This window comes from Cyrtonyx montezumae, unplaced genomic scaffold, assembly GCF_038088225.1.
Source record: "Cyrtonyx montezumae isolate F1298 unplaced genomic scaffold, pur_monq_1.0 scaffold_7, whole genome shotgun sequence".
NCBI classification, from domain to species: Eukaryota; Metazoa; Chordata; class Aves; order Galliformes; family Odontophoridae; genus Cyrtonyx; species Cyrtonyx montezumae.
Window position 1 is genome coordinate 12,483,771 of NW_027072078.1, and position 129,892 is coordinate 12,613,662.

General features: G+C 38.5%; 1 protein-coding gene across 1 annotated transcript; it reads right to left on the reverse strand.

The window, feature by feature from the left end:
• Positions 1-28,582: 28,582 nt before the first annotated feature.
• OLA1 (Obg like ATPase 1) lies at positions 28,583-113,211 on the reverse strand. The gene is made up of 11 exons (XM_065750315.1): positions 113,139-113,211; positions 112,803-112,903; positions 112,140-112,283; positions 108,146-108,273; positions 77,094-77,269; positions 64,876-64,956; positions 64,519-64,616; positions 36,133-36,273; positions 35,306-35,402; positions 33,114-33,236; positions 28,583-29,107 (listed from the first exon to the last, which is right to left on the reverse strand). The coding sequence occupies exons 2-11, from the start codon at positions 112,901-112,903 to the stop codon at positions 29,006-29,008; spliced, it is 1,191 nt and encodes a 396-aa protein (XP_065606387.1). The 5' UTR covers positions 113,139-113,211; the 3' UTR covers positions 28,583-29,005.
• Between the last annotated feature and the right edge of the window lie 16,681 nt (positions 113,212-129,892).

Genomic DNA, 129,892 nt, shown 5'->3' on the forward strand with positions numbered 1-129,892 from the left:
AACTAATTCCCATTCATATGCTGGAAAGGTGGGAATGATATTAAGAAAAAGGATCTTGCTAATTAATAGGGTATTCCTAAACTTATCAAGTGTTTTTTGCTTTAAAAAACAAACAAACAAACAAAAAAACCTGTTGTCCAGGACATAAACTGGAATTGCTTCTACAATTGGATGTATTTTGAGAGCTCTGTGACTTCAGCAAGCCATTGCAGATCTAGGAGCTTACCTCTATGATCAGTTTGCAGGCTTGTGGCATAACTGCAGTGCTGTAGGACAAAAGAATTTGAAATACCACCATTGGGATTGCATTTATACATTGAGAGTTTTTTAGCACGTTAAAACTCAGATGTTCATAGGCTTCATACCAGCTGAGGAACAACTTTTTCTAGTCCAATACCTTAAATGAGAGGGACACTGTGATGGTAATATTTAAATTCAGATTTAAAAGATAACAGAATAGATATGAGTATTAAAAGAGAAAGTTAACTTACAAGAAATTTGCCAAAAAACGAGGTGTGCTATTACAAAAAAGAAGCATAAAGATTCAGAGATTTCAAGTAACGTGATTATAAAGTTTTAGTTCACAGCTTTGCAGTGGAGACTAAGAACATGTGAGAAGCAAAAAATAAATTCAAGAATAGAAGGAAACGAGAAGATACTAGTTGTAGCTTTTTGTTTATTAACATACTAGAATAAAATCAATCTAGAAAAACCCTGAAGTTAACGTATCTGTTCTGTATGGGTGCTCTGTTAAGTGGTAGTTTTCTTGCTGAATTAGCACTGGCTTCATATCCCCATTGAGACTGAGTTCCTTTCCCAATTAGAGGAGCCACTGTTTTGTCTTTCTCACCAGATGTTATGTATCGGTATGTGACCTGAATAAACTAACTTTAACCAGTACATTATTAAAAAGCTTTCTCTCTAAGCCCTCTTTCTAGGCTTCTTGTGGTAATCTATGGGTCCTGTGATCAATTCCCAGTCTGTTTGCTGAAAAGCAAATTAGAGGCTGAGAGCTGGGTCTGTTCAGCTTTGAAAAAAGAAAACTCAGAGGGAATCTGATCCACGTCTATAAATATCTAAGGAGCAGGAGGCCAAGGGACGAGGCTGAACTCTTCTCAGCAGTGTGTGGAGGTAGGACAAGGGCAAATGGCCACAAACAGGCATAGGAAGTTCCACACAAATGTATGTAGGAACTTCTTCACAGTGAGAGTGACGGAGCTCTGGCACAGGCTGCACAGAGAGGCGGTGGAATTGCATTCTCTAAGACGTTCAAGACCAGCCTGGACACCTACCTGTGCAACCTGGCTTAGGGATCCTGCTTTGGCAGGGGGGCTGGACTTGATGATCTCTAGAGATCCCTTCCAACCCCTGTAATTCTGTGATTCTGTGGAAGGGTGTGCTGTAGCTAAGTTGAGAAATGTAAATAAAGAGAAAGCACCACTGGTCTATACATGGCTTTATCACACTCCAAAATGTGGTCATTTCGCAGCTGAGATACAGCCTTTACTGTAAATAGCAGAAGAGTTTAGGAGAGATTCTGATGAAACTTTAGGAAAGGCTTTGAAAGACCGTGCAAATTGGAAAGAAAGGTACAACTAACGCTTCTCCAGTTTTAAGCTCATTGCCTTATTTGAGCACTGTAACTGCATCTTGTTGGTTTAAATCTTAGAGTTGCACAAATTCAGAAGGAAGTGCACCACCTAACTCAGCTTCTATCGCATGCACTGCCAGCAGTATGTGAAAATGTCTTTCCTGTTCCTACGCTCCTTTGAAACTTCTCAGTTACAGTATATTATTTCTGGTTTCAGTAGGCCCTTCTACCAGTGACCGTCTTCAAAGGAATGCATTACTGGAGGATTGTTGGTATGTGGTCCAGATCAGTGTTCACATCGTGTTATTCTGTTCTTTTGTAAAGTGGTGTTTTGTCATAGAGAAGTCTAGAATGCAACTGGACAAGATAAGCAGGAACACATGCTGGTGTGGTATATTCTGTGCCACTGTAAAAACTGGAACTCAGTTGTTTTAAAAACCTGGAATTTGAGTTGAGGTTGAAGGATTGGTAGGGATTCAATTCAACAAGTTACCTTAAGACTAAAGGGACAACAAGCAGAATATCTGTAACTCACAGGCCTGAAAAAATAACCAGGACACACACACACACACAAAAAAAAGAAAAAACAATTCAGGGAAGGTGTCCTCTTGAATTTGAGGTAATGCAGTCACCTGTGTAAAAATTTCAGTAAAATCTGGTGAGCTCTATGTTCTGGTTTTTAAATGAAATATTTATGTAGCACCAAAAAAATAACAGTAATGTCAGAATTTGGAGTCAGACCAATTACATTTACTAAAATCCAACCTTATGCTGAATGTTGGCTTCATTTTCAATTTAAGTCTTAGCAAATGTGAAAAAAGATTCAGCTGCTATTTAGGCATTGCATTCAACTTCTGCATCATATACAGACCCATTTGCTTAAGAATAGAATCTCTTGACAGGACTGCAGGACAAACTGGCCGGTTGACTTGAGAGGTTTCTGGAGTCAGCAACAAGGTAGTTGGAGGTAGTTGCGTGACTGGAGTTCATCTTGTCGAATATTCCTTGCCTCGTGTAAAATTGTCGAGGAAGCAGCAATGCTTAGAGGATTGTTGGCTGGGGTTGTGTCACCATCCCCCAGAAAGCACTTCCCTATCCTGTGATGAGTGGCTACCAGAGTACAGATTTTGCAAGGTGGGAGGCAGGCTTGAGCAGTAGGTGTGGTCTGACCAGAAGCCGAGCTAACCTGACATCATAATGACCTTGACTTACAGATATGCTAGAAAACCAACTCGGCAAAAATACTGTTCATCATTGCAAGCTCAATTGTGTCAAATGGCACAGGACTGGATAGGGCTTCATGGTTAAAAAAATGTGGAGAGGTAGGACTATCTTCAGTAGCAAAAGGTTGATTAGTTCAGGGTGTCAAGGTTGCCAGACCACATGTGAACTTGCTATGTTGATGTGAAGAGTCTGTCAAGAGCCCAGGATTTGTAGCATCCAGAGCACCAAGAGTACTTGTGAGCATCTGAAGAGCCTGCTGTTCTGCAGGGCTGCCATGGATATCAAAGACTGTGTAGTCTGCTGTACAAATGCAGTAGTATCCAACTGTAGCATTATAAAAGGCAAATAATATTTATTAAAGGTGAAATTGGATTTTAGCAGTTTTTCTGAAGAAAATTCTAAAAGTAGTGGTTTCTGCCTGACTGTCTCGATTAAATAACTCCATTAAAGAAAGGTCAAAGAGAAATCTCCAGTACATAGCTGTTTACAGGGGAGACATTTGATTTCACTGATGTGCTCACATCCAGTGGAAATCGTTCATGGGATAAGGAAAGGCCTCTCAAACTAGTGGAGAACACAGCTGACAGCACTAACACACGAGCTTGTGTTTACCAAAGGTCTGAGACATGCAGCCTGGCCACAGAAGGGAAAGACCAATGAATAAGTAGTCTACTCACCCAATCCATGCGCAGATCTGAAGGCCGTGACTCTTCGCAAACACTGGTGACGGATCTTCAAAGAATGAGGCCAACAGAAAATCTGCCTCTGCACATGCCATTGTGTAAAGACAGACATCACAAACGTGGTTTGTTGCCTAGTCATTTTGTTTACAATTTTTTTAAGCAATTAGGATGAAAAGAGCCATGTTGCATTCTACTTAGATTCTTCCTCATTCATTACGGTTGTAACTCTCTAAGTGACATTTTTTTTTATATTGTGCCAGTTGCCAAATCCCATGAGGATATCTTTTAATATTTGGCTGGTAAGCAGAATCTAGCCTTAATAAGATGTTAGTGAAAACTGATTCTGCTGGTTGTAATTTCTGTAGCATTAAACTGTGCAACTAAAGAGAAGAATTTCGATGTTCTGTGCATGGCTCTTTTTTCCTTCCCATTAATTGCATTTTCTTGTTTTTATTTGTGTATGCATGTAAATAAAGAGTATGGTAGTTATGTCTACTCTGTAAAATATGGGTGTGTTCTGTTTTTTTTTATTCAGTTGGCAACTTATTTCACCTAAGTACATTTTTAATTAAAGTTTGTTTCCTTCAAAGAGGAAGCATTCATCTGATCTCTTTCCCACTTGGAGAAAGAGAGTGAAAAAAATCAGATAGGCACACAAAGCTGAGAACTCGTCGTTTAGCAGGTAATGTCACTGTAGAGAAAGAACTCTTTCATTTCACCTCTCTTAAATCAGAAACACCTATCTTCTATTTCAAGCTTCCTAAAGCGAGGTACAGTTGGGCCCCATCACTATCCTGTTTAGGCATACATAGTTCCTATCCTTCAGGTCATCAAAGGAGATATAATTAAATTACAGAAATAATTGGGAATAAAACAAAACATAGGATCCTTCAGGTAACTGCAGGGGAAAATAATCTGTAACCATGACTTGCAGAATCAGTAATACGGTCTCAGGATCCTTCTCCATAGCCTGTCACAAGGTTGGATTGGAAATATAGATTCACCTGGAAAAAAAATGTTTTGTTATGTACTTTTTGTCTGGCATAATTCTCTCTTCAAATTTGGCATGTTACTTTTAATAATGCCAATAGCAGAAAATTAGGCTGTTGTGGAAATGAAAGAGAGCGGCAAATTATATATATACGCACATATGTTTACTGAAAATTTGAAAACTTAATAGCAGGAATTAGATACTCTGAAAGGAAATATTTTTAGAGGGATGAGATTCCTAAAAATAGCGTCACTTCAGTCTCAATTCAAGATGCCAGAGCCAGATCGAGCAGGACTCTATGGCTCCCTCTAGGAGAAAGAGGCTTGGGGCTACAGTCCAGCTGCATCCCCTGCTCGCTCTGGCAGATCTCATTGTGGTTGGTGGCAAGCTCCTGATCTGCTCTCCTGCGAGGAACCCGTGTTGCTCAGCATACTTTCTGGCATGTCCACGGTGGCACATAAAACTTTAGTGGTTTTTGCTGCAAGCCTAATGTCATTAAAAGTAGACATAAGCTTGAAGAGCAACAGAACAAATTAGGTTTGTGCCTTTAACGTATTAACTTTTAAAGAGGAAGTGGAAAGTTTCATGGTTCATTACAGATTTTTCTGTCTTCACCACAAATACAGAGAAGTAAAAATTTAAAATTTGGACCATGGTAACACATAGGTTCAACTTTCTTTTCTTGCAGTAAATACCACAGAGATGGAGAATTACAACAAACACCAGGGAAGAGAAGCCTGGGTGAGATTTGAAATTCCAGTTATGGTTGTAGAAAACTTTAAGGAAAAAAAGTGATACTTACATAATTTTATTTAAGAAACACTTCAGTCAAAGAATCGTCAATATTTCAGGTTAAGTTTGGAAGATACACATTTGAGCCTTGAAAATGACATCAGATAACTGATGGTGCTGACATGAAATAGCAGTAGATACCTTTAACTTCTGATTACCCTCTGGCTCCTATAGCTGTCCTTAAAAGAGCCCAGAGATCCTTGTTGCCTTTTTTGCATCGCATTGACAATCACATAATTCACATTATTTCTCAGCCCCTGCTGCAGATCACTTGTGGTCCTTCTGACCCATTTTTGTTTCAGTACTGCAGTAGACAGTCTTCCCAATCTGACACTTGCTAACATCTGTACTTTGCCTCAGGTGTCCTTCCTATTCCTAAAAATTAATTAACATAAGCTTAATTATTTTTGATGTGTTGTTTCTCATGCGTCAATTAATATCTGAATTATTGAAGTGGATCATTGCTGTTAGTTTATTCTCAGAAAGCTGGAAAATTCAGAAACTCCACTATCATCTTAATTACTTACAAATGAAGGGTAAAATGCCTTCTAATCTGTGGCAGAACTCCAGAAGGTTTAATGGAGACAGGATCTCACTGCAAGACGAAGTTCCCCGTGCATTCCCCCAATCTCAGCAGGACTACTCGACCACTGAATGCTCAGTCTGCGTGCCTTGCATAAGCATCAGAGTGCAATTCCAGGACAAGAACTCCACTACATCTTGTACTTAAAAACAATAGGGCCAGATTTTCAGTGACACTATATATCAACAGAGAGGTGATTGAATGTTGTATCCGCCACCAAAATAAAACCAAAGGAAAAAATATGCGACAACACTTCTTTTTCCTAGTCTGGATGCCTGCAGAAATTAAAACTCTTTTTCTGAGATGGTTATCTTTTTGTGGATTTAATGAACGCTCTATATGTGCATGCGTGCACACAAACGTGCATGTGCATACTTGCATATTAGGCAAGAGAAAGGGGGAACGTGAACAGCCAATTTTAACCACATCTGACAGAGCAATAAATGTCTCAAAAAAATTACATTCTTATGCATTTTGCAAAAACAGACTGCTAAGTAAAGGAGATGAGACTCACTGCACCTTGAGTTAAACCCTTACTGAACACCAGGAAAGCTACAAAGATGAAAGATAAAGTGAATACACACCCAGAGAAAAAAGTGCAGTCAGAGCCTCCAGCCTGCTAGACCTGGGAGAATCCGAGTAAGAGATCACCCAAGGGAAGCCAAGCCCCATGAGATCTGCAGCTCAGAGGAGTGCTTGTTTGTGTTGGGTTTATGTTGGGTTTCTAATCCATTGCTGTCCAGCTCTGAAGGTGGCATTTTTGCTCTAACTTTCAGGAAAGTCTATTGACTTACCAATTTTAAGTAATACACAGGGGCTTGCTTTGGCATTCGGTGATGAGTCAGGTGGCAGCTCAGCTCAGGACTGTCTGACATCTCTCTCTTGCTGCCAAAGGAAAAAAAAAAAGGAAGGAGAGATGGTCTAAACAGTACTGTACCAGCAAAAACATTGCATTCAAAATGATGCTTGCCACGTGCAGTGTTTGTGTCTTGGTTGCCTTTCTTCCTCACTCACAGCTGGGAAGTGTTTGAGAAAACCTGTTTACTTCACCCAGAATGGCATATTTGTCACCTATTAGTCACACAACCAGGGACAAACTATTTCACTGCAGCATTCGCAGTCCCTCCTGGATGACTGCTTTCCTTTTTACGTTCTAGTCTCAGTACCTCGTCTTTCATCTCTTAACTCTTTTTTGCACCGCACACTTCAGTCCCTCCTTTGCTAAGTATATTCACATACCTAAAAATATCATTCAGGAACTTTTTATTCTTCATAATGTTGGGTAGCAAGGCATCTTGGCTCTTAGGATCAGCAGTCTTGCTTGCAGATGCTCAGGAAATCAATGTGCATAATCTCCCTGTGCCCACAGCCATACCTAGAAGTGCTCCAGTTCACAGTCCTTCACAGCCCACACGAGGGAGAGATAATGAAAGAATCCAGCAGCCAAATCCTGCTATTTCCTTCCTCTTCCCCAAAAAGGTTAACTTGAGGAAAAACAGAAGTGCCCGTTTTCATCACAGAGTGACAAAGGAATTTGTGTGGCATTATTATTATCATTATTGCTGCTCCATGTATCTGAGGTTAGCCTGAGATATTTTAAATGAACTTTATTTTTAATCTTTTGTTACCAGTAGAATAATCATGAGCTGGCACAGCAGTAAGAATCTCCGAGGCTTGGAGCAATAAAATTAAGTTACAGTCTTCTACACTGGTTACATTTTGCATTCTTATGGGAAAATATATATTTATTGTCTTCAGTACATTGTAGCTGTCAGTCCCTGTTTTCCTCCACTAAGATGACTTAGACAAGCAGCCAGTTTTCTACTGTCGTTACTTAAAGAAATATAGAGAAAGTTCGAACCGCACGTTTGCCAAAGCAGTAAATATTTAACAAACTGACTTTCATTTTTTGTTTTAATGTGACACTGAAGTCTGTCACAGGAGCCATTCTGTTCCCAGAGGAATGATAATTCCTACAGTAGGACAATTCAACATAAACGCATGCAATAAAACAGGGCAATTAAATCTGCAAGTTAATTCTGTGCAAGAGTGAGAAGGCTGCTGTATTCTTATTCGTGTTTCCCGAAGGAGTTAATGCTCCAGGGCAGTATAGCTCTGTGGAGTAAAGGTTGCACATGTGCTTGATTTCTGAGCTGGGACCCACGTCTATAACTTACTACAGTGCTCATAGCTGGGAGGTGCTGTCAACAAGAAACAAAACACATCTTTGCCTCTCAGCTACAAGCATTATGCACACAGTTTTCATGCAATGAGTGGGCAAGCTGGAAAGCAGTGGCCAGAGGAAAAAAAAATTAAGCCATTTCCAGAGGATCAGTGAAACTTTGTACTCTGCCTTCGGGCTTTCCATGGAGAAAAGGAAATTATTTGACACGGTCAGTACAAAGATGCCCAGTTTGGTTTCTGTAAAAGCTTTGTTAAATATCACATTTGCCAAAGAAAAATCAGCAAGAATTAGAGTACATCAGTGATTTCTCTCCAGGCCAAAGAGCCAGCCACTCAGGCATCAGAACCAAGTGCAAAGGTGAGCTAATAATCTTTCATCTCCTCACATCTGCCGATGGCCCACATTTAACGCAGAGATCATCAACATTGTGACTATAAGCACAGAAGAGACAGAAAACACTTCCCTGCCGTACTCTGAGCAAAAAGGCCTCTGTCTGCCCAGTATCTGGTATTTAACTCAGCTCCTACTTTGCAGTTTGTATCAAGTCATTTCAGATCTATCAACAGAGTCTGAGAACTCCCAATTGAGAAATATTTTCATTGCTGCAGCTAATCTACAAAGACAAATATTTTCACGTTTATATTGTGAGAAACAAAATATCCTTATCTCCCAGTATAAAACATTCGCTCTTTGTTGGATACCAACACAGTTCAACTTCAGAACTGTTTGGAATCCTGGCTTGTGGCTTATCAAATTCAGTGATACTCATTATAGAAATAGGAGCTAGTGCTCTGCAAGCACTTCAGGCAGCTGAGGAAGTTCATCTAAAGTCTCTGTTAATCATGAGAGAAATTATCCCCATTTCATAGAGATGAATCTGATGGGCAGGGGTACGCAGAGCTTTGCCAGAGGTCACACACCAAGACTCACGGCAGAAATAGGTCACCACCTTCCCACCTCAAAGAAGGAAATCAGAACATTTTTCCTTGTTCTCTGGTTTGAGTAACAGCCTAGTTATTTGTCCCCTGCTCTGTTTTGTTCTTTGGAAAACATTTTTCCATTCTGTTGTAAATTTTCCACGTACACATGCTTTCACAATTATAAAATTGGTGCCACTAGCCCAAGTTCTGCCTACACCACCTACCTCTAGCTCTGCAGAAGCCAAACAACTCAAGGCATCACTCTGGCTCCTCCAGCTCGCAGGCAGTGGCAGTGGCTCCAAAAATTCCACAGCAGCTCAATGTCCCCTGCATGCTTCAGCATCTGAAGGGGACCTGCAAAGACAATGGTAGAACTTCTGCCTGGCCCAGGCTCCCCGAATTGGGCCATTTCACACATTTGTACATAGAAAACATATCATTACAGCCCTGGGCTGTATGTCCAACCAGGAGTTTTTCAGTCAGAAGCCATTCTCAACATTTTGTCAGTTAGTGCTATTGCCGAGATACTGCCTGAAGACTTCAGCCTATTCAGAACTTGTTTTTCCACTTTTTATTTCCTCTCGATTTATTTATTTATTTGTGGATCTGTTGTGCTTAAAAACAAAACAGAAACAATTTTTTTCAAATCCACTTGTGCAGTATGAGTAGCCGTTTCCTTGTGGGACAGTGCTCCTCTCAATCGTCTCTGTACGGTTTTCAGTCCTTGCCACCCACCCATCCACGTTGTTAATTCCCTTTGACATTTCCCTGCATCTCTCTTCCAGAGAAGAAAGAGGCCCGTGAAGAATATCGTGCAGAGTGTCAAACAGTTTCCGAATTGATCCCTGAAGGCTCGGGCCAGGGAGAGGGCAGCCCAGCTCAGAGGCAGAGCCCGGCAGAGTTTGCTGAGGAACCTTTGAGCCAGCAGCACTCCACTTGAAAAGCCTTTCTCCTTCAGACACTTTCAGAATCATTACCAAATATAGAATGCATTCTTTAAAAGATACTACTTTCCCCACATGAGGTACCTAAAACTGTTAGAAAAAGCTAAGCTGAATCACACAATGATTCCCATTGCCATATACGGCGCACAAATAAAAATACCCCCACAGCCTAACTTGGTGGCCATTCGAACCTTCACTTTATTCCTCCAGAGCTGTAAAATTTCCTTATCCAGATGCACTGTGGGTCTTCCAGTTGCTGCTCCTGCTATTGTCACATCTGACTTGTTACAGAAATTACACTATTTTGCCACTCTGGTGCAGAAAATAGCATTACCAGCTCTTCTCCAGACCATCTTCCCACAAGGGCTCCAGACCTTCACCACTCTGCTTTGTCCCATGCTGGTTCCCTGCAGGACCTGCTGCAAGGCTCTGCAGCACGAATCCCACACTCTCCCTCACCCAGATTGCACAGCAGGCGAACAGTTGCCAAGTTTATGGAACATTTTCCATCAGGAAAGGCTCCCAGTAAAAGGGCTAATGATGAGCAGAAGGATAAAGCCCTCCCCTCTCCACTACTTTTTATACCACTACCACTCCCCAGTACGTGAACTCCCCATTCCAGGAAGAAGGCCACCATTTTGTAACAGGTCTGGATCTCAAAGTCACTTCAGTTTATTTCACACAAATATAGTTTCTGATCCATTGCCTGCAATGTGTAGCTACTTTAGTCCCTGAACTGTCAAAGCAGGAGGGATAACTTTCCCTACTTTGCCTCCCTCATTTCTTTTCCACTTTTACCCAGTCTTCGGCCTCCTCTCATGGTTGATCTCATCTTTGTTGTTTTTCTTGGACATCTTGTGAGTTACTAGCTCTGCCCATCACCTATGCTCTTAGAATACATTTACTTGCTTTTTCTCCAATACAAGATCTACTATGCAGCCCAAACACCCTGTATCCCACATGTCCAAAGCCTACTTAGATTGCTCCCTTTTCAGGAATTTTCTCAATGCCCTTTCCTACACTCCAGGTAAAGATATATCTTCTCCTTCTAGCTGGCAGTTCCTGCTGGGCTCCTCTGCTCCTTCCCACCAGAGTGACCATGAACCATGGTAAGGTACAACATGCAACAGGAAACAACAGTCCTGGAGCAAACACCCTCTGCTGTTACAACAGAACACGTGAAAAGCTAAATCACAAATACCACAGCACTAAGACATTCCGTACTTCAATGCAGATTCTTAGACATCCAGATATCCTGCCTCATCTGAACAGCCCTCTGACTTGCAGAGAACAAATGTCCTAGTGTTTTCCTCTCACATGTAAAGACAAACCCCAGGTGAGCTACTACTCGGGCTGAAACTGAAGGCTGTGCCAGCAAAAGGACAATTCTGCTGTGCAGTGTCTGATCCTGATGTGAGTTTAGCCCTAAGGGCATGGCAACTGTCCTCTGGGAGTAGTATACTTAGATGAAGACAGTCATAGTAACAAGATGGTTTTCGTATATACCGATAAACCCTTTACTCTAGGTTGCATGTGGTTGTTGCAAGGCAGCTCTTAGGCCCTGCAGTGGTAAGTGCTTATGCTGCTTGGTTGAATGAAGGAAAAAATTGAGGGGAGGAGGGGGAGCAAACTGTCACTGTTCCTTGGTCAGAGACCTGGCGCTGCCCATGTCATTGCTCTGCCCGAGTACCTGAACATTACCATAGTGCTTGCACTGCTGAGACACAAATGCAAATCCTTCCCTCAATGCTGGCCAGCTGATCACTCCCATCTTGCAAGTTTTGTATACTCATTTTAGTATTCTTTCACTACTGACAAATGTGATCTGAAAGACTGAGAAAGTGAGAAGTGCCAGCATTCTTCTTTACTGACATGATTCCTAGAAGGCAAATCTAGACAAAAAAGTCTTGCTCCCCAGCAGGAACTGTAGAATGATCTTAGTTGATTCTTTTTGATACCCCCAGCTCCACAAATGGAGCACAACACATTTCTAATGGAATTTCACTGAGGGTTGTTTTTCCACTTGTGCTCAATGTAAGACCCCAGGAGGTGCAGCACGCGTTTGTTACAGTTGGAAGACAACAGCTGTGGGTCAAGAACATCAGAGCGAAAAGGGGCACAAAAACTTTTTTCTGAGTCATCACAAAGATCAACAGAAAAAGAAAATCCTGAATAAAATCTTCTCAAGATATTTTGGTATTAAAGGTTTTACAGATGTGATACAAGTCATTTCCAAATAAACAAGAACTTTGCAAGTAGCTATCAGAATAGTATGCAAGTTGAAGCAACACCATTAAAAACCATGAATACTTACAAACTTCTCTTTTACCCCCAGGATGTGCCACAACACAAAATCCAATTCTCTCAACAAGAAGATTTACAGAGAAAATAGTCCTACTATGATTTTCTCAAGCTGAAAATACTAGAAATGCATTGGGATCCTCCTTGTTCACATATACCACTTGAGCAGAAAAGCTCAGATCTAAATAAAAGGAGTTCACACCATGGGAGAGATGCTCCACAGCTCCTGCTGGCCACCCAGTAGCAGGCGTCTCTCAGCTTGCTCTGAGCCTGAGCTAGTGCTAGTCTAACTGCAAGGGGGGAAAGGGATGCAAAGAAAACCAGCTTCTGACTAAAATCAGCAAGGATTTAATGCTAAATGCAGAGCTAACAGTAGGCCAGATTTACTTCACTGCTGCAATCTGACCACGTCTGGAATTCTGGAGGAAGCCTAGGTAGGACTTGCCCTTTTGACACAAGGAGCTCCAAAGTGATCTTGGTCTTCTGATGCTGCTTTCTTGCCCACTACACTGGGATAGCCACAAGTGACTGAAGAGACCCAGTTCTGTCAAAGCTCTGGAGAACAGACAATTGCTGGCTACAAGAGTCACATGCAACTAGCAATGCAGGGTGGCTCATGTTTTGTCCCATTTTGTTTTGTATCCCACCCCAAAATTCTTGCTTCACTTCTGTCAAGAACTTCCTATTCTCTTCATCCCTAGCTAGGCTTGTTATTTAAATTAGTTGTACTTCTGCTTATTTTAGCTTCATATATTCTGTTTTCTTGCTTTCAATTTTTCCACCAGAAGCTACATGTTTTTTTTCTCTCCTTTCAACATGCACATTTTGAACAATAAAGCAAGCACTGGTCCACTGTACAAAGGAGAATAGGGGTATAGAGTAGAAATGAGGAAAAACAATGGCGAAGGAAGCTGGCTTCAGCTACTGTGCTGAAGTCACCTTTGTTCCCAGTCCTTCTGTTTCTGAAGTCCAGTGAGTCCTGGTGGCTCATCACTGCACCCAGCCCAGGTGACAATTCCAGCTGGCACCCTCCTACAGCACTTTCGTACTGGGAACTTCAGGAAAATCTCCCGTAAGTCCCCCATGCCTTGCCCTGCCAATGTGAAAGCAGGCTGCGTTGGATGGAAGCCTCCAGGTGCTCCTCAAAAATCCCTTGGAGATGGGCCTCATCAGTGCCTGCATAGACCTGCCCTGGGATGATTACAGACAGACCAGTTCCTGCCTTCTAAACCTTTATACAAAATCATCATCGAATTTCCTTTTAATAACAGCGAATAATTTTGAAGTGTCTGGTGTCTTTCAAATTCTGAGTGATATCATGTATGCAGAGAGTTGCAGCAAGGTTTTTGTCTTTTGAAAAAGCTTCATCTCCTGAAGTGCATTATATCAAAATCCCACCCTATGAATCCCTTCTGTGCAACACAGTGCTCCTTGTTAAAATTCTGCAAGAACCTATTTCCTCCCCTCTCCCTTAGGTACCATTCTCTCTACGTACACTACAATAACAGCTGTGCCTTTACTAAGGTTGAACACAATAACCAGGTCTTTGTAAAGGATAATTAACAGCCAGCGGTGAATCTTAGCATTTATTCAACTGAGTATGAATGAGTTATGAAAATTCTTTTCTACAGGGGAAGTAATGGGATATCATTACCTTTGCATACACTTTGCCTCTTGCACTATAGCATATTTATGATTTTCGTAGTTTAAAGTCAGAAGTACACCAATGTTATGTATTTGCATTCAGACAGTTGCGGCTCAGTGCTTTCCTCCCCTTCTGTCACTAACAAAATCCCCACTCTATCTGCATCTAATCCAAATTCCTTGTGTCCACTCTGAGCTGGATGAGTGGACCTGAGCCTCTCCAGCTGTTCCAAGGGGTGCAAAGGTTCATTTCTGAGACTGAATTTCCACAGCTGATGTAACCTATCTAGATTAGCACCCTCACGTAGGGTCCTTCACAGAGTGCTCAGGGGGAAATACATGCAGCCTCTACATTTGTGTGTGAACTTTCCATTTCACGATAGAAAACTGTCATGTTGCTTTCTTCTACTGGGGATAGATGTTGGGGATGTTCAAGTCAGGCTGGACTGTGCTCTGAGCAACCTGATGTAGCTGAAGGTGTCCCTTTTCAGAGCAGGGGGCTTGGATTAGATGGCCTTTAAGAGTCCCTTCCAACTCAAATGATTCTATGATTCTATTCAATTGGTAAGCATGTTGAAAGCAGCAACTCCCAGTTATACAATGTATATAACATGCATATAAACATATTATATGTTTCTTTAAAGTGTATTCATATACATAAACATCAATATATGTAAAATACAGAAATATCTCTCAAGTCTAAGACTCAAAACCAGTTGTGGCATAATTTAAGAGAATAGTGAGAATACTCTTTTTAAAATTAGAAGCACTAACAACCATTGATAGAAAAAAGCAAAGGGAAGCAAAAATGCCCAGGTGCATGAAGTCAAAATAATAAATAAAACTGAAGTTTTCTTGGGACTGTTCCCAAGCCATGAGAACAGCTCTTCTCCCTGCTAAGAGATAAGGTGTGTGCTCCTGCATCAGCAGAGCATATCAATGCACAAGAGGTGTGAGGGCAGGGCCATGATGTGGTGGGATGTGTCATTGCTGTTACTCGGCTTTGTGTTGCTAGGGCACGCGCAAAACTTGGGAACACAGCCAGAAACAGCAAGCCTTTTGATCCAATCTCAGCCATGTGTGAGCCTGGCAGTGCCATGGTGCCAGGAAGCACTCCACCTGTCTCTAAGCAGACCACCACCATTTTCGGCCCCACTTTGCCAAAGCTGGAAATGTGTCTGCATTCAGGCACTCAGGGCTAGAACTCCTGACAGTGAAGCTCACACCATTTCTGTAATTGTTACTGAATAGGGCTTTTTTCTTCTCCACTGCAACCTAAAAACCCCCTTCAGTTCAGCGACTCATTCTGACCACAGGGCTGCTTCCAAAGCGGCCATCAGACAAGAGGATGGGGAATAAAAACATAGCAGCCCTTGGCTGCAGCACAGCAGTCCTTACAGGTGACCCACAAAGGGAGCCCATGAGCCTCTGACCTCCACAGCCCTTGTACCGTATTTTAAAGCAGTCTTGATTCCTTTTTCTTTGAAAACTAGTGGGGACAGTGGGGTAGGTGGTGGCTTGTTTGTTTGTTATACCTCAGAATGTATGTCCTGGCTCTCCTGGAAGGGATTCTGGCTGACTTGGAAACAATAATATTGCCCTAGTCAAGGGAGTTAAAGCAAAGAGAGGAAAATGCTTTTTTTCTTTTTCTTTTTTTTAAATTGCTTGGATTTGTTTGTTTTTAAACTGGCATTTTAGCACTCCTCCTTTCTAGTTTACTTCCACTGGAGTTCAGTCACAAACTTACATGTTGGAGAGTTGAAAAGCTCTGCCTGTCCTAACATACCTTCCCACCAAGTGTGCCTGCAGGTACTCAGGTACCAGTGTTTAGCATCGTAGACATGTTAGAGGTTAAACAAAGCAGAAAGAAAAATAGTCTATACATTACCTGCGGACAGTAAACACGATGAATTGGAGACATTTCGTTTTGTTCATTTGCAGGGATTTCATCCAGGCAGCATAAAGCACATGCTTTGCAGTCCTAGCACAGCCTGCCCCGTCGTGGTACCAGTGGGTGTGTAACATTTCCGCACTGCACTTGAAGTTATTCATCGCACAGATGAGTGAAAAATGAGTCCGCTTCTGCGCAGGTGTAAAAAAGCCTCTTGGTAAGGGGGTGCTTCTTGGAGTTAAACTAGGTTCAGTAGCTGATGATAGAGGTGGAAGGAGTGAATTTGTGACAATGGGGAAGGAAAGCACAGTTTCTGATCCATATAAAATTGGCAGCGTTGTGCTGCTGTCCCGGGACAAGGGCTGCACACCGGGCCCTGCTCAGAGCCAGCACACCATCACCTGCCCCAGCTCCAGCAGTCTCTGTGCGAGGAGAAGCGTGAGCATGGATTACTACACTGAACACGTCAGACTAAGTCAATAGTTTAATAACCACTATTAAGGCTTTTCCAAATCCATTTAACAACTGTAAATTAGTCCAAAATAAAATAGCCTCGGCCAATCAGCTGTGTAGTCACTGACACACAGCTATCTGCTTATTTCTCAATTAAGCCAGTCTCAGCACCCCGATTGCCTTGGTTGGCTTTGCCTGTCTACGTAGCGTGAGATGCTATGTATAAATCCCCATCCTGCTCTGAGAGCCTCAGGGGGCTGTCCCTGGAAACCCACACATTCAAGGAGTGGGGTCACTCCCCCACTGCTGCCATACCTTTCCTCTCCCTGGAGCTGGGGACAAGGGCCAAAGCCATCACACGCAGGGGCCGCCTTCAGGTCAGAGCACCCTGTAGGCTGTGTGCAAGTTCCCATTAGGCACCAGGGCTCGCTGGGTGACAGCAAGCAGCACAGGTGACAGCAGGGAAGAGATGAGGCCAGGCAGCTGCCACCAAGGAGCCAGCAGCAGCTCTCCCCCGTTCAGAGCTGAGGTGCTGGCAGGAGCCAATCAGCCCATCGGGGGGAGTGGGGAGAGCCCGTCAGGCACAGCAGGAATAATTGGAAGGAGCTCCTAATTAATTTGATAATAACCCTATCCTGTACTAACACACTCCACGTGCAAAAATGGGTAAAAAGTGCCAATTAGCAGTGCAAGGGGAAGGAAGCACGTGGTGGGGATTCAAAGATCCTCGCAGCCATCTCCTCAAGGCGTGCAGGTGCACAGGGCCTGGCGCGAGGGCGGCCAGCATTGCATCCAGCAGCCTGGGCAGGGCAGCTGCTCCTCTGCACCACGATACCATGGTTAACTGGTGACTGACAGCACAGGTATTCAGCATCCACCTGAAAGGAAGTGTTTTCTCCTTCAGTTGTGCATTTTTATGCTGCCTGAGGTCAGGAGTCCCAGGATGAGTGGAGAAACAGAGATGGAGTTGCACAGTCAATCCAGGCATCACCAGCTGCCATAACCTTCCCACAGTAGTTCCATCAGATTTTTGGCCACTCACCCAGCCTGGGAAGAGGCTTGAGTACTTGGGCAGGGCATCCCTCCTCCAGCCCCCAACAGGCTCATGCCATCACTGAGGTGTGTTGGCCCAACGAGGCACTGGCAAAGCCTGTGGTAATCCAGGCACCTGCAATAAACTGCTGGGAATTCAAATAGTGGGTTTGGGATTTGATTTCTAAATAGTGATGTTGGCCTGCCACCACCGTTCCAGACAGCCTTGTAGCTATTTTTCTTCTCACAGTCAGTGACACAAGCTGTTTTGTATTTCCACTCCTGAATTTTCTCAAAGCTCTCAGCATTCACTATTAGAGCCTAATCAGAGGGCTGAAAATGCAATATGTTTCTCAGAAAAACAGGCAACTCGGATCTAATTACACACTGTTAAAGTTTTAACAGGTATCTCATACTCACCACTTTAAAGATTCCATAAAGTATGCAGCTATAATGAGGTCCAGCTTGCTTTCTGGGCAAATATGAAAGTTTTTTTGGTTTTGGGTTTTTTTTTAATCAGTGTTTGCAAACACAATCAGAAGGCTAAGCTCCATGGATGCTATTTGGCTCACTGAAACAGACAGGTGGTGTTGAGTTTCTTACCTTTTCTATTTCCCTTGCAAAGCAGAGAGCACGTGCCTGAAGCCATGGGACAGAAGCACAGCGGGCTGATCCCCACATCCAAAGAGCATTAGCTGATTTCCACTCAAAGGAGCCTAAGATGTGCTTTGGGCCTCTGCAGTGATGTCAAGCAAGGTGACACCATAACACAGCAATGCACTTAAGAGTGGGGTCGAATTTAAAAGTTAAAATGAAAGCAAAAAAACTAAAAAACAAAAAACCCCCCATCATCCCTCCCTCCCCCTTCACTCATAAGCTTCTTAGAAATACACCAATTTAAAATGAAACACAAACCTGGCACTTCGCCATGGGACTGCACAGTTTTTAACTGACCCCATATGTAAAGTCAACCTGAGCAAGTTGTTAAGTGCTTTAATCCAGCCCTCCAGCCCCCTAGAGGCATGCTTGTCCTGTGAACTGTGGAGCCAAATTTCTGCAAAAGCAAAGCTTTAGATCTGGAAACATTAACTACCCTCCTGTTTAGTCAGAGAACAAAAATCTTCACTGGGACATAATGAACAGTCAACCAAACGCACCAGTTATGGGTAAGGCAGACTTTGCATCTCACTGCTGTGCAATGCTGAATTTCAAAGCAGTGTGAATCCCAAACCCCAGCAGTTGTTGGGGCAAGGAGGGCACACTGGGCTGCACCCACCCCTGCAGAAGGGTTTGCTGCATGGTTTGTAGCGTTCACATGGGCTCTTGGCCCATATGGTAGCTTACAAAATCTCTTTACGTTTCAATCACATTAAAATGACATTTGTAGTCAATATGGATCAGTGCTGCAGATCAAACTAATAGCCCAAAGAAAGAGGGACAAAAAGCTCTCTGAGCAGAAGCTGAGCAACCACAATAAAAACCCCACATGATGCTGTCTTGTTTGGGACACAGTCAGCTTTACTATGGAGTTGCTAAATTCTACTTTACTCCATTCCAGGTAAAAGCTCCCTGCAGGCTACCTGGCCCACCATGTGTGATGCAAAATGCACTGGTCACAACCAGGACCTTGGAAAACCTCCACGCTGCTACCACCCAAGCACACGGCATGCATGGGTTCTGCCTCACACCCCTTGCAATTCATTTATTTGCACTGCAGTAGAGCAGATTCACCCCCAGCAGAAATAAGAAATAAGGCAGAATCTTCCCTTAGAGCAAGGAGAGGAGAACTGACCCGATGGACATACTTAGTTTAAAAAGCAACCGCAACTTTGATGTTTTGATGCAGGAAATGACATGGCTTCTCTAGCTGCATTGCTATGAAATCCTAAGTGAAAGATTGCTTCCAGCAGAACACCCTGATTAAATCGGCAGAGATTCAGCAAAAAATAAGATTTCAAAGCCCAATTAATTTTCTGATTAAGAAGTCAAGATGGGTAAAGAACTGGGAACAAGCAGCTGAGATCACAGTCTTTCTCCTTGAATATGTTTCTGTTCATTAATGAAATTTTTAAAAAGCAGAGGACAGGAGAATAAAAGACTGACCTTTGATGTATGTGATACACCATAAACTAGAACCAGCCCTCCAAATTTTTGCTTGTCAGCTTTGCATTTATGAAACAAAAGCTGTCTTTAAAGATAATTTGACATGATTACAGGTCTCTCTCAGACTGAAGTTCTCTCTTAAAAGTGATCTATATACATTGCCCCCCCTTTTTTCTTTCCTTTATGATGTTAAAAAAATAAAAAGGCTTCCCACTCACCTCTCTTCCTTGGGATCCTAGCGACACACAAAATCTTATCTTTTTGCTAGAGAAAGTTTTAGACAATCCACGAGGAGACCATGACTTCCTTGCTCCTGAAGCAGAAAGGCAGTTCCTCACAAACGGAGTTTTTCCTATGAATGTATTAAAAATGAAAGCAGCCTAAACACATCAAAACAAAACAAAAAAACATTTCCAGGTGCTGAATTAGGGCACTGTGCGCTCGAAAGAAGCGAGCCTGCACTGGGCAGCTCTCATGCCAGCCAGAGATGTGCAGAACACGTGCTATTTCACTGCTTAAAAATATCCAATTGACAACTCTATCCAGGCCTTCTTTCCATCTTCTTTTCCCACCAACAGCCAAGCAGCACGTTATTTTCAAGTCATAACTAGCAGCACTTATTTCAGTAGATCTGTGTTCCTAACAAAACGCAATCCCCCTCATTTAAACCTTTGACTGAAAGGAGGAAAAGCAAGCCAAACTTGCCCCTGGATCAGGGATTTTGAGAGACGTATCCATGCCGAATCAGACACATACAAGTCCTAGGACAAGGAGTTATGCAAAAAAAAATCACCTGGGAGTAAAATAGACTACGCTGAGAATCCGGTGTACTGCAGGTAGTGAAAATTGTCTAACCCCATGAAGTTTGCAATGCTCATCTGAAGTACTGTATACTCCATAAGTAAAACCTCCTACCCCAGAAATCCAAGGCAGGGTGAAAGAACTCACTTGAAGGTTTCTCTCTTTGAAAAAGACCTGAGGGAAGGAAAAAAGGTCCATTCCAGGGCTCGCAGAATAAGTGTATTTAGATACTCCTCCTTAAGAAAGGACCCAGATGCAAGCAAGGTTTGTGCCATAGTTTAAATCCAGGTTCCCAGAAAAAAAAAAAAAAAAAGAAAAAGAAACTTGCTTACAGAAAGATCAGAAGATCTGAGGATCATTACTGCAGAGGATTCTGAGAAATTATCTCCTAATACGCAGTTGAAGACAGAACTAGTCTTGGTCTCTCTTTGGCTTGAACCTCTACTGAAATTTAATGCTGACAAATCAAAAAGGGATATATCCAGAATCCGTAACCCTGATAAAAATGGGAAATCTGTATCATCTTAATCAAAGGATATGCCACCCAGAGCTGGATCTGTGTCTTGTCCCTTGGCCTCATATGACTCCTGTGTGATAGAGGTTAAGGGTTTGTTAAAGAATATCGGTTTTGATTAAGTGTCACATATGGTGTAAAACATCCTCTTTATCATTGGAAGTGGAGGTTGGGGGCCAGACAGTGCCTTTTAGAGAGCTTCTAATATAAATTAGGTGTCTTAGGTAATGGGTGGTTTTCAGACAGGATTGATCTTTCTGTGGTCCAGTGAAAGTAGGTGTGTTTGGTGAGATGTCACAAAAGCGAGCTTCCTGGCACCTATACTAATGGGCTGGTTACCTCTTTTGGAGTAGGACTTGAAAAATATAACACAGGAATCCCCCTCCCCCTTCCTAACTTTTTTCATTTTCTTGATGTAATGGGCAAAGGTCTATATATCCTTTACTCCTTTGGTATTTCAGTCCTTGTATTTGCAGTATCACTCAGTGAATCTTAAGCCACTCATCCTTTTAGTCACTTACAGCTTCCTAAACTTGCATGAACTTAAAGATGAAGCTGTTATGAGTAGACTAGGTTACTTACTATTTTTATCAATGTACAGCCTTTAAAGAAAAACGTATCAAGTATACCATCACCACCACAAACAAATGATTTCTCTTCCCCATTAAGTCCTCTTTGGAAACTTTGATTGCACAGAGACATAGGAAGAACTGTAGAGATGTTAAACCCTACATTCCCCTGCCTCAAAAATAAGAGCAAACATGCATTTCTATAGACTTCAAAACCTGTCTGTATTTTCCTCTTTATGAAGCAGAAATTCTCCCAGCTTTGTGCAAAGAGTGGCATGATCAAAAGCACAAACTGAGCACATGAGAGCAAGAAGCTCTAATGCAGAACCTAACTGTGGACCTCAGGTAAAGAGGGTATATACAAAATAAACCTTTTCTTTATAGTTCATTGACACATTGTAGGTAAAACTTTTCCAAAAAGCTTCCATGGATTTATGAAGAAGTGAGAGCACAAATGCACAGTTGGTATTGCAGCCTCATAAGCCGAGCCAATGAGCAAAATCTTAAGTCTTAAAATATGCAGGATTACAATAATATTGAAATGTTTACAATGCATTTCCCACTTACCCACTCATCAATGGTAAATATCAAATTAAAACAATATCTATTTATTCCGATTCTCACACAGAAAATCACCCTTGATCCCAATTTAAAATATCAGAATAACTAAGACTTATAACACAAATTTCCTTAATTTGGTTGTAAAAATGAACTCCTCTTTAGGTGGACTAAAGGTGACTTAAAGTCTCATGTAAGCACTGAACAGCTTCACTGAATATGGTGAGATTATTAAATTTACCTTTACCTGCAAATCGTGATCATACCAAGCCTGAGACGTGAGACATTCATTGCCTTCCTATTTGTTTGTTTTAATTTCAGATACAAACTACAAAGTCTTCTCTCAGTGTGGAAGACCTGAAGAACATTTTGGACTAGGTGACCTTTATGGATTCTTTCCAACCCAAATGATTATGTGATTTTCTGTCTCTTAGTTCAGGATCCCTCGCACTTATTTTTGCTTATTTGCTCATTTTTATGATGAGGTGACTTGGACAAAATGTGTCGAAATGTTATTTTCAATACCTACCCGACCAGTTGAGGACCATTTCTTTCCAACAGCAACAAACAAAGAGGGTGAACTCCTACATCCTTTCCTACACCCAAAGGGAACAAAGCAGAAGGGAACAGAGATGTGCTATGCTATCAGCAGAGACGTTTCACTAATGCAAAGAATGATTGTATCAATAGAGGTGACTTTCCACTATATTCCACTTACAGAAACTTAGTGCCTTCCACATGACCACATCTATACTGGAGGGGGTCCACAGAGACCACTTCTGCCTCCATTTGAGACTGCCCAAACCCTGAGAGCACTGCCCAAATGCATCCCAAGCTATCTCAGGCCCAGAGCCATGACCACCTCCCTAGGGAGCCCGTCCCAGATATACGTAGAACGGAACCTTGTACTTGACAGGCAGTAACACACGTGAGCAGACAGAGGCGGACAAACTGCAGATCTACTACCAGAGCAATATCTTTAAAGGGATGACATTGAAATCAAGGCAAAATGGTTTCCTTTATTCGTCACCCTACAGTGCCAACGCAGCATTGGAGATAGCCATCCCACCCACCTTTGGAGGGCTCTCCCGTGCAGGCCCTCTCCATGCAGCATCTCCCTTTGCAAGGGGCAGCAGCACAGTCAGGCCACCGAGCTCCGAGTGCTGCACAAATCCTGCTCCTAATCCAAATCGCTTTTGATAAGAACAAAAGCCGTGTGCAAATGAATATTTCCATCTTATTTCAAATTCTAGGTTTCAACTGCAATATTAATGCTATTTTACAGTGTAATTTACTTGTAATAATATGTCATTATTGCCATTTTACAGTTTTCTCTTAAAGTGGTAAAGAAAATGTTTTAAAAGGCACAAATAGCTGCAGCACAAATCTCCATTCAGCTTAAGAATCTGTGCTCTCCCATCAGAATGGCACATAATTGAAAACAATGACAACCCCAATGCGCTAAACGCTCCAGTCATTACAGCATTTTTATTTTGGAATAAAAGAGCACGCTCACAGCTTTTTTTCCCCCTAAATAGTAAATATAAATTAAACATTTCTCTTCTGTCCCCAGAATGGCATCTGCCAGGGCTGACCGCCAGCCAGCAGGGCTGGGAGCCTGAGACAGTGTGCAGGAAGGGCAGCACCCGCGCCTGGGGACGAGGTCCCAAGGACTGCTGGGACTGGGGTAAATGCCACAAGAAAGGCAGCATTACATAAGGGAGGAGAAGACTAACAATGGTGCAGTAATTTTGCACCTGTTATGTTTCTACGTGTCCACTGTATCTTTGGAGTATCTTATGAGAACTGTACCTACATAAATAGGTACCTGAGCTGGCCACCTCACTGCACTCCAGGATACTGTTGGCCTTCTGGGCTGAAAAAGCACACACTGCTGGCTCATGTCCACTTTTCGCCCATAGAACTGTTTGAATTGGAAGGGATCCTTAAAGGCCATCTAGTCCAGCTCCCTTGCAATGAACAGGGACATCACAGCTAGGTCATGTTGCTCAGAGCCCTGTCCAGCCTGACCTTGAATGTCTCCAGGGATGAGGCATCCACCACCTCTCTGGACAACCTGTTCCAGTGCCTCACCACCCTTATTGTAAAAACTTCTTCCTTGCATACAATCTAAATAGTTTGAAAACATTTCCCCGTGTCCTATCATCACAGACCCTGCTGTCTGTCTCCTTCCTACCTATAGTCCCACTTTAGGTACTGAAAGGCCACTATCAGATCTCCCCGGAGCCTTCTCTTCTCCAGGCTGAACAGCCCCAGCTCTCTCAGCCTGTCCTTGTAGGAAAGGTGTTCCATCCCTGGGATAACTTTTGTTGACCTCCTCTGGATGTGCTCCAACATATCCCTGTCCCTCCTGTACTGAGAATTCCACATCTGAACACAGTACTCCAGGTGAAGCCTCACCAGTGCAGGACAGAGGAGCAGGATCACTTCCCTTGACCTGCAGGCCATGCTGCTTTTAAATGCAGCCCAAGGACTTTCTGTCTTTACTCCAAATTATTTGCACACCATGAGTCCCCTTGGACACACAGTGAAGGGCGCTTAAGGCCCAGGAGGGCTGTAGTCTATATCCATTTGCCCCTGGGATGTTGTACCAACAGCAACTACTGCTGAACAGCAGTGGGAGTTACGCTGCATTTCCAAAAATACAGTTTCTCAGCGTGATGTCTATCTGAATTCAGCAGAAAAATGTTTAGTGGCTGGCAAAACATTAGTAAACAAAAGCAGATCAAGATGATGTTGCTATATTAACAGATTACATTACCATTCCTTGTCCTCAGGAACACTCTGATTAGACCAGGATCCTTGTGGGCCTTATGAATAAGGCAGGATGGGCTCTGACATTCCCCCCCCCCCCCCCCCCCCCCGAGTACAGCAGCCCAGCAGGCAGTGAGGGGCCAGGTGCTGTCAGGAGAGGCACGGGCCCAGTGGCAGCGACTGGGGCTGCTGATGCTCCTAATGGCTGGGGCCAGATTTTCTGCCAGCATAGACTGGTACTGCTCTTCTGAAGCCAAGAGTGCTGCCAATTTGTAACAGCAAAAACTGACCCCTGGTCTATTCTAATCCCTTTTTAGTGCAAGGCTGAATTATCCTCATGAAGAACAGTGAGGATGTTTTGCACTACAGAGACAAGTACAAACTTTGCTGTTAGTCAAGAGATGGGGAGCTCCACTAGTCGAAGTAACCTACAACTCTGCAAAGCGCACCTTGCCTTGATTGCTGATCTCAGATCTGCAATTGCATAATTACTGAACTAAGAGAAAATTACTTTTTGCTTGAGAGTGCTAGGACAGCTCTGAATCCATGAATGACTCCCCTCAGGCACTGGTGTTTAATTTATGAGCTATTTATCTCCTTGCACACACCCCAGCACAAACAATTATACTTAGTAATTTGTTGATCTTATCAAGGCTGTTTGATGTTACTGTTGCTACCTCCAATAATGCTGTGCTTTGAAACTTAAGCAGGATTTATAACCAAACTCGGCTAGTTTGCACACAATTCACATTTCAGAAAAGTTTAACCCTTTGGCAGCTCAAAGGCTTTACGTGCCATCAGTAAAAGTGAGCAAACATTCCATCTGCTGCTGCCCAGGTGGAAGTGCAGCCTCATAGCAGCAACAGACACCTTTCAGACAAGGGCAGTTCTGGACAGCAGCCTCCCTGACTACTAGAGGAGGACATCATTGACCTTTAAACTGTTGCATCAATAGAACTCGATGGATGCCTCTGTACACCTTACCTTTTTTTTCTTGGTTCTAAGGATCAGGAACCAAACACGGAGTTGTGCAGAGCTTGCCTTGGGCCATACCTCACACACACAGCTCCTCTGCATGTCCTTGTCCACAAGGTCCTCGCAGGCAGCTCTCCCAGGTCCCCTTAAAAACTTGCCATCTTCCTTGAGTGCTGCCATGGGCAACGGGCTCACCAACATGCAGGCAGATAACCTGGGAACGAGTGATACAGGCAGTGCAGAGATTTAGCGCTGCACTTTCAAGCCCAGCATTAAATCAGACATGGTGCTGGGGCTGGTGGTGCTGCTGCCAGTTAGAGAGGGGGGAGTGGGGGGCAGGGAAGAAGAAGAGGGGAGGACAGCTGCCAGGTCCCTCAGCCTCATGGGGATCTGCAGCCCTAGGGTAAGCTCTGCATTGAGCCCACACATTGCACCTGGCTCCTCCTGCACTGCAGCCTGGGTGACCAGGGACAGAGCCCTGGTCAGTGCGAGCAGAGCTTCTGCCATCAGCATCCCCACAGCAACACAGAAACACTCTCAGCACAGCACTCATCTGCACTCGGACATACCCACACGTAACTTCAGCCATCTGAATTCCCCCTGCTGTGCAGATTTCCTGCCCTGCAGGGCCCAAAGCCAGGGAGTGAAGCAGGAAGATGGCTGTGCCTCAGCCCCACGTGATGGCCCAGACTCAGATATGTTCTGTCAACTCCTGCATCGCACATGCTCTCACAATAGCAGCAGATTTTATTTTCTATATGGTTTACAAAGCTTTCCTGTGCCAAACACATACATTTTGCATGCAGAAAATAAAATGCTACAGGCAATCTGCAACTGCACAGAGCTGTAACGAGCTCTGATGAGCAGGCACATACCACATCATCTGCTTACAGCGGCAAGAGCGCACATGTAACTGATTTCACAATATGCAACACACTGCCATATGTGCCTGTTCTCATAGATCAGGAATTGGCACTACCTGTAGATAGGAGCCAAGAAAACTGCTTCAAAGACAGCCTGGAAACACAGCATTTACTTCAAAACTTCCAAAGCCCAACCAGCACACGGCTGTTCCCATCCACTGGGTACTGTGATGAATACAGCCACTTTGATTTTTTTGTTGTTGTTTTCAAAGCCTCCAGTGGCTCTCCTGGTTTAATTGAAGCAAAATGGTAGGATTAGCATAATCAAACATATGGAATTAGTGTTGGGAGAATAAGAATTAAAATGAGTGAATACAACTTTTAAACAATTACCAACTTTTAACGATTCTCCCGCTAGCGTCCCATTCCCTCCATCCTCTGTGAGTTCATGAGCAGAAAGAAACGTTAAAATTGATCAGAGAATGTTTAAAGCCGACAAGTTTGCCACACCCACTGCCCTATCAAAACGCAGTTTTGCCGTCATACCTGCAGCTGGCAGGAGCAGCACTGTGTCACACCACACAGTGAAACGCTGCATCAGGACGTGGGCTGTGCTCCTCCCTGGTGCCTGGGGACAGCCCTGGGGGGAAGGCTGCACTGGAGAGGCACAGGAACAGCAGCAGCCATTCACAGTCCCGTCCAGTCCTGCACTTTGTGACTGCAGCCAACTGATGCCCCGCAGCAGAGAATAAAACCAGAGGAACATTAGTTAAAGCTGAAGAGAAACCATTCATGCAAGTTAATAAGATGAAATGAACCATATTAGAGAATAGTCATTTTTAAAGATGTGGTAAAACTCTGAAGTTTATGTTTTCAGAGTATGGCAATAGCATGCAAAACTTCTGTTATCAAGAACAACTTAGTTCAATCTTTACCTACTTCTGTTTATAGGACAGAGAGCATTTGCAAAGTACGCAAGTATAAATTTAAAGAAATAAAGCTTGTTAAATGCAATTAAGATAAGCAACAATACAAAGGAATCCATTAATGGTGCAATCCTTTCTGACAACTTCTTCATTTATAAGTAATAATTAGGGGCACTGGTATTTTAGGAGCCAGTTTGGGGCACAGAATACAAGCTGTTCCAGCCACTACTGGAGCAGCAGGGCTGGCTTCCCCTTCCCCAGCACACACACTCCACTTCTCTGTCACCTTTCCTTGTGACAGGGAATCCAGCACAAGCCCTTCTCTGTGACTGGCACCTTGCTGATTTGACAAAGAAAGGGGCAGGTTCTGCTTTCCTTTTGTCATCTGACACAAGATTTGGTGCTCCTAATTTTTTCCCTTCCCCACAGAGGGCAGCCAGGGACCAGTGGCCTTTTCAAAGCATACAACCAGATTTGTCACAGTGATGCGGGAGGTCTGGCAAAGCAGTAAGTGGAGAGCACCACCAGCATCTCCCCCAGCCGTGACCACACTGACACCACAGGCACTTGAGAAAATCATCAGGCTATTTTAAATACATTAAGCAACTGAGGGCAATTCTATCAACTTGTTTTTCCTATAAACTTGCTCTTCTGTGTTACCCAAAAAGACGGGCTCTCCCTCATGGTTAAAGGGGCCAAAAAAAAAATAAAGCACTCCTATCTGCAGCCTTTGTCAGCCGAGCGACTTGCCTGCAGCACAGCGTGACCTCTCCCTTCACAACACTATCTGTGTCACCCTCCACTGGCCTGAAAACCTGACCTGAGAGGACAACACACAACATCAGGCACCACTGCTCCAGCCTCCACGATTTAATAATCTCGAGGCAAGAAAGAAATAGTTTAAAAACGACTGGAGAAAAAAAAAAACTAAAACAGCTGCAGTCTCAAAGAAAAGCGTGATTTTTCTACATTTACTCTCTCCAGTAAAAATCATTTACGCTGCATCATTTTTATTATCCTTGCTATCATCTTTCAGTGAATGTCCATCTACAAATTCATTAACTTTTTTGAGACAAATCATTGGCATCCTAATCTTGTGATTCCCATGAAAGACTCACTTTCAAGATACAATTGCAGCTGCCCCACACTGCCAGTTACTGTATCATACACGTCTTAAAATTCCGTAATCAGCATCCACCAGGTGCCGTATCGCATTCAGCACACCACAGTCAGTCAATACAGACATCCCCAAACACACCAAGGCTGGTTTTGTCAAATGTTTTATTGAGTGTAGACATCTGGAGTACTGTAAAACATGCATTATCTGTAGATTCAAAAAGGAGCAAGCCACATTGTCCTCACTGTCAAACGTGTCAGGCTTGGCATACATGATGGAGATTAATGAAGTATCATGAGAGTAATATTGTTCCTGAAAAGCTTCTACAATTTGGAGTAGGGTCTTAATCGTTTGAAATGCAAAGCTGTTCACATTTAGTGAACTTGCATGTTCACCAGAGGTGCCGTATTTTAATTCAAAACAAACAAGAATAATTTCACTGGGGGAAGGGGAGGTTCCCTAGATAGAAACTGTATGCTTTTTGTTTCCAGATATTCCATCCCAAATAAAAATTCATATGCTTTTTGAAGCAGCACAGTTTATTTCTGAGCAACGAACAACGTCTGATACTCATTTCTTCTTGGGTTGCTGAGGTGTATTAAATTTAAAGAAGATAATATCTCCATCCTCTACAACGTAATTCCTGCCTTGTTGCCTGTATTTTCCGGCAGCCTGTAAACACGACAGACAAAAGGAAAACTGGTTATTTCATTAGACATTTTATAGCACTTCCTATCTGTAAATATTTTGGTACACTTCAGTAAAAAAAATAAAATAAAAATGGACTGCTTCAGCTTCTGAGTCTGACAGTCACAGTACTCCCCAGTTTGACACCATATGGTTTTACACGCATATAGAACGTAAAATAACAATTCCACCACTGAACTGGCGGCATGTCAGCGCCTTCCATCTCATAACGCAATCAATCTGGAATCATTTCCATACTGGGGATGGAACATACAAGAACGTACACCCTGGCAAATCTTATTATAATGGAGACTACAACAGCTCCTTTCAGCTTTTCAGGCTTTCCTTTTCTTCATCTCAGCAGCCCTTCAGGTGGCCGGACTTGCTGGAGGGAGCAATTGTCCAGAGGTGGGGCATTGTTGGTGGCTCACACACCAACTTTGGAGCAGCTTCCAGGCAAGGACGAGCCCCAGCTGTCAGAGCCACTGTGTGAGGAGGTCACAGCTGCACACGCCTTGTGCTTCCAGTGAGGCCCTCGCCTGCTGGCGCCCAGATAACGAAGGGCCGGAGTACGAAATGTGGTCTTTCCATCAGAATTTCCTTTAGAACAAATTTGCTTATGGTACAGACATCAGAAGGGCAGATGTAAGAGCAGATAGGCTGTGAAACCAGGATGGAGGGGAAGGCACAGAGACCAAAGGCATGAAAAGGAAATTCATTACAGAGGTGCTATACTTGAGGAGAGCAGAAAATAGGTAAGAAATCTATTAAGAATCAGTGCGCTCCGCATTAGAATTGATTATTATACTTTCCTGTCTTTATCTCATTGTAATTAAGCCTGGCATTACAGAGGCTACAGAGAAGCTGCAGCATTAGGACTGACAGACTGGGCGGGAGGTGGTCTACAGCAGCATTTATCTTGAAAAGTGATCTACAATATGGAAAAGTTGAGAGCTTCTGCTTTAGTTCAATAACCGTTCCTGTTTTGAAGTTTTCTCTTGCAGGAGAAAGTGCTTCCATGCAAGACCTCACTGTGCCATTATTCTCAATGACACTATCACAGTGGTGGCATGCTAAGATCCCATTACAGGAAAGCTGTTAACTAATGACCTTAGTTGCAGTAGAACAGATCAGATTAATGGTACATAGTTAACTTAGACACCTTTCTTTCACAAAGCCTGCTCTGTAAAGCAACATATTCCCCATCTTGCTGTCTAGGAATGTAGAGGCTCAATAACCTTGTCGCTGTCACTCCTTATTTAAATGTCACCAGCGACGTTAGCCCACAGCAAATTTCAGATACAACAGCTTAGACAACAAATACTTAGCACAGCAGTAATTGACCTTGTCCCGTATAACCAATCTATCAATAGATAATAAGTAAGAGTTAACCAATTTTTTACATTTTTCCCATGGAAATCTGCTGAGACTATAAAAGCTTCACTTTCAAGTAGTCTTAGCAGCTCTTTTCCTTTGAGGATCCTAATAATGCTCAAAGTCAAGAGTAATTAGACTAATTGATGGCATAAACACTAATAAAACAGCGCTGTAAAAATCATCAGCAAGTTGAAGCTGCAGGCACAGGTACACAGACATTTTGCAGTTGGATACGTTTATTACTCTCATACCGGTATAAAAACTTGACCCCCACAAAGTGACAATACGGATTTTTCTTAGCATGCTTCTGCACACCATCAGAGTGGCACAGACTACTCTGAACGCATTTTGACACACTAACGCAAGTTTATGTGTATTTGTTACCAGTTTACAGTTAATTAAAAGTGACAGTGTTCCTTTAAATTCTCTGGAGACCATTTAATCCATTTCCATTGCTATCAGAAACACTGGTTGAAAAAATCAATACCCATTTGTGAATCTTGAGTATGTATTAAACAAGACACGTCTAACCAGTTCATTTGCACTTGAAAGCAGCCATCTGTAGAAGCCAGCTTTGCCTAAGCAGATATGATTGCTAATAATGTGATATCCCTGTAGACTACAAAGCCCACACAGAGCTATTCAGTGTATAGTTCACAGCACTGGCATTAAATTAGTTATGCTGTACTGGTGTTAGACACACACAAAATCAAACTTAAAAATCGATCAACTTGATAACATACAAAGCGGGCAACTCCCATTACCGCTGTTATTTCTTTCAGTTGACTCCTAAAAGCTCCCAAATCTAATTTTGAAATTTACCAGCAATATAAAAGTAATTAGTAATGTGTATAGCATGAAACGTTGTATTAAATGCAAATTAGAAAGACTGGAGTAATAACGTGGCTTTTTCTATGAGCAAGGGTTTTTTTGCTGGTTGGGTTTTTTGTTTTTAACTGACTGAAGAACAGAACGACAAAGGCAAATGTTTGCTTTATTACTGGTACACTTTCAGAGCAGCCAACATATATTCATAAATGCAATTTAAACATGGAAGGTCGCTGTTCAGAATGTTACGTAGTGAAAAGCAAATGACGCTATACGAGCACAATACCTAGTAGATGAATTTAATAGATACTAAGTGATGCAGATTCTCAGGGAGAACACTCCGATCTGAACTTCAAAAATCGATGCTGGCAACATTTGAATCTTGGTTACATAAGGTGGTTCCTGACTACAGAACATCAGATTTATTTATAGCTGTGGTTTCACTTTACAACTCTACTTCCCTTTTCATAAAGCAGTTCACATGCCGCAACGAACCAATTATACTGGGATTTTTTTTTTCCTCCACTTCCTGGGGTTCAAACAAACCTATTAAAGCCCCACTGCTCAGTATGATCTTCCTTAGCGATACCACTGAGAATAAGCTGAATCTGAAATCATAGCTTTGCATACCTTTCAAGCTATCAAATAGGAAACAATAAAGCTGAACGTTTCAAATTCTTTAACACGTTACAGTGCATAGGAACCTTCCAATACCAAGATGGATTTAAAAAGGAATATCCTCTGTAATCGTAATTTTGTAAGGTTTTATAAACTAGAAATTTTACAGAACATCAAAAATGCCAAAAGAAAAATTAAATGTGTATGAAATGAAAGGAAGTTTCACTGATTAAAGAAGATGGAAATAATGGAACAGCAACACAGAGGAGAACAGTTCACCTTATGACATTTATTTGCCACATACAAGGCAATTTTGCATTTAATAACTTCAGATCAGGCATAATTTGTCAGCTAGAAGGGGACAACTTTGGGCACCCAATCAGTCTCTGCCCTCTAGTGTTGAGAAAGCAGATAAAACTCTTAATAGAAGTAAAACTACAAAGAAGCACGAGCTCATGAAAAGTTTCTCATTAAAAATGTTCCCCATGTATTCAGTACACAGTTGCTAGAAAACTTTACTTAACATAGTACATTTTAGCTGGCCAACTAACTACTGGTACCCCAAAATGCATAACACACAGCATTTTCAAGTAATACGTTAAAGGGCAATTGGACTAAATACTGAAATGGTAAATGTCAAGATTTTATTATGCCTATTGGAGCCTACAAGTGGAGTCCACTAGTCCTAAAAAAATATATCATAAAATCTTTTCTTAAGTATTTCCATTTGCAATTTATAATACCTCCACAGCAAACTCAAAAAGGATGACATTATTGGTAGACTTTTTTCTGCGTTTTTTCACCTTTCTTTTAAAGGTGATCTGAAAGTCTGCTATATATCACTGTAAACATTTCTTTTTTCCAAAACATGTTCATTTTAAAGATTAAAATCACCTGAGCACTAACATATAAACTGAGGAGAAAAAAACAAAGCACAACATTTGGTGTTGGGGTTGATATTTAGTACATAAACTATCTGGATACTGGAACTGTTGCACTCCTGTTCAGCAAGTTGGTGCATCTTAACTGCTTTCTAAGTAGACAGTAAATTTTGGTCTGTCACTGTGACTGTTACATGCACTCAGCTTCAAGAACGTCTTCCCAATGAAAAATACACACAAAATGGAAAAACGGAGGAAATGAGAAGAAAAAAAAATGGGGAGCTCACCTTGACAGCAGCTTCTGAACCTCCTTCTTTAAAATCTTCGTATTTCATTACCTCAGCCATAATGAATCCCTTCTCGAAATCTGTGTGAATCTTCCCTGCCGCCTGAGGAGCCTTCGTCCCTTTCTGTCAATGGAAAGACCGGACGAAAATTAATTGCATTTAAGAAGATTGATTGCAGGAGAGAGGTTTCTTCCTTTTAGATACGCTTTCAGGATCTGTTCAAACTTTGCTTCATATCTGTGATAATGTCACACATACAGCTGGGTGTTTCTCCAAGTTGGGACACACAGATAAGTGCCCTCACCACAGATAAACCAACTGACATTAAAGACGGGCAGCTTTGTTTTTTCCCAATAGGTATAAACAACAGTATTGATTTTAGAAGGTATGATTGTGTTCTGTTGTGGGAGTCACTTCGATCCCTAGCTCTTCACACAGAAAACGAAGAAAATAAAGACCTTTTTTAAAAATAACTTTAAAATCTGAAAGACCCAAGACTTTCAGTTACATCCAAATAATTTCAACTAAATGATAACTTCCATTGGCAAACTGCATTTGTAATCGCAAATGATGTACAAATCACAAGCTTTATATCCTTGCTTATTTTTATTTCAGAATCGTTTTAGTAAATCTAGAAAAAGAATATTCTTACCAAAATGTCAACAATTACATCACTTAAAAATAATTTTCAAAAATCACACACAAATAACTGTAAGATAATTTAAGCTTTTGCAATAAAGGAGAATGCATTAGAACTGTATGCCTCAAATTACCAGGACATGCATTCTGTGCACACACAACCATGGCAAGAAATTTGAGAAATAATGGTGACCTAAAGGCTGCTTAATAAAGCATGTTAAAGTGCTAAGGAGTCTGACACTGTAAAGCACAGTTTTTACAATAAAAGATGTATTGGGTTAATATGGCTACTCACTGATGCTTACCTGACTAAATATCTTTGCACATTAAATCAAAGACACTTACAATCAGTCTTAAGATAAACCAGCTTTCAAAATTTCTAATAAAGAACAAGCATTTCTCCTGCTGAAAACAGCACAGTTTCAGAATGTGCTTTTAAGAACTCTGGCATAAATCAGAATGACAAAACTTCCACTTTTCTGTTATTTTGGTAGCTATTTCAAGGGCACTAGCAGCGAGTTGGCAAGTAAAAGGAGACAGATGAAAAGACTAGAGAATATTTCTAAAAGACCGCTCGTAAGTTTAATGTGCTGAAATATGCACACAAACATCTGAAACAGTGTCAGCTAAAAATACAAATTTACTGGAAATTATGTTGATTAATGAAAACAAATTAATTCCTTTGAAATAAAATTAAATGTAGCTCTGAAATTCACTGCACAGTACTAAATATACTGATGCAACAAAAAGGCTCAGTGACAGATCAGCACCCCCAAAAGTTGATATTTTTGTAATATTGAAGGTAGTGTTTATTACTACATGTTTTTCAAAATATTTTTCCATACTGATCTTTACATTATACTGTATTTTCATTCAAAGGCAAAGCACTACAGCTCAGCTCTTACTATCCTCTGGGAATAAATTTGGCTGTAATAATTCTACATCAATATTTAAAACACATAATATAATTTTAGGCATGACATAAGTTCCCGGATAAACACAGAAAGCTACCAAAATTAAGTAGGTCTAAATATTAGAGTCAGTAGAAGATCTGAATTACTGCACACTGATTTTAGGTTTTTGAGCCCAACTGTGTATCCACGAGGAATATAATGATGTTATATTTCTTTTATTGCTGAAAATGTAATCCGAGCAAAGCAAAGGAGGAATGAACCACCCGCAACCCAAACAAACTTAGTGAATACAAAATGAAAAGCAACATCAATTTCACTGCAGACAAACCCAGTCACACAGATTAAGCAAGCACAATACTGGTACGTCTTATCTCTGACCACAGGAGGAGGGTAGACAGATTCTACAGGATGAAGAAATTCAGACTATGTAATAGGCAGAATCAATTGTTACCTGCCTCAATCAATGCAGCTCCACTTTCACTGTTCAGCAGCTCACAAATAATTAAAGTTATCCTGGACAAAAACCTCATCTGTAATGACTAGCTAACCGCCACCATGACAAACTTCAAAGTCAGTGATATCAATCTGAATTCAATAGTGTGGAACTGGATATAGCTGATGAATAAGTATGAATCTTACCCTGATGGTCCATGCACGCACTTCATCTGGGCCTGCGGTGAAAAAGTATTCTAGTTGGAGTGCTGCATATCCAGCCTTAATGATCTTTGGTAAAGCACTGAAAAAAAAAAAGAATCCAATTCATTCAACATATACACATGAAACAGCTAAGTGCCTCATGTAATCAATTTACATTGAAAGACATTGCAAATTTGGAAGACACTGGATCTACTCTTAAACCCTGCAACAATCAGAGTAGCCTTTTTCTTTGAAGTCTCTTCAGAAGAACAGAAGAACTAGTTTTTCTTTTTTTTTCTTTTTTTTCCCTCTTTTTTTTTTTTTTTAAACTGCGGCATCATATACACAGTATTTTGATTTGTTTATCTGGCAGGACTCAGAAATATGGGATAAATTGAAATCACCCTACCAAGCAGCACTTTTAGTCTCATGCAATTTTCAGGACTTCTGGTCATGAAAGCATAACTGTTCGACTGAAATTCAGTATTGAAACATTTTCTTATAGTTCTCCAGAAAAATTATGGCAAAATTATCTCCACCATTCCTGCTCCCCATGGATGACGAAACAGTTTTGGTGATCGTTCCTTCTCAAAAATATACATAACTAATACCTATGTTATAATTAAAACACTGTACAGAGATGACAGATGACAGTTAAAAACTTAATTTAAAATAAATCTTTTCACTCTGTCTCATGGTAAAGAAAGGAGAAGATTCTCTCTTTATAATGGTAATTACTCTGTCATTTATTATTCTATCAGCGCAAGCAATTAAATTACTGCAAGGAAATAGTTGATAATAAAGTGTAGGGAAAATGAATGCTAATTAACCTTTGTGTCATGTTCTCTTCCAGATACTTCTGTTTCTCCTCAGCACTCATATCTTGCAACTTGAGTTCCAAGGCCCCACTAAAAGGAATGACCAAAGCACCCGGGTCGTGCTTGTCCACCCACTCTTTAATTTTTATCAACCTGTAGACAACAAAGGGCACAACATTATCTTGTAGTGCATGCATGGCTGTACCACATTCATTATTATCAAGTAGCACATACATATTCATAAGAATTGCACGGTTTTATGATGCCATCTTTTTGTGTATTGCTTTCCAAGGTCAAGGCATTAACAGGCAGCGACTGCTTCAGGTGTACTCCATTAACATTTCACTGTTTCTTGGTTTCTGTTTGGCATTCAATCTATAAGAAATAGCCATAATTTGAGACAGTAACTAGGTTTTCGGTGGAGATTAAATACTTGCAATTTAAAATGCTAACTGAATAAAACTTTGTGGGTTCATAGCCATAATTTCTCTGAGACTTGCAAGGGCGTTCTTTATCAAACATGGTAAAACTGAGGGGTTTTCAGCTTTTCTTCCAACTTACTTCTTTCATTAACATCTCTCCACAGTGGCTAGGGCAGCTGATATTTGCAGACTGAAAAGAACACCACATTCTATAAGCTGCTAGACAGCAAGCAGTACCCTGCTTTTTTCTGGTTATTGATCCCGGAGGATGCCATAGCTAATGAATACAGGGCCATGTTGCCACTGGTTTTTCTCACCTTTCTATTATCTCCCCAGGACAAAGCTTCTAGATATTATACTACTATTATTTTTAAATAAAAAGCGCATTTTATCTCTCTCCTCATCTTCTGTTTTCTCAACTGGCAGCATCAGTAACAGTTTACTGTACATTTTAAATCAAAGAGAGACATTCAGAAATAACCTGGAAGGACTGCTGACTTTAGTTTCACCTCCAGGGCACTACTTCTGAACGTAGGGAATGGTAGGAATGCAGACAACTCCGTGCATTCAGGAAGGAAACACAACAGGCAAGAGAGTATTTCCTACACACTAAGGCAAAAAGTACAAAATACAGTACTCTACTACAGGGTGCTGTAGATGTTTCAGGCTCGGAGCACCCACCATACAGCACAGATTTTATGCTTGCTGAGTTCCTTTTCTTAGTCCTGCTAATCTCCCAGACTTAGACCAAGGTTTTAACTGCTATTATACTAAAGTGCTTTGAAACTGTGGCCTGCAAACCTTTAAATAATCAATGCAAATGTCACTTCAGAAAAAAAAAAAACGAACTGAACCACAAGTTCATCAACACACATTTGTCAAAGAAAATAGCAGGGGATCAGAGCTATTATGAGATTAAGTGCATGGCCCACTGAGTAGGGCTTTACATGGGACAAAGAATATAAAAGTTCACTCAACAGTTTTCACACGTTTGTTATATAAGGCTGGTCCTCCTATCATTTACTTATGTAAATACCCCATCAGTGGTTTTCAATCCTCATTATACTAATCTTTCTTCCTCCAGTTACCCAATGAAAATATAGTCTGGTATCCAGGACTGATGCTGAAACACTACTGCCTTCCGAGATGTATGAATTGAAAATCACAATTAAAGCGAGTTTCTGAAACCACGTATGTGTTTAACAACACTTCTAAAACTGACATTTGTCGTTAACTAATTTATTTTGGCTAACAAACCAGATACCAAAAGTTCACAGCTTATAAACGTCGACCTTTTACAGAAAACGTATCTAGGAATGTATCCGCTATTCATAAGACGACTTAACATCTGTGCATACTTTTTTTTCCTTTGAAAAGTATCTAACACCAGCCCTTAGACTAATTAAATAACGCACCAAGTGAAAGGCACAATGAAACATACTGACTTGAAAAACTGAAACAGGCACGAAAGTGATGTCTAAAATTGCATTCAAATTCTGTTTGGTAAATATGGTCATCATAACTAATAAACTAAGAACTATTGTGGAACAACAAGATAAGAAATAATTACTTTGGCTAAAACACCAATTCAGAATAATAATAGTCTTAGACTGTCATTTTAACAGCTTTTCTATTGAGTCCTTAGAGGGATTATTTGCATTCCTCAGGTATTCTATTGTACAATTCAGATGAATAAAGACTTACAAATCATTCCTCTACCGCCAGTGTGAGACTTTGATCCAGTGAATACACCATTGTACCTTAACTATAATTGGCAAAAAACCTGACAGTGTAGAGCATCACAAGCTTAATAACAAAGGAGAATATCTCAAAGTGTTGACAGATGATCTTCATAATGCAGGAGCAGAGCTGGTACATTTTAGCAATAAATGAGCACTGAGGTCTAAAGGTCTCTGAAGTGACTGACATCAGACCTGCTACAGCCTCGCTAAAAGAATACGGTACTGCATCGTACTCTGCAGACAGTCAGGTTCTCTGCCTGAGTGTTTCACTTTTGTGACTTTCAATGTCACTGAATTACTAAAAAGTTCAGGAATTCCCCTAAACAAAGGGAACCAAAACAGAAAGTAAATATTCACATATAAATACTGATACATACTCTCAACAGAACTTTCCCCATGACAAAATGGTTGACTAATGATTGCTAAGATAACAACGCCTGTTTGCTTTTCAGTTAGATAACCAAGTGTGCTAAACAGAACAAAATTGCCTTAAGAAATGGTAAAAAATATATATATGTGCCAAAGTCTATTTGATTTGAGCACATCGTTTTTCCATGGAAGTATCAGGATGTCTGTAAAAGTTCAGCAATGGGTACTTACTTGGACCTGTGTTAAGATAAGCAAATCCTGGAGTATTTCTCAATTTTTTTCATGCTGCATTTGACAATGAATTACAAAGGGTATTGGATTTCAGGCTGACAGAGAAGACTATTGACAACAGAAAATCTCAATTAAGAAAACACACTAAAATCTAACAACATGAAAAATAAAAGAAATCCAGCAAAACTAGCAGAAGAATCAATGACCATGATTAACAGCTAAAACTATTTTAACTTCAAGAAACAAGAAAGTGCTCAAAATAAAGATGCTTCTTTACAAAGTAAACTGAAATCTACTTGAAAACAGCAGGCAGGCAAAAGGCAATTACAAAATCTTTCCTGTCTGTATTTATAAAAATTCTGTTACAAGCAGAGTCAAAACCAAATTCTGATTATAAAACATGCTAGAAAGAAGAAAGGCGGCTTCCAGTTCCACTCAGCAATGATAGTGAGGGATGTCTCAGCATTCTGGGCAACCAGCAGTGTTAGTCTACCAAAATGGTTTGGTTGTTCTCTCCAGCTGGCCCTCTAGGGAGGAGGAGTGTACCAACAGGAATTGCAGGTGGCTCCTGAACTGAAATTTAATTCTGTTCACCACACGTGGACGATAATATCCCTTCTGGAAAAAGTACAAGACCAACATACAGCAAGATCACCACATCTTTTGGTGAAGACAAACATCTTAAACTAAATCAGAAACAAGACTGTATTAAAAACCTGACATAAGAAAGCCAGATCTGAATGACTTGCAAATGGAGGCTCAAAACTCAAAGCTCTGATCTGGGAAAACGGCATAGAGAAATTGAGATGTTCACTTTCACAAAAACATAGGACAAAAAACACATCAGCTTTCTTACTACTACCTTGGAAAATGCTGTGAAGACCTAAATGCTTTCTTGCCACTCTAGATCCCTAAATGTGGCAAAGACAATATATATCAGGGGATTCCAGATTTTAACTCCGCACTAGCTTGACAAAGAAAAAATAAACTGAAGAAGTCAATGACTCCAACGGCAGAAGGATCAGGGTGACTGCTAGAGTTATCTGCTGACTTCAAGACAGGATGCAGAACAGACCTAGGGAAAGATTTAAAGATCAAGACAGTCACTGGGAAGACCAGCAAGCAATGAGCAACAAAAAGGGAAGCTGAGGCAAAAGAAATCAAAGCCTGCAGACAGACAAAATAAATAGGTACAACAGTTGCAGAACATACATTAGCTATCAAATAATATTTGGCAAGCTGAGTTTCACATGAGAGATCCAGCTGAGAACAGAGACAGAGTTCTGATGGAAATAGAAGAGGTGATGGAAGAGAGAAGCTGCAGAGGGAACGTAAGCTTTGCGGACACCTGCAAGACAAGACGATCTGAAAAACTGACCCCAAAAAGAAAAAGGTGATTTGTCAAAGTACACTTCTGTACAAGCAAGACAAAAAAAAAAAAAAAGAAAAAAAACAAAGAAAACCCCACCCATCCAACTCATGGAAGGGAAACAATTGCTTTTGTGTTCTGTGCCTGAACTATGAGTGGAAATTGGCAGAAACAAAACAGCATGGCAGGGAAAAAGAAAATACCAGGTAACACCACAAGAAAGACACAAACGTAGACAAAGAGATACTGAAGATCAAACTAAGTCATCAAAACGCACAGAAGACCGGAGGAAAAAAGAAAAAAAAAAAGTTCTACAGATGGGAGTGAGAATACAAGGACCCAGAAATTTCAACATGTTCTTTCTCTTGGTAGTTCTGAGAAACTGAAGATTTTAAAAACTTTTCAAAAGCCATTTGTTAAGTGCTTCATTCCCACTGCTGAAAAGGCTTCTGTGTCTACAAGTTAAGCCACCTCTATCATAATTTAAATGCATTACCTCAACCAGGCCTATACACTGGGAATACACATTCCCTATTTCTTTACAGCAGCCTTTACATCCCCAGGTCTTTTTATTCTTTTTTTTTTTTTTTCCCTTTATTTTGAGCTTTTTTTTTGTAGGTCATATATTACACTTCTAAATCTGAAATTCTTCATTTCTAAACTTCTAACCATTCTCAATGCTTTTTTCTGGACTCTCTCCAGTTGATCTAAATATTCCTGGCAGCATGGAGGATCCAATGCACTCCTCAGAGATCTCAATAATAAGATCTTATGAGCATTTAAAAAAATAAACAAACAAACAAAAAAAACCCCTAAAGGATTAACTTTCACATTTTCAGATGATTATTCTGTTTATAAAACCCATTACATTTGCTATTTTTGTGAAAGCACTGCAACACTATCTTATGCTCAGCTGATAAGTTTTTGTATGACCCCATATGACTGGCTATCCTTAATACTGTATTTGCATAGCTGATTATTCTGCATAAAATCCCTCTCCTCAAAAGTAGCACCCTACTCCTTTTTTACCTAATGATTTCTTCTATTTCTTGAAATGCTCCTAAATTCTAATTTTGTTCTCTGCGTACCTGGACATCTCCTAGTCTGGGGTCATCTACAGATTTAACAAGAACGCTCATCATCCAGCTCATTAATGGAAATACATAACAGTATTCAACCAGCAGCTGCTTCTGCACATCTCATAATGAGATATTCCTCCATTTGGAAAGTGAACCACTGATAACTAATGCTCTGTGTATTATCTTCCAACCAATCTCTCTCACTTAGACTTCCAGTAGTTTCCATTTAGCAAACATTTCCTATGCTGTTTATGAAAACACTGTCAGGCATTAAAGCCTTTAAAGTCTTAATAAAAATCACAATACACAGTTCAGTATGCTTCTCCACAATGTGTAAGACCATTAAATTTATCACAGAAAAAAAAATTTTACTCAACTGAAAACTAAGTCTTCACAAATTCACATTGGCTATTATACTTTTACTGGATTGCTTAAATATGATTAAAAACAATTGAACAACATTCAACATTCATCTTGAAATTAACACAAAATTCATTGACTTAGAAATTGCTTGTCTCTTCTTTCCTCTTTGGGGTTACCTTTTGTCCTTCAAAGTCTCACACACTATCCCCAAGCTACATAAAACAACAAAAAATTGGGTAAAAATGTTTTTCTTCCCAGGACGTTCTACTAGTACCATTAGTTTTAGTTTGTATGGTGGGGTGAGAGAGGAAGATTTAATCTACCTGAGCACAAGTTCTACATGACACAGTTCACAGGTGATCTCCTTCCATTCCATTTTATTAGCATCCACAGGCTTCATAAGAGCAGGATCCACTACAGCACAACATGTATACATACAGATGTATGTATAGATAGGTATAGGTACAAAGTAAGAAAACTACACTGCCTCAGTAAGCTTTCCTTCTTGTTTACTGATAACATAAGTATAGGAAATAGGGAGAACAATGAAAGCAATATATAAAGTATCACAAAACAGGTCAGTGGTAGAAGTTAAGAATGGGAAACAAAGCATGTCATAATCTTATACTTCACTGTAGTGGACTATCATGCTGTAACTCTCACTGTTACCTGACTTTTTTTTTTTTTCTTTTTTAAGATTACCTCTTTCTTCTTGCCCTACATGAAGAGAAGAGAAAGAAAGACTAAACTGAGAAATATTAAAGAAGAAAAAGGTACTTAATTCCCCATCATGATAGTTTGCTTTTTATAAAGAAGAAAGATTTACTGAAGGTTTTGGAGTACCTGTTACTGACCTAGGCAATGACATTTCAAATCATCAGCGACATACAGGAGATATTCTATTTTATTTGCAGTTCCCAGATAGTCAGGAGGAATACCTTAGATTTTGGTAGGTTCTTTCCCCCTCCCACTCTCACTAGAAAGGATTTCACAGGAACACTTCAGAGCAAATACACACATCCCACATGCTGGGCTGCACCTTTGATAGGAGCCTTCTCCAAGCCCATCACACTAGGACCTGTGGGAGCTTAGAACTTCATTACGTGCATCCTGAATGCTTTAAGTTCTTTAATCTTCTATGCCTTACCATCCTACTAATACTAATGCCTTCTCATCTGTATCCTACCTCCATACTATTCACTGAGCCCAGACAAACCTCCAGAGACCAATGTGGAGAATTGATCTCACATCAGATGGCACTCTAATCCCCAGCACAGACTAACTTCAGCCTTAAACCAAGAAGTGGAAGAGTCCTTAAAATTCTTTTCTGCAACATTTTCAGGGTCTCAAGGCGTGATCTCTGGAATAGTATGACAGAATGGTTATAAAAGTAATTCATCTTACCAGATCCGGAATTCTCACTTTTTATCTGAATGTTTAATTTTAACTGATAATATCTCAACAAAAGAAGAAATTTATGACCTGCACTGCCATTTGACACTTATTCAGATTTTCCTAACATTCCTTAACGTTCTCCTTTCAAATGTAATTTCAGGCTCCCTGTCTCATGCATGTCACAGCCAATTTCTCCATGGCCTTGATCTTAATCAGTGCTGCTATCCTACAACCTCTTTAGTTCTAAAAATCATCTGGTAGACAGGATGACCAGTATTGTACCTACTATTTCAGTTCAGGTTGCATCCCAGATTCTAAAGAAACATGGTTTCTGTTTTTTTGTTTGTTTTATAATCTAGATGTGAGATTCTTATCACCTACCAATTCACCTGTCCAAGAATCTTTCACAATTGGCTGCATCAACATAATGGAAAGATGATGCAGGAACAGCTGAAGACTGAAGGACAAGATATCTTAAGATAGCCTATCACCCAACTAAGAGCAAAGCTACATAGCCATACTCAGCCAGGAATTTCAGTGCTTGTTCCTGGAGAATGCTCATGTATAAGAAGTCTTGGTTCAAAATTATCCTATACAAAATCAACTTAAAAATAGATTCTTCAAGGCAGAAAACATTAGTTGACAGGAAAAAAAAAGTAACACTGCTAGAAATTCTTGTGAAAGCAATTACTGTCCTGAGGATAAGATTTTATTAATAGCTTGTCTAACATATTACAGTATGTTACCATTTCATCTGCACTAGAGAAACTACACCTGCAGGTATTCACTGTTCTTCAGTATGTTTAAAACACACGACCATATCACATCTCACTTGTAGCTTTATGCTACTGACCAGTCTCCAAACACATTTCATATCAAGATTTGGCTTAACTAACACAGACTTCATTTAGTTGGTTTGGGTTTACAAGATGCTAGCACAAGAAAGAATAACAGAGAACATTATGTTATCTTGTAAATAGAACACAGACAACAGTTAACAGATGAAATACTTTGTAACTAGGAGAAATAAAGCCTGCATAACAGAAAAAATAAGTTGATGATCTCTAAAACCAAGCTGAATTTAAACGTACCAAGGGCATTAGATGTTATGATGTGGAATACCAATAACAAAAATCATAAAACCATGACAGCTGTAGTGCAGGAGTGAGAAAGACAAAAATCCATCATGATTTCTGCTGTCAATAAAGCTTCCAGTAAGAACTGACTTTCAGTACTTTATAAAACTCTTTCTAATGAAATGTCAACCAAGGTAACCCCACTTTAAACATTTGTAAGGAGAATCATTCATGAAGAGTAAAGATCTTGAAATTCTATTTAAAACATTCCTTTCTGATCCCATGTTCAACACTTCAGTAATATCTCTTCATCTATATTACAGTCCCTCAAAATGATCAAAATCAATCATGACTTAAAAAATAACGTGAACGATACTACTCTGCTGCCGTAGCACCTGCTGGCACGTGAAAAGCTTAACAGTGTGCAGTTCTTCCTTGGCCTGCCAATTTTGAAAATGAATTCCATCTTAACCCTAAAAAAGATATAGCTGTTGCTGTCAATAAGCATCAACCACAGTCAAGACAAAACTAGTGATGAAACTGCGTAACAATGCAGGCTGCAACAATTTGTGCGTATCATGTTCCATGGTTACAGGCATAACACTGGTGGCAGATACACTACGGAGTGAAAGCAAGCATAGAGAAGTTCTTATCTTCTAATTCTTTCTGCTATTGGTGCTAAAATACAGGCGTTTTAACAATTCTCTTAAAAATTAAAACACAGCATTTAAAAATGCTCAAACTACAGCAAAATCTCAGTCATAGGACTTAAGTGCAGGAGACTCATAACTGAAGTACTATTAAAGTTCAGCATAATTGATCCCTACTCTGTTGTCAGGTTTACTTCCAGCTCTTGACAGGGATTCTTACATCACATGGAAAACTATATTCTTAAGGGTTCTGTATGAAAAGGATAGAATAACTGATATAAATTCAGAGTCTCAAAATATAAAATCCCATAAAAAGGAACTATAAGTCCTGTAGAAACAGAATACTTGGCCAAAAGAACACGCAATGCCCTAACAATAAGAACTTTACATGAAAGGCACAATCTACAACATCTGAAATATATATTCTTCAGTTATTCTACACTCTGTCTGCACATGTGTATATATACAAACGTAAGGCCATGTTCTCAAACAAATTAGTATTATCTACATAAAACTCCCATGTAATAAAATAAATATATACTAACATTTGAAATAAGACAGTAAACTTGAAGAGCAATTGGGAATATATTCTGCTAATGCTAATTAAAAATCTGCAATGAGTAGCATAAACACAGACTACAGAGCATATGTTAGTTTTGGCTTTCACTAATGCAGAACAACAATTAAATGAAATCTAAACAAACTGGCTCAGAATATTCCTTTCCAATTCTCTTAGTAGAAATATATTCTCCTGCTAACACATGACAAATTGAGATAACTTCCTTTCATCTCCAATATTCATCTTCATGATCTTAACTGTGGGGCCTTCTCCATACCACAGAACTTATAGAAATGCTCTCTTCCTTCCCCAGTTGTTCAAAACTAAGTAAGCATTAAAACTGCAAGATCCAAACAATATCACAACTAGAGCATTAGATTTAATAAAACCTGTTTATTCTTGTTTTCTGCACACACAGAGCCTTTACCATGTATTAGGTCCACACTCCCTCTACTTGATAAATCAGAAATTAACTTTTATATTTATCCAGAGAAAAAGCAGCATCTAAGCTCTCAGTACAGCAACAAATGAAATACTTCACAATATAGCAGCTCCAATAACACAGTACTTAATTTCATGCCTAACCCTACTCTGTTCCCTACACAGTTAATGAAGCAGGAGGCTCTTTTAGGACAATTTAGACCACTTACATCAGGGATCCAGGTCTCATATTCTCCTTAAAGCATCTTTTCTCTCCTCTAACTTCTCATAGCTACTAACTAACCCTGACCTTAGGCACCCAAGTAGCACACACCAAATTATGCAGTGTGCCCCAGTGTCATCTCCTGCTGATATTTCTCCCAAATACTCCCTTGCAAATACAACAACAGATACTGAACTTTTATAGGAACATCACATCCGAATAAAACACTAAATGAGTTAGGGATTTTCAAAGTGTTCTAGGATGCCTTCTGCTGAAAAGCTGTCACAAAAATATTCAATTCTACAGACATGGTATGTTTATCTGTTTCAACTACGGTGAAAACAAACAAACAAAAATCCTCAATTAAAATATATTTGAATGCTAACTTTTCAGAACCAGGATTAAGGACATGGATCATTGTCTGAAATTACACTATTTATCTGTTGAACCGTAAAGGATCTCTTCAACACAATTTTTCTGGATGCAAATAGAATTATGTCTGTAAGAATTCTGTAGACAGTTGTATACAAAGCATCTTTATTTTGCTAACATCAAACTAGAACTTGACTTAAAAACCCACCACTTCACCTGTTTTCATTGTCCTATCAATTATGGAATCAGAACACAATGAACAGTCTCAGCCATTTTAAGAAGAAAGGAATCTGAAAGAAGTTTTACCTCTAAGTTACAGGTCTCTGTGGCATACTTTGCCCATACAAATACTAACACTAACAATAACAGAATCAAAATACAAGACTTAAAGTGCAAACTGCTCCAACCTTTCATGATGTGGCTCCGAAACCACTTTCCAACGGAAAGGAGGGAACATCAGCCCAAAACCAAGCTAATTCATGTTCAGTTTCTTCTAACTATGCAAAAGGCTCCATGCACAGTGGCATACATGATAGTTGTCAACATAAATGAAAATGTTCATGAATAAAAAACAGGCTGTAAAAAGAGCTAATTATAATATTACTATCAATTGCTAGTTTGTACTTGCAAATCTTTCATATCATATAAATGCATTGTTTTTGACATTTCTCTGTAGCTAAACATCACATCATTTCACTTCTTCAAAGTAGTTCACATATGCATAGGATATACTATAAGGAATGCATCTACAGTTATAATGATAGTGAAAGTCTATTACATAAATGTGTAGTCATTAAACATTAACTTAAAAACTACTGGCTCCCAAGTGAAAAAATCTATACCTCTGGTAGCCTACATAAGCTAATTTTTACTTTCTGTACAATCATTCTTTCTATCCAAAACACCAAATGAAAATGCTTCACCTGATGATGCATTTGAAGACTAAAATAACATACACACCATTTGCTTACCATTAGGTAAACTATTTATAGCAATCACCTAACACTTTTAGCATGTGAGAGGCATGAAAATATTAAGCAGTAGAATAAAAGCATGTCTCCCACTTCAATGATCAAATTGACATTATTTTTTTCCTATTTTAGAAATGTCATAAAATTTAGATTTGGAAAACGCTGTTAAAAAGACAAAAGCCCTTGAAAGCAATATATGGCTAAAAGCAGGCTATGCCAAAGGAAGAACACTAAAAAACCTAGTTGGGCTGTTATTCTGGAACATGATAGCCATTTCCACCAAAGAGTAACTTAACAGACACAATATTATTTTAGACTTAGTTTTTTGTTGAGCAATGATACCATCAAAAAAGAAACAATCACAGAAAATAACCTCAGTAAATACAAGTAATTTGGTTTAAAGGAAAAATAAAGTATACCCTGATAAATTTATTCTCATTGATATGACATATTTTCTACACAGGAGGAAGAGATCCATAAAGTGTTTGATGTGGAAGTGGATCTGCACAAACTGTACAGAGCAACACACTGGATATGCTGAGAACAACTAAGTGTTTAAGGATAACATTAAGTTTCTTAAGGATCAAACTTACATAGATCTTATTTAATACCTACATTTATGATTTTGACACAAACATTAGTTGTACGCTGTGTTTACTGCAAGAACAGGAAACTTCCTCAAGAAAAGTTATCACCATAAAGTAGCAAAGAAAGGGGACCACAATGTTTCAGTCTTCTTCTGAAGAACTCTGAATCATCAATAAGAATACAACACAGGAAAGGCAAATGTAATTACAGATCCTACTGGAAACAATTCCTTTTGTTTAATGCATTATATCTGTATATAAAGTACTCTGTTTCCACGAGTTACTATGTGAGGATGCAGTCAGCTAAATTCACAGAAAGATTATCTACTTTCAGAATAGGTTGAAGATCATCAGAAGAAAAGGAACCTCACATAAATGACAGAAACAGAATTAACAGTGTGGGCATAGGAGGCAAACCTCAGTTAAGTAAGATGCTATTTAATCTACAGGACAAAGCTATCAGAAGCTCCAATGAAGAAAGCTAGCCACAGAAAAAGGTAGGCTGGAAATTAGCAGAACATTCTCAAAGCAGGACAGCAGTGATGCTCTGTGAACAGCCACTCAGTACTAAATGCAAAACAATCAGCTAAAAAAAAAAATCTTAATTTATGAAAGTCATTATTACATTGTGTAGCTACCAACAATAACTGGTTCTGTTCTGAAGGCAGAGGAGGGATTACAGTAATTTAGGGATTACCATATAGTTACAAGGAAGCACTACCCTTCATGAATTCAGAAGTACATAAACGCTATGCAGAAATGCAAGAGTGGGACAAATGGGTCTCAATCCTGTACAAATCAAGTTCCTACAGGCTTTGTAAAAACCAATGCCCCCATGAGGAAAAGGCATGAAGAATTCCGCCACCACTTCTTTGACTTAGCTGGAGCTAACCAGTTGGCCAACAGGAGTAGGCTGGCAGACTCAATATCACACACAAAGTCCTTGCTAGCCAAGTAAATATAATGCTACCCTCTGTTCAGTGCAATATGCAATTTTTAAAGAATGAGTATAAATCAGTAATCACTGTTGTAAAGAAACAAAAAAACTCACAGAAGCTAGACTCCAGAGCTCTGTTCTTCCAAAAGCACAAGTCAAAACTAGCCCATAATACCCCCAGACCATGAATCGGTTGGCATTGATCCAGCACCACTCATAAAGACTGTAGACAAGGGAGAAGAAGTGACTACAGATACTTGCATCAGAGCTACACAATAAGTTATTAAAAATTTGGACAAGGCATAAATTTTTAAAATAGCATTAATGAGAACATGGGACATCATGATTCCAAATGGTCAACAAAGAACAATTCACTTACTTTTCAACAGAAGCAAATACAAAAGAGACAAAAGTGTTCCTATAAGGCATTACAACTTATCAGATATATGCAGCGATATCTGTTTTAAATAAATATTTACTGGAAGTCCTTCAGAAGAGTCTACAACAGCTCAGAATTTATAGTATTTCTGAAACCACCATTTATCAAATGAAGTCTTCTCCTTCCATAGGCAAAGGACAAAAAATAAAAACCTAAAAACACCAGAATGAAACATGGTAAAGTTAACAACGATCACATTGTTCCTAGAAGGATAAGTTCCTCACAGAAGAAGCTGCTGCTGGTATTTCTCCAGTTGGTTCACACAGTTATATGCTGTATGGACACATGTGTGGGACAGTCAAACAGAAATGCCAGGACTGTAGCAGACTTGATATGTGTCCTTAGTTTTCTATTTACCACAATGAAACCACAACTATACATTACACATCAGTCAGAAAGATTTTGTTTAAATGAAAATAATATGAAGAACAGAACTTCCCAGAGAAGGGATGCCTAAAACAGAAGTCCTTCCCCAGCTCTACAGCAGCTACATAATAGCATGCTAGAACTGTTCATGGAAAAGGCTTTTAGCAAATCTGTGCAGAACTTGTATGTCGCAATTTTTAAAAAAGCACCATACTACAAATGCATTCCATTCATTCAAAAGCAGCTCATACCCAGTACTATAGAAGCTGAAGATACTGCTCAATGCAATGATTCATAGTTTCTCTAATAGAAAGATTCAGCAGTTTCCAATCGAGACCTTTATTCCCTCTCTGAATAAATGATGCCTGAAATTTTTATTCTTGTTCTAATGGAATTTCAATGGCCTTCAGTGCAAATCTACTGGAAATTTTCGCATATTAAGTGGAAAAAATTAAATGATGTTAACCACATTTTAATGTGATTAAGGCTGACAGGGTCATTATTTCTGCTAATCACTCAGTTTTAAAAGCTCAAACAAAACTTTGTAACAGTTGGTGTTTTTTCTATTTTTCTGTACGTCTACTGTAGTTGAGAATTAAAGCCACTACTAAAGAATATGAAATTGTCTATATCTTGAATAAGACTTGCTTGCTCCAATTTGTACATGAACTTCATTATAATTAACCTTAATATTAAAAAAAAGAGGAGGAAATCAATTGTACAATGAGTGTACCTCTACTTCTTTTGTCTTCCTCAATCAAGAGGCAAGAGAATAAATGTAGCTTTTCCAGTAGTTCCTATTAGCGAATAAAAATGAGAAAATATTTCTGGAGTGCCTTTACAATGAAACAAACAGTACATGTAATCATTCAAATAATTTTTTTGCAAGTGTCTGTTGGGCCCTGCAATTTGAAGCTCTGTTTGCTATCATTTAGGTCAGGATAAGCTTTGAAACGAGCATAAAAAAAAGTGAAAAATAGAGGTATGAGGCAAAGATGAAAAACAAACAGTACACAGTTTTTGGTGTCTTGCAGCTTCCTCCAATGGACAATCAGTGATGGAACAAAATGCACAGGCCATTGAAACAGTGACTGGCTCACTTGAGAGCCTTGGGGCCTGGTGGCCAATGCCATGCTCCTGCTGGAAGTCCCACCAGCTGCTGCTCAATGAGTGGCTGGGCCACAGCAGCCTCTAGGTAACCAAGGACTGCAGGGTTCCAGTAAAACCAGGCACTCATCTGTCTCCTCAGCGCTACTGCTGGGTTAGTTGTTTGAGGCTTGTTCTTTGTTTACAGATGGGAATTTTTTATTTGGCTTGGGTTTTGTTTTTTTTTCTTCCAGGATTGGTATTTTTTGTAAAGAGAACAATGTAATTAATTGCTTACTGTCTACTTAATAATTACTATGGCCTTCTTGGGATACTCATTCTCAGAAGATCTGTACATCTCATGCCAACCTATCACAAAAAATAAAAATAAAAAAAAAAGAAGAAGGTGGAAAGCATTTTAGTATCCAACTTACTATTTTTCTTCCATGGAAGTGACTGTTTAAGATACTTTAGAAGAGAATGAAAGCTCATGACTGACTCACATAGATCACATCGATCTGGTTTAATACATACATTTCAATCTTACTGGATCATTAAAAAAAAAAAAACAATATTGCAGCAGCTTCTTCAATTACAGAAAAAAACCCCACAAGATTGTTATCTACTTAACATTAAGGAACATTAAATTTATTTGAAAATTTATTTCCTTCTCATTCCTTGGAAAATATGCAATTACATATACAATGATTTTTATACCCGCTTCAGAATTTCAGCAAAAAAAAAGCTAAGATAAAACACAGTAATTAATAATATTTAGTTTGCCATCCAAGAATTTACTTCTACCTTCATATCTAGCATGTATTCTTAACTTTGTATTTCAATATTCAGCAGCATTTTTTTCCTAAAGAACATTTGTTCTCTGCCAGAATACTTTCCATAACAAGAAAAATATTTCAAATGACATTAGATCAGTTACGGCCAAGGTACAAACTACGTTAATACCTATATCAGATTGCAGCTGGAGTCCGTGATGTTCTCAAAAAGAAACATTACTGGCATTGTTGGACCTTCTAGCTTTAGTGTGACGCTATGCACTAGTGCATCAACCAACAACCTCACAGAATTCTTGTGCTGATCTAAGAAGGGACCCTGCTGAATGTCCTAATGCATCTTATTGTGAATCTTCAGCAAATAAAACTTCATGTATGAGCTCATGATGCGCTCTGCTGCTGGAAAGTCACAGACTCTGTGGGAAGCTTTTTATCTTCCCAGCAGTAAGTTCTCTGAGAACATCAGTGCAGCTACTGTAGTTACCTGTAGATTACTTGTATTTTCTCACATCTGTGTCCAGCAATCTAAACCATGATGATAAAGGGTCATTAGGTTTTGAGTGAGGAAGGGGATGGACTAGACAATTTACTCTGATAAGCTCCTTGTTGTGAGCTCCAGTTTAGAATGTGAAACTCAGGGTAGGTACGTTCTGTGCTCAAAAACCAGCTCGCTCAGAGCAGCAATTAAAAATCATACTCATGCCATCTGAAACTGTATCAACATGTATCATCTGAAATACTTACAATTAATAATTCTGCAGTAAAATAATTCTGTCATGGAAAAAAGGACATCAACTGTCTATTAGCCACAAAAGAATTCAGGTACAATTACTGAGATAACTGCTGTTTGGAGCACAGTAAAGCAATTTCCCACAGTGGGACTTACAGTTCAATTTACCAGTTGGGCAAATATTCTGTGCTCTGTAGTGGTCTACAGAGTTAACAGTTACCTGTAACATTTGAGCAGTGTTACACTTGGAGAAAACTTTCTTCAACCAAAACAGGTGTTTCAGCTTTACCTGCTCCCAGGAACTACTCATTCTTTTCCGAATGTGGTTCTAAGAGTCACTTTACAGCTTTTCAATTAACATATAATGCCAGCTAATGAAAGAGTTGATGCACCTACTTTCCCACTTCATGCTACTAACAATAACATGGGAAGTGGCATGAGAATAAGCACAAGGTCACCTGTAAGATTACGACAGTCCTCAAGTGAATTTTTCTCCTTAGAGGGTATTCTTAATTTAGTAAAATAATAAAAAAGATCACTTGAGCTAGACAATACTGTCACAGAGAAACACATTAGACAACAAATGGAAGAAGGCTCTGTTTTTACATGTAGCAAAGCTAACACATGAATACAGTATACAATGAGAACATTCCACTGACTTGCTCAGTGTTTGAGGTGTAAGAGTCATTTAAGATACACAATGAAATCATGTGTCAAGTTCCAGAAAGTAACATGGTATTATATTAGGCAATAGATAATAAACAGAGAGAAAAAGGAGCCCTTGAACATTTGGTCAACATGCAAGCCAACCAAAGAAAATGACTCTTAAGTATGAAGAATGTAGCTACTACACTTTGCACATCTCAAAATGAAAGGTTAAAATAATTACAATTCAAACACTAACTCATCAGTCTAGATAGTTCAAAAGGGTTGTTCTACACTGCCCTTGCAGACATGATGATATCCTGCTATGTTGCTTTTGAATCTTAATTTCAAATCAGTGATGAAAAGACAGAATACTGCTGTTTTACACAAAAACACTACGCATATTTTCAAAGCAGGATAATAGTAACAGTGCATGCTCATAATAGATTTTGCACAGAGACTCAAAGTTAGCATTTGAAAGACAGTTTTTAATTTGGTCAGTTACTTTTATCTCATACATACACCTCTGCTGGTTTTACCTTCTGCAGTGGCACTAGCTACATATACCACACTTGTTTTTCTTTATTAGTACATGGCCTTTAGTGAAAATGCAGTGTTTAGGGAAACTAGCATTAACAGTCTGCATCATCACAGAAAATGAATCCTGAATAATTATTCATACACCAAGTAACTGTACACCCAAATCATTTCAGAAGACCTGAATGTGTCAAGAACTTTGACAATTATGACTGGAGCCAGGAAACTGTAGCACTGCAGAATTTCTTATGAATTTTTCTAGTTACTTTTTATAAATGCTGTCCTAGATGACAGCTTAATGTGTACCACATGCAATATTTATTCTTCTTCAGTGTCAGACTGTCTAGCCATCCAAGGGAATACAAAGAATGTCACTTATTAGGATAAAAGCACAAGGAAGGTAATCAAGGACATATGTAACATCAGCCAATCATGCCCTATTTCAACATCCTATTCCATTCACAACAGTTCAACAATTATTTGCTTACTGATAACTTGCTTTCAGGCTGTTTGTGTTCCCCATAATGGTGGTTTGCATTTATTTTACTCTTTAGAATTGGACACTTGCTGTGCCGTGCATGTTTGTCAAAACTTTATATCTTCTGTCAGAAATAGCTTTAGCATATCAAATCATTTCTATGTCAGAAATCACTAATAGAACAATCTAGTTACCTTTTATGTCAATAGGGCACTAACATAACTAGAAATCAGACAAAAGGATACTGCACAATCACATACTGCTGCAGGACAGACAACTAACATTTTTTTCTCTAATACACCTTTAGATTTATGGAAAAACCTAATACAGAAATTAGACTTTGACCAAAATGGAAAAATAATTCAAAAATACACTGTCTAAGCATAAAGGTATTAACTATTTTTTAAGGTTGTATAACTAAATGCCTTCCTAGATCTCCATCTCTCTTTCACAATATATTATTTATTTACATTATAGAACACCTAATATGGAATAACTATAGCCATTTTATCAGCTGATTCCAATCTGATGGATGTAAGTTCTGAAAAGTAATTAATTCACAAAGACAAATAAAGGCAGGCAGATAGAGGGAGCCAAAGACAAACATTTACCCTCCATAACGTTATTTTTAAATAATAATAATTTCAAAAATCCTATAGGAAACCAAACATATATGCACTTACACAAACACTTCATTAATCTGAGTATCTTGGGACATAAAGATTTCATTAAATAAAAGCAGGTATGGATTTAATGAGCATATGAAATAAAGCAAGCTGGAAGAACCATCACATGTTTTAGATCCACAACATTTTGTAGGCTTTCAATGTATTAGGTGTTAAGATTTTCTTTTCATTATTATTGTTTTTAAATAAAAGCCATTTGTTTGGACTTAGATTCGCTTTAACTTCAGAAGTGTAACACTCCGCCTGTGTATGAAAACAAGAGTGAAACTTGATATAAGATGAATCCGATAAATGCATTTTCATTGTTCAACTCAATGAAGTACAAAACCAGCACATGCAATTACTTTCTTTCAGATTTTTATCTTTTAAATATCTCTTCAGGCATTCGTAATTATTGCCAAAACACAACAGATCCCAAACTTTATCATAATTATTGTGAATTTAGTAAGAAGCTATGGTCAAATATGGGTGATAAAGGATAATATCATACCCATCCAAATATACTGTTAGATAGTTTTTTCCACAAAAGCTACATAACCTATGAATCTTCATTACCAATTTAAGCATGAAGCAGCACCTATTCTTGGTTTTAAAACAAGAATACATAAAATCAGCAACTATCAACATTTGAGCATCAGTCATTATTATAACTCATTATAGGAAACGCAAGTTCTGAAAATAAAATACTCTGCAAAAAAACTTAAGAAATAAATAATTCTTGCTGGTAAAAACAAGCAGTTAGAAGAAAAGTGACACACCTACGCTTAATGCATTAAACAAGAGCTCTAAGATAATCATAAAGTAAAGAACATTAAAAAAGCATCAGATTTTCAATAACAATTGTCAATGAAAAAAAGTCTATTACTTTAAGAAACAGAATTTACATACTACAGAGCAAGAAGTAAACTTGAAAAATGGATGTCAAAGCCACAGCAATCTATATTTCCAATGCATAAAATGATTACTCCTCAGACATTACTTTTCTATTTATAATATTTTTCACTGACTAATGCTTCCACTTCTTTTTGCAGAAAATAGAGGAATATGCTTTAAATGTTCTCCCAGAGAACAAGGATGTCACAGACAATTCATGAGAGAAAATTTCAAGATAAGCAGTATTCCTAGAGAGCATAAATATCTCAAATATAAACTGCAGCAAAATAAAGAACGGTAAATGAAATGAAACTAATTTCAACTATGAGAACTTAATGAGATTAACAGAACTCTGTGGCACATGATGGCAAGAAATGCTTGAAGACATGATCCAGATAGACCAATTCAATTAGCAGAACAGTAGAGGTATGTATACGTATGCTTGCCTGGAATCAGATTCATTAATATTGAGTTAACAGATTATAAAAGGAAAGTTGCTTACTAATGTAGACACTGTTTAAGAGATACTATTGCAGTGATACTGATAGCCATATCGAATCCAAACCTTTCCATATAAAGTTTTACAGAAGTAATACAAATAGTTACTGTTATTTCAGAAAAGGAAACAATATTATCATAGGTTCCTTTAATTAGAAATATTCTAGAGTGGAAGCTCACAAACCACCAGTTAAAACCAGCAAGGAGGTATCACACAAGGAATGAGAGGTACTCCTTTTGCTCCCCTAGCACAACACAACACAAGGACAGCCATTCAATTCTCTACAATCATTCAAAAGCCTCTCTTTCCACTTCTCAAATTATCAATAGAGCTCACACAAAAATAAACACTGGTAAGTTTTAAGCATCATGACAGATTTAACAGCAATAATAACCCAACAGATGTTAAAAACAGGGTACACACTTCTATTTTCTCCTTCATATGATCCTATCTTTTCCGGACAACAAAAAGTAGCTAACAATGCTCATTCATTCTTAAAGGCATATGGCTCAATAAGTTATTAATAAGTAACTTCATACACAGTAACTGAAAAACACACAGTTACTAACGACTTCAATAATCCCTCCGTGCTCTTTGTAAAACAGTCATGCACATCTCTAATATTTGATTTTTGGGGGGGAAAAATAAGCAAATACCCTTTACTTACAAATACATGAAAAAATAAAAACTTTTCTAGGATAAAACCTGTTTATTGTTCATTAACTTGAATATGTCCTGTTAATCTACTAGTTCAGTATACAGGCTCATTTCTTATGTTGCTTTTCCCTTCCCTATTACTTCTTTTTACAATAAAGTGAAAAACATTTTTTCTCTTTTAGTTTATCCATTTCAATGTTTAAATTAACATTAGCTGACTTCGCTGCCCCTGAGCACTATGATAGAGATGTCTACTCCTCTAAAGCAGAAGCTAGACTGAATCTAACAACATAAGTCAATGATGAGAGATCTCATGATAGTCAGCACTATCAGCAGTAGCTTTGCTTGTTGAAAGCTATCATCTACTGCTAAAGATTCTGCCTATGAAAACGCAAGCATTTAAACAAGATATCAAGCAAGTTACCTGAATGTCAGAATTGCAAGGTTAGACCTAAAAAGTATCATTACCAGGCAGCAATTACTGTGAATACACAAGCCAACAGCAAAACTGCTGGAGCGCCTGACCTCAAAGCTGCAGTTGTTCAACATTACACTGTGGCCACAGAGCTGTGTATAAAGAGCTCATAAATTATGGCAATGACAGCCAAAAAAGACTCTAACAAACACTTAGAAGATCATCTGGAGAGAGAACAAGAAAAAGAACAGAAGATGGGAAGCAAAGCTGAGTTCTTCAAAAGAAGACTGGGGATGATATGCAGCTGGTAAGGCAGGGCTCATAATAGAGTAACAAAGCTGAAAAGCAGTTTTGGATGTTTTCACCGAGCACAGCCTTACTGGTACAAAGCATCCATCAGTAAAGTAGCTCTTTGGTGTTACCCTGGTAGCACAATTGTTGTGAAACACACAGAAGTGCTTGGAGCATGCATGGGACTTGCTGGGAGGGAATGCAGGGAGGTTTGGCTGTGCCAAGCAGGAGTATGGTGCCACCGTCTGCTGGGTTGACAACCACACTGCAGAACTCCTCATGGCAATAGTCACCCTGCAGCATTTAATGAGTTGTAGGAACAGCTTCAAGCTACACCCATCTGCCCAGGACTGGTCTGCCCAAGAACAGACGTTCCCAGGCAATATCACCCATTTTACCAATTTCAAGACTAGAAATACCTTAGGTAAAACCACTGAGGTCTTACTTCCTGTCTTCACAGCCTCTGCCGGAGCTATTTATAACTGCCATGTTGTAGCCAGGTGGGCTGAAAGTTTTGAAAGCAGCTTCACCATAGACTACTGGCCATTTTTAAAACATCCCAGAAACATTTTCTTTGAAAAGCTTTACTTAGGAGCTTAGGAGCCAAGACTTCACATTTGGCACGGGGCAAACTGAGTACAGGAGATAAACCATTGCACTTCTGTGAAAACCCATCCAGACACAGTAACTTTCACGATCTACAAAAACCAGGAACTCATGTTTTCAGGAGCAACTGCCCCAATTAACACTGCACAGTCTCAGAGGTCCAACCTTGTTACATGGCCCACGGTACTGCATGGAGCTAGACTTTTTCTGCCTCTTTGGGGGGCGTAGGGTGAGGGTATGCACCAGTTCTGAGAGCAAGGAATCCATCCTCCCTGTGCTCAGAGACAGGTCTCCAGCTCCCACTGTTATCAAACAATACACATTCACATTCAAATAGACAACAGGACAGGCACAGCAAAACAGAGCCTGGTGAAAGAAACCCAATCTGGAGGACTGGACTGGAACTAAGCCAGCAAGAATGGGATGAAATCAAAGAAAAGGGAGAGATGACCTACCAATGATCTAAGGGGTACACATCTGCCAGGAAAAGGATGAGGAAAAAAACTGGGACAGACAGAACAACTGAAGGAAAAATGTCTGCAATTGGTAAGACAGAGAAGCAAGAAGTCAACTGGGAATGTATCCCCTACTTAAATTAAATAAATAAACAAATCAAAACTTGTAATGCAAAATCTTCAGTCTCACTCCAGCAGTAAAGGTGCAAAAGAAAGCCAAAACCCTGATCTTGTTAACCCGTGTCTTCTGACTTCAGCACTTATACTTGTAGAATGCCATTTATGCACAAATAAGAATCCAACTATGATAATTTTTAAAACATTTCAGTTGTAAGAGAGGAACGAGAAGTGTTAGATATAAAAAAAAATAATTCTTGCAGCATAGAAGAGAACCTTAAACCACTTAGTGGCTACATCAAAGAAATTACTCAATACCACAACAATATTAGCATTTATTCTGTGATTTAAGGAATTCTATGTCTTCAAAAATGTTAAGAATACACATTGTCTGCCTAAATATTCATGACTTTGTGACCTATAGTATAATTCAGAAAACAAACCTAATTCAGAAGCTGAAGGTACTGAAAACAGCATTCTGTGCTTACTCAGGTACCTTGACATACAATGAACTGAAGTCTGCACATAACCACTCTGAAGGGTGCAACCAGTTTGAAACATTATCCCCCATGTCAAAGTGATGCATTGCTATTTTCTCTACACTGCAGAGGTTCATTACCTAGAAAGTCTCCTTTTTTAAAAAGGAGACACTTTTAGGTATTTGGTTCAAATTGGTTTTTTTTTGTTTGTTTTTAGCAAAATTTGCTATGTGGAAAAAAATTGACACCCACTGACATTCATCGATGCTTACTGAATATTTACAGAGACCAAACAGTGGATGTGAGCGAGTGAGGCAGTGGATGGTGTGTTTCAGCAGTGCTGACAGTGACCACGGGTCACCTCTGCAGGTACATTTGCTGAGCACGGCAACAGGCTCTTGCTCATCACTGGCAAAAATGCATAGATATTGGTGGTGACTACATTGAAAGATAGCGTTCTGTAGATGAGAATTTGCTCTACAAAACAGTGTTATTGTGCTCTTTGTACCTGATGTAGTTTCCACAGAAATAAACAGGAGGCATTACTTTTGGAGTGATGTACATATGTCAGACAGCATTTGCAAAGAATTAAAAGAGACAGTAGAACAAGACAGTGTTTCTGTGGAAATGAGATGCTTCATATTTTTATTTAGTTACCATAATTTCAGTTTTTAAAGAGACAGAGCTGGCCTGCAGCTGTTCTGTTTATTTCCTATAAATCTATTGCACATAACCACAGAATTGCAGAGGCTGGAAGGGAACTCAAGAGATCATTGAGTTCAACCCCCCTGCTAAAGCAGGTTCCCTACAGTAGGTTGCACTTATTAGAACTAGGGCTCTTAAATATACAGCACCTTCATTCTGCTCATTAAAATGCTTTGCTTCATGGCACATTAACATTAACCATTTCCACTATTTTTTTTTTTTTACTTTTTTTTTAAACGTCTTTGGAAAGTTTTAAACTGAAACATATATAATATCACTTTCTTTGTTCAAACACAGAGATCAAATACTCAGTGTTGTCAAGTCAAAGAAGAATCTATACAAAAAGTACCTTTCTTTATCTAAGTGTTCTTCCTTATACTTCTCTAAAATCTGACATCATTTAAGTATGGATGGGGAGGTTTGGGAGCTGAGGTATATTTTTTTTGTTGATCTTAAGTTTTCTTAACAGGCACACTGAAGATATGAAAACCTTCTGAATACCATTTCTCCTCTCACAGTCCTCATGCTCCAAGTCCTCTGCACTCTCTCAGTGCATGAAGTTGCCCTGCTGTTCTGCTAACACCCACTGGAAAACTTTCTTTTCTAAGTAGTCTAAAAGTAAAAGAGTAAAGCAGATAAATCCATACACAGGCCCATTAGGTCTTCCTTGTACTTCACCCTTGACACTTGCTTCTTAATGTCACTTTTTTTTTTTTTGTTATATTTGGAACATCTGAAGCAATATGGAAAAGATGAATAGAAAAGGATTATTCACTCTCATACTACAAGATCTAAGGAGCATCAAATGAAATTATGATGTGGCAGATCCAAAACAAGCATAAGGAAGTACTTCTCCATATAGCACATAGTTAAACTGTGGAAGTCCCTGTTCCAGGATATTGGGATGCCGAAAGTATACTTAGGTTCAAAAGGTCAGTGGCTAAATTCATAGAATAAAAAACAGTCTGAAATCATCTACCACAAGTATATCATATCTGGCTTAGACAGTTCTACACTAACAGATTGCAAAAAGCTGGGCACATATACTCCTTTTGATTAATCTTCCTATAGTCTACCCTGGACATCTGCTAGTGGCCTATCAAGAAACATGATACCAGAAGAGACAAATTCCATCTGACCTAATTATGTTTTTTCTAGACTAAGAACATAAAAAAAATACTAAAAGAATTAACAGGAAAAGGGCTACTCATTAGATAAATACACCTTTTTAAACACACAGCAGTCTGATATGCGAAGAGAGTTATCCCATCAGTACCCATTCAAAGGCACACTGTTAGAATAAATTGGGTTACTACACAAATTCCTAATTTCATACTTGATACTCTAAAATCTATAACCATAATCAGCTCTAAGTTGCATTCTACGCATAATCTGCAAAAAAAAAAATCACTTGTCTAGATCAGAGGTGTTGAGTCAAAAAGTCAGTGTTACGCACAGCACTGTTCCCGGCACCTACTGTAAAGAATCATTCCAAAATACTGCAGTTAACAGTATGCTAAGCATTACCCACTACATCCGCTTATTAATTAGCTCAACATATTTCATAATTGAATTCTATATTATGACCTCTTTAAGCAAGACTAAAGCGTAAACCTTTATCTAGATGAAGGCTGCTAAGTCTCGTGTCCTGGCTGTACGTGACATTTTCTAACTCAGAAAGCAGCTTCAACTGTAAATGAATGGGCTTTTTTAGAATGCTTCCATGATTAAACTCAAATATATCACGTTAAGGTGGTAGTATACCATTATAAAAATCATTCTAAGTTATTAAAAAATGGGCTTAAGTATTCACTTATATCACGGCAGTATGTAGTAAGGATGGTTTCAGTGGATTCCTCTATACAACATCGTGATTACTGTCATCTGATCATAACACAAGCGCAACTAACGCAGCTGCCATGTCAGCATCTCTTCAGGGGCTAGGTCTTAATCATAAATCAACTAAATGACTAATTCAACATTGTTAAAACCAGCAAGTAGCTGCTTGGAGCCATTCCAGTTTTTACATCTTTCAAAAGGTCAATACACCTACTCAGACACACAATAGTCCTATCTTTCACTGTGTTTTCTTCTTTTCTAGGATTGAAAAATAACATGTTAGCACTTAAACGTAAGTATGTTTTAACTAACAATTAAAATGTTCATTAATTCTGAAAGAGTGACCCAGTAAAACAAAGACAGTTTTAGTTCTCCTTTCATACCCACAATCAAAAAGCCTCTCTTTACTGTTTTAAATACTTCTATAGTTGTAAAAGTCTCACGAAAACATTTTACTGCTGAGCATTTCCTGCGTTACCCTTACTTCTGTTACAGCCATATTACAAATTAAACTCAGAAAAAACTTTTTCAAGTTGAATGACTAGTCTAAATGTGGCTTACATTTCAAATATGTACCTCTGCCCTCAGAATAATAACAAAAATCACAAATTAAGTGGCACCTAACAGCAAAATATATTGTAATCATTTACATCTGCTTACACCACACAAATGGCAAAAGCCTACCGTTAGCATCCTTCATAGAAAAAAATTATTCTGCTCTTAAATATAAAAGCTTTGCTGCATAAACAGAGGATTTAAAGCTGTAGCAGAGTGGCTGAATGAAGGAAAAGGGCAATCTTTCTGGTTCTTGTAGATGCCTTTCCCTATCACACAATGTTTCCTACTCATAAATACATGACAAATACTTCCTCAATCATTTTTTACGAGCAGGGATGCACAGGGGGTAGTCAATGGCTAGCTTGAGGGAAAATAGGAACAGCAGGAGGCAGAAACTGTACTGAAAATGGCTATGTGGTAAATTCTCTTCTGGAACATCACTCAGCTACCCAGGCTTTGATCTTTCGGCTACAATTATACTAACATCCATAAGATCTGGACATATTTTTTAAAAACAAAATTATTAATTGTAATAGAAATAGCTAAACCATTTCATTATATGACTCCTCAATTCAACAGTCTGATTTTTTTTACAAATTAAAAATTGTAATTTATACAAAGATATGCTTTCAATTGGGTTTAACTATGTCATCATCACAACTAGTCTCACAAAAAACATGGGGTGACTGGCGACAGCTAAATCACAGACTGGCGTCTCCTAAGTAGTCTGTCTACCATTAGGGTCTGGGAAATGGTATTTACTGTACAATTAGAGCCAGTGAGCTCTACCTGTAATCATCCAAATACAGGTGTGAGGATCCCTTTTGGACAAGGAAACCGATGCATCCATTTTCACATAAACTTCCAGGTCTGTACTGTTACAGCAAACCTCAGGAAACCTCACCATTTGCACTCAGAAAAAAATATCACCTGACAATAACAGAATGAGTACTACTACTCTGATTTTAAAGACTTTCTCAGATAGAACCACATTTAATGTTCAAATATTGCTGCCCACAAAATATTCAAAGAACGAATAAATGAATTTAATAATTTTAAAATCCAGCCAAACATGAAAAACTTAAATTATTACAAGTCCAATTAATTATCAAGTCCAATACAAACGTATGTTTTTGGGGGCTGAGATGAGTTGCTATTGAAAAGATTAAATTTTGTTCTTAAATACTAACACAAAATGTCTTGGAGTATCAAAAGGACAGTTTTAGTTGCAGTAATTTCACAGAATTTATTCTAATGATTTATTGGAGTTAACCATCTGACATTAATTATTGTTTTGGCTTCCAGTCTATGAATGTTTATTTTTCAGTTTAAAGCCTTCTCACTCTTTGATATCATATGGAAATGAGAATTTTTAATGGAAAATTGAAACCATGTGCATCTAAGTACTTAATGAAGTACAGGGAGAAACAGAGGGTATACTTTAGGAGAATTCAGATATTCCGCTTTGGATACTTTTGATTTGTTTGGATGAGTAACACGCATATATCTGTTCACAAACACGCGTTTATACATCTTCAAAGTATTTCACGAGTGTTTAAAGATTTAAGTACTAAAAAAAGGCTTGTTAGTTTTTTAAACAAAACATGCTGCAACTGATTTTTTTCAGAGTATACTACTCAATCTGTTCTTTCCGCCACAAACTAAATATTTATTCCATCCAGAACTTCCTATGACATTCTAAATGTTGTACTTCTCAACAGTGGATTTCCGCCATGTCTACCATGCTAGCACTGAACCTTTACCCAGCTCACTGAATGTCTGATAAATACATGATGGTTGAGAAATCAATTCAAGTCACACTGATGTCAGAAATACGTGAATAAATCCCATGCTGCCCATGACATTAAAGATCATCAAGACAGGCCTATAAACTGTAAGCAAAGTCTGAGCAGGAGCAATGAAACCAGACAACAGTAAACAGAAATGTACTGTTCAAATGTGCAATTGTGCCAGTTTGAAAGCTTTCTGTCCAATGCACATAGCATTAGTCCTCTGGTATTCAATTCATTCCTTTGGAATGAAAGAGATAGCGTTCAGATGATCAGAATAATACACGATAACAACACATGTTTATTTGAATCAGTAGTTCTAAATCAAATATTTTCTTCATAGCTAATGGATTCACACAAAAATACAACGAAAGAAAATATAATTTTTCTATTCTGTACTTTCATTCATGGTTTCACCACACACATTGTACTCAAGCAGCATGTCAGGGGGAGCACAACAAACGTGCAACATCAGCTTTTATTCCTGTTTGAATTAATATATTTTGACCTTAATGAGCAAGGAGTTATTCACCATTGAACAAGATGTGACATAGAAACACAAATTTAGGCATTTAACCTGAATATACTTACCATTTGTTCTTCTTTCTAATGTAGTCTTTTTCAGAGAGGTTAACCAAATAGATCATGGGTTTTGAAGTGAAAAACAAATGTTTGTTCAAAACATCAATCTAGAAGTGAAAACGTAAGAAAAGAATTTTAAAAACAGGTTATATCAACTTGAGTTAAATATAGGACTATTTTCCTCATGGCACTTCTGAGAATGCAACAGAATCAAAATCCAGTGCGTAGATCACACTGATAAACAGAACTGACAATAAATTTAACATTCAATACACTATGGATGTGATTTCTTTAAAAAAAACTGAAAAAAACAGTAACAGGTAGCAAAATTATTAGACAGTTCATGGGATAAAACTCATAGCCTACCTCTTTGTCATTCCAGTCATGGTAGAAGCGGACAGCTTTCTTTTCATCTATTACCCAGGTTTTGATTTTGCACATAACATCCTAAGAAAGATAAAAACAAAACAAAAAACCCCAACAAAGTCAGAACTCATCTGGACACCAGACAATTCTGTTCCATAAACAAGGCATATAGAAATTAAAATTCAGCATGAATGTACTAATTAAAAATTAGATGATGTACCTATCTCAGAAAAATAATAATTCCTGTTTTAAGAGACATTAAAGGCAAATAGCAATTACTTAAGCGATACAAATCCCGTCATCAGAAAGTTAAATACATAAGATCCAAGTATCATCTCCTGCCATCAGGAAAATTAGCAAAGCTCATAAAATGTATGTAAAAATCAGCACATTTTAGATTGCTTTTCAAACTCAGTAAGACACGACATTTCAGCATGCAGCGGGAGAGACCACGCACAATATAAACATGCCATTAAGAAAAGGGAATGGGTGGGAAAAAAAACAGTGAATATATTTTTTAAATTGTTCACAAAAGAAATGGAGCCTATTATTGATGATCTACCCTTCAAAAAATTAATTCAAATGGCCAGAGCCCTTTTTATTCCGCATTAATTTTTCGCCAACACCTTCTCCCTCCCCCCCAAAATGAAACCTGCCAAAGCCTCCATTACACAATGGCAAGAGCCTTGCTCTGGTGACCTCCAACCAGCTGCATTCACTTTCAGAACATCTCTCTCTGCAGGAAATCTAAAGGCCTTTTAGTTAGCAAGCTAGTGTGCATTCAGAAGGAGTAACTGCAGGAAGAGCCCAATGTGCTTTGTTTCTCTGGCCTTTCTTCACAGAAAGATTAATCATCTGTGAAATGGAAACGGCAAACAGCAAGTGACACAAACTGAACCCTTCAAGCCTTTCCTCATCAGTTTTGTGGTGCTGAATCTGAAAGCTGCGTGTGGCACGGCTCTCCTTACAGGCAGGTGTTAATAAAAGGCTCTCGGGTCTGAAAGGTCACCCTTGGCTCGTCTAGGAGTAGTACATTTCTGAGTCGTCGATTTTTCTGAGAGATAATTTACGATCATGCTTTAAATAATGCATTTTTTTTGTTATAATTGACACAACTGAGAATTAAGGTATTTAAAACACAAAGAACCATTCCCTGAACCATTGAGTGCACAACATTTTTTACACTTAGTGCTACAGGCTGAGGCACATTATAAACAACCACAAATAACATCAGTATTTACTACAGCCTTTTCTAGTTGAGCAGTTGCTGCAGTGAAAAACAAAGACAAAGCTCTTCGAAATCTTCAGATCCTGATTTGAAACCCTCCAGGAACAGGACTCCCCACAGATTTTAACAAGGAAGGGGCACGCTAAAACTTTTAATGAAATCTTACATGTTCTGACGAAGAATAATCACTTTTACTCTCCTATAACTGAATTTCACTCATAAACGTTTAAAAGTGGCTAATATAACACCATTTCCTACAAGGAGAAGATCAAAGTGCTATATTACAAATGCATTATGATTAAAAAAGCACTGTGCAGCTTTGCTATTAACTGTTCTTTAAACCCTAAAAGGCTTCCCATAGATCTCACTTGGCACTGCATATACAACCTTTGACAAGTAATGTAGACCATTTTTATTCATTGCCTAAAATTGTAGGCAATTATGTGCGTCACACTGGCCACCTGCAAATTCTGAATGCCTGCTCCAGTTGTCAGAGCAAAAAACTAATGTCGGAGGGGATTAATCTAGGGGGAGAGAGTCCTCTTTAATGGCTCCAGCAGGTGAAATGGCCCAGCTGGTTACTGTGATGAGTGGCCAGAACAGCTTATGTAGAGACATGCAACAAGATTACACATAAAGAAGAAAACAGTGCTGCCATCTTATCTTTAACCTTATCTGCTTTTTATTTTTTAATTAATCAGTATAAATGAGACAAGAGAAGCAATTCTAACGATACAAACTTTTCATTTAGAATCCTTATCTTCAGCTTTTGTTCAAAAACACAGACAAAAAATGAATACAATTTCAAAGATTCCTGGTCAGCAGTGAAGGAATTCTGACTACACAACACATCAGTTTTTAACGCAACACTATAGGTACCTACCATGTGGCTTTCAGCATTATAATTCCCCCCCCAAACAACAATACATTATTGCATGTAAACTATATTTGATAAAAGATTTACAGAACATTATAGCAATAGTTGTCAAAGACAATCTTTTATGCTTATGCAGCAATAAAATGTTTTCTTTTTAAGCACACTTTAAGGGGAGCTATGTATTGTGGATCCTACAGGAAATTTCAAGAATCAGTGCAGCAAACATTTGCTCTTCCTAAAGCATACTTAAGCACACAGATGTAAATCAGAGCTTCCCTTCCACATTCAGCTACCTACAGATACATCCCTAAGCCAATTTTGACACAAACCTAACTTCTCAGAGTTCAGCTGTAGGTACCCAACTTCATGCAGTTCAGAGCTGTTGTTCAAGAGGAATAATTGCATGGGTAACTTGAACAGAGAAGGCTGACCGACCCAAGGTGTTAATGCAGAGCCGAGAGTTGTCTGTGCACAGGTCTATTTCAGTTTTACAGAGAAACAAAGCACTGGAAAGCTTTATTTAGAGAAAGGATAGAAGCTTAAAGCAAACAGAACATTCATGTTTGAAGCAGGAAGATACAGAAAAAAAAACAAGAAATAATTATTCCAAGCAGAATTTTCTCTGATGGAATATGGAGGCAGCTACAACAGGCAGAAGGTATGGCAGAATCCACTTCTATAATGACTTGAGTGACAGAGGAACTCAAATTCTCCTGCACCAGTGGTGGTGTCACATTCAAATGAGTCTTAATACGATTTCTTAAAAACAAATCTGCTAAAATGCTCGTGACAATATGAAGGAAGGCAAATATTCCTACATATTTCTTGTTCACTCTTCTGCCCCAGTACCACAAACAAACATGCAAAATGCACATTTTGAAGTTATAATTCATATAGCACCATTTTTAGTTTTATTAATTGCTTCTATTTATGCCTGGTGAAAGACTATGCACTGACCTTTCTATCTTCGCTATCACTGTAACAGTCATTTAAACACATTTAGTCATTACTCTAGTTAACTCCAAGATGCTTAATAACAGAACATGGAGCAATGATCTGCTTGGTTTCATTAGAGCTGTCCTTCTCCAGTTGCACACTTTGAGGTCAGCCTGCCACCAGCAGGACAATCCACTTCTTGTTGGTGACAAGAGTACTCTCCTGCTTTTTAGTTATCAGTGTTATACCAAGCACCATTCAAAACATCAAAAATGCCCCCAAAATCCAGCTTCCTTACGATAGTGAAGGCACATGAAATACAGCAAACATCATGAATATCAAATACCACTGTTTTAAACATCAATTCATTTCTGACTATATCCTTGGCAATACATTTAGTGCATATGAATATTTGGTACATTTAGCTATATGCAATACTGAGGTTATGTCCTGTCCTGTTTTCCAAGGATGACGAGCAGTCAACACAAATGTTAAACAGGAATTTCACATCGTGTATTTATAGTACTCTAGAAAAGTGGGACATTTAAACTGCATCAGGAGATTTATCAAGGCATGCTCATGAGACACTACTGCGTAGAAAAATGTGCATATATTAATAAACTCTCTGGATGGATGATAGTAATAATGTGCGCCTATGCCAAATTCTTCTTGCAGCATGAGGGACTAAACTGAAGCTTGGAAAACTCACTTGCCTACTTGGCATCAGAGAATTGTGAGGCTTTTGTTGAAAATTAGCAGGGCATGTAATTAACTTCCGCAAATTTAATAAAGAAGTAAGCAGTCGTGAGGATTATCACTTCACACTTCAAAGTGCAAGTGAACTCTCCATGATTCTGCAGGCAGTGCAAAAGCTTCTGCTACTATGGAGAGTGACTGTGAATATGACGCTCTTCTGTTTCCCTGAGGGAGATATCTGTGGGAAATGTGGAGTGCCTCCTGTCACTTTATTTGTTTGCTTCAAGACTTCTAAGATACAGTAACTGACCAGCCACCTGGCCAACATTGCAAAAACAGACAACTATGCTTTATTAAGATATTTCAATTCAGGCAACACTATACCAAAATAGTAACACAGCAAACAAGGTGCAATTGTCTACATTCTATCAGCTTCACTGCTCTGTTCCTCTGACAAACTGTAAAACTACAACATTACCTGCAGCTCTTAGCTAGCACCTCACATTTCATACACAAGTCAAAGTGATCCAGCAACGAAGGTAACAGTGTAAAGTGAACACATTCGGACTTCCCTCAAGAATCTGGCTAGGTCACATAAAAGCATTTAATTACAAAACAATCACTGCATACACTAAATGTAATCAACACTACCTAAACAAGTACACCTAGAATGCTACTGTAGATCAACAACCCCCTGAGCTTCTGGAGACCTTCTAAATTGTTTGTATATTGCTAGCTACATTTTGGCAACACCCTAAAAAAAATACCATTGCATTGGAAGATGATGAGAATAAATGACTGACATATGCATGAAACATATCTATAGTGAGCAGAACTGTCAGAGAGATTTAGTGAAAGCAAACAATGTTTTTCAGTACAGTAAATCCAAGCTCATAAGAGTACTGGATGGAGAATGAGGAAGTATGGACACGGTATTTACCAAGCAGAGTACCTGCTCCTTCCCAGAGAGATGTACACTAGTTAAGACAACTAACACAATCTTTGAATACACAAGTACTAATGTCAAGCATGATTACTTCTACACTTTTCTGATAAAATACTAAACAACGAAAGATTGGAGAAAAGGCATAAAAGGTTTGAACAAGTGCTTCTATGTGAAGACCAGGTGCGCTTAAATCTTACTCTTCTACTCTTACTGCATTATATATATATAATTAACAAAAGCCTAAAAAAAAAACTAACAAATCACATGGCTGAAAGTTGAAGCTTGACAAATACAGACTAAAAGCAAATTTTAAAACATTTATAAACAGTAAAGGCATGCAGGAGATCAAACTAGATCATTACTATGATTCCATCTGGCTTTCAAAATAGCTATGGCATTTTTTCATACACGTACACAAATTACACATATCTGAGACTAAAGAGTATTTCTAGCTAGTTAAGCTGTGCTGCTCCAAAAACAATTTATTGCTCACACCATTCAACATTTAACATTTCCATATTGACACAGTGAAATATATGGTAACCATAGTCCTGTTCATGGCTTTCCTGGGAAAATTCCTTTCAGTCCTACCTGGCATAGCCTTATCTCAGTACTTTACAAAGAGGTTTCCTGGTAACTTATAAGACTAAAGTGATAAAACAAGAATTTGTTATAAAAGCAATGTTTAGAAACAGTAGTACTTTTAAAGGGCAATTAAGACAAAATGTCAAGGTTTTTTGTGTGTTTTTTTTTTTAAAAGATCATGTTTTTCAATTGTGTTAAGCAGTTAAATAAGCTGTAGCAGCTGGGTGCAGGAAGAGAACAAGTCAGGTACTGCATCAACTGGAGTAACAATGAGCTCCTCTGCGGTACAAAACAATGTCTAATCTCTTACAATTCCCTTGCTCACTGACTTTAATAAAAATACAATGGGAGAAGTAATGGATTTAGGACAAGTGTATTATCCTTTCTCCCATTCAATATGTCCTAACAGAGCCAGAACAAGCTGTACATGGTACAAGGTTTACTAAGAGCTAGGTGCCAGCAATGTTTATGAACCACTGCAAGTACTCTCACTTAACACATTCTAAACGCATTACAGGCAACACGTTAATAAACCTCAAATTCTACTGTGCTGGTCAGCTTTACAGGTTTAAATGCATAATATACTAAAAACAACAACAACACAACTAAAGATGTATTCAGTCCTAGATTCTAGAAAAATATTAAACAGACATGAATACAAAAAGTAGTCCATCTTCAAGTGATTTCTCTCAGTTCCAAAATTCAGAAAGGGAACTGGAATTGAAAATCAAAATGACACATCTTTGACACAGATAGACCAAGCTTTTCCTATTGCATTTGTCTCTACATCTTTATTTCCAAGAAATTCTATGTGAAGGTATTTGTTCTAGAAGGAAATAAAGTCAGCTGAGAAAGGCATGTTTTTCAGAATACAATTATTCAGACAGTTGTTTTGCCACATATATTGTCTATTTCAAATTTATAACTGTGGCTTGATCTAGGCATAGCCAGAGAGACATTCTTTGGGAAAGTAATTACTCTAATTCACTGTTCAAATCTACACAGGAAAGATCAGCCGTGATAGAAAGTAAGCATTGACTCCTCTTTGTCTACTGATAATTCCCAAAGAAATCCAAACATGTATTTACACATTATGTACTTCTACCTCAGGCTTTGCTACCAATTAATTCACAAACATCTGCCATGAATATATTCCTGTTACATTAATAATGTTCTTCAGAATGAACTTTAATTTCCTCTAAATACCACATTAAGCAGAGCAAATGGTCCACTGAAGATTTTAGGCATAATTACATGCATTAAGAATATAAATATTTTCTTGATTCCCTATGATTTAACATTTAAGTTACTAATTGTAACAGTCATTGGCAAAAAGTGTGTCAATAATGTACAAGTACAATCTTTTCCTTCTTTTTCCAGAGGAACAAACTAACCTCTCAAACGTTCCTCACAAAAGGAGACGAAAGCAACTGACAAAAAGAAATCCAATTCACCACCGCATTTATCTTCAACTTGGAACGAAAGATAGGTGAAAATTCCCAACTGACATCATCAGTTAGATGAAATAAGAGTTCATCCATCCGTGAGAACTCTGGCGAGTGCTTGCAGTACAAGGTCAGCAAATTCTGCTCAGAGCAATCCCATTCATCAGAATATTACAGGAAGGGAAGATTTTCACCCTGTTTTCATCTAGCATATTGATAATGAGAAGCAACAGAATCTACCATCCCTCTGCTGTTTGTGATCCATTTCCTAGCTGCTATTAGTAATTTTAAATGAACAGAACCATCTTTCATACAGCTCCTGTATTGTAAGGACAAGACCAAAACGTTAAAAGGAAGGGAGGAGGAAGGCAGGGTCATAGATTACATAGTTAAATATGTGCTTATGGATACTTATGCTCTGTGCTTATGGTCATCATACCGATTAATTCATCATCCACTGCAACAACAAAGCAAAGCTTGAAGCAGTTCTTCTGCATTAAATGGAACTGATACAACAGCATGAAAAGGCATCTTTAATTATTTTCATAATTGCAATTACTTTTGCTCTTAAAAATTGCATTCACTTTCAAAAACTAACCTAATGTTCAAGTTGACACACTTTAGCAACTCAATTCAGATGTCTTGCAGAACTTACAAAGCATCCTTTGAACTGAAAACTAGAAGTTCAAATGCAGTGGACATTGATACTGACCTATTGTAAAAGCTGCCTTTCAACTGAAAATTGGAAGCTCAAACACTACAGGCACTGACAGTGACCTAAAGATTTTGTCTTCGTATCGCTGAAGTCAACAGTCTGTGTGAACTATAAATAATATTCTTGTGGTCAGATATATAAATCACAATACCATTACCTCTACAAATTATTCTGTGCTGGAATTCAAGATTTGGAGCACTAACAAAGGGATGAATGAATAGCTATCAATTGCAGAGGGTCAATCTCTAAGGACTAGAACTGAATCATGCAGGAAGGGTAATGGAAGAGAATCCTGTAATAATGTTCACTTAACTGTATTATATTGCCTTAACTTGAAGATCTCCATATCCAGGACTGAAAATCCCATAAATCACATATATATACACAGATATATAAATATATATTTAAAACAAGATCTATAAATATAAAAGATACCTCAATTTTCCTTTGAAATCTCCTGCTACCCAAAATGACAGATGAATAAGCTAACAACAATGAAATTTAATTCAACTTTTCTCATATCTCTGTAGAAACCAGCAACAAACAGATACAAATCAAAGCTACTCATTGCCTTCTTGAAGTTATATTCATGCTGTAGTAGTACATAAAAATATCAGGGATATTTTTGTTCTACAATACCTTGATAGAAGGTCATAGTCAAAATATTACATAAAGATACATTGAGTCTGAAAGAACAGTACTCTTAGTGAAAGCAGGCAATCATTTCTGAGTAGACTGAGAACACTTGCAAAACACAAAAATGTGAGTGTAAAGGAAGCTATTCCAAGCCTGTGTCAACAGTACGTGTTGCTGATCTTAGACCATATTGTGCCATTGATTTTTAAGTAGAACTTGAAAATGATTCCATTGATGGCTCCTTAACAGCAGTTGGCTACTTTATTTCTGCTGACAGGGGATTGAGAAATCAATTCTGTGAGAGACAGCACTAACAGTTAACACTGTATTCAATAGTAAAGCCAGGTCATCACACAAAGGTGAACTTACCAACTGCATGCAATGTGGGCTTCCATGAAGAAAAATGCTAATTAACAAGTTTCAGCACAGATGTGAGATGGCAGGCAATCGAACAAAAATCTCAGATTTAAGAATTCCTGGCTGATACAGACAGTTTCTTTTTTTTTTCACTCCATAGCTTTTACAGATTTCAAACTATGGAGTTACAGCTGTGGAGGCTTACTGATAAAGCAGACAATTCATATTTATGACATAAGAAGAATGATTCCTACTTTCAATTAGGTTCCATGAAGCACAGACTGAAATCCTCTTTGATGGCAACAATAAGTTTACACAGGTCACACAGAGATTATAGTCTCTCTAAAATCAGTAACATTTCCTCAGCTTTCATATTAAGCTTATTGTTATATTCAGCAAACAACTAAAGGAAAAACAAGCTCAACTAAGATCAATACTATTTCTTTTCCTTCCTTTCACACCTTCTTCTTTCCTTAACCTTATATAGCGTTTTTCCTCAATAGATCTCAAAGTGTTCTAAAAAAGTGGAAAGAAACGAAAAATGTAATTCAAGAGCTAGATGTTTCTGTTCAAGTGAGGAAAGAAAGCAAGTAGAAGGTCTGAAAGTGATACGGTTAAACAAGCTTTCAGTATTTTTATTTAAATGAAACACGAAACTTTAAAAACTTTCAGTCAAAACCCTTGAATTCTAAAGTGTCTTTGAATTCCTCCAAAAAGGATGAGAAAATAAAAGAGAAAAAACCAACACACTACCTGGAAATATCAAGTTTTTCATTTCCTTTTAATTCCCCAGTTTTCCAGAAAGGGGAAATGACTATAAACACTCAGAACTCAGAAAACAGCTGTTTGTTGTGAACCTATGTTGCAGAAAGAAAATACTAGCAATGCCTAGCATTTTAATTTCATATGTAAAAAAGGCAAATCTTGTGAAGGTTTCTGTTATATCCCATTTTATGGAGACAACTACTAGAAAAAAGCCCTTAATCCACTCTACACTACTGTTTTGATCACTTTTCTGCCCTAGAAAGAGGAAGCACAAAATACACTCCTAACACAAAATCATAGAATTATCTAAGTTGGAAAAGTACCTTCAAGATCATCAAGTCCAGCCATAAACCTCAGCTACCAAGTTCTACCACTAAACCACATCCCTCAGTACCTATGTGTAAGCACAGGCCTCCTCTGCAATCCAGAACAATCCAAAAAAGGAGAAACAACAAATGAAAGCTGCAAAAGAGTTAATCACAACCCAGTAACTGAAAACATAAGCTAACTCATCCAGTAGATGGAAAAGTCAAAGACTTGCTGCCTTACAAAAACCTTACAACTGCATAAGTCTATTGGTAGGAAATGCTTAGTCAGGCCTGAGGATTAATTTACCAGAAAATTAACCAGGCAGATATTCACCTTTACCCCAGAAACGTTCATTTCACTAAAGTCTACTGCCCATCTTATAATTCAAGCATACAAGTTACAAAGGAAGACGAAGAAGACGATCGAAGATCAGTGGGACTCAAAAGACCTGATGCTCCACAGCATTTCCCTGGGAAGATTCTCTGCTGACTCTAGAGAGCAGAGTTCCTACTTGCAGCCTTTGTCTCCACAGAATCATTTATTTGCGCCTCTCCCTTCTGTTCAGCCACCCATTTCCATGAAACAAAAGAATTTAATACCTTTGAAACCTCTATTGTTGTTGACAAACTCAGCTGAAACTGGCCAAGTGTAACAGCTGTTACTGAGGTTAGAACTGGCAGAGCAACACAACTTCAAAACCTTGCTTTCTGTGCTTGTGTTCACAAAGAAAGGCTGATATCCCCCAGGGGATGACAGGAAGTCTAAATTACAAACACAAGATGACAAAGTCATTTTGACAGCTGAAATACAAATCAAATAAAGGTTAGGAGATTGAAGGGAGAGGCAAAGAAAAGGGTAAGAAACTGAAGCTGAGTAGAGATCAACTACTAATGGAGATTTTAAAGCTCTAGTTGATTTAAATTGCATTTCTAGGTTTGAGATTTTAATTTACTGTCTCCATTTTAGAATAATCTCATGTTTTCTGTTTTCAAGCATGTGCCAACTTCCTGTAGCTATAAACTGAGTAAGAATAGTTCTGTTATGCAGCAGTAACTGTACCTATCCATTACAGTTACATGATGAGAATTTCAAATGCACTTTGATTACATCTTCCTGCCATCAACAACAACAAAAAAAAAACAAACACAAAATCTGTTGAATTCTTCCTGAGCACAGAAAGAATGATTCAGATAAATTCAGACACTTAAAATCTGGACAAGAATCTCCATTATGAGAAATAGAAGAAGGCTTTCTCCAGAGGTGACTGCACAAGGACATAAGCAAGAGGAGCTCAAGACTCTGACAGAGCATTACAATTACCTTATTTTTATCTTCTCATCCTAAAGTGAAATATAGCCTCTGTTCAAACTTGGAGTTTGCTATGGACAGGAGTTTTGCGTGTTTACAAGATTATATTTAAAGATGCTATTTGAAACTGTAGGCATAAGCTACCCTGTTCCTCTAAGGAGATGCAACCATATATGAAAGCCAAAAATTACAGCCCACACATCCACAAAACTGGGTTGATGCATCAGGTGACCTTAAGGGAAACACACCTGATTCTCTCTGGGTTTTTATCAAAGACTTCAAATGGTCAAACATTAGCAGTTTTTTCTTGTTTGCACCAATCTAGCAATAACATACTCAATAAAACCATACAAAGGCTAGCTCTTTATCAGCAGAAACTACCAAGGAAGTGCTGAGAGATCAATTTCAGATCCTACTCAATGCTCAACACTAGCTAGGGCAAAAAAAAAGTAGTGTGCTCCAATGTTAACAAATTAAAATACCAGCACTGATGTGACAATTTTTCATTATTATTAATTGCTATCTACAAAGCTAATAGATAAACTAGTGGTTTTTACTTCATAATTGCTAAGCATAAATAGTTTGTTCTCATACTGATATGCTGTTGTAATAATTAGAGAATATGCTTTACATACCACCAGAAATATCTTTAGAAGATTCATCTTTAGAAGATTCCCAAAATAAAGAAAAATTAATAACTAGACTACTGGCAAACTATAGCTGACTTAAAAGTCAAGTGGCAGTAAAATAATCATTTCCAAAAATATACTTGAAGCTGATAATTGTTACATATTTCTAACCTACAGAAAATCACCCCTGTTACCCTGTAATAATTGAGCTCATTTAAACAGCTTTCCACAGCTCCATTCAAAAATGAACTTCAACTGGCAGACTTCATTTAACATCAACTAAAACAAAAAGTGCAACCAAATCAAGAAGGTATATTCACTTGGTAGTGACACTAGGAATACTGGTATCAAACAGGAGCTTAATAGCAAAAGTAATTCAGAAGCAACTGCTGGATTTTGCATCATAACTAAACTCCTGATTTAAGCACTGGCATTTCTAATATAATAAACATGTCAGCAGGAAAATAACAGTTAAATTCTAAAAACAACAAACCTCCTTCCTCTCCATGCCCCCCTTCCTCCTCCCCCCCCCGCCTTGGCAGGGGGCTTGGAACTCAGTGATCTTTAAGGTCCCTTGCAGCCTTAGCCACTCTCTTCTATTCCAGTGAGTTTCATAACTGAAACCTTAAAACTTCAAAAAATTTATGTATTGATTTGCACTAAAAGATACATTAAAATAGCAGCAGAGTTTTGTACAACGCACATGGGAAATCGTTAGCAAAATCCAACAATATAAAAATTTGAATTTAATGTAGACAGTCATAAATGATCTGATTTTATACTCACATATTCAGGTTTCAACTTCTTGTCTCCTCCTCTCACAGCTACTTTTTCTAGCTTGTCTATACTCTGTGTGATCAGTTCTTCATCTTTAAGTCTAAGTTCCTCATGTATTATTTCAATGTCCCGAACAGGATCTACACTTCCTTCCACGTGAGTGATATCATCATCTTCAAATGCTCCTAAAACAAATAAAAATTTAAATTACATACTAAGCCAACAAGACAACAGAATTTAAAACAGACTATCAAGAATCAGAAGAGTTTGCAATGAAAAAGTCAAGTCAGCTGGTCTGTCTTACCATCTGTACACAAATGTTATAGGCAATATTTTATATCATACAATTGTAGATTGTTAATTTACATGTGAACTGTACAAATGCAAAGATTTGTATACATAGATACAAAGTGCAGCATTTTGCCACTTCAGGAGATCACTTACAGCCTGGCAGGGTAGGGTTCTGGGCTAGAATTAAGGTCCCTTCCAATCTAAGCCACTCTATGAGTCTATGATTAAGTCAGTTTTAAGAACAAATAAAAGCACTTTTCTGAAACTTGGTATCACTGTATCTAATGGTATTTTACCTACCAGTAGCAAACATAGCAGCCAAATTCAAAATTGTAGAACACTTTAACACATACAGTGAATGACTGGTGGGAAGAAAACCTTACAAATCATCCCAGTAACCGTCACTGGCTGACCAATTTTATACATTAAATTTAAAAAAAGATGTTCTAGACAAATAATTCTGAAGTTCTGAATGACTCTTAGTGTATCCAAGGGAAACAGGGTTTAAGAAAAAAAGGCCTGAAATCATCTGGCAGACCTCTTCCCTGTTTCAATCTACTTTATCACTGTGGTTCTGACGGTGATTAGATAATGAACCACTCAGACACACAATTTACACAGCAGCTAATTTCATCGGCCTGATTTGAGGGTATGGTTTTTAGGGGGCCATCAAAGAAGCAGATGAAGGTGCATTTGTCATATATGAGTGACAACCATTCACACTATCTGAATAAAATGGTGCTGGCCCTTATTAGAAACACATGCTATTATCACATATTTAAAGTGCAGTTGAAGCCATAATTTCAAATTGCCAACTGGAAACATAAGGGTAAAACAACCAGATATTACTGAAGCATGTGTGCTGACTTCATGCCCTTCTGAAGACAACGTGGCAACATAATTCAACTAAGGTTTAAATTATCGGATAAAAAAGCATTTAAAAAAAATCAAATATTATAAAAATATATATCTGGACAGTTTATTACTTATTCCTGGAACTATTTTCAGAGTATTTGTGCACTTAACTCATAACATTAAATATGTCCCAGAAATATCACCAAAATGAAAATAAACTTTTTTCACAAAGAAAAAAATGGCCATTTTTGTACTACGAGATAGGAAAAAAGCTAAACTACACACAACCCCTTAATGACAGACAGCTGAGATTCTTCATCACAAACATCTTAAACTTTGATTTTCCTTCTGAATTCTTGAAAAAAGTGGTTTTAGCAATAAGGATTTTAACATCAAAACAAATGATACACAGGTTTAAAATGTTGCTGGCAGCCTAACATCAAAATCATTTTCAGACAAATACACAAAGCCTTTAAAACAGCAGTGAGGGGAAGTTCCATCCTTGCCCATCAGCTGTCACTCTCCAAAAATGATCTCTGAATTCCCCTTGTACAAAGAAAAGCACCTCTGCAACAGATGCAAGCTTGAAGCTGGCTGCGATAGGAGAACAGGCTGCACTGTCGAAAGAAAGCCTGACACACTAACTCATACCAGTACAAAGCAGTTAAGGAAAAGGCATGTAGTAGTCATCTTGCATAAACCCTGTTTGCACACAGAAGTTAGCAACGGTATGTAGGAAGTCTAGTTATACACACAAGAAAATAGCATTCTACAGATCTGTTTAGATTTACAAGGAAATTGATTTAAAAAAATAACTAAGCAGATGTAACCACACAGATCAAATAAAACTCTTCTACCAGCCCAGCATTCTCAACAAAGTATTTAGTTGGCTAAAAAAGGAAAAAGTTTATCTTTTATCTCTGTATTGAGAAAAAGCCATACGCTACCATCTAAGCAACACAATCTCAAGTTGTTCACATTTTCCTGCTGCATTAATTGGTTAAAAAAACAAACACTGATAAAGACAGGAGTCAAGCTCTATGACTCAAGATCCCATTTTTAAAACATAAAAATAAAAGGTGAATGGATTAATTAGGTTTTAAGGAAGCTGGCTTCCAAAGCAAAAAACAGCAGCTAGGAATATAAATCTGCTTCAAATGTTTTTATGCTCTCTGGGAAATGCCAGTATTCTATTCCACAAAGAAAAGGAATCAGTTTACCTCAGAAGTAGGAAAAAATATGCACATAAAACAGGTTTGCTCAACACAGTTTCAAAAGAAACAGTTCTGTCAAAAACTAAAAGCCCTAACTGAAACCTTCGAGAGGAAAGAAAACCAACCCCAAAATGATGACGACCTTTTTTTCCAATGCATTTATAATGAGAAGAGTAGAGCGGACAGGGTGTGAGGAAGAAGTTCTGCAAAGTCTGAACTATATGAGTAAGAACAGAATATTGATTAATGCTAAGCCAATGCTAAGTCATACAGGAGGGTATATGAGAAACCATAATCAGTTATTTGTGAAATGGATTACGAGTTCTCTGGTGTCTAGTGTGTCCCACCAGAAGAATATTTTTATTACAGGTTTATCAGCCTTCCAAATGAAGTTGAAGAAATTTGCCTCTTTCTTCAGTTATCCTAGCAAGGAGCCTTTTGTCAAATTACCCCCAGAAAACTCCAATGGTTTTGCATGTGAGCACTTGAAAGAGAGAGCTCTTCCACTTCCTTTGGTGTAAAAGAACAAGGCCCATAGAGCTGAAAGACTCAAGCTTACAGTAAAGAAGCTCCTGTGGTTAATTCCCGTGATATTTCAGTGGCATGAAGAAACCTCTATCCAAATAAGGCAAGGATTTTATACAGGAATATATTAAGCTTAACTATGAAGTTATTAGAAAGGGAATTCCCCACTGCTAACTTCCCAACAGGCCCAAGTGTAAAGGATTCTTCAGTTGCAGGGATTTTCCCCTTGGCTGTTTTACTTGAGCTGGCTGGGTCCATGGTGCTGTGAAGCAGTGCAGATCCCTCTCCAATAGCCAGAGAGCTTTGCACAGGCAGGTCACTTCGGAGTATCCAGTTAGCAAAGACATCTAATTTACAGGTGTTCAAATGTAACACCAGGAGGAAAAAATAGTTGTAAAGATGCATTAAAGTAGTAATTCAGTGACAGCTGGTTCTGTGCTTTGCTTCCAAGTGACACATGGTAACTAAGACTGGGACAATAGGATGGCTGCTTGGAGATGTGGAAGCCAGACTGGTTTTGTACTGGGGAAGCATATGAACTGCCTATCTGCCAGGTCCTGGCAGCAGCGAGGCCACAGGCTGCATCTTCTCTTCTTCACATGGAAAAGTAATAACAGATAAATATGTATACAGCACAGAAGTAATAACAGTCACGTTTTCAACAGTATCATCTAATGGCATGCACGTTTCTTTCCATTTCTTTCAAGAATCAGCTTCAAAATTCTTCGACAAAATTTACCTCTCAGCCTCCCAAGATTTTTGCATTGCTTATGTTATACCTGTCAAGATCTGATGACTGTATGTTATGTATTCATCTGAACAGAACCACTACACTTAGTTACAGGCTATCATCAACCAATTCATTCTCTTGCTAAAATCAAGTCATCCAATTACTCCTTGACTAATCAAGGCTGTTTTGGCTTTTTCTTTTTTCAAAAGGTACTCAACAGCATAAACAGCTCACTTACAAGAAATGGAAAGGGGCTAATCAGCAGAATTATTGTTTTGCTGCCACAATTTGCAGTATTTAAATGTAGTTGCTGATTGGACTGAAAGTTTTATGATATAGCATATAAAACTAGTTTGATGCAAAAACGAAACTGTATGTAGCCTGAACTGTATTGTTCCTATTTGCTCCAAGCTGCTACCCAAACGCTAAAATACAAATCAAAATAACACTACAAGACATATTTGATTCCCGTCCTAATTGCAATTACGGAAATTAATTAATATCTTCAAGATTAATTTATACTTGATATGTCAGTTGCTTCATTTCTTTAATTACTCTTATCCTTAAACAAAATCGAACAAAATATTTGACGAATATTAAATTACACATAACAGCATTTTGGTGTCTTTTATTCAACTGTGAAAGGTAAGTAACTGTACTGGTTTATGCTATGCTATAATTAAGAGGGATATTAACAACTTGATCAGAATCTGAACTGCATCACAAGCTGAAACTCCCATCAGTATTTAGGGTAACGACCAGCCTTGTTTTGTCAGTAAGCTATAAAAGAATGTTTAATAACACCACCAAAAAACAGATCGAGAGAATAATTGATACTTGCACTTTCTCGCAAGCTTACATTCAATGACTATTATCAAAAAGAGCTGCTCACCACAGTACATACATCACAATATGGATACGTACCCTGTTATAAGCCCTAAAATAAATGAGCAGTAATACTTGTCTGGCCATTCACTGGGGTAGGAATTGAAGAGTGAACAAAATGAAACAAAAAATGGTACCTTGAGTGGGGGCCTAGAAGCAGAATATTGATAGCTCAAACAAAACAAGACTACAAATGTCAAAAAACATGAAATCGTAAATAATATCTCTACTTAAGCTTGTCTGACATTATCCTTGGTACTAGGAAGACTTAAATGGTAAGAAAGATACCACCATTTCTAACCAAGGTACATGTGACATTATTAAACTTCACTGATGATACTTTTTACTATGTCCACTCACATAAGGCAGAAACATAAGGTAAAAGAACACTATCAGAGTCAACATACTTTAGGAATTCTTAAATGCACCGCGCATTAATAAAGAGCCAACAAATAAAGTAGGTTTAGCATGTTTTCCCTTGCAAGATAATTTCAAGTAAAATTAATCACCTGTAACACAAACCTAATATTCCTTAAGCAGAGCAATTTTCAGTTGAAGAAGATGCACCTGCCTACATCTTCAACAGAAGGCAAAATCAACTACCAAAAAAAATTAAATAAAATACTGTAGTAAACCTTGACTTCTGAAGAAAGAATTTTCTCAGACATCTTTTGTGGCTTTGTTTTGTGCCACAGCCCTTTAAGTTTTGTCTTCATAAAGCCCTAACTAGTTGTAATCATTCACAGTCTAATTGTGGACATTTATCTGCTTTTCTTATGCATAGAACATAGCTATTAAAGCTGAATGGTGATGGTGTGAAGTATAGGTTAAATTGGGTGAAATTAAAGCAAATTACTCTGGGATGTGGAACTCTGAAAATAGAAACCGCCAATGATTTGCAACCCTCTTGATGATCAGCTTCAGAGAACCCTAAATGACAAGAAAACTTACATATTTTAAAGTTAACTAGATTTTTGTAAAAATAAAACGTATACATTTATTTAAAATGCAAGCAGTCACTATAGCAATAATTATTTTGTTTTACCTGCACTGTAGAAATACAAGAATAGGTTATAATTCCCCATTAAAAACACTTGTTTTTATTCTCAAGTTTAGCTGATTTCCAGTAACAGAAAAACAGTTTAGGATATTAGTTGCAGCATTAATTACTTTGAACACAAGGTTATAGTCTATGCAGACCATATGTCTGTACAGACACGGGACGGTAAAAGCAGCTGCTTTGGGCTCTCTCGACTGGTGCGGTATTAGGACTCAAATTCATTACTTACCCATACAAAAGACAAGTGGCTACATTTTCCCTGCTGAGCCCTCATACTGCCCCAGTCAGGGGAGTGCATGGCTAAACCCCCTCCCCAAAAGTCTGAAATAGCAGTTGATTATCAGCCCTTTCAATATCAAATCTATTGGGAGCATCTGACAAAAAAGAAAAAAATTTAAAAAGGCAAGTCTATTTTTGTCAGGCACACACACAGTGAGAGTATGTAGCAGCAATACGGGATTATAAATGTCTGTAGTATCAACTTCTTGAGCACACAAATTAAATTTGCATAAAAGTACTTGTCAAATAGGTACTTCGCAGAGTCAGGGATGAGAATTACAACCTCCCGAGGAAAACCTGAAGCAAAGCAACTCACTTAAGAATGTGTAAGCTAGCAGAAGAAACCACAATTTGGTTCCTAGTGGAAGTAACTTTTAACAGAGAAAAGTTGTTACCAAGAAAGTAGTTCCACTGAGCTTATCTATAAAAACCTGCTCCAGAGGCCATATACTTGGAAACCTGTGACAAATATTAGTGATTTATTTCTGATGTAGAATGTGTTTACTTGCCATTGCTCTTTCATCCTAGCACCACTGGGATGCAGTCAACACTCCACAGGCAAAACCTTCTACCTGCTGAGATTTGCTATCAACTTGGTCACACTGGGTAAAGAACATTATTTGAAAGCTGAAGGAATAATCTTTGAACCCTTCGTGCCTCCGTTTGCAGAGGGCTCACTCTTATTGCCCTTGATCACATATTTGAAATACTATCACTGCACTGTCCACCAAGTAGCATTTGGGACAAATACCTTGCAAGATGCTTTGTTCAAGATCACATCATGCAGTAATATCCATGAATTCATTGTCATAAGACACTAGGAAAGGCAGCACTTGAAGTACAACTGTGGAATAGATGTCACACTGAACTAATTAAGAGGATTCCATAGGAAAAACTAGACCCTGTTCCCAAAACACAACTGTGTTAACTGGAACAAAAAGGGAAGCCTGGTATCTAGCCCAGATCACTGCAAAATTCCCATTCTCCAAACATGAGCATTCTTCAGTCTTTTTGATGAAAGCTTTTGTCAACCTGAGCTCAGCAACGTTTGGTTTTACATTCTAATGATTGAAAACTTCTCGGCAAGTTAAAGACTCGAAAAGAAAAACCAACAGTAAACAAGGGAAAGCCCCCACAGCCTCACCCTCCCTACTCAGCATTCCCACAATGGCATCATCCAAAAGAGAAAATAGACGCCATGCTTGGAAAGGTCCTCCTGCAAACCTTTGGATAGCTCCTTATACACCTCTGAGAGCCACCTTTCCAGACCATTCAAATTAGACGATGTTTCTACTCAAGACTAGACTGGAACTCAGGTATTTGTAATTTCACGGCATCTACAATGCACAAAAAGTGGTTCCTAAATGCATTTTCATATTATCTTCACCACTATCACCTCCATGATGTATTTTATCCACTTTTTCCTGACTGAAGGTCAGTCTTCTAGGACTTCCTGTACAAATGTGCCTGTCTCTACAGAGTCAGGTTGAACTGGAATTCCTAGGAGTCACCACAAGAAGACCTAATTGCTAACAACTGTTTTTAAGACCACATTATTAGGGAAGTCACAAACACCAACTAGCAACCATCAGCAGAAAGCCACCAGACAACTATTCTCAAATGACCAGATATGCACTCCGCTTACCCATGGTGGTCCATTTGGGTCACAGACTGATTTTACCAAGCACATAGGTATCTAAAAACATGTGAACCTTCCAGTTTCTGTTGGGTCTGCTACAGTACTGCATAGCAATTACCATGACTCCTTCTCCAAAGCACTTTGGATCCTTAATACTGTGAAGTCCACGCAGTTCTGCAGTCCTAAACAGGTTGGAATGTTGTTATACTTTGTAACATAATGAATAGAAAATGAACAGCTCAGTTAAGCACAGAACATAAAATTACAAGCCTCCTGGATCCCACAGTGAAAAGTATAAAGAACTACTGAAAAATTACTTCAAATGAAGCAACTTCTCAAAAAATGAAGTAATCTTGTTATACAAATACCTAGATAAAACTCAGCGAGGAAACAATTTCAGCTACGAGAGCTTAATTATCTAAGCAGTTCCTAAATATTCTGAAACTTCTGGATCTTTGTGCACTATGGAAGGGAAGAGGAGTAAACAGTCTGAAGAAAGGCCTATTAATTTGCAACAGAAATGAGAGCTGATGAAGACTTAAGCAAAAATTGTTTGTGCCATACAAAAAAAGCAAAAGGTTTCTCAGTAAATTTACTGTAAAAATGTGTCATCATACAACCTTCCTTCCAGACATTCCAGTCCACATTCAGAACATAACACATAATATAATGTAAGACAGTTCATCCAGACATAACCCTTGTAAATCAAGTTAAATTTTAAGAGTTCTGCCTACCCAGTTCATATTAACAGAATTCCTGTTGAGAACAGAAAAAAGATCATTAACTGGTTCAGAGACTCCTTGCTCTTCTTACAGTTTTCACGTACAATGATTATTTTTCACCAAAACTAAGCATATTACTTGTTTAGACTGGCAGACTGCTTACTTCATGGAATAAGAACTCACTCTTCTGTACATTATTTCAGTGAAGAAATACTGAACATTCAAGGATTTGCTTTTCTTCCTAGTAAGCTTTTATTACAATGACAGCTACACTGTGGAACATTTCAGTTGTTCTGTAACTATCTGGCACCATCTAGTAGCCACCGGCACTGCTTTTACACAATTCCATTAAGAGAATATGTGACAAGAGATGATAAAGAACAGATAAGCAACAAACAAAACAAATTTCTCTTATTTTCTCTATCTCATATGGTCAAACAAATGTTTTATGTTGAATGTAGTACTTATAACTCTAGACAGTAATTACTAGTGCACTGAGCATATAGCTACTGCCTCTCTTGAAAAAGTACATTAAATATTTGTGTACTTTTTAAGACAATAATTTAAGAATCTGCTCATAGATTTTAGCAGTGGTTGGCAAAAAAAAATTGCTCAACACATGTATATGGCAAGTAGTTTCTGCTCCTTTCCTTATGCTATCCTGAAGAACCTCACATAACTTAAACTATGAAGGAAAACATATGCTTTGATTAGTTTTAATCCTGGACATAGAGGGTGCTACTTTTGTTTTCCCCTGTAGATGTTTAAGCAGAATGCTTAGTAGACCCAAAAATAAGATGGGAGAAACATCAGCATATTGAAGCAACTTCATTACGCTCCTGAGGTGAGTATCAGTAGAAATCTCCCATTTCCAACAGTACTGCTCCTTTAATCTGCCATCAAGCACAAATACACAACCCCACCATCCTGCTCCCTGCAAAATAAATATATAAATGTGATACTTCTGCAACATCTAACCACAGCTTTTTAAGCTGAAACGGTTCTTCTCCTTTTACTTCAAATGTCAAATCCATCACAGGAAAAAAAAATGTTGTTTTTAAAAGACTTCCTAGGACAACGAAGCAGTTCATTTCTCTGCCATTTAGCTCACTGTATTTTTACAAGCACCAGGCTGAGCAAACTATGATTGAGAGAAGCCATCTTATGCACATTGCTGTTGTCCCACATCATTCAGAACAAACCTTTTTAGATCGTTAACTACCACAGGAGTGCTGATTACACAGGCACCAGCAATTTCCTAACCAATGACCACCTGAACAATGATGTGTTCAGCTTCTCAGACCCTGAAGCCTTTCAGAGGTGAATCATTTCACAGTTTGGAACTAGATCTCCATAGCAACTTCCCTTTGAGGGTTTTAGAATCACCATCCCGTAATTCTATGATCATCAAGCTCAACCATTCCCAATGGTTCTTTTCACAGCAGATGGAAAAGGAAGCCTTGAAATTTTACAGTCTATTTCAAGCAATTCATCTGGCAGCCTATTAGAATTCAAAATATTTCGACCTTCAATCACAAAGCATGTTATCTGAAGCTGTGGTGATCTCAAGTCAAGACAAGCAGACGTTTTAGTCTAATCATCCATGATGAGAAGAGACTGACAAAAACTCTTAATTCAACCACCATCAAAATGCTTATTTTAACTGCATGAAAGTCTTTCAACAGGCAATGAAAACACACCATGTACCATTTTATCACAACCTTCCATTCAAGGGAAATATGAATTCTGAATATTGGCATGGATCTTTGCACTCCCTGACTGCTTTTGAACAAATATCTGCTTCCTAAAGTCGCTATAAATCCAATCTTATCACATTATTTTCAACAGCTGTCACAAAAAATGATGGAAGCAAACTGCAATTAAACTTCTCACAACTGAGTACAATAATGCTGTAAGAAAGTTACCTATCGATGGATCCAGTTTGTTACAGACACCTTCTAACAAAATCAAATCAGCTAAGTCTGAGAAAATAAATACCAATTAAATTATGAAAGTAGAGCGCCAGTTAAGATCTTGAAACAAAGCTCAGTTTCACAATAGTCATAATCACAGGGGGATTTAAAGTTTTCCCCTCCTGTTCCCAGATCCCAAACCAAGTTCTCCCTGTTCAAAGAAACATTTTCCATCACTTAAATGTTTCAATCAGCCACTGATAAGGGTACAGTAGCTTTAAATCTTTTCACTTAAAGTCCAGCTTTAATTAATCATATCTTTTAATCAACTTCAGATTGATTTTAAAACATTTGAATATACCTTCTAAGTTATACTCTATCATCTTAGTAACAGCAGTTTCTAAAATTTCTTCCTTTTCCCAAAGACAAAAAGATGCTCTTTCTACCCCCCAAAAGCAACCCTGTAAGGTTAACTCTAGAAATACCTCATTCTTGTAACTACATCATCAACAAAGTACAAAGCATCGAAGTGCAGTACTGAAAAATCACTAAGTACACAGACACGAGATTTCTGGTGACTACACAATTTAAAAGACTTACAGTTTCCATATAAAAATGCCATCCATAGTATTTAAAAGGATCAGCAGTAAGGTTAATTGGTAAACAATAATAATATATATTTTAATCACTATTTAATGGTTTGACAATGAGACTTAATCACTATGGCAATTAGTATCACTTATAAAATAAGCAACATAAGAACCTACCTATATGAAAGCTCCAGTGGTCTATTAATAAACAGTAAAATAAAGTCTAACATAGTTGTTAATTTCCCTTACAATATTTGTGGAGGCAGGAACACTTAACTATCATTTTCTTAGATCAAAAAAGTGCACGTTCAGTGTTCCTAAGCAGTTAGTTGACTGAGACAGCATCCACAATTCCAATCCTTTCTACAGCACTTAAAAAGACACATTTTATTAGGCTACAGGGAGAAAACTACTAACCAACCCCAAATGACCTTACCCTTCTAGGTACTGACATTGCTGGGCCACACTGCTACTCTGACTTTTTAAGAGAGAAATTAAAACAAAAACAAACTAACAAGATATTAAACGTAATGACATTAACTAGTGGTTTATTGAGAGCTAATATCTTTGGTTGTTTTGAAAACATTTCTATAAGAGAAATGATGAAAATCTTTGGGGGAATGAACTGGCTCAGTACGGGATTTGTCTTCATACACACTGGAGTATTTACAAAGCTAGCTTAAGATCAGAATTATACAGCTTCTTATAGTGAGCTTCTTGAACTGAAAGGAAGTACGCTAACAAGCACAAAATTTAACTAGGAATAAAGCTAAAATTTCAGATACAGGGAAGAAAATGAAGAAGTCATACATCAGCTAAAATTGTAAGCTGTTTATTTCTGTGTACAATTGACTGAAACATCTACTGATCCTATTCTAGCAACGTAAGAAAGAAATACAATGGAAAAAAGCTCAAGTATTTAAAGCATCTCTGCCTGTGAAGACCAGAGAGTAAAGCAATTATATGTTAACAATATCAAAATTCATAGTGGTTTACAGTGTTAGATCAGTTATTTATAGGAAATTTTATATTAGCTGCTGATATGACTTCCTAAGACAAAGTAGTTATAGAATAATACTAAAAACTCTGCTAAAAACAGTTTTTCTACTTTTTCATTTTAACACAAAAAATCCAAATGCATACTGTCAGAAGCCTTAAGTCATCCATGAAGTCTTTTTTTAATAACTGCTGAATAAGCGTAACAGTCATTATGTACAACCTTCACCGTTCTATTAGAAATCAAATGTAAAACTCCCTAGAAACACAAAGTTATTTAAAAATTTGCTAATTTAAAGATACAGCTATAACTGCAGTGCTACTCAGATACACAGTCAGAGCACATATGTAATTTGTCTACTTGTAATGTAGCTATTACTAAATGTAATTTAACAGGAGCATTTTTAAAAAATTCTTAAGTGATAGTAAATGATAAGTATCTTGGATTGTACAATTAGACTGTCAGAAAAGGATGTCTATTAGTAACACACAAAATCAACCAAGAGTTGCATCTCTACAGTCTTTCTTATGATTATGCACAATTATGATTCAAAGTATTTTACCAGATATTTCTTGTAAATAGTAATTTTAAAATCGACAATTTTAAAATTGTCTACAAATACTCAAAAATGAGGCTGCACTTGCAGCTACTCCTCCTCCCAATATCTCCACCACCATATCTGAAAAATCTCACCTTAAGCACAGTAGTTACATATTAGCTCACCATTTAACAATCTAGGATAACCTTAAGTTTATTTCATAACATATAATCAAGCAACATACAGTAATTAAAGCACACTGAAAACAGCAGTTACTAGCTAATTAACATTACAGAAACACTTCTCTTAATGATAGAAAAAGACAAAGATGTTATAAAGTACAGTAGCGTAAGAAACAGTTTGCTACAAACCTTCTTGCTGATAACGCTCAAAATCTCAACTAAGCAGTTTGAAATTGCAGTGTTTTGTCAATTAAAAATGCCTAGCTGTGGTATGCATGGTTAGGCAGGTGGTTTAGGGACCACCTTTTCACCACATGATTCATGTAGGACAAGCATCGCTTCTGCAGATCGTTGCAAACCTAAGCAGGGTTCAGCATTTGCAAACACATCCTACCTTTTAAGTTATATCCTCATTTATGCAAGGTTCAGCAAGAGCTTCTGCTGTTATCATGGCAGTGAGACATATTTGGCCACCAGTGCGCGCTGGGCTCCTGGCGGGCCAAGCAGTAGAGCACAGGCTTAGCTGTAGCAGTGCCACCATGGGCCAGAGTGAGGGGACAGCTGCCAAGACACATGCCGTGTCCTCCTAAGTGCTCTGTTTGGCAGCGAGTATCACCTCAGCTGCACACTTTGTCAGATAATTGTTTTATGTTTTGCAGTTAAATTACAACTCAAAAACAGCAGCAATTCCCTTTCCATGCTCTTTTTAAACCCAACTTCTCTTTACTACATCCTATTTTACAGTATATATTAACAGTAGCACGTACAATACTAAAAATGCATGCATCAATACTTCCACATGAAAATCACTTCTGGTTTTTAACCCTCTATTTATATCCTACCACTATTCACCAGTTTCCATATACACTTCTCTCTTATTATTTTTCTTTATTTAACATCAAAATCTTTCAAATTACAGGACATATAAAGGCGCATAAACTTTCATCATAACTTGACGATTGCTAAATGGGTATACATTGAACCATGAATTGGTTGATGGTTCGTAATAAAAGGGTCAGGCATTCCATCATGTTTGGCACACAGCCACAGACATTTGGGGGCTCCCAGACAGGAGCAGGACTGTACACAAGCCCTAGCACAAAGCTGACGGATGGCAGAGCACCCATCTCAGCAGCATTTCTTATCACTATAAGCAGGCAACAGTATGCACACCTGTCTAGAGGTTTCTGTTTTGAAATCCAAAAGCACTGCTTATATAAAGGATTGGTCAAAATTTGTAGTGGCCTGCAGGCCTCTACACATGAATGTCATGCTTGTACCATGCAACAATAACTTTAGGGAGGCCAACAGAAATTGCCCTTTTGCACAAGGAAGCATGCATCTGAAAACACTGCCTGTCTGATTAAAAAAAAAAAAAGACATTTGAAATCCAAACATCTCAGAATGAGAAATAATACCAGTACATTCTTCTCCTTCACCCTACCACTGTCTTTTTAAACATCGCCTCTTATACAACTTTTCTTTTTATTTAATAGGCTGTGATATAAACTCTTAAACTCACTGTCAAATAGAAAAGAGTCCATCTTGGTTGACAGCTCCAGCACACAGCATCTTTCATTCGAGGCCTGGTTTGATACTGGTCTTAGTCTCTAGATAAAATAAACCTAAAAGTTACCTTAGGCAGAATGAAAACTCTCTCCATCTCAAAACAATCTGGTTTTCAAAGAAATTCTCCCAAAGAAAAGCTCCATACTTACCACCACTCAAAACTTCTACCAGTCTTTTTTTTTTTTTAACCATTCTGTAATTTCAAGGAAGCCCCTTCTCATCAGCACTTCTATATGAAAATCTTCATTCAATTACTTGAATGGGGTTCCTTACATTTTTTTTTCTCAAAAGGCTAAATGCTATCATGTACCATTCAGTTTGGATGTGGGCAACATATAGTATTACTTTAGGGTTTCTAAACGTGTGGACTCTGAAAAGAAAACGCTGAATTATGACGCTGATGGTTTTTCACATTAGATGAAAACAAGCTGACAACAGCAAATTAATTTCCAAGGAAATGAGGAAGGTTCAAAGGATATGAGGAATTCATACACAGCATTTAAGAACGCACAAAACCGCCTCTGGTAACGCAGCTACAGGCAGCGCCAGCACTCTGGGGACAAACACCACCACAAGCTCATGGGTTTCACACTCCTTGATGCCCGCACACCCTTATCCACTGCAGAGGGCTGTAAGGAGTGAGCTGCACAGCAGGTAACTGTCCTGCCATAGCAGACTCTACATCACCACTCCACTTTACCTGAAAGAAGAGGAGAATCTGATGGAAAAGGAGATCTCTTACATGTAGCATCCTATTTTTTCAGTAACCTTATGATTGCTAGCCAGTTTAACTTTGTTAGGAAAACATAGCCCACGGCTCAGTTTTTTCCTTGATTTCCAACTTTGGATAAGAATACCACGTATACAATTTTGCATAATGAAAAGTCCTAACCTATATTTGATCCGGATTAAAAAGAACATTTAGTATCACTGAATACAGCATAATAAAGAAAGAAAATATTATTCATCTAGGATTCTTTCCCTTTATTTGGCAGAAAACTCTGATGTTTGGAGCTTATGAAAACCTCACAGAGAAACCTCAAGAAGGTTAAAAATACACTATAAAAATCAACAGAAGACTCTTCAAGGGAAAAGGCGGGGGGGGGGTGTATAGCTGCTGCAACGGTATGAAAAGAGGTCACGTTTTGTTATCAACAAGCTAGTGTTTACTCAACACTGATTTTTCAAGTACTTAGTTTCTATGAAATCATTTTCTGAAGCATTAAGAGATGTTCACTGCAGAAAATAGGAGCTCCCAAAGAGCTATAAGACTATTAAGCTTCTATTCCATCATTTACTTAATAGTACATACAAATACAAATTCCATTGCTTTAAAAGATCCAATAGGCAGTACTCCTAGGAAAAGATAGGTTGAAAGAACCAAAGATTCCTTCAACTAGACTTTTGATTCCAGTGAAAGATTATTAACCTTAAAAATGTTTTCGGAGTCACTAAAATGGTCTGATTCTTCACAACGTGCTTTCAGTTACTGGTTTTCAGTTCTCAGCACTACTCATCACTGCTCATAATACTACATACAATATCCCTTCCTAAGAGGGATCTTTAGTGTCATTTACATTCCAGGGAAATGCTGCCTCGCTCCCCATCTGCATTCCTCCTTGTGCTGACTTGCACATGTCCTGCTTCCTCATCTGCTCACTCCATCACAGTATCAAAACTGGGGGCATACTGTACATGTGAGAATGATTTATGTATTCAAACTGCATCATAGGAGTAATTTTTCCCTTACCAAAGGCTTCCAAAAGGCTCTTTTTAAACATGCTGAATATTTCATTCTAGTTACATGGAAATATTTCCATGCAGTGCTCGTATAATGAGAAATAATGAACTTTTACATAATTACACCCATTCTAAAACAACAAACAGCCTTTTTTTTTTTCCAAAACATAAGCTTAAAACAGAAAAAAATTAAACCTGTGCTGGTTTTCAAGTGAGATAAGAAGCTTTTCTGTGATAAACTGAGGATCAACATATCAAATTCTACCAAATTTAACATTTCAGTTTCCCATAGCTGTAGTGGTCCAGAGAACCCCTTTCCAGCAAAGAAGTTTTCATGTCTCTAACCAACTTTGCAAATGAATTGCCACATTTTCCCTGCCCTAGTATAACATGTTAGCACCACTCCAGTAAATAACGCGGCTGACATACAAAATCCTGGCTAGGCCCCACTGACTGCCACCATGGTCCTGGACTTGGCTGGTTCCTCTTATTAAACACAAAGCAAGAACATTTCCCACTACAGCAAGCCTAAGGGAAGCCATGAAATATTTTTTCTGCTGCACAGTCTGTTGGTCAGGAACATGACAACAATGATGCACATTTCTGAAGTGTCCAGAAGAAGTTTTCACTGAAACCAAATTACTACATAATTCCGGATGTTCTTTCCTTGTGTTAATAACTAAAACCCTGCTGAGGTTTAGCAAGTAAGATGCTTGACAAGCTGCCTGGCAGACTGGGCTGGAGGGGCACCTGCACCCCACTAAGCACTCACATTGTCCTTTCCAGCTCCCACAAATAACAGCGAGATAAAGCCTCTGTATAAAAGAAAATATGTACACGTAACAAATGTCTCCAATTATTTACTCACAGAACACAATTGCATGCCATTAATACTCAAAACCACTCAGTAAAAACATACAGAGAACAGTTTTATTTGAGCAACCATAGCGGTGTTATGTTGTTTCAGTACAGGACAAATCAACTACTGGGAAACATGCTCTCCTGCCACACAACAGGAACGTGTATTTGTAAAATGATCGATTAAATTACTCCTTTTCTACAGTACAGGTTTTGAAGTCATTCAGCAAACGTAATCAGTAAGGGAAAGGGGAGGTTGTTTTGTTTTTGTTTTTATAAATATAATACTGATTATTCTAGGTTCAGTCCTAGCCATCTTTATTCATACTGAGCAGAACTTGACTGCAATTCACTGAAATTCAATCACGAATACCATATGACAAAATAAAAGAATCATGTCCTTGGAAAGGACACGGGAGGATTTTAAAGTCACTTCTGTCCTCTCCTCATGCTTGCTTACACATTCCAAGAACAACAAGAAGAAGAAAATGTAAGAAAAGATGAATCAGTTATTTAGCTAGCTAGCAGCTTAAATTGCACATGTGAGAAATCTCATCTCAGTAAAATTATTGATAAAGGTTTATCAGTTTAACAATAATGGTGAAATACAAACATTAAAATCAATCACATCCATATCAAAGCCACCAATTAGCAAAAGAAAACCTATTAGAACACAGTCGCACTTCTGAAGTGTTCAGCAAGACTCTAGGTTAGGTTTACAACCTTCTCATGTCCCACCACAGCAGAGTTATTGCTGGAACAGTCCTGTGATTGTTTCTTAATTGTAAGCTACTTGCACTTTTATTTGTAAATTAACGGATTATCTCAAAATACCATCGCACATTTTCCCACCTTTCCTCAGTAAAAGCTTTAACTAGTAAAACAAGAAGCCTTCCCAAATTGTGCTATCTCATTTTAAGAAATTTAGCATCAAGTTTCAGTGACTTCTCCCCAGTTGTAACCAGCACAGACTGCTTGTTCCAGCAGCGCCATGCAGAGCGGACAAAACACATTAACTGAGTCAGATTTATTTCATTTCAGCAGCAGCACGTGAGGGAGGTTTGATAAAAAGGACGGATTCCCCCAAGAGCAGGCACTCCTTCACCTGCAGTGAGTACCACTCAGAAGGGCAAGTTAGGACATCAGCATTATGCGAAAGGGAAAGCTGAGCTACAAGTTACCATTTCTGCACCTATCTCAGTTCTTCCAGCCCTAGGAGGAGGAAAGGCCACCAAAGACAGCCCCAGGACTAGCAAGCAGCCAGCAGGGTTTCACACAGCAGCAAGAAGCAGCCTGCCACATAGCTCATGCTCCTTCTGGCACCGCCTGAGCAGAGACAGTCACTTCTGCACACAATTACTAGGGATTTATGCAGTTGTCTTGCATTCCCTACAAAAAAAATTAAAGCACTTTTACATTAAAACCAGTAATGGGAGATGTTTGTTATAACCTAATTTCTTCAGGCGGGTACCATGACTTGGATTTAAATTAAGTGTACTGAAAACGTGAAGAGATTATTTCTTTGCTAAGGCTACAGGAACAAGACAGGCATATTAGAAAAACTAGCATATAAAAATCCACACTAATTTCACCCAACTATTAAATAACACAAAACATTTATTTAAAAATTAAGATATAATTTTAAAAGTGATTCCTTACTTGAGACTACAGAATCTGAAGAGGACACAGTACCTGCCCCATGAATTTCTATAGCATTGGATATCTGCTTCACCACAAAAAAATCACCTTAAAATGTGGAAATCATAACCTAGGCAAACACAGATTCTTCCTTTTCAGTTCTGGGTGCAAAGACAAAAAGAAATAACAGAGGAGCACACATCACAAGAAGTAAGACTCTTACTTAATCATAAGTGGTCATTTAGTGGTTATCTGTACAGCCATTAGTACAGTGGGGTCACAAATGGAAAAAAACATGTATTATCAAAATTGAGGTTTGATTTGGGGTTTTATTTTAAAGCATGCAAATGACAACTGTTCTATTAATGACAAAAAGTTTCCTGTGGAACAAAATATCTCCTGCAGCCCTGATCATTTTACTGCAAGACTTCTCTATGTTGCAATATCATTACGTGCCATTAATTTGCTACCTAAAAATATATATATACACACTAAGCCCTAATATATGTTGATATCCACTTGTTTAAAAAAAATTAAAAGCATGAGAAAAGCCTTCTACAATGAAGAAGAAAAGGGGAACAGAGAGGGTGGCAGACGAGAACAGGACAAAAAAAACACCTTTTCCAAAGCTTGTTCAAGGCGAAAGGGACACGTCATGTTAAACAGTAGTCAATAGCTGCATACAATCAGTAAACAAATTCAGCTCTATGAAAGAAGAACTACATCCCCATTTAGTGGCTGCAATTTAGATTATTCTAGCGTGTAATACTTTAATTGTATAAAACAAAGCTGATGTCACAAACACAAAAGAACTTCTTGCAAAGCAAGTACCACAAGTAATTTCTATGCTGCCACTGATGGCTGACAAGTGATGAGCACTTTGTTCAAATTTATGTACTTATGCATCTAAGGCAACAGGTGGCTTATAAAAAGAAAACAGAGCTGGTTTTAACTCTTCTTTAGCAAAATTTTGATTATACGTTTTATCATAATGACTAAACATAATAATTTCAAATAAAAGCTCACTACACTAACTACAAAGATGAATCATGTCTCTGGGAAAATTACTTATTATTTTGATAAAGCAAAAAAGTGAGCTAAGGCTAGATCCCATGACTTGGGCATTCTGCATGTACTCAGAATGTTTTCTAACTGCACTCAGTATTTAAGCACTACTTTGTTACATATAAATTACACCAACATAATCTAAGACTTTTTTTCCATCTTTTATATTTCATCTCAAAAAGCAGAATCATAGAATAGCGGAATATTGCAATGCAGTTGGAAGGAAACTCTTTATATTTTCAAGTCTCTAAACCAACTGACACAGCAACATGGTCCAGAACCGCAGCAGGAGCTGAAACAAGAGAAGCATTACAGAAATGTTGGGTTTTTGTTTTTTGGTTTTTTTTCCCCCTCTCAAAATTCTGCATGGTCCAATAAACAGTTTTATTTTCTTTCTGCACACAAATTGATATTAAAAACAATAATAAAAATGCCCACCTTGCATAATGCAGGATAATACTTCTAACTTGAATTTAAGCACAAAAGAACTCCAAGCAAAGAGACACTATACGCACACAGTTAATACAGGCTAAAATACAGGTGGAGTACTATTGACTGGTCCAGTTGTATTAGAAAATTTTGAAAGAAATTGAGAACGCAAAGATGCAATAGGCAGACTGAAACAATCTTTATAGTCTGCCTTGTAATTAAACTGTGAAATGTCTGCTTATGATTAAAACATTTAAGTGCTTGCTCTTTTGGATAGATTAAATGCACAAAGATATTAGACTTTCCCCCTGCATGGCAATTTTTCCATACCATCCCTAACAATTAAGAAATGTGACACATCAATATTTCTACCTTGTACACAAAATACATAGACAGTTTCTATGGTGAGGTTCTCTGGATCCATCTTTCTGTGCTGCAACACTTCAGAGCTCATCCTGGAGTCTTATGCTGCCTATCTTCCTGTATTTCCCCTGAAAGCAAGCAATCCCTCCCAGGTAGTGCACATTCTCCTTGCTATGCACTTGCTCCCTGTTTGCAACTCTTTCTCGCACTTGACTTCTCATTCCTATTGCTATTTAGTTTTGAAACATCAATTTTCACATCAAATTACCAAAGCCTGGTGCATAAAAATATTCAGTAAGCCTCAAGGAACTGTTATCTCATGAACAGCTATCTCAATAAGCACTGAAACACAAGCCTATGTTCAAACATTTTTTATAACTTTAACTAGAAAACTGAGTTTGAGGTATAGGAGCTTATCTGCCATTGTCATTACTGGAAGAAAAACCCTGTTTGACAGTGCCTTGAGTCCTTTGGAGGTGAACTGGGGGACAAGAGACGGGGACGAAGAGGGCTGGGAAAAAAGAAGATGGATAGCTGTTGATTTCATCATGTTCTTTAGACTACATTTAACAGGGATTAAATTAACCACATAATGCTTGAATTCTCAGAAAATAAGTTCCGTATCTAACAAAGATTCTGAAAATCGTGTGCAACTACTGAAGCTCTGCATTCATAGCAAAATTCAAAATAACTAAAGGCAGCATTTCTGACATACTCTACAACAACAGATGACCACTTGTAGGTTATTATTTTAATGTGTTTTGTTAATCACCAGCAAGCAATGAGACTTCAGGGTGTTATCTGAGGCTAGAGAATCCCCTTGCCATCAATATGAAAACAATAGCTTTCGAAGCTGCTCAAGTAGCTGCTGCTGACATAAACATCCAACATTTAAAACCAGCCCAATGCTTGTTGAGTTCTTCCACACAGGGTTACAGGATAAAAATAGATTCTGAAATAAAAATCTATTCAGAAATACCCCTAGAGCTGTTCAAGAAGCGTTTAGATGAGGTGCTAAAGGATTTAATTTAGTAGTTGGGTAGAGACAGTGATAGGAGGATGGTTGGACTAGATGATCTTATAGGTCCTTTCCAACCTTATGAACTTATGAACACTAAGAAATTACTGCAGGAAACTTGCCACTACAAGAGAGACAACTTCCAAAGCAGGGTGGGAAATCAAATCACCCGAATCTCTGCTGACATGACATGGAAAAATAATTTTAAAAATCACTTGTAAACCCAAGAAGAAAAGTAAGGCTTGCAACCCTGAACTTCAGGGCAGCCAATTTTGAACTCTTCAAGGATCTGCTTGGAGGTATCCCATGGGTTAGAGCACTGGAAGGTAGAGGGGCTCAAGAGAGTTGGCTGACATTCAAGCACCACTTTTTCAAGCTCAAGATGGGTAAATTCCTAAAAGTACGAGATCAGGCAGGAAACCTGCATGGATGAACAAGGAGCTTATGGAAAACTCAAATGGAAGAAGACAGTCTACAGAATGTGGAAAAGGGGTCTGTCCACTTGGGAGGAATATAGGAACAGGCATGCAGGGATGTAACAAAGAAGGCTGAAGCCTGCGTGAAATTAGATCTGTCGAGGGAGGTTGAGGGCAACAAGGAAAGCTTTAAGTATGTCAACAGCAAAAGGAAGACTAGGAAAAACATGGATCTGCTGCTGAATGAGCTGGGTGCCCTGGTAATGGAGGACACTGAGAAGGCAGAGCAACTGAACTCCTCCTTTGCTTCAGTCTTAGCTGCTAGGACTGCCCCTTGTGCATCTCAGACCCTAAAGATATGAGAGTGCCTGGAGAAAGCTTAATGCTTCAGGGGGTGAAAAAAAAGCATGCAAATTACATCAGGGATTTCCTACAGTTGACTTGTTTGAGGCATTTTTTCAACTCACCAAACTACCTTAATGCTCCCTCAGCCAGAACAGCATGACTGTTTGCTGAGTTACAGTTTAAATCTGATTAGAAGGATCTATTTTTAAATACTGAATTGGTTCCCAAAGCCATTCTACTGCCTGGTTCTACAATCAGTTCCATCAGCACATGATAAAAGTGGCAGCATATAGGTGAGAAAAGGTGTTTGAATGTGGAACTGCTAACACTACCAAAATATAGACCCTGCAAGTTAAGTCAGGTACAAAGTATAAACTTGGGCAGGGTAGGCTCTTTTTTTTTCTGGAAGTGGCATTTTGGTCATTGTGGAAACGAGGACTGCTCCAATAAATAGCAATTCTGAAAGAAAACTTAAGCAAAGGTTTTTCTGTCAGCTTATCAAACAGTCTCAGACTGAAAGAAAGGCCGTATACAAATTGGATTACAGTGCAGAGGTTTTGTTTGGGTACGCTGCCTAAAGCTTTCCTTTTCATAAGGGTAAAAACATCATTTGGCTTTCTGATGTGCAATAACTGCAGTCAGTGACGTACAAGCGCTCACAGCACCACAGGCAAAGAAAAAGGAGGCACTGACATTACACAGGACCTCAGAAAGATTTGCCTAACTGTATTTTAATTATGACTCACAATTACATATCCTAACTAAGTCAGTACCCCTGTTTTAGTTTGTCTAATATACGTGACTTCTAGCCAGAATAATAAATAAGTCCATCTAAATAAAGCCTGGGAAATAACTGATCTTTTCCCACCACTCAGTTCAAAACAGTCTCACAGATCTACACCAGGGAAATACTGCTTGAATTCATCTACACAAAGATACAATACCAGGAAGAAATTGAGGTGAGCAAGTTGGAGAAGTCTGAAAACAGTTATGTACACAAGTTCAGCTGCAGATAACAGAACATCCATCACACAGCAGCATTACAGGTAATACACCATATATTGGGTATACCAAGACAAGATGTACAGACAATTTAGAGATTTTAATTCATTTCTTGAGGACAAGACGATGCAGCAGAACATTAACTGTACTCACAGCAACTTGTAAAAATAAATCCTATTGAAATGTAAATACAATGAGCCAATGTAAATACAACGTCCAATGATGTGCACATATTGGTTTCAAGAATATGAATGGAACATGAGCCCATGACATGACAAAGTTCTTTTAAGTAAAATATAGTGGTCCAGCCCAAGGGTGCTCACAGTGCTTACCACCTCTCTTCTTCCCAAGTACTTAAAATCTACTTTGTCTCCTTCAGCTAGACCACTTCTGTTCCAGATTTTTTTACTTAAAAATCTTACATTTTCCCACTTACTTGAGAGATAAAAAAAAGCCTCAGAACAAAAAACTACACTGCTTGTAGATGTAGCAGGAGCTGATACATTAATTTCCCCCACCTGGAAGCTACTGCTCACACAGCTGACACAGTATGGTCACTTTCACAATTGTTCCTTGTCTTCTCATACTATGAAGCCACAATTTCACAGCAGCCTCAGCAGCAACTAAACCAACTCTACCTTCAGGCTTTCAAGAAAGTCCACAACAAAGCAAAGAAATAACTTAAACTAAACCTAAAGCCAAGATACCTTATGCCATCAGTAACAACATCCAGTTAATGAGATGAACATTTGAGTGTGTTTAGGTGACTGCTTTTGAACACAGTCACATCTTGATGATTCCTTTAAGATGTTACAGAGAAAAATTTAAGTCTCACCTGTATTGCCTAAATAGCAATTATAGACTGCCATATGACACACATCTATAATAGAAGTAGTTGTAGGTCATATAATAGCAATGACTCAGTAAAGACAACCTGCCTGGTCTTTATTCTCAGGGGAGGGTGGGGTTTACTGGTCAAGTACTTTATGACTCACAGTGCAGCATATTAGAAATTTTTCTATGTATTCTTTAGAATTGAAAGATTGCCCTTGTAGCTCAGTAGGTAGCACTCCTGCTTCTGGCCTATAAGGTCATAGCTTAAAGTCCCTGCTGAGGAAATTTAACAAGTTCCACCTATAAATAGAAAGGCATTAGATGCTACTACTTGAACAAGGGTGGTGGCCTTTAGATAAGAAATTTTTATGTTTTTATCTGTCCTGATGAAAAAAAGACATTGGACACAGAGAGGCAAAGTGTATTTAGGCTAAAGATGAATGTCAAAGTGGGCATCAAAATCCTTTCTAACCTCAATTACCATCAGACTTACAATTCTAGCATTATCAAACTGTAATAAAGGCCAGAGAAGAATTTAAGCACAATAAATTTCCTTCTCAATGAAGTTAAGTAATTAACTAAATCTGCAGAATTTCCCATACCTGACACTGAAAAGAAGTCTCCTACGTACATTACAATCAAAATTTAACTTGGTCACCAAGAGGCAACTTCAGTGTAAAAGAAACTTTGGATTTCTTTGAAAAAGTAATAAAAAACACATCTGAACATTCACAGCTACCATTCTATGTCTGAAGAAAGAAAATCTCTTTCCAAGAGATATTTGCTTAATTACCACAGATTAAAAGAACGCTATCCAGCATTGCAAAACTTTTGCTCCATACATCCAGGCTTATCCAGCTCTTAAAGAACAACTACTTGTGCCTAAATTTAAGAATAAAGACTACTCAAACCTTTATTTGAGTTAGTCTGTGCTTTAAACTGCAGTTACCCAGGCTTAGAGCTTGCAGTTCAGGTGTCACTTTCGCTCAGCCTGGTGACACATTATTTGCCAAAGACAAAAAGAAATGTCATTAGAGCACTGACAATTTTCCAGCACCTCTTCCACAGCCCTCAGCCACGTGGCCAGGAAATAAGGCTCACTCTTCTGTGGAAGACAAAGCAGTAGAGCAAGCTACAAGTTATTCTAAGGTACAAAATGAGAATTTTGCACATATCTTTCAGTGAAAAGAGTAACCCTCCTAAAACTGAAGATGAGGGTGACTTCCTTGACCTGTGAGAGCAGTACTGTTCTTACTTCAGCTTAATGGTAGACAGGTCTTGAAACTTCTTCCGCAATGGCTTAAGACATCTTACTCCTCTGCTATCCATCTTTAACTCATAAGTTTATAGACCCTCCAGTATTAGTTTTATTTGCTAAAGTGAAAATCCTGGGAACTTCAAGCAGGCCAAATTACAGGATCAACAGGATTACACAGAGCAGATGTGGTTGTTACCCACGTGCTCTAGTCCTGCTTGCAGATCCAGAACCACTGTAAGGTGCAGAGTAGAAAACTAGCATTCCTGCTCATATCATCCATACAGAAAAAAAGTCCACCATAAAATAATCATTATCTGAAAAATATCCTCCTCTCCCACATCATAAAGTTTATTTTTATCTGAGAAGGAACTAGTGATAAGCAAACTTGTATATCAGTGGGATATACTTGTAAAAGATCATATATAGCTATAATTTATAAAATATCAGTAGGAAATGAACCTCAAAAGCATTAAGAGCTGGATAGGGCTGCTTAACATCCAGAATACTCAACACTTGACTGAGAGTTATAGCAGGTTCACAACACTGATACCTGCCATTTCCTCACTGAAGTATTAGCTAAGGACATTTTGTAAATTTGCACTTGTAAGAAGGCTGCTATTTTTAATCCACCATCCAAGTAAAGTTATTTTCTTCTCCACAAGTGCCTGTGACAGATCTGCCATAAAAATCTAAAAACACTTAAGGTCATATGAGCCAGAAGAAGCACTCTGACACTGCTCCATACTCTGCCTCATGCCACCAGGAAAACATTTGACAGTTAAAACTATAAATCCACCAGAAACTTCAACAACAGAACCAACAGAACCACTTTGAAAAAAGCAACACAACTCAAAAAATGGAACAGGCTTCCACTAGTCTAGAGTACACATTAAGTTATTTTGGCAATAACGTTGTAAATGCCATTACCCAGGACAGGGGAAAAAATATATACTAAATTCCCCATTCAATCAGCCAGTAATAAGTGAGTAAAGTGAGTATACCTGTTTAGACAAAGGTTATTCAGACATATATAAAAAATATTCCTTCTCCCCCAAAAGAAATTGGGATAACCTCCAAAATTAAAATGAAAGTATTGAGATAAAGTTGTTTGCCTCGAAGCAATTCAATTCCAGTTTGCATACTTTAAGAGGAAAAAAAACAGAACCAACAAAACACTATAGGAAATATCTAACAAAAAATATACAGCTCTACTCTTAATGCCTCATTTGCTGAGAGAATTCACTTTGTAATGTTACTAATAACACAAAAATCCAGCCATACCCTAACAGGCCGCCTCCTTTTACTTACCCATTACTCTGCCATATGTTTGTGGCTGCTTCAGTGTATACAAAGTGTAGCTAAAGCACAAAAACGTTGTTTCACTGATTTAACAAACACTGTCTCAGTGATAGTAACAGTGTATCTAGGACATGGAACTTTGAAGACTGAACCCCCAGGACCATTTCAAGGCCCCAGGGTATTTGTCTTTATTGAAATGGAAGTAAGGAAACTTAAGAACTAGAGAACCTTTTTTCACCTCAGCTTTACGCTTCAAGAAACAATGCGGGCAAACACCACAGACAACTTCCAGTTTCAACAGAACGGTAATTTTAATTATTGCTGAGGGTATTACAGCCACAGCTGTAAAACTTAAGTGCTTTGCCATGGATAAAGAAATAATATGCAACAACCTCCTCTGAAATCCTTCTCATAGCACAGGGGAAACACCAGGGGATCATGTGACAGGAGCTAACAGCTACAGACAGACTTCTGTCTTCAGGAAAGACAAATTCAATATATTTCCAGGGAATAAAGAAAAACAGGACAGAAACTAGTTGTCTTGGACTTCAGTGAGATGGCTAAAGTTTGTCTCACTATACTACAAAGCTCTTCATTCCCAGCTAGCTGCTTCCTTCCCTATCATTACCTCAATTAATACAATCTGAATGAGTTAGTCTCAAATTGCTTTCTGCAAAAACACCAACAGAACCAAAGTAAGTTAAAGCCTCTTGGGATCATCACCTGAAACAGACATTTGCATTAAAATAAATCCTCTAAACAGCCAAGCATTTTCAGTCTCAGGTAATGGAATCTGATAGACACCAGTAGTTCATCTAAGCAAAACAAAGCAATCCACTGTTTCCCAAACAAGTCTAGCACACACATGCTTCCCTAGGAGTGGAAGTTAGTAATGCAGACTTAACCTCCTATCTTCTGAAGTCAAGCTGCTAGAAACAGGAAACTTTCCGAAGATTCATACCAGCATCTGAGTTACTGCAGAAGAACAGGAAAAGCACCCTAGTATCACACGTTGTGGTACTACAGCGGAGCAGATGCTGTTCTCAGAGTTCACAGAGTACCCACACTGCAGGAGACAAACACTTTTCCTATTATGCAACTAAACCAAAAGGAACAGAAATCCAGTGCAAAAGACAAGCCTCATGAATGGGGTTCATCAGTACAAAGATAAAATGAGTCTAGTGAGATCTGCATAAAAAGCTATTTATAAACATGGGATATCTGTTTTTCCTTTTCATGATTAACATTTTTTTCCATGCAATGAAATTTACATTTGCTACAAATTCAAGCACACACACAAAGTCCTATTTCAATATACTTGTGAAAGAAAAGATGCTTAATCAAAGAAATATGGCAATCATATAGGAACTTTAGCAATATAACTCTTAAAAACTTTTAATAACTATTTGTCTAGAGTAAACCTATGCAATCTGGTAGAAAATAAACAATATCCAAAGAAAATACCCAATTATTTTTCCACCAATCCTGTTCCCAGGCTGTCTGGTAATATAAAGCCAATCTTTTGAGAAGTAGAAAAGCCTTCTTTTTCCACAGAAAATATTTTCCCCCTCTCCTCTTGCTGTCCTCTCCAACTGCATGGCTGGGTAGGGACACATTTCAGACCTGCATCAAAGTCACACCTACCTAGTTACTTTCTCAGACAAATTAGATGATTACATTGATAATGACCAGTAAGCTCCCTAAAAGCCAAACCCATTTGGAAAGTAACATGCTTAACCCAACATGAGCAGCACTCCACTTTAAAACCAGGTGGGCTACCATACTTCTCAGTTTCAGGATGACATGCCTACCACAGTTTGCCTTTCTTCAATATATTCAGGCATGCAGATCTTGAAGAGCCCACAGTGACCCACTTTTGACCTTCTGCTTGACAAGCAAAGAGAAGAAAAGACCAATTCTCTGACAGGCTCTGCTGCACATGATAGCCATTAACACGTGCAGTGGTGATGCATGACACAACAGGATAAAGATTGGGAGCAACAGCTTCAGTGCTCTGAGGTGAAAATTTGTTCCAGATCAACACAAAGCACAAGTGAAGACAAACACTAAATTTTTCACACTTTGAAAAGCAATTACTTAAAAATTGAAAGAGGCTTTTAGGTCATCACCAGGTTGATAACTGGTTTGTTCTGATTTTTACCTGACAATCCCATCCAATAGCCCAGCAGCTTTCAATTCAGTCCAGCTTATTTCCCCAGATCACTTCTTAGTGCATTTCTCCCCCCCAAGAGCACTGCTATTTTCATCATTTCTCAATCTTCAGTAACACCTAATTCCCAGCTTGTTGGCGCACAAAGCCTCATCTACCACTCCACAGCCTTCTTCCTGTAGCAGAAGCAACCGGTCCAGATTGCTTTCAAGTCATATTCTGCACTGCTACAGAAATCCAGTGCCTATAAGCTGGGCTCAGAACTGATGACCACTCTCCCAGTGCACTGGTTCCCGAAGGCAGGCAGCCCGTTAAGATCCTGGACAGAGTTCCAACAAAAGTCAATAAACAAGCTTCATCCTCTCAGGACCTGTAAAGTTTAAGGATTCGCAAAAACCATCTGTGTGGTTTCTAAAATCTGACAAATCACACAAACACCAGACATGCCATAGGTTCATAAGAAAGAATATTTAGATTGAAAATAATTCTGAAAGGTGGATGACCATAAAGAACATTTCAACATATAGAAAAGGTTTATACATTTTTATACTTTGACATGGTATGTAGAAAACTTGACTGAGTTACACATTTTAACAGGAGTTGTGTAAACTGTAGCTACTTGTTTTTCATTTGCTAGAGAGGCTACTCCTAGCTTTCAGTGGAATATCTTCACAGTACTGTGGGAAAAGGAAAGCAGAAATACTGTAATTTTCAGAATGAAGAAAAAGGAAGAAAGTATGGTTGTGTATCTCTTAATGAGACTATTTTGCATTAGATTTTGGTTTTGTGGCTTTTTTTTTTGCTTACTAGCTCTATTAACAACTCCAAATAGTATTTAGAAAGATCTTTGTTCATTGGGCATGAACAGAAGTTTTACAACACCTCATGACTAGCTTGTATTTTAGCTAAAACATGTCCAGCAAGAGCAGCGTAAGAGGAAGGCTGATTTAAAAAATAAAAGAGAAAAAGAAAAAGGAAAAAGTAGAATTTAAAAAGGGATCCCAATCTCCTTTCTGATCCTAAGGACTGAAGAAAAAGAACAACAATCATTTCACAACCACTACATTTGAAAACCCTGAAACGTATGACAAGTAAATGAAAGAAAATTGAGAGATCTAAATTCAAGAATACAAGTAAATACTTGAATGGTCATAAACCCCACAATAACAGACCCATTGCTTTTTTCAATCCCAAGGAAGATAACAAATGGCATTAACCTTTTTAACAGCTGCCTGAGACAGACAGTTAGGATAACTCAATATATACATTAAAAAGAATTTTCAGCACTGGTTATTATATCAATTGTCCCTTAACAGGCATCAGATAAAATGCAAATATGAAAGAGAGCAAGTCTAAACAGTTTATCATTTGGTCTCAACTTACATCAGAAAAAACAATCACTAAAAACCCAGTACAGCAATTGAGAGATTGATTCCCCCTTTTTCCTGTAGGGATACTGTAGCAATTGTTCTCAGATATCAGAAAGTGAGCATTTACAATATAATAGTGTATCAGTCCAGCCTTCACATGTGGAACTAGTTCCTAAAGCCATGCAGAAGATCAAAGGACTTACTTCACTCTATCCAACTGAAGATCTGTCCTCACCTTTACAAAACATTTAAAATAACGTGAAGTGCTTAGCTGCAATCAGTGTCCCATGACTTTCTGTTCTACTCAAAGTATACGTTCAAGTCCAAAGAAACAACAGTTCTAACAATCTAAATCACTACTGCAATATTCCACGCCTTTACAGGTTTGCTTTGGTCTAACTGAAAAGTATTCAGAAGTCACAGTGAAATCAGCACAAGGACAGATGTGAGGCTTGCCCCTAAGAACAAATTCTAGAATTTGCTACTACTACTACCACCTCAGTATCTTTTTTTCTACCATTTCTACGTATGCTGCTCCAAAAGTAATGCCTCCTATTTCCACAGAAACTATAACACATACAAAAAGCACTATTTGATATAGCAAATCCTTGGCTACAAAATACTGTTTCTTAGTGTAGTCATCATCATTACTTACACATTTCTGCCCATGATGAAAAAGTCCACACTGCACTCATGTAAGTCTACAGCAATGTACAGCAAAGTCTACAGCACTGATGCATGTCAACTGGTGTCAATTATTACACATGGAGGAGCTTAAACAAATCCTCGCTTCGTCTGCACTTCCATGTGAGAGGCTACTCTGTCAGACTGCCCCTCTACTGCCATCTGTCACACAGCAACAACATGTAATGGAATACTTACTGGTGGGAAGGTTCAACATCTGCCACACCACCAATATCTGCCTCTGATATCATAATATATTATTATCACATAATAATATAGGAGGCATTACTTTCAGAGCAGCCTTTATTAACACTTCCAAAACTTCAGTTCACTTTTAATATCTTTCTTTATGGTCTGGGGATTTATCATTATTTAGCAAGGGATAAGTTTCTTTAGTTGTTTTTGGTTTGTTGTAGTGTTTTGGGGGGAAGTGAGTAGAGAGATCCCCAAACTTGATGACTTGGGAGTTGATGAGTAAAAACAGTCATATTTTAATGGTCATTTATTCAACAGTTATTAGTTAAAGTACAGCAATGCTATCCCTTAAGCTATAGAGTTAACATAAAAAATGGAGTTTACGTACGCATCAGATGAAAGATCCCATCACAGGCGTTGATATGAGACAAAAAGGAATTCCCTAGGCCTTGGCCAGTATGGGCTCCTTTCACAAGGCCAGCAATATCCACTACGTTCAAAAAGGCTGGAATTTTGCTGGAAGATAAAAGTTGAAAGTTTCATTATTGAAACATATTGGTCAAAACGTTCATCGCAGAAATAAACCCAGAGTATGAAAACAATATTTCCTTCTTCCAAAGGAGATTGTACATGACAGTATCTTTAAAGCCACATTATATATATATATATATATATAAAGATTTCCCAATCCTCCTTCAAGTAAAACTTGTTCTTTCAACCAGCCTCAGAATGCTGAAATAAAATGCTCATCACCAAGCAGGTTTCATAGAACCAAAGGGATAAAACACAGGAGGTGCCCAAATCCATAGCTTTAGTGATGCTGATGAAAAGCTATGAAGTCTATCTCACTTTTGTGTTCAACATACCTCTAAGACTTGACAAGAAAAATGGTTTCTTTAGGTAATAAACTGACTTCACAGTACAAGATCTGGATAAAATCTTCTTTACCAAGGTGAAGTTCAAAGCATCACTAATCCTGCTGGTTTAGGCAGGAACTTAACGATATTTCACATCATACATAACTTTGTGACGTGATTAGAAACAAGCCAGAACACAGCACAATACTCAAAACAGTGAGGTTAGAAAACATGTAAGAAAAGATTTACAACATAGCTTATGGCAAAGAATATAAATACTTTCTGAACCAAATAAACTTCAAAAGCTTCTCACTTTTGTCCCACTACAGTTTTCTTAGTAAATTCCATCTTTATCTTTTTTAATTGCCAGCACGTAAGCTCAAATGGAAACATCAATCAGTGATCATTAAGGCACTACCATAAGTTAACCCACACTCTGAAGAGAGAAACCAATAAGCCCATAAATGCATTAACACAGTAATTCCTTTGACCTGATAGAAACGCAGAGCAAATAAAACACTCACTACAAATAGCAGCAATTTCCCTGTTAGAATAATCAGGATTCCTTGCTTTTTGGCAAATAACTAAGTTAGCAGCAAGTATAGAAACACCACTTTTTAAAGCACTTCTCCATTGCAATTTTAAACTATTTTAAGAAAAAGAAAGGTGGTGTTAGGAATGTTATCTTTCCTTATCCATTCTGCAGGATTAGCTTCCTGGGCACCCATCAGAAGAATTCACACTTTCACTACAAAGATGGCACATTAGAGCAAAACAGCCTTCATATGTAGATAGACTGCTATCACCAGAATTGTCAGACAATGGATGCCAAACACCAGCATATTTATTTCACAGCTGACTAATAGAAGTGAGAGACCTTTGAAGATGGAACATCCGGGTCCCCAGGATGGTTTTTTCCCAACCCCACCATGGCTATTACAAAACTAACATCCTAAGCAAAGCAAACCACCACCGCTCCCAGCAGCTTGTTTCCTAAGCCTAAACCTCGATTTCATCATTGATGAATACAGAGAAAAACAAAGAGGCTTGAACTATTCAAAATTGTTATGTCCTGAAAGAAACAGTGAACACCATGAAATTAAGCAAACAGAAAACAGTGGAAAAACAGAGAGGAAAAGTATCACGTGTATCAAGCACTTTAGTAGAAAAACTACTGGCTTTTTTTTTTTTTACTCTGCTCTAAACAGATTAATTTCCATTTCTAAATATTTGTTAGCCAGTGTTAGATGAATGTCACTGAGCTTCACATGATCATCAGGAACAGGTGGCACCAACCGATCATTTGCACACATCAGTGCAACACTGATCTACCACGAAGCATGTCACAGTAATCTGTAACATGAAACATCACTGCATCCAGAAGTGACTCTATATTTTAAGCACATACATAACCCTGGAGCAAGGATTTATCTTATTTTTTTTTAACCTTGCTCAGAAATCTAGCAACAGTGTCAGCACCCTGCCCTCACTGCATGGGTGCACTGCAGCAAAGATTGCAAGATCTTGTAATCCAGCAGAAAGCGTATTCCATCAAGAACAACAGTCATCTTAAAAGGCAATGCCTGTTTCTTCAGTGCAGTGATAGTTTAAGACCGTTTCCTGCATCCTAAGTGAGCTTTATTTTCTAACCCAAGGTAGAAAGAGATCCCAGGCAACAAACACCACTTTCTTCCCTTGCCTATTTAGACAAACACACACAGTCTGTAATTTGTTGAATATATTTGTGCCAAAACTTAAGAGGAAGGGAGAAGGCATACATTTACTTCCTACACTTCCATGGGCAGTCATTCAGTACAAACAGTCATGTAGCTGTGAAGCTTTGTAGGCATCACGCCTGCAAACACCTAAAGTTTTGACTTGACATACACAGCATTTTGGCTGTGATGCTTCATTCTCTACTTTCATTTCTATTCTATATTTCCACAGTCTTTCTTCTCTAACAACACCCCAATAATTTCCCTGTAGCACGTAATACAGCTTAATGAAACCTCACACCCCCCCAAAAGACCCAAAAAATGAAAGGTCCACCTAAGCTCATAATGCAGCAGTTTCCCAACAAGCCTGCTTGAAAATTCTCTTAACTCTTGCTTTGTGTTCATTACTCAAATAGTTCAAGAAACTTCTCTATCATTTCAAGCTCTACTTGTTCCAGAGATTGACACAACAGGACAAGTTATTCAGCATAAGGGTAAAATACCTATCTCCCCTCTTCTCTTTGTTAAAAACAAACATTACTCATCTCCTGGTTGCAGTACAGGCTCTTCTGCCTTTAAAAACTTTATGTCACATCTGTTAGAAAAAGACAAACTCCTCTTCCTCCTCATGCATTCCTATGCTCTAAGCAGGAGCCACTCTTTAAGACTTGACAAGTTAGATAAGCAGCAATACAAAATATCTACAACATGACAAATTCTTAAAAAGCCAATTCTGGCTTGCTCCTAAACAGACCAGAGCAGTGCAGAGTCCCTCCTGGCTACAGGAAGCTGTAATGACCACTACTGCTCCTGTGAGTAATGCAGCTCACAGGAGCTACCCACTCATAGCCACATACACTTATTTTAAGTAATAAATACTCTCCTTTTAAAACAAATCTAAATATCATTCAAGTGAAAGTAGACTTTACTACTTATACCCTCACTGGATAATAATGAGGATAATATTAAAGGGTGTTCTGTGGTGGTGATGTTTTCATTTTCTTTTGCCCCTGGAGAGAGAGAGGCCATGCATTCCTTGGGGCTGGTAATAGGAGGTGAACAGAAAGAGCTCCTTATCTCTTTGTCATTTTAACTACTGATTCAGAAATAGCTGATGACAGATAAACAGGAAGGAATAGTGCTTATGCGGCCAAGTAGTGATAACATCACAACTTGTAACTTTATATATCACTTAAAAACCATGCCACTACTTCTTCACAGTAAACAGCCCAAAAGTTTTGTCTCAAATTCAGCAGTTTTATTTTATGGTCTTAAAATTAAGAAGTACCCTTGATACTCATTTGGGACTGAAAAGCAAGGCAACATACAACTCACTTAAGTAAATAGCTCTATGGCAATGTACTTTTCCAATATCTAAATAGTGCACAGGAATTACAGATTGTAATAATCTGAACTTGAAAATTAACATATTCTTGGTCAATGACTGATCAATTATTTTTTAGGTATCTGTGAGACCTGAGAAAAAAACTGAGGTCCAACTGTTGAACTAAAGCAGACATGCATGCTAATTTGCCCTATTGTTTACGTATGTTCATTTTTACATATCTGCGTGTTAGTAGAAGCAGAAATTAATAAGTAACAAGCACCTATTTTAGTTTCTGAGGTCTAGGGGAACCTTAAGTTTTCATTTCCAAACAAGAATCCACTTCCCACACACACTAATGAAGATGCCAATAAAAAAAGATATTACACTTGCACTTAACATCCATGAAAAGTTTGTTTTCAATAACACTACTTCAGCTGCTTGAGCAAAAAACAAACAAACAAAAAAACTAAGAACTTGAGTTACCTCGGAGGCTTGTGGTACTGGCACAGGAAATCAAACCTGTCATCTGGCACAGGTACTCGACTCTCATTTGGATCAATAGTACAGAAAGGAAAATTCTCTGCTGCTGCTTGACTCTTTGTTAACACATTGAAGAACGTGGATTTCCTGTAAGAAAGAAATCTTGTTAAATAAACTCAAATTAGAAGAAGTAAAAAGGGCTGGGTAGAAACACATCCTACCCTAAATTACATGCAGTAGTGAACTGACCCTCTACTTCAAGAGCAGGGACTACTGCACTGTCTCTAGTAAGAGACACTTTGAAACCCGCAATATTAACACAATTTTGGTATCGTAGCAATCAAAGTTAATAACTAAACAAGGAGAATACAGCAAAGAAAGCATTACAAGGAATCCTTTTTGCCATTAAGATACAGAACTACCTTAGCAAAAACCTTTGGGTGCGATAATCATCAGTAAAGCTACAAAAAAAGAAGTTCGGTCTGTTACTGAGCAGCCACTCCCCCACCGCCCCCAGCTGCCCCACGGCCCGTCTAGAGCCGCCTCTCTAAACGCGTTTTATCTCCACCAACTCTCCAGAAGTTTCAAGAGGGGCAGCCCCCTTCTCTGCCGCTGACAGCGCCGGCGCCGTTCACCCCAAAAGCACGTAACCGGGCGGGCACCTACCCCACGTTGGGCAGCCCCACGATCCCGATCTTCAGGGACGTCCCGAACCGGCCGATAATCGGGTGCGCCTTCACCCCATCGCCTGCCTTCTTCGGGGCCATCTGGGGACGCAGAGCAGCGCTCGGTGAAGGACCCGTCCCCAAATTTCGCCGACTCCTCCCCCCCTCCCCGAGGCTGCCCGGCAGCCCGCGGCCGTGCGGAGCGCCGTGCGGCCTGCTGCTGCCGGCTGCATGCAGCCGCGGGGACCGCCGCGCCGGGAGGGAAGGGGAAGGAAAGGGAGGGGAGAGAGGAGGGGGACCCGCCCCGCCGAGCCCCGCGGGAGGCAGGCGGGCTCACCTCGCGGGACGGGGCGGCGGATGAGGCCCAGCGGAGCGGAGCAGCACGCGGAGGCGGACACGCCGGCCCTGCAGCTGCCGGCGGCGGAACAGGCGGGGCCGCGCCGCCCATTGGCCGGGACCGCGCGAGGGGAAAGGTCGGCTGCGAGAGCGGGCGGGGCGGCTTCCCTGCGCTGACAGCGGCAGGGATGCTCCGGGCTACCGGAGGCGTAGCAAGGCTGCCCGTGGGACGCCTTGTGCACGCGTATATAGCAGCAACTCATTTACTATAAATCAAACCAGCAAAAGTACATGTACAAAAAAAAGTTGATGTAGATGAGCCTTACCCATCTAGAGACAGCTGTGCACCACAAAATCCCGTTTAGGACCGGTCCTAGGCTCCCAGCATCGCAGCACCAACTGCCTGGGGCTCACCTCCCGGAAGAATGAAATAGCCATCCCCCTCCCCCCCAAAAAATCAGCAAAGAGTCAAAGAAATAGGGTGGTTAACAAATAAATTAAAAAATAACCTTGGTTTCGCGTGTCAGGCAGCCCAAGCCTGTGGAGTCAGCAGCTCAGTAGAAGGTGGGAGCAGAGCCCAGGCCCCAGCCCCACCTTCCTGCCAAGGAGCATCGAGCCCTGCAGCAGTTCTGTGCAGCACAGTCTGCCAAAATAGGCTGGGCAAAGCAGAAGGAAGTGAAAGGGATGTGCAAGACGTTACAGTTGTGCTAGAAAAATTACCTCCAAGCAGGGGTCCCATTTAACCTGTAAACAGGAGTTTAGTGTATAATGAGTTATCATTAGTATAATAACCTCCATCTTTGCTGCTTCAGCAATGGCTCTACAGAGACAGCTTCACAGTTCCTAAGAAGGAGGACAATGGAACACAGAGCCCATTAAGCCTCCAGAAGCAAGAATGGATTTGACCCTCTGCTCAGTTCTGGGAAGAAGGCACTGGCTCCAGAAGTCAGTATTTCTACAGGGTATGAGACAACACAGCCTGGACCGTTTAGAGCTACACTGGCAGCTATCAGAATACAGATTTTTTCCATTTGCTCTTTCAAAAAAAAAAACATATGATTTTAATCTCTAAATGCACTGAAGATTGTTAACTAGCTACAGTAGTCATTATAGTCATAATATTAAGATCATTAATTCCCCAATCAAATTATTTCGATTACATCATTTTCTTAACATAAAAAGAGATTTGAAAATGAGTCCATAATGATTAGAACTGAGCTGCATTGTATCTCTAGACCATTATTTTCTTGTGTCATAAGTCTGTGTTCATGTTATCTTCAGACATTTTGAAGAATGCAAATATTTACCTTAGATGCGTGCGTAATTTGCTTTAGTGTTTTTTTTTAACATTTTAACTGAAGAATTCATTTTTCATTTAACTTCATCTAAGTTCTGTTAAAACAGCTTGCCATAAATAAATAAATCAGCAAGAAAACAACCATTCTCTCATCCTAAATCGGCCCTGTCAGAGGATGTCATGCTATTATTTAGGATATCCTCCTATAGAGGCTTTTTCATTGAATATGTTCTCCAAAAGCTCACTGGGATGATTACTGCACGTAAGCGAATGATGAACAAGACCCTGGACCCTTCTTGAAATAACATAAATGAGAGGGAAACATCGAGGCACAAAGAGCAATCCTGTTCACTGCAAGTAGAGGTGAGGGTTCAGATCTCCTGGTTGTCTCCTTCCTGACCCAACAATCCTGCACTGGAGCAAGCAATGGAAAGACAGAACAACTAGCATCCAGGGATGTGCAGCATGCATTGGCATCCCTTTCAGAAAGAAAGGAAGGAACACTAAGAAATAGGCACACTGATACATTTTTGTTCATGCTTATTTACATCAATAAAAATGGCATATGCTCAAGAGGAGCTCAGTGCTGTCATGTGATGATTTGTTTATAACTATTCACATGGCAATTTAATAAATAACAAAGTCATCCTCTTGAGAGTATGCATCATGGAATGCACTGGAGATTTTAAGGGAAAAGGGAAAAAAAAGGATCATTTAGAATCCATGAAGAAAATTAATTGTTGAAAGTTACAGAAGTCAGACCAAGGCTTTCAAGTTAAAGACATTTTCTTGAACTCAGACTCTCTGTTCCTCTTAACCATTACAGACGGACACCATCAAGTGTTTGCCTGCTAAGAAAATTGAAGGAGACAAGACAGTAAAAGCTGTTCTTACAGCACGTCCTATTTTAAGTCCACAAGATTAAATTCTCAGAACTTGAAAAACACCAGAGTGAAGGAGTCAAGGTGAGAATATCATCAGATTATATATCATCTAGGTCACAATAAGAGGAATATAATCTTGAACATTAGAAAAAGAATGTAAGAAAGGAGACTGTTTCCCTGTTTTCATACACAGTTTAGAATTACATATGAAAAAAATTGCAGTTACAGCTTATTTCCTTTCTTAGTAAGAATAGATTTTTGCTATACTGTGGTTGATAAGAAGACTACTGTATCCATTCAGAGCTTTTCTATTAGAGGAGTGATAATCATCAGCAGTTTGTTCTTGCCTGTAACAAGCCTTCATATCCACAAATGAAACCCCTCAGTAAGTAAAATTAGCATTTTTTTCAGCATGGAATAAACACATTTTGGATTTTCACCCTTCTAAAGATCAAGACAGTGCACTCTTCCCACACTACTCTGCATCCTGAAAGTCAGGTCATGCAATGCTATTTTACTGCAAAAATGAGGGACGAATTTGCCTAACTTGATTTATAAGACCACGAACACTCTGGGAGTCTCCTTTTGAGGAGCACTTCCATTAATTAAACTTTCTCACCCTCCTAACATTTTATCAGCCATTTTTCTTGTCCATCCTTTTAGTTGAGGCGTATCTCTCAGAAGACAAACATTTTGACTGTCTCCTTAAAATAAAAATATTTAACTTTGATTAATATTTGTGTATGACAGGAATGTTGCTATTTACCTCACAGCCAGTTAAGCTCAACTTTTATTTATTTTCTCACAAGTTCATGAGCACAATACAGGTATCAGCAGTTTGCTATGTGAAAGAACATTTATAATTTACATTAAAAAAATAGATAAAATCAGAGTTATACACTCTGCAGGCTCTATCTGGGAAAACAGCTGAATTCTGGAAGAGAAAAAATTGTTAAGACCTTGGCCACTTCTGCTGCTCCTACTGCAGCATGTCTAATACAGTACAAAAGTCAGTGCTGTGCATCCAAGAATTGTGCAAGAATATAGTTTTTTATTATTATTATTTTATTTATGCTCTTCATACCTCATAATGCAATTAACTGTTAACAGTGCCTATTCATCCCTACTTCTACATCTAACTTACTGTTAGGCATGGCCACTTCACTACATACAGGATAAGGATTTTGAAGCATTTGATTCCATCAGCTGGAAACCTTCTCTTGGCAGTGTAAAACTTCACCTTACATGCCTTTATTTTCAAGTTGGACTTAGAGACACAGTTTGCCTTACTTGGTTGAATATTTCTATCCAAATCTATCATAAAGTTGAAAAATCTCACTTCAGACTGGCATACGTAGCTTATACCATAACAATCCTAACTGAAACTTGAAATATATTCAGCAAGATTAACAGAAAAAACACCTAGAGTGCAGTTATGTCAGCTTAACTCTCCTACACAAGCATACTGCCAAAATATAGCTTACTGTACAGCCTGAATGCGTGCAGAAGTCAAACAGCCCTAGAGCTACTCTACCAGATTAAAAACAATATTTAAGGCAGAGTAATAAAACAAACACCTTGTGGTTTGTGCCACCAACATACTCTTTGCTTTCTGCTTCCCAGAACATATATTTACTGTAAAGTCACCGTTAACTGCAAAAATAAGTGGTTTTGAAGAACTGAAGGAATAAACACAGAGCCCTTGATCCTCGCTGTGACTGGGCAATGTTCAGAGCAACCCAGGGGGTTAGAAGAACAAAGTTGCTTTTGCACACCAGCAACCCAGGGTTGCCTGGGTCCTTGCCACTGGGAGGGAACAGGAAAGCTCTGAGGAATAAATGCACCCAATGCTGAAAAGAAACGCTGTCCAAGGGCACGGTCAAACTAAATGCTGTTCATTGAGTTCTGCAGAATTTAAGGGCACTCATCATCCAGCTGAACAGTACTTTAATACAACGTTTTAAAACACTAGGCTTGGTAGGATTCAATAGGTTTTGTTTTTTAACTGTAGACTCAACCAATACCATACAAAATCTAGCCTTATATCATCTTCTATACTCTTAATTTTACGCTGTACTTCGTGATTTCTATTTACTCATTCTTTTTTAACATTCTCACTCCTAGTTTAAGGAATGGCAGAAAGTAGGAGATGGTCAGTGATGCCCCACAGCTGGTCAGGACCACTGCAGAGGCAGAAAGTACCTCTTACCACCTGCAGTGTCCCAAGCTTAGGCAGCTCAGGAGCACACAGTACAGAACAGCCTGATCCACCACATTAATATTTTATTCCTAAATCATATTTCAGCCAAATTTTGTGACTTCAGCATGGATAATGTTGCTAACAGGTATAATGGTACTGGGATTTCCGTACTGAGAAGAGCAAAGGACAGATTTGATCACAGAGACAAGAAAACAGACCTACTGTAGTAGGAGAAATTGCTGGGGAATTGATAAAATTTTAGTACAAAAATGGCAGGCCTGCTTTGAATTTCCCAGTAGCCTAGCAAAATTACAGTGTAAAAGCAAGTGACAATCTGAAATAAAAACAATTCTGTGATTACTTCTACTAAAAACAGAGAAAAGTATTTTGAATTTGGACTGATCAAGGAGTAGGCTCCATGAGACTTCTTCTAGGCCTTAAGGGTTCTGGGACTATCCTAGCACAATCCACACAATCCTCTTTTTTATTTCTGTTTTTTTTTCTTTCTACAAATGAAACTCGAAGACATGAAAGGACTGGTAGAAGGAAAGATATGGTAGTGTAGCAATCTACAAAAATGCTTAGACTTCAATGTATTTAGAGCTGGGGATTCATAGCACTGAAAAGTGGATTGTACGCAGTAGTTTGAACTATGGAGCATGAGGAAGGAATGTGAATGTGAAATACTTCCACTTTGAAGGGAATTAGTAATATGGAAAGAGATGTGGTAACCTACAAGATTGCTCTCTCTGAATTCAGGCGGTTCTTGTATGACTATTAAAAAACACTGCAAGAATGGTGACTGGGTATAAGCCTGTGAAAAGGCTAGTTCTGCATCTGTTTCCTGAAAATCTACAGGCAGCCCAGGATGGTATCTGAAAAAAAATTTAGATAAATTCTTTTTTTTCTACAGAAACTTGAGATTTTGGGAGAGGTGTGAATCAGACATTACAACACAGTAATCAGAATCAATATCATACCTGGCTTTAAGTCTGGCCTCTTAATTGCTTGTAATTAAGTCACAGAATCACAGAATTGTAGGGGCTGGAAGGGACCTCTAGAGATCATCTAGTGCAACCCCCCCTGCCAAAGCAGGCTCCCTAGACCAGGTTGCACAGATAAGCGCAAATCCACGAGGAGAGCAGAGTTAACGCTGGTTTGCAAAGACATTTTCTGTTTCTGTTCTAGGGCATAAAAATGTTTGTGGTGTGATTTCTTTATGAAAGATTGCAGTAACTACTTCGTTTCTCATACTGAGCACAGTACATAAATGCACTGACAGATCTGGATTATTGAGCTCAAAAACATCTTATCAGAAAAAGCAACAAATCTCACTCTTGGCCTAGCATAATGCATATTAAGTTATTTTCTAGTCTGATAGTCTATTTTGATGGAAGAACAGACCAATAGAGTTACCTGAAAAACTGCAAAGTGTAACAAAAACTATACAGTTCTGTACACTACGTCTAATTTGCAAAATGACTGTAAAAGGAAAACCAAACTAAACTTTGAAGAACATCATTCAGGGATTTTTAATTTAATGTGCTTATTTTTATAACCTGAAGTGTTCCAACAATACTGATGATTAATATAATTCATCTACTTTTCTAGAGCTTGGAAAAAAAGAGTAACTCACAGAAAGTTAGGAGACATTATTCACAAAATACTAGAAAATTCCTTAAGGTCTGGCAAAAGCCACAGCCTCCAGCAGGCCAGAGAGGCCGCAGAGCATGGCTGCAACAGCAGTACCACAGCCAGCCCACATGCTAGTCATTTTTTATATATGTATAATATTTTCCATGAATTTATAGAATGATAAAATCATTTGTGTTTTAAGGGGCCTTCAAATCTAAATCCCTCAGGACTCTGGGGTGCATCTTATCCAGACACATAAATTTATGGATATTCAGGTTCCAAATGCAGTCACAAACTTGGATCCTTGCTTGCAGAGCCAGGAGCATCACTCCCCCAGTTCTCACCTCCTGCTCAAGGGCTGTGTGTAAAGCAGTCACTAGTGAAGACTGAGGCAAAAAAGTGGTTGAGTACTGTAGCCTTCTCCTTGTCTGTTGTTACTAGCCTGCCTGTACTGCTTACTAGGGGAGCACGCCCACTTGGACTTTCCTTTTCCAGTTGATGCATGTATAGTAACCTTTTAGATTTCTTTGTACCCCTTCGCAAGTCCAGTTGCAGCTGGGCCTTCCTGTCTCCTTCCCTACACAGCCTAGTAGCATCCTTATACTTCTCCCAAGTTATCTGTCCATTTTCACACTCTGTGCATTTTCTTCTTGCTCTCCTATTTGACCAGCAGGTCTCAGTTCAGCCATGCTGGTCTCTGGCTTTCTTTTCCTGACTTCTATACCTGGGGGTGGTGCCTCAAGAAAGCTCCCTTAAAGATTTGCCAACTCTGCTCTGCTCCTTTGTCCCTCCTTGCCAGTCCCTTCTAAACAGCTTGTAGCCATCAATAGCCACATCCCAGTCACAGGAATCATCCACTGTTTTGGTGATGGCAACCACATCGTGGCCTCCATCTTCTCCTGTTTGTTTCTCAAGGTACGCGCATTGGTGTCAAGGCACTTCAGCTGGGCAGCTGATCTTGGCACCTTCTTGAAAGATAACTTCGTAATATCTTTGCATTATTTGCCTCTAGTCTCCCTGTTGCCTTCTCTATCATAAGATATAGCAGGTTGAAGGCTCCTCACTCACACACCGTTCCTCTAGCTTAATTCTGACATCCCACACCTTGTCATGTGCAGGCTCACTATAACCCCCCTTAACCCTTCAAACCCAGTTTAAACCCCCGTCAATGAGCTCAGACAGCTCCTTAGCCAGAAGAGAAATTCATCATGACATTGTTTAACATGAAAAAAATCATAATACAATCATGCCTCATTTAAGCATTCAAAAGAGGACCTCTTAGCTACTTCATAACTTCTTTTGTGACTTCCTATTCCAGAACACAGTAATAAGAGCATAAAACGTAACCCTAATTTATGAATTAAGCATAGGCACCCTGGTACCCCCACACACACTTGACAAAGAACTGCATAAACCAAGAGTAAAATTCTTCCAGATGACCTACTTATGTTCACCTTGAAAGTCTGAAGGAAACAATGTGTATCTGTATGCTATTGGCAGTCCCAGCACAAATCAAAAATTCACAGCAATTTCAAAGGAATTAACAGACTCAGCATTCTGATATTTCTGTGGATACAAACAAAGTATGCTTTAAGTACGGATTCTTGTATACGGGTTTCACTAATAAGGATTTCAGACCTTAAATACTGCAGGGAGATTTTCAGCCAGAGTTTAACTATGGTCTGCTGCTTGCAGTGCCTCCCCATCAAAGGAAAATAAGAATATAAGAATACAGCCTTCCGCAAAGCACTGCTCCTTTGCTAAACCTGTTCTATGCCTTTATACACATTTATATCAATGTTTTATACCCCAATTTCACGTTTAAAGGGAAACTTTGCCTTACAAAGTAGTTTCATTGCTTTACTCAGATCATCATGCCTTTACTACAAGGTAACAAAGGTCAACATATTTACAGCCAGGGCAATAAAAGCCTCAGAGTGGAAGCAACTACTGCTGAGAGGCTGCGGGAAGGCACTGAGATAACACCAATAACCTACTATGAGAGGAAGGAAAAGCATGTGGTCACTCCTGTGTCACACACAGAACCTTTAGCAGGTTGATTTTTTATGTAAGTAAAGCACTACATTGATTGGATCTCTATGCTGAAAGTCAGCCTCAGACACTGAGTGCCTTCAGGAAGGACAGTGTTTGACTGGAGAGGTACTCACTTGCTCTGCTTTTAGCTAAGGGAGATCCTATGCTTGACATGCCATTATCATTTACAAAGATTGATACGTGGAGACACGTAATATTCATTTAAGACGTATATTGATAATTAGATATCAAAAAACACTCTTCTGTTACTATTCTGAACATTCTGCCTATAAAATATGTATTTATATATTTATAATATTATATATGTGCGTATATATATGCAGTGGTAATTAATCTTCCTACAGTTCATCTTCAAGATCTACACTGTGATTGTTTATTGCGTTTCCTGTAATGATGCCTTTTGTGAATTCCCTTCATATTTATGAAGGTCTTGTGATCCAATCTCCAACCTATTTAAAAGAAAATGCTTTCTGTGCCATTTTGCACTCATGGTCGTTTGGAGTTCTATTTCAGCTTCATTAATATTGATGCAACTTGTCTCTCTATTCGTTCTCAGCAGATTCTTTGAAATTAATCTTTAGCATTTGCCGTGATTTGTTTCTGTTTTGTACTACGCCCCTGAGTCCAGCTCTTCCCTAGTTAATTTTGTTTTCTTTATTTTTATCCACTTGCTATGACTGTTCTACTACTTGTGCCACTGTGGTGTGTCAGTCCTTTATGGGATCCCCGTTTCGTCTCTGCCTTTCACTGTGATTTTCCGTCATTATGGGCCTCTTGAATAAAAATGTAGCCCTTGTTTCTGACAAAGTCCATGTTCCTTTTCTTTTCTTTCCGTGTGATTTTCCATCATTACAGTTCTTAAATTTCTTGAATAATGATATATACTATGAACAAATGGATGGAGCAGTAATGGCTTCATCAGTGTTTTCTAAAATATATCTGCAGCTTTTAGAGCAATATGGTGCTACAAGCAGAAGCTGTGCCATGTTTGTGAAAGCACGATATTTTAATGTGTATTTTGTAGCCTATTGATGACTATGCCACATGGCATACAAAATTTGCCTTCTTTCTAACGTTAGGCCATTCTTAGGATAGTGGTTCCAAAATGATCTTGGAGTTGAGCAGCAAATATTAGCTCTGAGCATCTTTGAATGAAACAGTGAAAACATATTCACTTGGTTACATTTACAGTAATATCACTGTTTTATAGAAACAATAGCATTCTTTCTAAACCTTTTTACATGCATTAATAGATTTCAGAATCCTCATTAAAATAAGTCAAGGTTTTAATTTGAAGCAGTGCATCATAATGAACAAATAATCATAATAAATGCTTGAAAAAATCTATCTGCAAAAATACAAGTGATAAATGAACTGCTGAACTCAGTACTTTAGTACTAATTAGTTTCATTTGAGTAATGTCAAATACGTAATGGAAACCAAGATTGTGAAAACAGAAAACTCAAAAAGAAAAAGTCTGTTTGTTTGTTGATTTGAACAATGAAAATCTTTATTACGACATGATGTAAACAAGGATAAGAACAGGGATCTAAATATGAAAAAGTATTTTTCACCTTGTTTGATACAAGCTGCATGGTAACCTAGTCCACAAAGTTCTCCAGTGACTGTAAAGGGGAAAAGAGATTAAATAGAAAGTGCTAACTGAGTAAGCTGGTGACATTAGCATTCAATTTTTTTATAACATATGTTAAATGATATCCATTGGTGCTTCAGATTGCATGACATACCTAAAGCTCAAAGGTCTAACAAAGATCTGGAATGGTTTGCAAGAAGAGCAAAGTGGGTTTGGTGATGCTAACCAGGACCAGCCAGAAGTCCAGAAATTGACAGAAAACTCCATAGCGACAAAGCAAAACTGCAGGGCATGCCAGCAGGCCCCACTGCAGTTTAGCCCAAAATAAACTGCTAAGAACACTCATATGTCCCTCTGTGTTCATCTTCCAAAAAGTCAGCCCTAATCCCAGTTTGTTTCAGAGATGCAGTGGCAAAAACAGTATTTGACAGTTATCCCTAGCAACCTCAATGTGTATTTCATCCAAAAGGTTATCAAAGATTTCTGTATGTCTAAGTGGACCTAAGTTGATTTCTCTATCTGAGCAAACTCTGAGATCAAACTCAGGAGGGAGGTATGGTGTCATCACACAAAGAACCAGGTAGAGCCAAGTTCTATTTTCAAGCACAATGGTAATTGAAAAACATAGAAAAAAGGCTCATAATATATTAAAAAAAAGCCGTTAAGAACACAAATGTCTAAGAATTTTGCTTCAATGGCCACTATAGTTTAGAATAAAAAGGGGAGCTCACACACCTGTTGCTTACTTCACTGGATAAAACTGTAATTACAGAAGACTTCCCAAGCAAATCTTAGCTAAAGTGAACCATCTTCACAACACTTATCTGAAGTATTTTTCACGTTTACTGACACCTTCTGTACAACCCCCAGAGAAGTACAGGCTACAGCATAAAGGCATTCAGCAATCAAGAAAGATGTTCAGTCAAAGAAAATCCACCCCAATACAATCTCAATACACTTACCCTCAACGCTTTCTTGTAGGAAACCAGTGATGATATTCAGTACATATCTTTTGCATATTTTTGAGTAGACAGTGAAACTATGCAGGAGATCTCAGTTCAGTTATGAGCTCATGGGCCACATGTTCAAGAGAACCAGCAAAAGCAGAATCTGCAGACCTTTGTCTACAAGAGAAAGAATTCCTGACGCAGGCCAGAGCTGATCTTCACTTATTTATCGTCATTTCTGTTTTTCCATTTAGCACTTGGTATATTGCCAGCATCAGACAAGACTGAAATGCTGCTTGCCTTAGAGTTCATTGAACTTAAGATTCACACTTCCCTCAAGAGGTATAGTGTTAAGCACAAAATACATTCAGAAGAGAAGGAAATGTTGGTCAGCAGAGCTAGTGTTAATCTCACTGCCACAATAACATGAGGAGCCAGGTAACCTTCACAGCACTGAAACTGAAGAATAGGTACACCTACTGCCAAAGCATAATCTGTGTCAGCCATAAAAATATCCCTAACGACAGAGTTGGTAAAGCACTTGATAAGAAACACATTAAGCCCTTGTATGAGTGACTCTCAACCTTCCCCACAACCTGTACCTGAAAGAACGAGCAGCAGGACAGTCAGGATACAGCATTAGGTTCTCAAGCCTGGAAGAGGAATGAGGTAATTAATGATACAACCTAACCTCTCACCTACACTTAGCACTTGCTTAAATATCCTCTACCCAGCTGAGAAGCATCAAGCTGTTTTAGAAACATTACAGTAAGAGCTCCTGTGAAGCAAACAGTCCTTAAGGATTTTTTGGTACCTTTAGGTCTTGAAAAAAGATGATCAGGGAAGCTTCTCTAGTATTTCAGAAAGCATTTTATTCTATAATTACAGGTGATGTTCCAAGGATGAACATAGTTTGTCATATATCCTTTTCAGACTTTTTTTAGAAACAACCCAAAGACCCAAACAGACTACAAATCAAAACCACAGTCTCAGATCGCATGTGTAAGAGGGTGGAGTGATCAAATGTGATCAATATAGAGACGAATTTACATAGTAAATACTTTCTGGTCTTTTTCAAAGATCAATTTCATACCAATATTTTCTGGAACACCATGTGATACAAGATGTGATAAGCTGAGGCTTTCTATAAAAGAATTTCAAAATTAGAATTGTAGAATATCCCAAGTTGCAAGGGACCCATAAGGATCAGAGTCCAACTCCTGGCCCCACACAGGGCCATTCAAAAATCTGACCATATGTCTGAGACCACTACCCAGACACTTCTTAAACTCAGGCAAGCTCAGCGCTGTGACCACTTCCCTGAGGAGCCTGTTCCACTGCCTGACCTGATCTGCCCAGACACACAAAAGCAAATTCTCTGTGCAGCTAAAATATTGCACCTGAAATAAAATGTCCTGATTTCAAAAGCCCTAAATACTATTTCTTGTAGATATTCACTAAAATCTGTTTGTGATTAAGTTTGAGAGACTCAAGCTGAGATTAAAAATGGTAGCGTAAAGCATCAAAACCTATAAAAATTGTCACATTTCTTCTCATAAAATGTTCTGTGAAAATCTTCATATTGTCTCTGTGATGGGGTGAACGACCTCTGAAAAGGAAGTTCTGTAACAGGGTCTGATGTTAGATTCCAGTCACTGGATAATAATTCACTTATGTATCAAGACATTTGCTTACAAGGCCTTTATTTATCATGTACCTTTTGTTTTCACTTCATGTGGCTTCAACTCTTCTGAAAGAGACTAAATGGAGACTATTTTAAATTTTGTTACCAACAACTGCAAAATAATTGTCACAGTTCAATAATACCAGCCCAATTAAACAATTTGCAAATCTGGGCTAGATACAATTAGTGTAGCTTGATGAATGAGCTCTTTTCTTTGCATTTTTAACAGCCATTGCTATGTTGTTCTGAAGACAAAATCACTTTAACATCAGTGTCCATTTTAGACTGTACAGCACAGCTGAACACATGTTCATATTTTCCCCGCTATACCTTTTTTTAATCTTCCATCACTTATACAGAAGTGCATTTGGGAGGGTTTTCTTATAATTGATAGATCAAAGGTGAAAATGTTCACAGAGGCAGGCTATAAATCTTCTCAGTTGTGTATAACTCTGCAGCTGTATACTACTTCCAATCATCGTAAATGAAAATAAATAAATACTTAAGTAAATAGAAAATTGGTAAGAATAATGGTACATCTCATCTACCAACAGTGTTACATCTGGGCAATTACAGAGTTACATTGGCATGGCAATTGACAGCTTGCATGTTCACAGTATGAATGTATTCCCAGTAAATAGCTAATTCATTTACATTTTGTTTTCATTTTCACCTTTTTCCTGTTCCCTTTGGCTTGTCCCAGAATAGAAATCAAATGTCTGAGTTTTCCTTTTTTGTCAGTTAAAAGATATATCTGTAAATAAGGTATTGATATACAATGCCAAAGCTAGATAGGTCTTTCTTCCTTCACATTTAATAAAACATACTTGCATGAAAACATCACATCTTGTCCTAGAGTAATATAAACAGCTAATATAGGATTCCTATGGGAACAGATGTGATCCTAACACAGTAGTAATCATGGTGCAAGAGAGGTGGGATTCTCAAATGAGCCCTTAAGTACAAGCCAGCTCAGTATTTCTTCACATCAGCAGAAGCCCTCTCATTGCAAAGATACCAAGCACAGCAGTATTTTACCTCCTACAGACAGTAAGCCTTCTTTCAGCCTCATAAAGCTTCTTTTGTCAGTAAAGTACCAACGCTGATGATTGTCAAACTGTAGGAACTTCAGTCAGTTCCGAGGCCCCATGACTGATGTCTATGTGAGCTCTGCTCTCCAGGTTGCTATATCCAACTAGTCTCCCCAATTTTTGTAGTACCATTTATTGTAGTACCACAGTACAGTACTGGGGCATTGGGCTGATCCCCCCAAACTGCTACACACATTAGCCACAGGTAGGGCTCTGCACACCCACAACACATGGACTCCCACAGAACAAAGCACTGCTGAAAGAGAATCCTTCCAGCCACAGTGTCAGAGAAAAGGCTTTGGCACAAGCAGAGACAACAGTCAAACAGATTTCTACAGGAGAGTTTAACTGGCTTAGTTTAACTCTTTCTCTGTGGCTCAGATACTGGTGAGCTTCCATTACTGCCCTCTTAACCATGTGGAACACATACTCTTCTGCCACATGTTAGATTTCATACTCCATATTATTTAAATACCACAGCACTGTGTGTTATTAATCAAAATCTGAATATTTTTGGAGCTGTTTGTTAAACAGTTTTCTAGCATCAAAACCTTATGAAATCACACTCTGAGACACTCAGCTGCCTTGAAGCTCTTCAGGGAGAACTTCAAAGAGTAACCCCTCCACAGAGGCCACATCACCAGAGTCAGCCCTATAAACAACAGAACATTTTTTTTGTTTTAAAATCTAGCAAAAACAAAATGTTATGTAGTTTTAAATTGACAGACTATTTAAAAAGTCATGTTAAAATAGTCAAGTTCCATGATGAGACTTGTCTTACAACTTCTGACATGCGTAAGCTATAAAGCATGTCTATTATTAATTTCAGCAATCGTTTCAGATACCTACACTGAATTAAACTGTCACATTTGAAGTAATTATTAAGAAAAATTATAGGCCCTGCTCTGGAGTTCAAATAGTGCCCATTTTGAAAGTTCCCTGAGTAGTTAAGAGCCCTGGAGCAATCTACAGTGACTTTGTCACACTGGACTATAGTATGAAAGCTCTTTTTGTTTCAAGCTTGTCTTCTCAACGCCTCTTACAGCAGGGCAGTGTGAAAGCAAAAGATGGTTGCTGTAGATGCATTTAATACATCTCATTAACATTTTTCACATGGACACACAAACAATATAGAGCATAACAAAGGCGTATGCAGTACCTCTCACTTGATTTCCAACTGCAGATGTGTTGTCTTTATGAAACAGTTTCAGACTGAACAAATCGGCTGCAGTGAAAGAAATCCAACAGGCAGCTGTGGGGATGAACACCGTTCACATCACCCATTGTATTTCAGGAGCCTATAGCTTCAGCCTTTTTTTTTTTTTTTTATGTAGGATCAAGGAGAGTTCCATCATCCCCATCACAGTTCTGCTGCTGAACCAAAAAGAGACACTAGAGCAGATATGACAATGCTGGACTTGCTGCTTTCTTACAAGTGGAAACACATCAGTGTGGATATACTTTTAAATACTTCAAAACTGGGGGGGAACAACGATGACACTAATTCAGTTACAGAAACTTTCAGCTACATATCAGAAAAAAACAAAAACAACTACATAGGAAGAAATCACCATCCCTTCTGAATTTTCACAATCTATCACCAGGATCTGAGATGCTGTTTTAAACACTGCTGCTTCCAGGCAACCTGGAACAAGAGGTACCTTCGCAAGCCACACAGAAGACAAGACCTCAAAGCAAGAGTGTAACTGAAGCCTTGTGACCAGATAACCAAGTAGCAACATCTTTTACACCTGTGCAAACCTGGAATATCCTCTCCAGAATTAATTTAAACCACTCTTGTGAATACAGATTTCTGGAAGCGATACAGTTTAGCAATACTGTTCACTTCTAAAGATTTAAAAACGTGCTTTCTGGCTAGTGCAAAGAAACTGTGGTCGCACACACACTGTGGGATGAATAACTCCCAAGGATGGTACTTCAAAAGAAATAGTATAGATGATGGTATATTTGAATAGGTCTACAAAGAGAGTACACAAATAATACAAAAAAGAAAATGGCTCACCTCTAAGATGACAAGGCTTGCAGGAGACTCCACGTAGGAGGGATCTCTGAGAAGAGATCCTTCTCCGGTGGTGGTCAGCCCTTAAATGGGGGTTTGGGAGAGGTGGAGCCAGGCTCCACCCCTTCCAATCACACAGGTCTATCACCTTCACCTGTGCCCCTGTGGGTGACTCGGTGCTCACCTCAGGTGACCAATCAGTGGTTTAGGCCGTGATTCGGCAGTTCCCATGCAATGCACACACATGGATGTACACTCTTGCACATATCTCCAAGAAAAGCAGCGTGCTGGTCTCAAATGGCCAGTACATCACAATAGACAGTTCAGCACAGAAATAACAGAGTACATTTTCCTTCTTCACTGATGAATTTTAAATAATACATTAAAGTAATTCACAGAATATTTTTCTTATTCTGTGATAACTGCCTGAAAAACAAAACAGTTTTCAAGAAATCATGGGCATGGTTGATTACTAAAGAACCCTCACAAAAATAATTAGTTTTGTCACTAGATCTACCGAATATTTAATATTGATGAAATTGAAGGACATGCAATTCAGAAACTAAATAAGGATGTCTGTTTTGACTTCCAAAGACGTTGTTTCAAGGTTATATGCTTTGAATATAAAAGAAATTTAATGACAGAAGTGATTCGCTGCTCAGTCACACAGCATTTAAAGAGCTGATACCTCAGTTTCCCTTTCCAGTGACATAGAAAGTACTACACCCATTATACAGAGGGGCAGCTCAATCTGGTGAACTGATGGGCAACTAAAATGTTTCCAGAAAGAAGGTGATTTCTGTAGACAAGTTATTAAATATAATATTCTGGACACATTTATTACTGTCATAAGTGTGGACAGCCCAGAAAAGTGATTAGTTCTTAGTCATGCAAATTATTGGAATCCAAAATAAAACTGTCAGTGCTTTGGAACAGTATCAGTGTTTAAAGACTCTCCCTTTCTTTCTTTTCTTTTTTTTTTTTCCAATTGTTTTATAGTGACTTTCCTTTGGTTGTGCCAAACTACTCTCATCTACACTATTTACCTGAAGAGTTTAGCAAAATCGGTATTAAAGAATGGGGAAAAAATACTGGCCTTCTAAATAATTTGTATCTCTTACCTCCTTTCCCTCCTTTCCTCCTCCACCTACTTTATTTTTTTAATAGGTATACATGTGTTCCTAACAGGCCAAAATCCAACTCTTGGTATGTAGCACATTGTCATCAGTTTAAAGCAGAATCTTTACACTTTGGCCTAATCCAGATGTACTTACATGGGAGAAATTCCCTCAACTGTTATCAAATGCCTTGTCTCATGGCAAATGATCATCTCCAAATCCCATCCTTA

Bases quoted from the DNA above. Each gene is read 5' to 3' on its own strand.
- OLA1 (XM_065750315.1), bottom strand. From the start codon at position 112,903: ATGGCCCCGAAGAAGGCAGGCGATGGGGTGAAGGCGCACCCGATTATC. The intron at 112,284-112,802 runs GTAGGTGCCCGC...TCTTTCTTACAG, and splicing joins GTGGGGCTGCCCAACGTGGG to GAAATCCACGTTCTTCAATG. The intron at 36,274-64,518 runs GTAAGTATATTC...TGTTGTCTACAG, and splicing joins ATTAGAAAGAAGAACAAATG to GTTGATAAAAATTAAAGAGT.